Source organism: Dendrobates tinctorius, unplaced genomic scaffold (assembly GCF_039654945.1).
Source record: "Dendrobates tinctorius isolate UK_male_01 unplaced genomic scaffold, ASM3965494v1 ptg000064l, whole genome shotgun sequence".
NCBI lineage: Eukaryota > Metazoa > Chordata > Amphibia > Anura > Dendrobatidae > Dendrobates > Dendrobates tinctorius.
Window position 1 is genome coordinate 40,435,760 of NW_027361732.1, and position 144,179 is coordinate 40,579,938.

Below are 144,179 nucleotides of genomic sequence, written 5' to 3' on the forward strand. Positions count from 1 at the left end.
GTGTGCCATTACATTTTAGTTTTTACACAATAAATTATGTACTAAATGTAAATGTTTTAATGCCTGTTTTATGTAACAGATTCATTTGTAAAAATAAAACAAAACACATAGCAACAATTAAACAAATTGTTTATTTTTGGTTCCAACATATGGCTTCAAAATGTGTTTTCCATTCCAAAATGAAAAGATAGAAAGCTATGTATTTAGCTTACAATACAACAAAAGAGTCTCACCTCCAACCCCCCCCCCCCAAAAAAAAAAGGGTGCAAGCCCACACACACCCAGACGTATACCAAACATTTAGCTCGATATCCAAACTACTATAGATAATGAAAGGCTAAACAGGAGCAAAAAACTCAATGTGATGGTCTATTAAAACAAAGCACCTTTATCATTTTTGGGAATGTTGTTCTGGCTGCATTTTTTGGGTACTCAACATATTTAGCAAGATTAGTTACAAATCAACTAAATTACTCTGACTAGAGAAAGACTTGTCGCTGGGATTGAGTGTGCTTTCATGTTCTGGGCTGGCAGAGTGTGTGCCCATTTGACCTTTAGACAATTGGCCCTGGAATGTTGGTGTTTGATGAGGTGTGGATGTGAACATTGTAGGGGAAACAGATGGAGATGGTGGATAAGGTTGTGGTTCCAAAGACACTCCCAAAAAGGATGACTGGACATGTTGTGGTTGAACTGAAGTACTTTCTGACTCAGATATCTGGCTGGCATAGGATTGTGATGTAGTATTCTCACCTCTTGTCAAATGGCTTTGTGTAACAAAATGCTCAAACACAGGTGTCTGCTGCCTTGCTTCTAGAGTATAGGGCTGTGGATGGGCAAAACTAACAGCACTACTATCCCCCACAGAGATGATGGAAGGCATGTTTTGAGATTGTTGGCTGTAGGTGCTGGTGGGGGCAGATCCTTGGACATAATGATGTCTGGAGGCACGGGAAGGAGGAACCAAAAAACTGCGAGACCTTTTTTGCAAAGAATGTCATGAGGCAGGAGCTAAAGACCCAGAAGCATGGCCTGCCATTTGGCCATAACATTGGCTAGAGGCGGGAGCAGGGGGGCCAGAATAAGGGCCAGACATTTGGCCATAATGTTGGCTTGAGGAAGGAGCAGGAGGGCCAGAATAAGGGCCAGACATTTGGCCATAATGTTGGCTCTAGGAAGGAGCATTAGGGCCAGAATAAGGGCCGGACATTGGGCCATAATTTTGTATAGAGGAAGGAGCTGGAGGCACAGGAATGGATGCAGCCATCCTCTCAGCTTGTTGTGTTGCTGTGAGGATAGTGAGGATAGTGTTCCAACATTTGGCACATCTCTGATGCTGGTATCAGATGCCATTTGTATGGGAAGCTGGCCAGCTCGCCATTGTTCTATGGGCCCTAGAACATGGTTGGGTTCCTGCTCTCCCTGACATGCAGCAATGAGTGTCAAAATAGCAGCCCGTACACATTCCTGCTGTTCTTCAGGAACTTTTGCTAGGCAGGGGGAGAAAGACCTACAAAACCTCTCTACTGAATTTTCGGGTGTAAGGGAATTCATGATGGTTAAAACTCCCGCATCAATCAGCTCAGGCAACATTTGTGTGTCTTCATGTCACCTGTTTCGTCAATCTCTGAGAGTGTGGGCAAGATAGCGAGGGACATTGGCTGTTGATCCTGCCTGTGGTGCTGGGGCTGATGATGTTGATGCTGTCTGTGGCGCTGGGGCTGCTTCTTGTGATGTTGCTTCACCAGATTGTTGTGTGCTTCCCTGAGCAGCATCAGTGGAGGCTTCACAGACATCAAACACCTGTTCAGGTTGTGTTGGTGGAGTGGGGTCCACTGGGGGTTCAGTGTCCAAGGCTGAGCTGAGGTACATGCCAATGATCTGTCTGGGGTGGGCGAATCATCTGAGTCATCCAGGTTGTCATACATCCTAGGAGAAAAGACATTGTGGCATAAATATAAATAATTGACAACAAACACTAAATCAACGAACTAGTTACATTGTGGTAATTTTGGAAAACATATGAAGGTAGGTGTTGACTATGGAAACTATTCAAATTTTCACATACAGTATCCACTTGTGTATGTGTAAAATTTGAACATTCTTAATATTATGGAACTATTGGTCCACAATTTTTGGGGGCCTTTTAAAACATTTCTGTAAAGACATTTTTGTAATAAAAACACTGCTGTTGTAAGATTATTATGTTTTGGCAAACACACAGAGTCACTTACGGATTTAGCTCCAAGATTGGCCTTAGGAAAGCTAAATTGCGGTAGTACACATATTGCCTCTTCTTGGAAGCACCGGTGGTGGAGGGGAGGGGATTAAATTCCCGCCTGAACTGGTTCCTCACTGAGCGCCAACGCCGTTTGACCAAATCAACTGTTGGTAAAGTGTTAAAACAGAAAAAATTACATAAAGCACAACATTAAAATATTACTTCAGTACCAACATAAGATTTTCAGCTATGTTGTATTTCCTAATGTTTGGTTTCTGGATCATGATGGCTTAACAAAAATATCAAAACAATAAAAAATCCACTGTCGCTGACCACTACAAGAGACGGCCTGGTGGTACTTAGACATAATCTGTGCTCAAACTGTCAAAATAAACCATGGATAAATGAGAAAATAATGTACCATGCTCCCAAACTGCATACAAATTGGGCTACAAAGGCACAATGTGTTTAGAAGTGAAACTGAAAGTAAATTCACTTCAAATGTCTCACAAAAAGCCTACACTTCTCATGAGAGTGAAGGAGATAAGAATCAAACATGCCTGCAATAATACTGGTGCACTGTAACAGGCTACTGCTGTGACACATAGAGGCTTACCCTGACTCTGGCTGAAGAGCAGGTGCCGTCCTGATCACAGTAAGTAGGCCACAATGGGGACCAATGGGTGCCGAGCAGGCTGGGATGAAGAGAAGTGTAGGCTTTTTGTGAGACATTTGAAGTGAATTTACTTTCAGTTTCACATCTAAACACATTGTGCCTTTGGAGCCCAATTTGTATGCAGTTTGGCAGCGCGGTACATTATTTTCACAAAAATATCAAAACACTTTTGGCCTGGACACTAAGACTAAGACGTGTGTGACCATTTTCGTCCATGCTGTCACCCAAAATGTGATGTTTGTTCACCATGCCCATGTATAAAATCCGCTTAGAAACAACATAGCTTGCCAGACTTGTGGTGTGTAGAACAACACAAACTTTCACACAATTAAAAATTACCAGCAGACATATGTAAGGGCTTGCAGTGTGTAAAATATTTTGTGTGGTGTCCAGAATTAAGTCTAAATCTTCAATTTAGCACACTCAGACAGATTCAGTGGTGGGTCAACCAACAAATGTGACATACAAACACTACAAGTGTGGGTTTTTTTGGCAAGGTAAATGCTTTTTTTTTACATATGTAGTATACCTAAAACAAAAGTGTGACAGAAATGAAGCTAGTGAGCAACACAAAAATACTGCCACAGACACACACTGCATGTTTTTAAAGTTTTCACTAAGCATGGTTAGTGATGAATTTGTATATTAAATAGAGGGATCAGACTATAAACCTAGGACTAAATATAATATATATGATGTGATTCAAGAGACAAATGCAAAAAATATTAAGCTAATGTGTGTTTTTGCTACACATGTAACCTTGCAAATCTAATAACCATGTAAAATCTGGTCATATGAAAACATTTTGGAATTTGATTGCTAAAATGAACATCTATGGGGTAGCTCACCAAACTTTGCCTGCTTGGCTGGTGAATATGTGGCCCAACCAGGTCTGGGGTGGAGCTGTTCAACTACAGCAAACCAAGCACGTTCTATGGCCAGCCTGTCATGGTATCCATGAGATCGAGTGTCCCAAAGTTCGGGATGTTGCTCCACCAGACGTATAAGCTGTTCTGTGTCCACACGTGGGGCCATAATTTTGTGAAAATGACCAAACAACAAACTTCCAACCACTGTGAGAAGAGTCCAACTTCACCTCACTCCAAAAAATGTTGTCCAGACTGTGAGCTAACTTTTTTGCAGGCAATGTCTAGACACCTGGCTGGTATTGATACAATTGGTTTCAACTTTAACCCTTTATTTTGGAAAATGCACACGGACAGCACATGGATGGCACACGGACGCCATCCGTGTGCGGTACGTGTTTACACGGACCCATTGACTTGTAAGGGTCCGTGTGATCTGTGCTGTTGCACAAAAATGGACATGTCAGTGTATTTTGCACACGGACACACGGTCTGTGTAAACACGCTGACATCTGCATAGACATAATTCATTAGAATGTGTCTATGTGTGTCAGTGTCTACGTGTGTCAGTGTCTCCGGTACGTGAGAAAACTGTCACTACATGTACCGGAGCCACTGACGTGTGAAACTGGCCTAACAGAGATAACACACGACAACAAAAGTGAACTTTGTCTCATTACAATTATTTGCAAGAGCACTTTTATAATGCTGATAGCCAACATTTTTTAAATTTTTTTCTGTGCAACTGTGTGAGTGCATTTTTGACTTTTTGATTACTTTTTATTTGAATTTTTTTTCAGGGGAGGTGATAAAAAACTGCAATTATGGCTTAGATTTAAATTTTTATTTAATCCCAATTACCACATGGAAAAAATAATAACATTGTTTCCTAGAATGGGTTTCTGCAAATGCAGTTATTCCAAATATGAATTGTGCTTGCATTTTTTTTTTTAAACCAGGGATTTGAGGGTTGTTATTGTTACAATTTTTTAACATTTAAAAACTTTTTTTAACAACACTTACTAATCTCACTAGAAAAGTTAGACAACCATTTGACATATTAATATACTGTACTACTTACAAACTGAAGTGCAATACCTAGCTTGTCACAATTTGGCTGACAGGAATGATACCGTAGAATCTGATAGACTTAGGTATATGGTATACAATAGTGGGCAAAAGAGGTAACTAAATTACCCAAAAAGAAGCGAACCAAAAATGTATGTAATGAAATCACATAATTTTATTGGGTACAACAAAATATATAAGGCTACATGTCCACATAAATCATAACATACCCCAAGGGGGCAATGCACAGGCCAAGGAAAACAGGGGCAGAAAATAACAGTATTCATGAGATGGTATGCCAATTAATCATTCACATAGTGCACAAAAGGTAACACAATATATACTGGTATATCTATCTCACTAATGATTACCCCCACACCACCACTAGAATAAATCTCTTAGTTCAATATCCCTTTTAAGCAATAAATATAATGAATAACCAGATCAAGAGTTATATATAAAGTGCAAGTGCCTAATTAACCTAGAAATGTCTGATTATATTAATAAAGTGCCCAAAAATCAAGTTACTACCAGGATAGAAAGATGCAAATGAGAGCGGTATAGCTCATAAATACCTTAACACAACTGCGGTGGTGATCCTGGTCTGGTGCAAAAACCTCCGTGCCCCGACGCACGTTTCACCCTCTTGCTTCTTCCGGGGGTGTGACCAAATCAGATTAGGGACTGTTTTTTATATACATAAAGGGCCAATCCATAAGCTGAAATTGCCGTCATGTGACATTGCCAGGAAACGTCAGGAGTAATTTCCAAGAGTGCGCAGTGCAAAGTCCAAAGCCATCGTACAAATCCTCAAATCTAAGTCCTTATGAGATCTCACGGCGCATGCGACTATCTAATCACCATGAAATAGTAACACTACTTCCAGACATGCGCAACATGGACCGCACGCTGGAATGCATGCAGCCCATATGATCAGCGCTGCAGGAAGTGCACGGGGTGAAGACATGACGCGCATGCGCCCGCCTCCAAAGGAAACCCTCTTCATTATTAAACATATATACATATACAGCGTCGCAATAGCTTAATTAATTACTTTAATAATTGTACTGTGCACAAATTAATATGCTCCACACCAATTTATTACAAAGAATCTGACATTAAAAAGTGCAAAGTGAGAACGTGCCTAACCAATCACCCAAATATATGCTTAAAAAACATATATAAATTAATAAATGTATACATTTATGTGCCAGCTACTGTCTAAGGCTAGTTTCACATTAGCATTTTTTAGCCCAGAGCATGCGCCCCTATGTTTAACATGACGGGAGCATGGTCTAGCGTTTGCACGCGCACATATGCGTTTTTGTGCTCATGCGTTTTTTGTAGTGTGCGCCTAGACACGCCCGACGCAACCTGTTGCATTTTTGGGTCCATCCAACAGCATAAAAAAACGCATGCACACGTTAGTGCACGAAATGCGCAAAAATAACAAATTGCAGTCTTTGGGAACGCAAGCGTGTGCATGGACATACGCACGCCTGCATTTGAAATAGCATGTGTTTTAAGAGTTAACATGGCTACAAACTGGTTAACACGCATGTGCCTAAAAACGCAAATGCATGCAAAACGCATGATGCGTTTTTTGCATGCTTTTCTATTGCGCATGAAGCGCAGCGCTGAAAACGCTAATGAGAAACTAGCCTGAGACCTATATATAACACATAAGATATAAATCTCACATATAATAGTTACAAATAATAAATCAATCAAGTGCCAATATATTATCTACAGCCTGTATATAAAAAAATGTATATTATACAATTACAGGCTTAATATATTAAACATATTTTTAAAGTGCAAATTACTGCATATCTATAATATACCCATGTACTACATACCCATAATGAATCTCCTGGTTGTTGTATCATTCTCCCTATATAGAGTGGTCATCGAGGAAAATTCTTGGTTGGAGTAAATCATGTGAGTGTAGATGTCTGAGGGAGTGCATCCAGGTTGCCTCCACTGTGGTACCAGCAGATCTTTCCTTGCTCCCCAAACACTATCGACAGTATGCAGACGTGTTCTCCAAAAAGGTGGCGTAAACCCTTCCACCGCATTGCCCCTATGACTGTCCTTTTGACCTCTTTCCGGGTGCTGAGCCTCCCCGGGGTTTAGTCTACCCCTTATCTTTCCCGGAGACAGAGGCCATGTCTCAATACATCAGGGAGAATCTGGCAAGAGGATTCATTAGGAAGTCAGTGTCACCAGCGGGGGTAGGATTCTTCTTCGTCCAGAAGAAGAATGGAGAACTGCGTCCTTGCATCGATTACAGCGGTCTTAATGCTATCACGGTTAAGAACAAGTATCCTCTGTCCCTGATATCGGAACTGTTCGATAGATTACGAGGAGCGAGAGTTTTTACCAAATTAGATCTGCGGGGGGCCTATAACCTGATACGCATCCGTGAGGGGGATGAAAGGAAGACAGCGTTTAACAACAGGGATGGCCATTATGAGTATCTGGCCATGCCCTTTGGTCTTTGTAATGCGCCGGCTGTCTTCCAGGACTTTGTCAATGATATCTTTCAGGATATACTCTCCACTTTGGTGGTTGTCTATCTGGATGACATCCTCATCTTCTCTCCAGATATGGACTCCCACCGGAGAGAGGTTGGCAAAGTCTTCGCCCACTTGCGAGCTAACTGCCTCTATGCCAAGTTGGAGAAGTCCCTGTTTGAGCAGGAGTCCTTGTTTTTCCGGGGCTATATTATCTCTGCCCAGGGTTTGGCTATGGATCCTGCCAAACTGCAGGCGGTAATGGACTGGCAGGAACCCCACTCCCTCAAAGCGGTGCAGCGCTTTCTGGGGTTCATGAACTACTACCGCCAGTTCATTCCCCATTTCTCCACCTTGGTAGCTCCCTTGGTTGCCCTCATCAAGAAGGGAGCAAACCCCAAGTTATGGTCGGAACAGATCTCCAAGGCCTTTTCCACCATCAAGTCCCATTTTGCTTGTGCTCCCATTCTACATCGTCCCGATGTAGATAAGCCATTCATCTTGGAGGTGGATGCCTCTTCCGTCGGTGATGGAGCGGTCCTCTTTCAGAAGGATGCTCAGGGTCGGAAGCACCCTTGCTTCTTCTATTCCAAGACCTTTTCACCGGCTGAGAGGAACTATTTCATTGGGGACAGGGAGTTGCTAGCAATGAAATTGGCCTTCTCGGAGTGGAGACACCTCCTGGAAGGGGCTCGGTTCCCTTTCCAGGTGTTCACCGACCATAAAAACTTGGTCTACCTACAGACAGCCCCGCGGCTGAATTCTCGCCAGGCCAGATGGTCCCTTTTCTTCTCCCAGTTCCACTTCACCCTTCATTTCTTTTCTGGTGAGAGGAACGTCTGGGCCAATGCTCTCTCTCGCTCCATGGTGTCAGCGGAGGAGGAGGTTCAGGAGCCTCGGCTAATTGTCCCTTCTGAGAGTCTGAGGACTGTGGCTCCGGTCGCCCTTGAGTCAGTGACTCTGGGCAAGAGGGCAAGACATTTGTCCCTACCCGTTTGAGACCGGAAGTACTCTCTTGGGCTCACACATCCAGGGTGGGTGGACACTTTGGGAAAAAGCGGACCTCTGAGCTACTGGTGAGGACATATTGGTGGCCGCATATGGCCAGGGATGTTGGATACTACATTCAGGCATGCGTCTCCTGCGCCTGGAACAGACCTTCTCGGAAAAGGCCCTCTGGGTTACTTTACCCCCTGCCGGTGGCAGACAGGCCCTGGGAAATGGTCAGCATGGACATCGTGGTGGGCCTACCTAAGTCCAGGGCAGCACGGTTATCTGGGTCGTCACCGACCATTTCTCCAAAATGGTGCACCTGGTGCCTTTCTCTCGGCTATCTTCTGCATGGAGCCTGGCAGCGCTGTTCATCAAACACGTCTTCCACCTACAGGGTATACCAGACAAGGTAGTCAGTGACCGGGGTCCCCAGTTTGCATCTCGGTTTTGGAGAGAGCTTTGTAATCTGCTCAGTATTGAGCTAAATCTCTCAACGACCTATCATGCTGAGACGAACGGGTTGGTAGAGAGAGCCAACCAGACCCTGGTCACATATCTATGACATTTTGTCTTGGCCAGGCAGGATGACTGGGCATCCTTGCTACCGTGGGCAAAATTTGCTTTGAACAGCGCTGTGGCCGATTCCACCGGTCAGACCCCATTCCTCCTTAATTACGGCCAGCATCCGCGCGTCCCTGTCCCTATGCCCGTGTTGTCCACCAATTCCAGGGCGGCAGACTGGGCAGTAGAGGCACGTGACGTTTGGGATCGCACTCAGGATGCCATCCGGGCCTCCAAGGAGAGAATGAGGGTCTCCGCCAACACGCACGGGCGCCCCGCTCTGACCTTTGCTCCTGGCAACTTAGTGTGGCTCTCCACCCGTAACATCAGGCTGTGGGTCGAATCCACTAAATTCGCACCTCGCTTCATTGGCTCCTTCAAGATCCTTGAGCAGATCAACCCTGTGGTCTACCGTCTGGCCCTTCCACCACAATTGGCTATCATATGACACCTTCCACGTGTCCCTCTTCTCCGAGTCATCTTCCAGGACATCAAGTCCTGTCCTCAGACAAGTTTGAGGTTAATGCCATGGTGGGATGCAGTGTGGTGCATGGTAAAAAGATTTATTTGGTGAACTGGAAGGGTCATGGTCTAGAGGCTTGGACCTGGGAGCCAGTGGAGAACATCCATGCTCCACTTCTCGTTGCAGCATTTGAGTGTAGCGAGGCTCAGAGAGGAGGGGGCCATAGGAGGGGGTAATGTTAGGTTCCTGTCGCTGCACAGCAGGAATCCCGAGCCTTGCCTTCGGCGGTCTCCCATTCCTCTCCGGCTGCAGAGGAGGCTGCTCAGCAAACTCGTCGATCCCGGCACTCTGCTCAGACTAGCACTAAAAAAACCCCAAAAAACTGGAGTTTGATCTGAGAAAGTAAATTAATGTGTATGCACAATGTAAGTGCATATTAACATATGACCATTAACCAGAGAAAACAAAAAGCAAAAACCACAAATATCCTGAAATAAAAAGTAAAAAATAAACTGCAAATAATGCATAAAAGTAATAATAATAATAAGGGTATTTAGTAAACATAATTTTGATCAAAATAATGTACAAGCCATCCCGCCACGTCACGGCAACGCTTGTGGGACAGTCCTACTCTAGTATTTAAAACCTTTTCACTTGCCAAGTGGTGTGAATGTGAACAAGGATCAAGCGACTGAACCACTAGTAAAAGCTTAGGCCAGACAGGAAGGATTTCCCAGCTCAGAAAGAGGGCGGTCGCACCCTTATATGCACTGAATGCACAATGAAATGAATAAAAAACTGAAGTCTGAACTGAGAAAGTAAATTAATGTGTATGCACAATGTAAGTGCATATTAACACATGACCATTAACCAGAGAAAACAAAAAGCAAAAAGCACAAATATCCTGAAATAAAAAGTAAAAAAATAAACTGCAAATAATGCATAAAAGAAATAATAATAATAATAAGGGTATTTAGTAAACATAATTTTGATCAAAATAATGTACAAGCCATCCCGCCACGTCACGGCAACCCTTGTGGGACAGTCCTACTCTAGTATTTAAAACCTTTTCACTTGCCAAGTGGCGTGAATGTGAACAAGGATCGAGCGACTGAACCACTAGTAAAAGCTTAGGCCAGACAGGATGGATTTCCCAGCTCAGAAAGAGGGCGGTTTTTTTTTTTTTTTTATTCATTTCATTGTGCATTCAGTGCATAAAAGTGTGTGACCGCCCTCTTTCTGAGCTGGGAAATCCATCCTGTCTGGCCTAAGCTTTTACTAGTGGTTCAGTCCCTCAATCCTTGTTCACATTCACACCACTTGGCAAGTGAAAAGGTTTTAAATACTAGAGTAGGACTCTCCCACAAGGGTTGCCGTGACGTGGCGGGATGGCTTGTACATTATTTTGATCAAAATTATGCTTACTAAAAACCCTTATTATTATTATAACTTTTATGCATTATTTGCAGTTATTTTTTACTTTTTATTTCAGGATATTTGTGCTTTTTGCTTTTTGTTTTCTCAGACTAGCACTGTGGGTTTTGTTGCTGCTGCCACCCCTGGTCCAGCTATAGCAACGCATGCTGGTCAGCAGCGAGCTACTCCAGGGACTAAGTCCTCCTTTCTGTCCACTAAGCATGCCCATGGGACGAGCTCTCATTGGAGATCAGAGGTCACATGTTCAGCTCCTTCTCCAGCTCGGATTGGACCATCAGGAAGGTCCCAGAAGGACGCTGCTATAAAAGGTTCGCATGGCCACTCTGCCATGCGCTTGTATAGACTCTAATTGTATTTTGTGTGAGTGATGATGGATGCATGAAACTGGTGACTGACTCATTAAGACTCCCCTCCTTTGGATATGCATGTTATAGGGCTATAGAGTTAGAGTCAGCACCTACTAGTGGCTTGGTCTGCGCCACAGTGCTTCCACATCTCAGCACCTCACTCAGCGCCATATGGCACTTGTCCAGGTCTGGGCACCTTCAGTATCACATCTAGCGGCTGCATGTGGCAGTGTGATGCCGTGCGCAAGTCTAGCGCTTTCCTCCCTTGTCCAGGTGGTTAGTGGCGTCCGCCAGAGCAGAGAAGTTCACACATAGTGTGCTTTATTTATTAATTTTGGTTCTTCCTGACACCACAGTTGCCGTGCCGAGCACTAGTGTGACTAGAGGGACTCTAACCCAGTGTCTCAGGGGTAGAGTTCTGTGTCTATACACCAGTGCTCACATTGCTAAGCTCTGCGAGCATAAACAGGTTGTGGCATTTGTGTTTGGCGGTCAGGCGGCTCTGTGAGGTAACAGAGTCTGCCTCTGTACACACTAGGGGGAGTTAACCCCATGTGTTCCTCAATTGTACCGCCATATAATGTCCGCCTTTACCGAGCAGCAGTTACCATCTCTGCACGGTGGACCCCGAGCTACGAACGCACCTTATACCTTCTTTATTATTTGGTGCGTTCTGCCAGCCCATAACAACATCGGACCTAGCTCTTGTCCCAGAAAATACAGTAGGAAATTAGCTGTGCATTATTGCTGGTTCCTGCAGTGGATGGCATGGAAACAACTCTTATGCCCATGCCATCCCTGGGATGTAACTGTATAACCAATTGTGGTAAATTACTTATGGTATGGATGCACATTTAGGATCATTTGTGGGAAAGCATTAATTGCAGTATCATCGTACTTGTGTTTTTATCTGCCTGCATAGTATATTTTGCAAACAACAGTGTGTTGGTTGTACAACATGTCCCCTCAAGGTCTGCTTAAGAAAACACTTCATAATAACAATGCAATAAATGTTTCTGCTTTATCACAACACTTCAGATAGGTACATGTAAGGAGTGCACAGTATTTTTCTTATTATGCTGTTGGAAAGGTTCTCTAGGCTGACCAGGGTTGGTGATCATCATGGAAAATTAGTCAGTACAGAGGCTTTTTGGCTATTTATATCCAATCACAGCTACGGGCTCATGCTGTCATTTGACAGCATGGGAACCGCGGCTGTCTGACCGGCCTTAATGATTTTACTACTGATCAGAAGCAGTGTTTGCCATGCTGTCATGCACATGACAGCATGGCAAACACTGGGTTTTCGGGCCTCCCATCCAAGTAGATGGGGTCCGAGTTCGGGTCCAGGTATTGTTCTAGTACCCAAACCTGACCTTTTTTAACTGTTCAGCCAAATCCGCTGGACCCAAACTTCCAGGGGTCCATTCATCTCTAATGTTAATCAGTTGAGCAGACTGTCAGTCATGTTATAAAAACACACAAAAATTGAGCTTAGTTAAAGTTGGCATACATGCAGCATATAAACGCATGTTTACTTAGGCCATAAAACATTGAAAAAACCTACAAAAAGCAAAATAATCAAAAACCTTGCTGTAACTAAATAAGTAAAAAACAAAAGTGCGTTTAAATAACACAGGGTTTTTAGTAATACAATTTTTGATAAAAAAAAGCATGAAAGACATCTTACCTGATCAAGACGGTCCTACACTGTCTAATATTAAAACCTTACCATGTGTCTGAGTTGACCTCAATGTGTGAATAAGGGCAGACAAAAGTACCAGGTCCTGACCTAAGGACACCAGCCTGGGGATGCTTTTAAATGTGATTTATAGCTCAATAGTGTGGGGCCACACCCTGACTTGCACAGAATGCAAAAATACAGAGAAAAAACACACAAAAATTGAGCTTAGTTAAAGTTGGTATACATTTAGCCTATAAACACATGTTCACTTTGGCCATAAAACATTGAAAATACCTACAAAAAGCAAAATAAACAAAAACCCTGGTATAACTAAATAAGTGTAAAACAAAAGTGCATTTAAATAACACAGGGTTCTTAGTAATATGATTTTTGATTAAAAAAAGCATGAAAGCCATCTCACCACTGCCAAGGTGACTCTGATTGAGATGGTCCTACACTGTCTTATATTAAAACATTACCATGTTTCAAAGTTGACCTCAATGTGTGAATAAGGACAGACAAAAGGACCAGGTCCCGATTAGGGTCACCTTGGCGATGGTGAGATGGCTTTCATGCTTTTTTTGATCAAAAATCGTATTACTAAGAACCCTGTGTTATTTAAATGCACTTTTGTTTTTTAGTTATTTAGTTATAGTAGGGTTTTTGTTTATTTTGCTTCTTGCAGGTTTTGTCAGTCATGATATGTCTCACACTGGTAGCGCACCCTTTCATTTAATGAAAATTCTGCAGGCAGATTGTCCAGGAAGTCATCTCATTTACATATTACAAAACATGGCGATTACTCTGCAATAAGTCATTGGATTGCAGATTTCAAGATTTCACTTTATTCCATTTTCTATCACCTACATGCCCAAATAGATGGTTTAGGAGGTTTGTTCCTACTGACAGATGCCTTTTAATCATCGTATATAATAAAGGAGATATATTGACCCCCTTATGGCCCAAAACATACAATATAGGCATATACCTTTGATTAAAGAACCAAGATGTACCTGTTTCAATGAAGACCTCATGGACATAGTAGCTATGCCTATGCAATCATTGCCTGAGCCTGGCGGTGATTGCCATCTGGCTTCATGCTGTAACAGCCAGAATAAAAAAGAAAGCTGATTGCTCTTGGACTATTTGACTGTCAATAGAAACTATGCCATCAAACTGGCTATACAGAGGGAGAGAGTTCCCTTTGTCACTCCTTAGGGTCCTCGTCACATGATCACAGGTTGATGCATTTCTATGTCAGACAATGCCCACCTTGTCTGACAATTATAGCTGCTCGGGCACAACTTACATTGTGCGTTGAATTATTAACCAACCAAGTGAGAATTTTGACCATATCTTCATTTTTACCCTTATTTTCCAAATCCAAGCTGTATAAACTAGAATGTGTATGATAAAAGTTTCCCATTCTGTCGACTGGTGCTGGTCCCAGCCATGAGATCCCTACTAATCAATAAGTTATCATATATCCTGTGGAAAGATCATAACTTGTTTTCACTTGAGAACCCCTGTTAGTGTATCTTTCTAACTGTGTGAAAGAATGTCACAGGACAGGGAGGGGTTAAACATTCAATTATTTAATCTCTAATGGAAATAAAGAATCTTTTTCTTAGGCTGGAGTCACACACAACGTATAAAAATACGGCCCGTATTTTACGGCCGTAATACGCATAAATGGTCCCTAAATAGTGATCCGTATGTCATCCGTTGTCAGGGTGTGGCCGCGTATTTTACCCATGTAAGCATCCGTATGTAATCCCTATGGAATCTCGCAGGCTTGCAAAATGGACATATAATGGAGCCCTATGACAGGTTAAAACCCAAACGAAAGAATAGATATATACACATAGAATACATACAGTATATATATATATATATATATATATATATATACAGTATATATTTATATTTCATACAATTCTACATAGCAGAATAGCCGCAAAATCAATTGCCGGCTTTTGTAAAATCCTTTGCCAACCCGACTTGAAATGACACATGGTTTACATACAGTAAACCATTTCACTTCATGTATTTTTTATATGTCCCTGACTAATAATTAAATTAGGGTTTGTGTGTAAAATTTGGGACGTCTAGGTGTTAAATTAAGGGGTTAATTCGTTGGAAAAAAAATGCGTGGGCTCCAGCGGCAAAATCGCAACCAGAGAGGTAAAGCAGGTGAGTGAGGGCAGATTTTACTAGCCTTGAGAGAGACCATTGTTTTTGCCCCCCAGCTACAAAAATCTGCCCTTAGCCACCCCAGAAAAGGCGCATCTATAAGATGCGCCTTTTCTGGCACTTATCCTCTCTATTCCCATTGCCCTTTAGCGGTGGCGAATGGGTTAATAACAAAGGGTTAATGTCATCTTGCGATTGGAAGATGACATTATGCCAATTAATAATGGAGAGGTGTCAATAAGACACTGATCCATAATTAACCCTAGACTATGAAAGGGTTAAAACACACAGACATTAATTAAAAAGTCTTTTATTAAAATAAAGACACCAAGTTTTTGACAAATTTTTATTACTCTGCTATTCCAAACTAAAACCATGACCTGCAAAAAAAAAACGTAAAAAAGCAACAATATCTTTACCTCTCTGCTGTTTAGTCATGTCCCACGCTGTAATCTTTCACAAGGGGTTAAATAGTTTACAATGATGACCGGTGCTAATGCGACCAACCCCATTGTAAACTACTTCAGAATGAATTAGTTCAGCTCTGCGCAGCTTCACTGGCTGCCTGGAGATGAACTAATTAGCGTGGGAAAGTTTCTGACTTTTTTCCCATGCTCATCAGTTCACCTCAGGTCAGCCAGGGACTCCCGCTGACGTCACTGAGGCTGCGCGGAGTCCTTTGGCTGACCTGAGGTGAACTATTGAACGTGGGAAAAAATGCAGAAACTTTCCCACGGTAAATAGTTAATCTCAGAGCAGCCAGGGAGGCTGCACAGAGATGAAATAATTAAATCTGGCAGTGGTTTACATGGGGCTGGTCGCATTAGCACCTGTCCCTGTTTAAACCACTTAACCATTTCTGATGGATTGCAGCTGGGGACCTGACTGAGCAGTGGAGAGGTAAGGATATGGTTGATTTTTAGTTTTATGTTTTTACAGGGCGAAGGTTTATTTTTGGATTAGCAGAGCAATAAATCTTGTCAAAAACTAGATGTCTTTATTTCATTAAAATAATTTTTATTTAATGTCTGTGTGTTTTTTAACCGTTTAATAGTCTAGGGTAAATAATGGATAAGTGTCTAACTGACACCTCTCCATTATTAATCGGCTTAATGTCACCTTGCAATTGCAAGATGTCATTAATATTAACCCATTAGCCACCGCTGCAGGGCAATGGGAATAGAGAGGATAAGTACCAGAAAAGGCGCATCTTATAGATGCGCCTTTTCTGGGGTGTCTGGGGGTAGATTTTTGTAGCCGGGGGGCAAAAACAATGGTCTCTCTCAAGGCTATTAAAATCTGCCCTCACTCACCTGCTTTACCTCTCTGGTTGCGATTTTTCCTCGGGAGCCCACACATTTTATTCCAAATAATTAACCCCTTAATTTAACACCTAGACGTCCCAAATTTTACACACAAACCCTACTTTAATTATTAGTCAGGGACATAAAAAATACATGAAATTAAATGGTTTACTGTATGTAAACCATGTGTTATTTCATGTTGGGTTGAGGAATGATTTTACAGAAGCCGGCAATTGATTTTGCGGCTATTCTGCTATGTAGAACTGTATGAAATATATATATATATATATATATATATATATATATATATATATGTGTGTGTGTCTCAATGACGTATATATGTGTATATATATATATATATTTATATATATACATATGTATTCTACGTGTATATAGCTATTCTTTCGTTTCTTTATTAAACCTGTCAGTGTGATTTTATTTACTGTATCGCGCACTGAAATGCCGGCTTTTCTAAAGGACACCGGGTGCGTATTTCTCGCAAGTCAGACACATGGTCCATGTGTAATGCATTGTTTTTGCGCACTCATAGACTTGCATTGGCATACTATGGGCGCAGTACGCTGACAATTGCAGCATGCTGCGATTGGCAAGGCCCGTAAAATATGCGCGAGAAATATACGGCTGATGGGAGCTACCCCATAGAGAATCATTGGTCCGTGTGCAATGCGTGTTTTTAACGCCTCTCACTCATCTGTATTTCTCTCTAGTGTGACACCGGCCTTATAGTTATCTCCATATTCAACACAATTCACTGTGCGAGACCAAAATCTTCATATCAGAATTAGGGGATATAGCCATGTACTGTATTGCTTTTAATCATAATAATTTATTATGGCTTTCCAACATGTCTGTAAAAATATTATCTGTCTGTGATTTTTTGATAAACTGTCCATAAAAAGTAAAAACTCAAGATGTCAACACTGATACTGATCAATAACTTAAAACACAGTGCTATTGTCACCATTAACATCATACGCAGAATCTCTGAAGATAGTGTATAGTGTGCAATGTAAGTGTACAGGTAATACTGTGATCACTGGTGACATACAGTACATAGGAACTCTGTCTATAGTATATAGTGTATAGTGTAATTCTTCATTTAACTAGGTTATTCCTCATTTGCCAAGCGTTTGCCCATTCAGACATCTTATCCAGATCATTTTGCAATATTGTACTTTCAAGGTCAGATTTTAGTATCCTGCATAGTTTGGTGTCTTCAGCAAACACTGACACTTTACTCTCAATGATATCTACTAGGTCATTAATAAATAGGTTAAAAAGAATAGGTCCTAGCTCATATCCCTGTGGTATCGCATTGCTGACTATATCCCGTTTAGAGAACGAATCATTTATGATAACTCTTTGTTTTCTGTCATTTAGCCAATTCCTTCCCCATCGACATATAGCTCTCCCCGGTCCTTGCTTTTGTAGCTTCAGTACAAGACTGTTATTTGATATCAAATGCCTTTGCAAAGTCCAGATAAATCCCATCAGCTGCATTAGCAACATCCAGATTTGCACTTATTTCCTCATAGAGACCCAACATTTTGGTTAGACACGACCTTTCTTTCATGAATTCATTCTGGTTATCATTTATTATATTATTCTCTGTAATATATCTCTGCAAGTCATCTCTTACAATGCCCTCAAAAACTTTGCACACTATTGATGTCAGGCTTACCGGATAGTAGTTAGCTCAATCCACCTTCTTACCTTTTTTAAATATTGGTACTACATCAGTCATCCTCCAATTCTATGGCATCACTGCTGTTGCAAGAGTCTAAAGATAAGAGATACAGTGATATGTCAATTACTCAGCTCAATTACCTCAGTACCCATGAATGAATGTCATCTGGGCTGGGGAAATTGACAATGTTTAATTTGCTCAGTAGCAACTGTACTTCTTTTTGTGTTAAACTAGTTATATCAGGTGGTGAACTTTTATTTTTGCCTTGTTGAAAGATCACTGGAACAAACAGGTCATTGGTAAACATGGATGAAAAGTACCTGTTTTATATATCAGCCTTTTCTTTGTGATCTATAATTATCCTGTTATTATCGTCTTTTATAGGGCTGATACCATCTGTTTTTTTTGGCATTGATGTATTCATAAAAATTTCAGGGATTCATTTTAAAGTCTGGCTATTTCTTTTTCTATGGATAACTTTGCTAACTTTATTTCTTTTTTACATTTCTTGTTTAGCTCTTTATATTCCCGAAATTTCTGTTTTTTCAGCATTCAGAATTTTGAACGCCCCTTGCTTTGTCTTAATAAACTTTGTATTGCCTTAATTACCCATAATAGTTTCTTTTTATTCCTTTTATTACCAGAGGGAATAAGGTTTCTATGTGATTCTAGTAGTATTTCCTTAAGGCTATGTGCACAGGTTCGGAATTGCCGAGGAAATTTCAGCGGCAATTCTGCAACTCCCTGCCGCGAGAAACATGCATGTGGAATTGGCATGCGTATTCCCACTAAACACTAGTGTTTTGCAAGCGTAATTAGATTGCAGAATGCTTGCATTTTCTAAGCGATCTGTAGCATTGCTTGGAAAACTGATTGACAGGTTGGTCACACTTGTCAATCATAGTGTTTGACAAGTGTGACCAACTTTTTACTATTGATGCTACCTGGGTGAAGGATGGAGCTGAAGGAGAGTCCCGGGCAGCTGTGAGAGTCCTGGAGTGGCAGCTATGGTGTCTGCGAGGAGGGCTGGCATGGCTTGGTGGAGTTGCAGCTATGGTGTCAGCAAGGAGTTCTTGCATGGCTTGGTCGAGAGGCAGCTATGGTGTAGAGCTGCACTCATGATGCTGGACTCGGTTGCTGGAAAACTGGACTCAAGATGCTGGACTCTTTTGCTGGAAAGCTGGACTCATATGCTGGACTCTGTTTCTGGACAGCTGCACGCAGGTGGTGGACGCTGTTTGCTCCAAGGTGGCACTATGGTGTTGGATCCAGTCGGAGGAAAAGATGCACGCAGGTGTTGGGCTCTGTTGCTGGGAGTGTAAGCAACAGAGCAAAGCTAAGTGGTTTTTCCCTGTTTTGTCTCTTTTCCTTATTTGTGTTTTAGTGCAGTGGTGGGATTAGTTTCTGCATCGTCCACTTCACTAGTGAGGGTTTAGGTGCAGGGCGAGTCAGGGTTTTTAGGTTCCTGATCGGCGCCCGGTGCGGAACCGGCCTAGGGAACCTTAGGAGTGTAGAGACACTGACACAGGGGAGTGCAGAAGGTCCCCATGTCCCCGTTCCCTATCGCAGGGCCACCATTGTTATTCTTTCCCAGGTTTTCCCTTTTATTGTTTAAATTCGCCTTACTGGAGGCGGGTTTTCCAGGCATGCGTGTATTTCCGAAATCCGCCTGTTGGAGGCGGCGTATCCAGCTGCACGTTTTATTATTTAAATTCGCACAACTGGAGACGGTGTATCCAGGGTCACGCGTGTCATCTAAATTCACCCTGCTGGAGGTGCTGTGTCCAGCCACGCGTGACCATGACAGCATTACCAACCTTACTTTTTCTCTGGTGAGCCTTTGGCCATGTTCAGACATGTGAGTAATTGCTGCTGGGCCTCACTAGGGTGAGTGAGGAGCTGCACCGTGTGTTGAAGCAGTTCCAGCAGCAGTAATCGGGGTCTGGGGCCTTCCCTCTGGCTCTACCAGAAAATCAAATTGCGGCTCTGGCAAAGAAGCCCCCTAGATTCCCTGCTGGGGTGCAGGACTTGCTTATACAGGCGGACGTACCAGGCAGGTGGGTGGAGTTGGTGTCCCCATGGTGCTGTCTGGGGTTCCCCGAGGTGAAGGGGTGCATCCCTGTAGTGAGCAGACTGGTGACATGGTCCACGGGGCTCATGCCAAATCTTCCAAACCACCGAAGAAGCTGCCCCCTCCTGGTCGTTGGGAGGAAGGTGACCAGGGAGAGTATTTTTCCTCCATATCCCAGGCCCCTCCCTCTACAGTGTGGGCAGCAGATGCGCTGTGGGGGAGTAGGGGCAAGTCTCTACCCTCGCCATTAGCCAACCCTGGGAGGTGCAGACTTCATGGTGGAAAGGGTTGGGGGGTGGTGTACCCCTTGGTGGAGTGCGGGGGTGTGAGTGTGTTGACACAGGGGGATGCCTCTGTTGTCGATCCCAGAGAGAGTTCACCGTATATTGACAAACGAATGTGTGGCAATAAGCGTTCAAGTCTGGACCTGTGTGTGAATGAGGGTGTATGGGTACCACCAAAAAACATCCTGTGGAAGTGTGTTGCAGAGTCTTACCAGCTCATACCGAACATACACATACATAACTCGTTCCCGAGGTCGGCGCTTTGGAGAAGTGTGGTGCCTCCAGAACATACATTGCCTATACCAGTGGTGCGTTTGTCATTAACCTGAAGTGTCAGGTAGTGGTTGGGGTGAACTCTGGATCTGGGCGTCCCCGCTGTAGGTGGTTCCCTAATGAGGAGTGGTCTTGAGGGTCCAGAGGCCCCTCATTAAGAGGAGGGTACTGTCATGATCCAGTTTGGATATGACAGAGAAAATGCACAAGTAACCTTTTTTTCTTTGAGCTGTTTGCTCAAGTTTGGTTTTTGCCCCCGGTGGCCATTAGGGTTATTGCACTGTGGTGGTTTCAGTTCTAGTTTCCCCCCCAGTGGCCATTAGGGTCATTGCACTTTGGTTACTTTAGTTTTGTGCACATAATTATAAAACAGGTGTGATTGCTCTATAAATGAGTGTCAGGTGTGGTAATCACTGTTGGTGATAGTCCTCAGTTACAAGCAAGCCTGGGTGAAGGATGGAGCTGAAGGAGAGTCCAGGGCAGCTCAGTGAGAGTCCTGGAGTGGCAGCTATGGTGTCTGCGAGGAGTGCTGGCATGGCTTGGTGGAGTTGCAGCTATGGTGTCAGCAAGGAGTTCTTGCATGGCTTGGTGGAGTGGCAGCTATGGTGTCTTTTGCATATGGGGGGCACGTTGGAGAACCTTCTCTCCTTCTTTGATATACTCAATTCCTCCTGGCCAGGTATTTCTTTTACAATTAGTCTCGATTCACACAAGATGAATTTTCTGGACACCATGATCATCAAGGATCCTAACAGCATACTGTCCTCTGACCCATATACTAAATCTTCAGACCGTAACAGTTTGTTTCATTATCAGAGTCTACACTCTTCATCCACAAAGAATGCGATTCCAAGATCACAATTTCATAGGGTGTCCAGGATTGTCTCTGATAATACTATCCATTCAGTAAGGCTTAATGAGATGTCTGCACGATTTTCAGAAAGGGGTTATCCCCCTTCAGTACTAGATGAAGCAAGGTCTTAAAGAACCTCCTCCCAAAATAGACCCACCAACCGGATCCCTTTTGTCCATTCCTTTCATCCTTTCTCCTATATCATCCACAAGTCTATCAGGATAAATTGTCATCTTCTCTCTACCGCCCACACTGACATACCAGAATTCCAGCATCCTTTTCTACCCTGTTTTCGGAGAGCACCAAACATCAGAGACAGCCTAGTAAAAGCTGACATAGGCACTACCATTCACAAAACACAACATTTTCTACAGAGACCAAAGACAGGTACTTTCCCCTGTCTGAATTGTATGCAGTGCAGCAACGTACTTAAAGGCAATAAATTCCATCATCCCCTTACAGGAAAAACCTTCCCTATAAATGGATTTTTCACATGCGACACCTCAATTGTCGTGTACCTTATGAGGCTGGTTTCACATTAGCACTTTTTAAGCGCACGCACGGCCGGGGGTAGCTCCGCCCCCGAGCCGGCTCTCTGGGCGGCGTGCCCGCCCCTTGCTTGTAGCGCCGCCTCCTAGCGCACAGCGGCGCCTGCGATCGGCGCACCCTATCTTTAGCATAGGGTGCGCAGATCGTGCGCAGGCCGTGCGCTAGTTGCGCTTTGACCTGCGCTGCGCACTTTTGACGGTGCGCCGTGCGCGCCAAAATCCGAAAAGTTTGATTTTGGCACGCACGGCGCACCGTCAAAAGTGCGCAGCGCAGGTCAAAGCGCAACTAGCGCGTGGCCTGCGTACGATCTACGCACCCTATGCTAAAGATAGGGTGCGCCGATCGCAGGCGCCGCTGTGCGCTAGGAGGCTGCGCTACAAGCAAGGGGCGGGCACGCCGGGCAGAGAGCCAGCTCGGGGGCGGAGCTACCCCCGGCCGTGCGTGCGCTTAAAAAGCGCTAATGTGAAACCAGCCTAAAGTGTCCATGTGGACGACTATATGTTGGCGAGACTACCCAGGCCATTCGCGATAGGATCTCGAAACATAAATCCACCATTCGGTGCAAGAACCTTCTGCTCCCCATTCCTTCTTATTTCATCACCTTTGGCCATAATATCTCCCAGTTACAGTTCCAGGTCATTGAACACGTCCCTCAAACCAGACAAGGTGGCAATAGGATCACCACTCTAAAACGCCATGAGGCCTTTTGGATACACACCCTTGAGACACTTGAACCTAAAGGTTTAAACCGAGATTATGATTTGTTATCTTTTGTATAATCATGACTAACTTTTATCTCTTTTTTATAGAGTCACATATATTGATATGATCTGCACCTATGGCTCTGTTGGTCTGCACCCATCTTATACTATATGCTTTCCATGGAAAATTTCATCTCTATTCTTGGATCCATCCTCAATATCCATGTTTGGTGCATTTATTTATTCATCCTCTTTCCCACTTGTTTCCATATGTAATAATGTCTCTCATGTATTCATGTACATATATTTTCTTCCCCCACATAGTGATACATAATCACCCATCATATGGATAAAAACAGTGTCACATAATTAATACATTCTGATGTACATAATAATAATAATAATAAATTTTATTTCTATAGCGCCTACATAATCCGCCGCACTTTACATTTCAGAGGGGACTTGTACAGACAATAGACATTACAGCATAACAATACTCACATAGATCATAACAGATACCAAGAGGAATGAGAGCCCTGCTCGCAAGCTTACAATCTCTGAGGAAAAAAAGGGAGACACGAAAGGTGGGTGGTAGCAGCTGCCCTGATTGTATGGACCAGCCATAATGTTAAGTATGTAACAGTACAGACGCAGAGGGTTAATGGATACATAAAGCATGTGGGAACATAATGCGGGGAACCTGGTTATGGTAAAAACTTTTGGCTGTGCCACACAGGGATAGATTAGGTTAATGTGTTGAGGTGATAGGCCAGTCTGAATAAATGCGTTTTCAGGGCACGCTTAAAATTGTGGGGATTGGGGACTAAACGTATTGACCTGGGAAGTGCATTCCAAAGAATTGGCGCAGCATGTGTATAGTCTTGGAGACGGGAGTGGGAGGTTCTGATTATTGAGGATGCTAACCTCAGGTCATCAGCAGAATGGAGGGCGTGGGTAGGATGGTATACTGAAACAAGGGAGGAGATGTAGGGTGGTGCTGAGCCATGAAGAGCTTTGTGGGTGAGGGTAATAAGTTTATACTGGATTCTGGAGTGGATGGGTAGCCAGTGTAATGACTGGCACAAGGTAGAGGCATCGGTGTAACAATTGGTGAGGAATATGATCCTGGCAGCAGCATTCAAGACAGATTGGAGGGGGGAGAGTTTGGTAAGAGGGAGACCGATTAGAAGAGAGTTACAATAGTCGAGACGAGAATGAATAAGAGAAACACTAAAAGTTTTTGCTGAGTCAAAAGTAAGAAAAGGTCGAATTCTAGAAATGTTTTTGAGGTGCAGATAACAAGAGCTAGCCAGTGATCGTATGTGGGGGACAAAGGAAAGCTCGGAGTCAAGTATGACCCCAAGACAGCAGACATGTTGCTGGGGAGTAATAGTGGAACCACACACGGAAATGGCAATGTCGGGTATAGGTACATTAGTAGCGGGAGGAAACACAAGGAGTTTAGTCTTTGACAGGTTCAGTTTCAGATATAGTGAGGACATGATGTTAGACACAGCGTTTAGACAATCGACGGCGTTTTCTAGAAAGGCTGGCGTGATGTCAGGAGAAGAAGCATATAATTGGGTGTCATCAGCATAGAGATGGTACTGGAACCCAAATCTACTGAATGTATACAAATTGATCATAGTTTCCCCCCTATACCGCTATGAATTTCACACAGAAAAACAGTGCATCCTGACTCTATAACCCTTTATTACACTACAATGCATCCTATATTGCTTCTGAGCGCACAGCCATCTTAGATCAGCTGTCGTCACCACCCAGCTCTCTCCCATTGGACCTACCCTCCTGTCCGTCAAGGCCATAGACCCGCCCTTCCTCCACTTAAGCTCAGTTCGCCTCTGTCTCCACTGACAAGTGGTGTTTACCCACATCCAGGAGGACCAGGCTGTGCTGATATTTTCAACTCTTAATGTAACTACCTCTCCATTTATAGTGACACTCACAACTTTGATATACAGCATACTTTACCGCTGTCCTATGTCATCCTACATGACATTTACCTTACAGATTATCCTGGGTTACAGCAGCATTCTGACCATTTGATTACTGGTATGTACCATTCTGTAACACCACCTAATTGACCTTATGTATACACTTTAACAGCGCCAATCACTTCTTTTTAGGCGTTATCAGTGAATGACATAAAAAGTGCCCTCCTTCAAGCTACTTTCAAACTTACTAGCACGGTATGTCTTATCCTTTTCTCCTTCAATCTGAGCACCCAAGATACAGTATATGTTTTGGTCTCTGTTGTAGTATTTCTTGTATAATATTGTATATATCGATGACCGATTTGCATTCTATGTGATTTTTGTACATACTTTATTTTTGTTTATTTATTTATTTCACACTGTATTAACTGATGAAGGTCTATATTGACCGAAAAGTTTTCTGGTACTACATTAAACTGCCTCACCAAGCATTAAGTTGAGTGCCAGTTTTCATTTTACCATATCAGACTAATATCATCAATTATCTGAACCTCCTACTCTCATCTCCAAGTCTTCCTGTGTGCTGTCCCAATTCTTTGGAATGCACTACCCAGGACAATTTAATTAATTCCTAATACCTACAGTTTTAAGCATGGTTTAAAAACGCTTTTCTTTAGACTGGCCTATTATATTACATCCCTTATCTAATTAGCCCTAATTTGCCCATACAAAATTTTCTTCAAAATCAGGACTCTCGTAGCATCTATTCACATACTCTCCATGCACTTTACAGCCCTCTGTGTCTGTACTGTACAAATATTGGTTGATGACCGGTTCATGCGGTGTTATATGAATACCCTATTTATTATATTAATGTCTGGACCAAACAATGCAAGAATTTTTTACCATTTACCTTTCCTGTCTCCCCTATTTCCTTGTAAATTGTAAGTTTGTGAGCAGGGCTCTCACTCCTCTCTGTCTCTGAGTTATGTTATTGTGTAATGTCTTTATTGTCTGTACAAGTCACTTCTAAAATGTAAAGTGCTACAGAATATGTTGGCACTATATGGAAATAAAAAATATTATTATTACAAAGCAGCATTTTAATAAAAAATATATGGTTTTATGCTTTTCCAGTCTGCATTAATTCTTGTTAATTACTGGAAGGGTCCACAAAGTTTTTTTTAAAGCAGTTTTGAATACTTTGTGTAATGTAATTCTTAAAATGGTGCCTTGTTTGCAAGGCCCCTCAAAGTCACTTCATCCCTAAAAATGAAGATTTTGCAAATTGAAAAAAATTAAAAATTGCTAATAAAAGTTAATCTTTTAACATCCTAACAAAATGACATTTTAAAATTGAACCTGGTTTAGAGGAGACGTGGTGAATGTTATCTATTATGTTTTGTCAGTTATTGCTATCTCATTTAAGGACATAATTCAAAGTTCAAAAATTGCTAATTATTCAAAATTTTAAAAAATTTCAGATACTTTCATAAATAAAAGTGAATCACATGAACCTAAATTTACAACTGTCATAAAGTACAATGTATCATCTCAAACTCACTGAGATACGTGGAAGCATTCCAGAGTTATTATCACAATAAAATGGCACTAGTCAGAAATGAAAAATTTGGCCTGGTCAGTAAAATAAAACAGGCTTGAGCGGTAAGGGGTTGAAGAGTTTGTCTAGGTTTATCACAAAAGCATGTAGTAATGCTACGTGATTGCAGAATTACGAATTGTTCGAATTCACTGGTGCCGGCGGTGAGACCAAGCAGTCTTGTGACTGCAAATATGCAAAATGCATACTTCCAGCCACATTCCAACTGCAATTCACTTGGATTGAGTGAGGCTGAGCATTTCTTACCATCACATGACTGCTCATTCTCGCCGCTTGCACTGGAGAATGCTCCCAGCACGCAATCTGAGTAACTGCAGACTTTCGCAAAACACTGGGGCAACCTCTTTAAGTGAAGAATCCAACAAACTTGCACTTGGCACTGTACATAGAGTAATCATAAATGCAACCTGGAGAAAAAATGTTTAGAAAAATAAATGGAAAAATAATAGTATAAGCATTTGAGCAGGATTCTAAAGAGGCAACACTCATTTTCTGTATAATTATTTTATCGTACCTAGTTTTTTTCATCTTGGAATTTTTAGATGCACTCATGTTTGAAAAATCTGTTTCTTGTTATTAACCCTCATCAGTAAAATAACATAGTTGATGATTATAAAAAACCAAGGATAATTTCTTACATTCATAGTTCACTATTCAGTGAACTGAAATTGTTTGAGTTGTTATTGCCTTATATTAATCGTTACTGCTTCAACATAATTTTCTTATGCACTTGCCATTAGATGCATCCAAATCCTCCTTACTCTGTTCTGAAATTTATTGAAAAGCTTTATCAAAAAATAGATGAAGGGGATCCAATATATTTGCCTTTGGTTTTAGAAGCAGGTGTTTTTAAGCAGACAAATGGCCATGTAATGGTATCTAAAATGCAAGAAAAAAGATTTGATCCAGCTCCTGATACGTTACAGATAAAATCCAAGATTTATTCTTATTCATTTAAAAAATAAATATTCAAAAAACATTTGCTAAAGGATATTTGGAAAAAGGGTGGGATAACATGGGAGGAAAAAAGGACATATATTCACCATATGCATTTCGAGCAGGACATGTTCTTAGACTTGGTTCGAATACATTTTAAATAAGCACCACATTAAAATTTTTATGGGATAAACCTGTGTGAATGTGTAAGTAGTGTAGTGTACAGTATGTTCATTAATATACTAGCTGAAGAGCTCGGCGTTGCTCGGGCATAATAACTAACTAATATCACACTTAATCCCATCAGCCAGAGTCACCAGACTACTACCCCTAATTTCCCACATCATCCTGTCAGAGCCATCAGACTACTTCCACTAATATCCCACATCTTCCTATCAGCCAGAGCTACCGGACAACTACCCCTAATATCCCACATCATCCCGTCAGAGCCACCGGACTACTACCACTAATATCCCACATCATCTTGTCAGCCAGAGCTTCCGGACTACTACCACTAATATCCCACATCATCCCGTCAGAGCCACTGGACTACTACCACTAATATCCCACATCATCCCATCAGCCAGAGCCACTGGAAAACTACCCCTAATATTCCACATCATCCCGTAAGCCTAGGATCAGAACCAGAGCAGTGAGTGGAACGGTCCTAACTTCCATACCGGGGATCCTTTTAAGAGAGGCTTGGGGTCAGAACCAGAGCACTGAGTGGAATTGCCCTGACTTCCATACCAATGATACCTTTAATAGAAGCCTGGGGTCAGAAACAGAGTGCTGAGTGGAATGGTCCTAGCTTCCATACCGGGGATCCCCTTAAGAGAGGCCTGGGGTCAGAACCAGAGTGCTGAGCGGATTTGCCTTGACTTCCATACCGGGAATCCCTTTAAGAGGTAAGCAGTGACTATGGGATTGAGGATGTGTGATGGGTATATAGGCAAGGGAGGGGGTGATTCATTTCTGTCATGTGCTCTCTGCTCCTTTGTGGGGGGCAGGCAATGGCTGGAAGCTTATGTTCCCGGGGATGCTAGATTTCTCCCACCCAGTCAGCATCTTCTGAGGTGTTGTGGTGTGGGAAAACTGTTGCTCATAGCAGCCAATCACAGCTCAGCTTCTTTTAAACAGCTCTGGTGGAATGAAAGATGCTTAGTGATTGGTTGCAAGGAAAACTGTTGCTCATAGCAGCTAATCACAGCTCAGCTTCTTTTAAACAGCTCTGGTGAAGTGAAAGATGCTTAGTGATTGGGTGGGGCTATATGGAGTGGGCATGGCTGATACACACATATATACACACATACATTCATGTATATATATATATATATATATATATATATATATACTGTAGATTCACCAATCCTTGTCACCTTCAGTGTTTAAAGCTGCTAGGATCCTCTTCTAAGTCAGGTGACTGAAGTTCTGACTGTACGGCTCACACAGGGCTCTATGTTTGAACCACAAGTCACTATTACAACCTATTGAACCTTATTGTAATGCTCCATGGGCTTATGTTGTTAAAGTAACTACCAGCTCACACATAGAGGCCTGTGCTAGCTGGAGAGTCAGAAGTTCAGTCACATGACTCAGAAGAGAATTGGAGCATCATTTGATTTCAGAGAAGATGGTGATCGGTAGGAATATTAATGCATGGACATTACATACACATTCATATACAATTAGCCCATAGCAATTGTAATAGGAATGCTTCTTTAAGTAGTCACAACCTCTAATCATGATGAATTGGATATTTAACAGGTTTCATAAAAGTTTAATTACATTGATTTAAATAGTTATGTAAATAGCAGTGAGATAATAATAATATTCTAAACATTGCATTTGTTATAAATCACTGAATAATACCAACATGTTAATCATCTGTTTAAAAGTATGCTTTCATTTTCCACAGTGTTTTTTTTATTATAAAGCAAGCTTGCCTTGATTTATATTATTGCTGAAATCTATTGAAATAGGAAAGTTGCGTGTTTATGTATATTTCATTTTAGGTAAAAATATTTATCTTGCCTGGTTTAAAAAGCATCAGGGAGGCTTGCCTGTAGTATCCAATGCATCAATTTCAGTATGGGCCATCTGGTGATCTAAAACAGCCAAGTAGCTCTATTGATAGAACATTCATAATTTAATACTTACACGGGGAAATATACAATTTGTATTATATAAATGAAGCAAAACCTTAATTAGGAAAAATCTGGAATTTGTGCATGAAAAAAGTTCAGAACATAAAAATGCCTGAAAAAGTAGAAAGCACAAAATATGTCTTTTAATTAGGGCAATAAAAAAAATCCCTTATGAAGTAAACAAGCAATATGGACTTATCACAATGGTGTATGTTTGTTTATTTATTTAATTATTTATTTAAATATTTATATACATATGTATTGGTATACCCACAATTCAAAAAAAGTTGTGACGCTGTGTAAAATGTAAAGAAAAAAGAGAGCAATGATTTGGAAATCGCTTGTATATACACAAAAGAACAAAAAAAATCATATTGGAAGCAGCATGGTGGCTCAGTGGTTAGCACTGTTGCTTTGGAGCGCTGGGGTCCTGGGCTCAAAACCCACCAAAGACAACATTTGCCTGGAGTTTGTATGTTTTCTCTGTGTTTGCGTGGTTTTCCGTGTGTACTTCGATTTCCTCCAACACTCCAAAGACTGATATGGAAGTTAGGTTGTGAGCCCCAATGAGGACTGTAGTGATGATGTATGTAAGGCGCTGCGGAATATGATGGCACTGTATAAATAAGCATAATAAGGAAATTTATCATATTTGAAAGTTTGACATCTTTCCATTTGATTTGAAAAAATGTCATTCTGCAACACATCTTAAAATGGGCAAGATATGGTTAACAAAAGATTGGAAAAGTAAGTGGTACTAATGAAAAATCGCTTGAAGATCAATTTTCAACTTAGGCACATGGCTGTGTATAGAAAGAGATGGTTATAGGTTCACCAATCTGAAATCAACTGCTTCTAAAAATAGTGAAATATTTTCAGAAATCTATATATATAAAATTGAATGTATGTGTGTGTATCACCAACCAATCACGAAGAATCTTTCATTTCACTATAGCTGTTTAAAAGAAGCTGTGCTGTGATTGGTTGTTATGAGCAACAGTTTTCCCACTCCACAACATCTCAGCAGCCACTGACTAAATCTAGCATCCCCGGGAACATAAGCTCCTAGCCATTGTCTGCCCACCCCCCCAGAAAGGAGCAGAGAGCACATGACAGAAATGAATCTCCCCCCTCCCATCGCCATATACCCATCACACATCCTCCATCCCATAGGCACATCTTCTCTCTTAAAGGGATCTCCTGTATGGAAGTTAGGGCAAATCCCTCAGCCCTCTGATTCTGACCCCAGGCTTCTATTAAAGGGCTCTTTGGTATGGAAGTCAGGGTAAATCCATCCAGTGCTTTGGTTTTGACCCCAGGATCTCTTAAAGGGATCACTGGTATGGAAGTTAGGACAATTCCACTAAGCGCTCTGGTTCTGACCCCAGGCCTCTCTTAAAGAGATCCCCGGTATGGAAGATAGCACCGTTCCACTCAGCTCTGTGGTTCTGACTACAGGGTCTCTGAAAGGGATCCTTGGTTTGGAAGTTAGGGCAATTCCACTAAATGCTCTGGTTCTGACCCCAGGCCCCTCTTAAAGAGTTCCCTGGTACGGAAGTGAGGGTAAATCCACTCTGTGCTTTGGTACTAACCCCAGGCCTCTCTTAAAGGGATCTCTGGTATGGAATTTAGGGTAAATCCCTCAGCACTCTGATTCTCACCCCAGGCTTCTATTAAAGGGATCATTGGCATGGAAGTTAGGCAAATCCACTCAGCACTCTGGTTCTGACGCCAGGCTGATGGGATGATGTAGGATATTAGGGGTAGTAGTCTGGTGGCTCTGGCTGATGGGATGATGTGGGATATTAGGGGCAGTAGTCCAGTGGCTCTGGCTGATGGGATGATGTGGTATATTAGGTGTAGTAGTCCAGTGGCTGTGACAGGATGATGTGGGATATTAGTGGTAGTTGTCCAGTGGCTATGGCTGATGGGATGATGTGGGATATTAGGGGTAGTAGTCTGGTGGCTTTGAAGGGATGATGTGGGATATTAGTAGTCCGATGGCTCTGGCTGATGGGACGATGTGGGATATTATGGGTAGTAGTCCGGCAGCTTTGGCTGACCGGATGATGTGGGATATTATAGTGAATGTGGCTATGTAGAGTGGGTGGTGCTATACACTCAACTTTATATATATAGATATAATCATTATAATTTGTTATAACTAACCGTAGTTAGTTACTATGCCCAGGCAGCGCCGGGCTATCCAGCTAGTATGTTCCTAAGAGTAAAATTGCAAAGACTTTGAATATTCCACCATGTTAAGTACATAATATCATCAAAATATTCTGAGATTATGAAGAAATCCATGTACATAAGGGACAAGGCCGACATTCAATATTCAATGCTTACGATCTAATTGTGCAAATCACTGCATGTATGGTCTCTATCACCAAAAAAAACAAAACAATCCAAATAATAAAATCCAAATTTTCTTAGAATAATAAATTGTACAGAATATGAATAAATATACATAAAGGCAAGTTTATACAGGGGGAAAAAAAGGGACGAAAAATTAAATAGTACTGGGCCTTAGAGAAACATACAGAGGTGGGAAGATGGTCATGCTAATGCCACTAATCTTATATAGCGTTATGTGTGGATTAAAGTACATGTGTCCAAATTATAAACCATTAGAATGTTAATTGTTGAATAAGCCACAACATATAAACAGGGCCTCAATCAGATCCCTGACCGCAACCAATACATCAAACAAATACTAAAAAGGCTGACCACTCTTACCCATTGTCCCTCACTAAGGTTTCCTGGAACACGCAGCCCCAATGTGCGTTTCGCGTTGGCTTCCTCGGGGTGCCAGACGCGGCCCCCCTGAGGAAGCCAACGCGAAACGCACGTTTGGGCTGCATGTTCCGGGAACCTTTAGTGAGGGACAATGGGTAAGAGTGGTCAGCCTTTTTAGTATTTGTTTGATGTATTTGTTGTGGTCAGGGATCTGATTGAGGCCCTGTTTATATGTTGTGGCTTATTCAACAATCAACATTCTAATGGTTTACAATTTGGGCTCATGCACTTTAAGCCACACATAACGCTATATAAGATTAGTGGCATTAGCATGACCATCTTCCCACCTCTGTATGTTTCTCTAAGGCCCGGTACTATTTAATTGTTCATCCCTTTTTTTCCCCTCTATGATCTTGCCTATATGCATATTTATTCATATTCTGTACTATTTATTATTCTAATAAAATTTGGATTTTATTATTAGGATTTACACTCAGTTTTTTTTTGGTGATCATGTTTGAAGGAGTGTATTCATTGGGAAATTTCCCTGGTCCACATGTAATTTGATCCAATTGTGGATCACTTGTCATATATCTATTATGTATTCTGTTCTACTTTGTTTATATGTATGGTCTCTAGTATACTTACAGAAATCACTGTCTGTGAACACATTTTGCATTGCAATCCCCAAATGAAAGTGAAAGCTCTATCATGTAAAGGAATAAGCCATTTATTAACAAGATCCAATCCAGAAACACTGTTGTCTTCTCTGGGCTAAAATTCATTTAACCCCTTAATGACATGGCAACATTTTTTAAATCTGACCAGTGTCAGCTTTGCCATCTGAGAAAATAAAGATCCTCATCCACAACTACCACAAAAGACTTCAAACTGTCATTGATGCTAGAGCGGACAATACATGGAATTAAGAAATGGGGTATGTGAGCTTTTAATCAAGCGTCATTAGAATGTTTTGCGTTGTCATTATGATTTAAAAAGAGAAAACACAGTAGTTTGACAATAAATGACTTCACTCAACCACTAACTCTGATTGGAGAGAAAGTTTTGGTTGTTATCATTCATATTCTCTGAAAAAAGGCCAAGAAAGCAAAAATTCTGCTGGGGTATGTAAACTTTTGAGCACAACCGTACTTAATGCTACCCAGTCCTCAAATTTGTTCTACAACAAATTCTCATTTCAACCACTTCTGGGTCTTCTCTCATTTTACAGTGCCATTGAATGTACCCTACAAAGTCATGTGGGGCACAAAAAAGGTCATTCACACAAATCAAATCCCATAAAATTTCGATTTGTTAGAATCCAAATTTTTGAGGAAATTTGTAGTGAAATCCATTCTATTAGAATTGTTTTCACTCATCTCTGGTGGTAAATTATTTTATACTCTGCTATTTACAGATAAGCATAGAAAACTCAAATGGTTTAATTTTTTTGTTGAAATGAAATTGTAATAATGATATTTAGCTAAAATATTCATTTAAGTAAAATATTTGCTCCTCAAGGTGTTTATATCCTTGAAAAAACTTCTGTAGTAAAAACAGAATGAGGAGTTTGAAAAATAAGCATAGTAAACACAAAAAATCTTTGCAAGTAAACAATTGCTAATCATTCATACGGAAGCAAATTCTAGTGCAATATTGTTATAATAAAAAGCAAACAGGGTCTTGTTGATAAAGCATGTGTTTGATTTATAGGATCCATTTCTAGATCAGAAAATAGGGGGGCAAACAGACCTTTGAAAGTGAAGGTTACATTTCTTCACCAATTTGCAAACCTTGTCTTCCCTTCCAGTCAAGTTCATTCAGTAGTAAACAATGTCTGCAGAAGGCCCATGTGCAGGAATAAGAGGTCTTATAAGCTCAGTCAATGTTGAAAGTGGTGTACTCAGCAATGCCCTATCTAATATAGTAAGTAAACAATTATTTCTTTATTTTCAGTTGTAACTTCCTCCACAAATCCTTAAATTTTTATTTATACAGTAATCCCATGATTGCTGCAAAATGTAAAGCCAAAACACTGCGCTCCTTCACCTCAACTTACCTCTTGAAAGATTTACAGATAGGCTACCGTCACACACCACATACCTCCCATATGTCACTCAAAATCATTACAGTTTTCATACATGCACATCTAACACTATGGGCGCATACCACACACCCACTTAAATGCTGGATGCTTAGCGCACATGTGCTACTTACCCTCTCGACATATGCCTCACCCATAGCACTGCTGCATATGCTGGAAACATGCTACTCACATCTAAGTCGCATGCTGAACACATGCAACATATGCTCTACATTACACCCATGCTAGGCATATTCTTTACATAAACAGATCATAAGCTAAACATATTTCTCATACATGTCAATTACACAGCACAAGTGAAATTTATGCATAGGTCACTAGTCACACATGCTCAGGGTCGAACTGGCCTCTCTAAGTATCAGGGAAATTCTGGGTGGTCCATTACTGAGGAGAAAGAAAAAAGTATAAGTATAAATATGTATAGTTTATATATATATATATATATATATATATAATATTTGTGGCTGCGGTCCCTTTAAAAGTGTAGAGGTGCTCGCGCACCCAGCTTAACTGCTGCAACACACAGGACAATGGTGGGCTGGGCCAGGGACAAGAGAAGCTGAGGAGCAGGGATCACATCCAAGGCCATGATCCTTTCCGAAGTTCAGGGGCGTGTTCATGCAGCTCAACATCCGGTGGATCGGGGGTCATGCGCACAGCCTCCTCACAGTTAGCAGACACATCTGCTAAAACTGAAGTGACACCATGTGCCCTGCACTGATTCTTCCTGTCATAGAAGAGACAACACAAGCAAAGGTAGTTTAATAATAACACTCCTAATATTTGTGTGTGTTTATGGGTCGCCCTCGCACCCAGGGCGGCGGGGTACTCGGTACCGGGCCCACGGATCTCCATGAGTGGGGTTGTTGTTACGGCAGCTATGACCCGGTCTGTGGCCCTGGGCGCCCATTGTAAATAGCGGAAATGTTCATTGGATGATTCGTGATGCCACCTGTGGTGTTTGGCAAGAAAGGTGTTAAGCCGACGCTGCGAACAGATCCTCTGGGAAAGATGGTGTAGTGCAGCAATGATGTTGTGGCCCTCCACAGGTAGGGCAGTAGTCCCAGGGCAGTGTAGGTGAAGAGATAGGGGAGAGACGTAGATGGTGCAGTGTCAGACACAGAGATGTAGCAGTGCTGAGAGTGTTGGCGCAGGAATAAGCGGAGGACACCAGGGCATGTAGTTCCAAAGCTTTACTCACAGTCTGTTGTGCATACAGGTGCCCACATCCGTGCCGTGTCCTCCGGGTCAGGAGCTCAGCCAACTTCCAGGCAAGATGAAGTACTCCGTTCCAACACTCCACCAACATATGTGCCTTTTCTGAATGTCTCCCTTTTAGCCTATAGTGAAGTACTCTCAGTACTGAGTTACCCTGGAGTTCCTCCTGTCAGATGTTCCTATGAACTCTAGTTGTACGGCAGACAGCCGTAGCCTGCTTCGGGGACTCCTTGCTACTAAGTCCCGGCTCACTCACGTTGCTGTTGTGCCCCCAAGTCTTGTGTGGGAATAAAGTGGTGACAACTTCTATTCCTCCGGTGTCTGCTGCAGGACCATTAGTATCCATACAAACTCGGGGACCGGACCCCGGCCTTGCGCTGGGAACTTGGGAAGGGTTCTGCTCTAACCCTAATCCTCAGTCCTCCTTCCTCTTCTCCTTACGTTCCGTTCATATCTATCTTTCTTATAAAGAGTCAGGCTTTCTGTTATGATGAGTCACCGAAGGAGGAAAAAACAAAATACCAGCTAAGTTCAGAAAAACCAGAGAGGTTGGCAGCTATCGGATTGCAGACCCCTGAACCTATCCACAACAACTAGCAGTAGCCGTGGGGGGTTCCTACTGTGCCCTAGACCCCTCGATCACAGCCGGAGAACTACATAGCCTAAAGACAGAAAGGGGAAAATCTAAACTGCCCCAGAGCAGACCCCAAAGCAATAGGCAGCCCCCAACATATAATGACGGTGAAGCAAGATGAAAATACTAACACAGATAGAAAGATAGGTTGAGCAAATGATGGGGCCCAAGCTAACTACATAGGACAGGATAGGAAAGCTGCTGTCTGCCATCCGCAAAAACCCTATCAAAATGAGCCAACCGACTGATAGGAAAAACAGGCCCTAAAGTCGCTAGGCTTCAAAAGACTATATCAGCACTCAGGTATATTCTGAAGACAGAGCAAAAGATCAACAGATCAGAGACAAAAATGGAATTCAGCTCACCCCCGGCCGGGGATGGCAGAACTCCCAAAAAACAAGGCAAAACAAAAACAAAACTGAAGAGTACAAAGCAGAGCAGAAAAACTTAGCTTTGAGACGCAGGAATCAGACTGGTCTCCAAGAATCCAGCAGGAAAATCACCAGCCAGGAAGAAGGGCGTCGGCAGCCTTATATCCAGTCCTCAATTCCAGCCACCCAGTCATCATCTAGCTGCCCAGGTGTTTGGTAATCAGTCTCACTACCTTTCTTCACTAGAGGAGGGAGTTCATCAGACCTCAATGGTGAAGGGAAAAATGAACTCACAACAGCTTTCCATCTATGTCTCTTTCCTGTGCCAGCAGACCCAGGTCACTGAGGTCCGCTGCAGCACTTCCCTCGTCCATCCCTCTCTGGGGATCTTCTCTCACAGACTGACCCTGTCAGACTGACTAAATCCTAAACTCTTCCCAATCTTTTGGTGCAGACTAAGCTCCACCCACCTCCCAGCACTCTTCGTGTTCCAAGCAGTGAGCCACCAAAGGGTGCTTTGCTACAATACTATGTTGTGTGGGATACAGGTGTTGGAGTGTGGTCAGGTGTCTCCACCTTAACTGAATGGTGGGGTACCACACCTCAGGAGGAGGTGCAGTACCTCTGTGGTGACTGAACCCCCAGGGGCCCCACATTTATATGAATTTTTGTGTATATGCCAGCATGTGTATATGTTTGTGTATATTTTTGTCTTTGCATGTGTGCGAGTGCATTTGTGTATGTGTGCACAAGCACGAGTATGTGTGTATATTTACTTGTTCATGTCTTCCTAAGTGGGCATGTCTGTGTATGCATTTCGGTGTGCATGCATTTGCTTCTCTGAGTGTGCATTTTTGTGTGCATATCTGCTTGTGTCTGCATGACTGTGTGCTGGCACATGTCTGTGTGTGCATGTAAGTGTGTAAGGCTACTTTCAGACTAGCGCCGCTAAGCTCCTCCCCCAGCCATGCCTCCTCCGGTCAGCTCCTCCTATGATCGCATGACGCTGCATGCGATCAGCATACCCTATATTTAGCATTGGGTACGCTGGCCGTGCACTGGTATGATTTTGCCGGCGCTTGCACCCTTTTGGCGCTGCGCCGAATGCACAAAAATGCAACACAGTGTGTTTTTGTGTGCTTGGTGCAGCGCCAAAAGGGCACAAGCGCCGTCAAAATCATACCAGCGCACGCGTGCCCAATGCAAAATATAGGGTACGCTGATGGCATGCAGGGTCATGCAATCATAGGAGGAGCTGACCGGAGGAGGCGCTGCCGGGGGCGGAGCTCAGCGGCTGCCCTGTGCTGCGCATCCTAACGCAAGTCTGAAAGTAGCCTGAGTGTGCATTTCTGTGTACGTATGTGCGTGTCCGTGTATGTGTGTGGATTTCTGTGTGAAATATCAGCATGAGTCTGGGCATGACTAAGTGTGCAACTCTGCTTGTGTTTACTGCCTGTGTATGTGTGCTTGTACACATTTTTGTGTGCATGTTTGCAAATGTGTGTTTGTGCTGCATGTGTATGTGTGCATGTCTGCAGTTCTGTGTGTCTCTGCAAGTGTGTGTGTTTTTGCGTGTGTGCACGTGTGTCTGCATTTCTGTGTATGTATATGTGCGCATCTGCACACAAGTGTATGTGCGCATGCGTATATGTATTCTTCTGTATGTCTGTGTGTCTGTGTGTGTCTTTGAGCTTGGAAGTGCATTGAACTGCAGGGTGGTTTGCTGGTGAAGGAAAAAAAATCTCTTTAAATCTTCTGCCTGAGCGAGTGTGAGAGAGCTGAGTGTGACCGGAGCATAAGTGCGAACGGTGGTAAGTGTGTGACTTGTGATTCAGTGACTTTGGATTCAGGGAGTTTACAAGGGAGGTACTATTATATTTTATTAATACTTTTTATTTTATTTCTTTTTACTTAACTTTTCTTTCTGTGCAATCCCCATTAGGAAATGTGCTCCACTACTAGCAATGCCATCCAGTGTACATCTTGCCACATGTTTGCAATCCTTGAACAGCCGGTCGAGGGTGCATTCTGCTGTGCAAGATGTGAGTATGTTGTGCATTTGGAAGCCCAAGTACTGGATCTAATTGTGCAGTTGGCAACACTGAGATCCATAGACAATATGGAAAGGAGTCTGCTGCTCACTGAGCAGATGGGATAGATGTGGGGGAGGAAGATAGTATGGAGCTGCAGGACAGTGAGGCAGCTAGCTGGGTGACAGTTAGAAGGTGAGGTAGAGGGAAGCATGTCAAGAAGTCTAGTCCTGATCTGGCACACCCCAATAAGTTTGCTAAATTGGCGGATGAGGGGAGTGCCAGTACAGGGGTAGCACTTCTGCAACAAGGTATGTCCTCTGAAAGCGAGAGGAGTGTCCTGTAAGGGGGGAAATAGGAGAGCAGGGCAGGCCAGACAGGTGCTGGTAGTGGGGGACTCAATTATTAGAGAAACATATAAGGCAATCTGTCACAAAGACAGGGAACGTCGAACAGTGTGCTCCCTACCTTGCGGTCGAGTCCGACACATCGCTGATTAGGTTGACAGATTATTGGGAGGGGCTGGTGAGGACCCAGCGGTCATGGTGCACATTGGCACAAATGACAAAGTAAGTGGTATGTGCAAGGTCCTTAAAGATGATTTCACAGAAATTTGTCGCAAGCTTAAAGCAAGGACCTCCAACGTGGTATTTTCTGAAATACTGCCAGTACCACGAGCCATGCCAGAGAGGCAATGGGAGATTAGGGAGATAAATATGGCTCAGGATTTGATGGAGGAAGGAGGTGTTTGGATTCCTGGAGAACTGGGCCGACTTCTCAGTTGGCTACAGGCTCTGTGCTAGAGACGGGCTGCACCTCAATGGGGAGGGTGCACCTGTACTGGGGAAGAAAATGGCAAGAAGGTTGGAGGAGGGTTTAAACTAGGGATTGGGGGGAGGGTATTCATTTTATAGGAGGGGAAGATAGTGCAGATAGAGACCTGTGCACAAATAAAGAAATTGGGGGTGGGGTGGCATGGGTGGTTGGAACAGTTAAGATTTTAGAGAATAGAGGTACAGAGAGATACATAGAGTGCATGTTTACTAATGCCAGAAGCTTCGCCAACAAAATGGAGGAATTAGAATGAACTTTTTTGGAATATAATTATGACATGGTGGGGATATCTGAGACATGGCTGGACGAGAGCCATGACTGGGTGGTTAATTTACAGGACTGTAGTCTGTTCAGAAATGACCGCACAAATAAGCGAGGGGGAGGTGTGTGTTTATATGCAAAATCATCCTTAAAATCTATCCTGCATGATAATATATGTGAATCTAACGAAAATGTAGAGTTCATGTGGGTGGAGATAAGGTGAGGGGGAAAAATAACAATTATTAATGGGGTTTGTTATAAGTTTCCAAAAGTAATAGAAGCAACAGAGAATATCCTCGTAAAGCAAATATATGAACCAGCGACTCAAGGAGAAGTCATTATTATGGGGGACTTCACCTACACTGAAATACATTGGGGAACTGAAACCTGCAGTTCCAGCAAAGGTAATAGGTTTTTGACAACTATGAAAGCAGCTACCTTTCACAACTAGTTCAGTACCCAACAAGAAGGGGAGCATTGCTAGACCTAATATTAACCAACAGGCCAGACCGCATATCAAATATAAGGGTTGGGGGTTACTTGGGTAATAGTGATCACAAAATAATAAGTTTTCATGTATCCTTTAATAAGATGTGTAGAAGAGGGGTTACAAGGACACTAAACTTCAGGAAGACAAATTTCCAACGGATGAGAGATGATCTTAGTGCAATAAACTGGAATGATATCCTGAGACATTAAAGTACACAAGGACACAAGGAAAATGGGAGATGTTTATTAGATCCTGAATAGGACCAGTGCACAATATATACCGCATGGGAATAAACATGCTAGAAATAGAAGGAAACCACTAAGGCTAAATAGATCTGTAAGGGGCGCAATAAGTGACAAAAAGAAAGCATTTAAGGAATTAAAGCAAGTAGTTAGTGATAATAATAATAATAATAATAATAATAATTTTATTTCCATAGCGTCAACTAGAGTTGAGCGAAACAGGTCGGTCAGATTCAAAAATCGCCGACTTTCGCCAAAGTCGGGTTTCGCCGATCGAAACCCGACCCTAGCGTGAGGTCGGCCATGAGGTCGCCGATCAGCGCGCCAAAGTCGTGTTTCAAATGATGCTTTCAGTGCCTTTTCTCACCCAATGATGGAGGACGCACACTGTGGGCAACACGATAACATACGCAGCGGCCAGCACCATCTTAGAGAAGGGCATTGAAGTGATTGGCTGGCTTTGTGTGGCGTCACAGTGGGTATAAAAGGCTGTGAACACTGACCGCCATCTTACTTCTGCCGATCTTACAATAGGGAGAGGTGCTGCTGCTGATTCTGAACAGGGAGAGCGTTAGGCAGGGAAGAAGAAAAAAAAACTGCTTCTGCTGATAGCACTTTTCACTGTACAGTTAGTGTGCAGTGAAAGGGAAGGATTTTTGTTGTGTGCAGCAGCGCTGGTGGTGATTAGGCTGCCTTTTAAGGATACCTGCTAGCTGCATTGCTGTTTGCACACTGCTGTTCAAACTGCTTTTTTCAAAGCACTCCAAATTTTATTATTTTGTCCTGATGAGTTACTGAGCGTTCATTTTTTCACACAACGTCTAGCGGTGTACACTCCTCACACACTACCGTGTACCGGCTGGTATCACGGACAAATAGAAGCTATCTGGGTGTGACTCTGGAGGAAAAAGCCCAGGAGTTTGTCCATTTTTCCAAACTTACACCTTAGAGTTGTGTCCATTTTTCAAACAGTTTCGTATATCTGCTGTTTGATTACAGTCAAAACTAGACAGAGACAGTGTGTGTCAGTCCGTATACAAATACGCGGAGCTTGACAATTTTCCATACAGACACCGTCTAGCGGAGTACGCTCCTCACACACTACCATGTACTGGCTGGTAACACGGATAAATAGAAGCTGAGTGTGACTCTGGAAGAAAAAGCCGCAGAGTTTGTCCGTTTTTCCAGACCTACACCTCAGAGTCGTGTTCGTTTTTCAAACAGTTTCGTATATCTGCTGTTTGATGATGGTCAAAACTAGACAGAGACAGCGTGTGTCAGTCCATATACAAATACATATAATTTGTTTAATACACCTTACACAGCTGGACGTTCCTCATACAGTACCATCTCTCTGCTGGTATTTTTGGTACATTTTCCCAAACATGAGGAAGTATGGTGGAAGAGGCTACGGAGGTGGGCAGGGGGGCGCAGGTGGTACTGATTCTGGTGGTGCATCGGCTGGTTCTGGCAAAAGCACAATAGCAGCTAAGGCAGGAGGTGTTGAGCCTGCGTCATCGTCTGGCCCAAGAAGGCCTGTAAGGTTGCCTTTTCTTGGAGTAGGAAAACCGCTTTTAAAACCGTAGCATCAGGAACAGGTTTTGGCGTACATTGCAGAAACAGCCACCAGCTCTATTGCCTCCTCTTCTGAACGGTCGAAACCTGCAAGCACGGAGTCGTCAGTGCAGGGTTCTGGTCATAAAAAACCCCTTTCCTTGTGTCCTTCACCCCCACCAAAAGTTAAGGATGCGGCAGCCCACACTTCAGATTACTCTATGGAGCTCTTTTCACATACCATGCCTGGGTTATCGAGTCAAATCCTGAATTCCTCAGTCGAAGATGAATCTGACATGGAGTGCACTGATGCACAGCCACTGCTAGATGATTCTGCTGCTACATTGACCCAGAGCACTACATTGCCCTCGCAGTCTACTGAGCCAGAATCTGACCCTGATGAAACTCAGGTGCCCCTTCCCGCATACTATACCACCTTACATGGTGACACAGAGGAAGGTAAAGAGGAAGGAGCAGATGACTTTGAAGAGGAGGTGATGGATGACTCAGGTCTTGACCCGGATTGGCATCCATTGGGGGAGGAGGGTGGCGCTGGCAATAGTTCAGATAAGGAGAAGGATCAGCAGCAGGCATTGACATGACAGCAGCAGTTATCTAGCAGGCCCGTAGCTTTCCTAAAGCATGGAACAAAAACTAAAAGAGTTGCAGGACAGCTTGACCAGACTGTCAAATTAGCACAGTGTGCAAGGCCAGAAAATGTTTACCATAGTAGGAAGAGTGCAGTGTGGCACTTCTTTGTCCAAAATCCTACTGATGAGGCAAAGGTTACCTCTAAGAAGTGCGGAAGGACCTTTAGCCGAGGTAAACAACTCAGAAATTTGAATACCAGTTGCATGCTTAGACATTTAATCAACATGCACTTGCAAGCGTGGACGGACTACAAAACCTCAGGTAGCACATGTGCACCTGCTCCGACTGAAGGTTGCCAACAACGCTCCATCGCTACCCCCACTGTAAGACCACTGCCACCATTAAGCACACCAACAGCACTAAATGTGGAGGTGTCGTCGCAAGGCCAAAGAACTCAGGGAATCACAATGGTTTTGCGACACAACACTGAATCTAGGCCATTACCACCAATACCATCACCAGCCCCCTCTCACTCCATCTGGTCCACCGCTACTTCCCCCATATGCAGCTCTCCAGTCCAGCTCACCCTACCAGACACTCTGAGTAGGGCAAGAAAGTACTCATCCTCTCATCCGCGTACACTGTGTTTGAACGCCTATATTGCCAAACTAATCTCATTAGAGATGATGCCCTACCATTTGGTTGAAAGTGAAGCTTTCTGCGACCTCATGGCCTACGCTGTACCATGCTATGGCCTACCCAGTCGGCACTTCTTTTCTCGAAAAGCCATCCCTGCCCTCCACCGGCATTTGAAAGACCGCATTGTCCATGCATTAAAACAGTCAGTGAGTGGAAAGGTGCACCTCACAACGGATGCATGGACCAGTAGGCATGGCCAGGGCCGTTACGTGTCCATTACTGCGCACTGGGTTAATTTGGTGGATGCAGGCTCCACTGGGGACAGCGGCGGTGGAACATTGCTGCCTAGCCCACGGTATAGGAAACATTTGGCTGTAGCCTTTCCCTCCTCCTTCTCCTCTTCTATCAGCGAAAGCTCGTCCACAGAGCGCAGTCACACGAGCACTACATCCACAGCTGGCAGTGTTGCACACGAGGTGTCCCACTATCGAACAGCTAGTGGTAAGTGGCAGCAGGCTGTGTTAAAGATGATGTCTTTTGGCAACAACAGACACACTGCGGAGGTACTGGTGACTACTTGCAGTGACAAACAGAGTCATGGCTGGGCAGTCTACATCTTGAGGCAGGCAAGGTAGTCAGTGATAACAGCCGGAATTTTGTGGCAGCCATAGCTGTGCAAAACTCACACACATACCTTGCCTGGCTCACACTTTGAACCTGGTGGTGCAGTGCTTACTTAATAATTATCCGGAGTTAACATCCCTGCTCCATAAGGTGCGAAGACTGTGCTCGCACATCCGTCGCTCAGCCGTACACTCCAGTCATATGCAGAATCTGCAGTGATTGCTCCACCTCCCAAGCACCGCCTAATCATATACATTGCAACAAGGTGGAACTCCACCCTGCACATGGCTGAGAGGCTGTGCGAACAGAGGCAGCCTGTAATGCATTTGTGGGAGGATACACGGGCAGGCAGTTTGAGGGAAGACATGGAATTGTCGGGTGTTCAGTGGTCAAAGCTGAAAGACCTCTGTAAAGTCCATCAGTGTTTTGAGGAATGCACACGGCTGGTAAGCGCAGATGACGCCATCTTAAGCATGAGCATCCCACTTATGCATCTGCTCATGCAAAGTTTGACGCACATTAAGGATCAGGCATCTGCAGAAGAGGAGGAGGAGGAGGGAAGCCTTGATGACAGTCAGCCATTGTCTGGTCAGGGAACTGTCCTGGACGAGGAGGAGGAAGAAGAGGAAGAGGAGGAGGATGAGGGGGATGATTATTTTGGTCAGGAGGATGTTTCTCAGGGGCAAGAGAAAATGTTGGCGTTCCAAGGTCAGGGACAGTGTTTTTGCGTGACTGTAGGGATGTGGATTTGCCAGAAACTGCTCCTCCACCCACCACGGGCAGTGCATCATTGACACCTGGAACATTGGCCCACATGTGCGATTATGCCTTGCAGATCCTAAAAAGGGACCCCCGCATTGCCAAAATGATGAGGGATGATGACTACTGGCTGGCCAGCATCCTCGATCCATGCTACCTAGAGATAATATTGGCAAACAAACAAGCAACTCGTAAACCATTTGTTTGCGGCTTTCCCAGCACACAGCAGCGATGCTGGTTCTCCCACGAGCCGTAGTGGGCACAATGGAAGAGGTGTTTGTGGTGCACACAGCAGAAGTGGCGTTGGAGACAGGGGTTTAATGACCATGTTGTGGAATGACTTTTCAAGTACCGCTCACACGACTGCTAATACTGCATCGATTAAAAATGACAGGAAACAGCAGTTGTCAACTATGGTTAACAACTACTTTTCCTCCCATATCGATGTTCTCCCGCACAGGTCATTCCCCTTTGACTAATGGGCCTCTAAACTGGACTCCTGGCCTGAATTGGCACAATATGCCTTACAGATGCTCGCTTAGCCTGCTACTAGTGTGTTATCTGAAAGAGTCTTCAGTGCTGCTGGATCAATCCTGACAGAAAAAAGGACCCGTCTGTCGACCCAAAATGTAGATGATCTAACCTTCATTAAAATGAACCATGCAAGGGTTTCAAAGGATATTGTCTCACCTTCCCCTGATGACAAATAGGTTACCAGAAAAGTGCCTCGGTTTTTTCCTCCTCTTCCTCGGACTTGCCCAATTACGCCCTTTGCAGCAGCTGAATGTCCAGCCAACACATCTACATATGCCAATTTTTAAACCTCCCTTACTGGGCTACCCACCCCGCCAGTGGCTGGGGTCAAGACCTGGCGCACCCGGGCAAGTGCCGTTGCTCTGAATAGATGGATGGGCCCACTAATGGCTGATGGCAATGGCACAGGGCCCCTCAAAGTACAATACAGTGTCTCAGATGGTGGGAGGGCCCACTCGCCGTCAGACACACCAGCGTACTATGAGGGGGCCTGTGCCAGTACCATCGACCATGATTGTGCCCCTCCTGCTTGGTCATGGCCACAGCACTTGCAAGTTGCAATACTTATCTCTCCCTGCTCCACCGCTGTGTAGTCTGGGCAGTTAAATCCTTCACAGGGACGGCCACTAGAAATTTGGTGTATTGATTAATGATGGTTAAGATGTAGCTTTGGCCTGTCCTGCTTGCCTCTACCTTCAGATGATCAATGGCTACCATTTGAAATGGACGTCAACTTACAAGCGGATGCAGTGGTGGTTTATGATCAGCTTTCACAGTTGTGATAGTCACAGACGTGTGACATTCCTGCCACCATTTTTCAATGTCTCCTCTCATGTCAATCCGATAGAATCGCCTACAGCCTGTGGCTTCTGTCTTTTGCACTCCAAAATGACCAGACACATCATGATAGGCACTGAGGACCATGGGTACATCTCTCCCTGTGATCACAATTTGATGGAGATGAGTAACGGTGATGTGATCCACACTAATGTGATAAAGGAATCCTTTCTTCACAAAGAACCTTTTTCGCTTTCTCCACAGACACAGTAATTGAGGGTCTGCATCGCCTCTGCAACATCTGCCGGGAGGTTTTCCCACGATGAGTAATTCCAAAATTTCTGCTAACACTCGACTTTGCGTCTATACTTGTATCCATGTAGTTTCCAGTAGCTGAGATTCTTGACTGGCTTACTGAGATTGAAATATATACGAAGATTTAAAAGTACCACAACACTGTATACTGGTGTACGCTATGAATACCTTTCCCTTTTTCTACTTTTTTAATTCTGGTGTAATACATAGTGAGCCTGTGAGTGTCTGTGTCTGACTCCGGAAGTATAGACGGAAATTTAACCCTAGACTGGACACACCTGGTATGTGCTGATACATTACCTTGTTTCAAAAATTTGTATTAAGGTATCATCTGTAGGATAACCAACTGTGGGGGGGACCTTCTTCTTGCCGCAGACAAACACGAGACTGAGACAGAGTTTGTATTGAACAGGTCCATTTTTATTGCCCAACCTTCTGTCGACAACAGCAATTCACCACAGCCGTTTCACATTTCTCTGTACACAGGCCCCGGTATCTTCACTTGCTTTGTAACTATAATCGTGGCGTCCTCTGTGGCTCTTCCACTGTGGCTGGCCTAGGCCCAACAACCACAGCGCTGCACCAGTCCGAGCACACCGTCCGTATGATAGCCACAGGCCGTATTCGTCTGCGGCTACCGTCCTCTGGGCCACCCCCCGTGACCGCCTCAACTGTCAGTCCTCTCTGGAGCCTTTCCACTGTCTCTATTTCCTCAGCAGAACTTCCTCTTTACTGTGCTCCCTTCACTGACTGACTCTTCCAGAACCATCCCTCAGCCTTTTATACTTGCAGTTCGGGTAACTCCGACCACCATCACCTAACAGTTTCTCTGACCAATGGCAGTTATTCAGTCGCACTCCTACACTCTCCACTGCCCTCCAATGGGCAAGCTAAAACAGTGCACCCTTTCTCTTTATCTTAGCGGTTTCACACCTACACTGCGCTACACCTCTGCTTCTCACTACAGGCTGGTTTGTCTGTCAGTCCACCTTCCCTACATCATCCATAGTGAGTGAGCGTGTGTGGGTTATGCCTTCTATATATACGGTGAATCGGAGAAACAAATTTTTACACTATACTCGATACAGCTTGTATCTTGTTATACAGTACCTTTGTTCAACATTTAGCATTATGGTCAAATCCATACTGTGTAAGCATCTGAGAGTGACTACAGAACTATTTATATGGAGATTTCAATTGTACCCTAAAAAATATATACTTGCTATCTTGTTATCCAAGATCACAACATTTTTTATTATGGTCAAAACCAAACTGAGTGAGCGTCTGAGGGTGACTATGGAAATATATACCGATATTTTCAATTTGGCCAACACTGTATACAGCAGAATGCTTCTGATACAGTAACCTTTTTAGCTATTTAGATTCTGGTGTAATCCTTAATGAGCCTGTAAACGTCTGTCAGTTACTCCAGCAATATATTTGAAACTTTAAGATTACCCTAACACTGTATACAGCTGTATTCTTATGTTACATAACCCATTTACAGCTTTTCATATTCATGTGTAATCCATACTGGGCCTGAGAGCATTTGTGTCTGCCTCCTGAAATGTATACGGAGAATCAGAATGTTTACACTATACTATATATACCTTGTATCTGGTGATACTTTACCCTTTTTCAACTTGTTATTTTATTGGGTAATGCATACTGAGCCTGTGAGCGTCTGTTTATGCCTCATGAAATATATATGGAGATTTACTGTTATCCATAGACTGTATTGAGCTGTACGCTTCTGATACAGTACCATATATCTGCTGGTATTTTGGGTCCATTTTCAAAAACATGAGGAAGTATGGTGGAAGAGGACGCGGATGTGGGCATGGAGGGCCACCTGGTACTGATGGTGGTGGTGGTGCATCTGCTGGTAGTGCCAAAAACACAATAGCAGCTAAGGAAGGAGGTGTTGAGCCAGCATCATAGTGTAGCTCTGGAAGGCCTGTTAGGCTCCCTTTTCTGGGAGTGGGTAGACTGCTTTTAAAGCCGGAGTATCAGGAACTGTTTGTGGCTTACATTGCTGAAACAGCCTCCAGCTCTATCGCCTCCTCTTCTGAAGTTGTAAAAAATGCAAGTACTGAGTCGTAACTGCAGGCTTCTGGTCAGGAGCAATCCCTTTCTTTGTGTCCTTCACCCACACCAAAAGTGAAGGATGTGGAAGCACACACCTCAGATTACTCCATGGAGCTCTTTTCACATACCATGCCTGGGTTAATTAAAAATAGGGCCCATCATGTACTGGAGCAATGTAAATGGGGCAGATCAGACACTGGAGCAGCATTTAAGGGGCCCATTATACACTGGAGCATTACAAATGGGGCCCATTATATATGGAGCATTATTAGGGCCCATGATACACTGGAGCATCATCCATGAGGCCCTTTATATACTGGAGCATTGTAAATGGGGCAGATCAGACACTGGAGCAACATCTAAGGGGCACATTAAATACTGGAGCATTACAAATGAGGCCCATTATATATGGAACATTATTGGAGCCCATCATACACTGGAGCATCATCCATGAGGCCCATCATATACTGGAGCATTCCAAATGGGGCAGATCAGACACTGGAGCAGCATCTAAGGGGCTCATTATACACTGGAGCATTACAAAAGGGGCCCATTATATATGGGGCATTATTGGAGCCCATCTTACACTGGAGCATCATCCATGAGGCCCATCATGTACTGGAGCAATGTAAATGGGGCAGATCAGACACTGGAGCAGCATCTAAGGGGCCCATTATACACTGGAGCATTACAAATGGGCCCATTATATATGGAGCATTATTAGGGCCCATGATACACTGGAGCATCATCCATGAGGCCCATCATGTACTGGAGCATTGTAAATGGGGCAGATCAGAAACTGGAGCAGCATCTAAGGGGCACACTATACACTGGAGCATTACAAATGGGGCCCATTATATATGGAGCATTATTAGAGCCCATGATACACTGGAGCATCATCCATGAGGCCCATCATGTACTGGAGCATTGTAAAGGGGGCAGATCAGACACTGGAGCAGCATCTAAGGGGCACATTATACACTGGAGCATTACAAATGGGGCCCATTATATATGGAGCATTATGTGGAGCTCATCAGATACTGTAAGGAACGTTATATATGACTAATTATTTGATATGGCGAATTATATGGGTCTCATTATTCTGTATGGCGCACAATGTGGTGGCCATAACACTGTATGTAGTAATATACTGTCCTGTTTTTGAGCTATTGTACAATTTAAAATAGATCAGTCATGTCATGTAAGCAGTGAAGTATGTGTCATTGTACTATACCTATATTTCTGTGGCGTATCGGAGCATCATGAGTTGTGGTATGTGTTAAAGGGGCGCACTGACACTCTTTGGCCCAGGGCACACGAAAACCTGGAGCCAGCCCAACCCCCCCACAACTTTAGCCAAATAACCCCCAGTTTTCAATGCGTAACTATTATTAGGAAGTAAATTAAGGTTGACAAGCTTCAGTTATAAGAATTGATGTTTTTGGCATTGAAGTGGGCACTTTGGGTGTGTTTACTGTTTTCCACTCCCTGCTGACTTTCCTTCCCCATTGACTTGCATTGGGCTTCATGTTTTATTCTGCCTCCGACTTTTCCCTATAGTCGGCCGATTTCGTTCGACCCCACTTTTGCGAAAGTCGGGTTTCATGAAACCCGACTCGACCCGAAAAAAGGCAAAGTCGCTCATCTTTAGCGTCAACATATTCTGCAGCACTATACATTATAGAGGGGGCTTCTACAGACAAAAGACATTACAGCACAGCATAGTATGGCAATAAACACATAGATCAAAAAAGATACCAAGAGGAATGAGGGCCCTGCTCGCAAGCTTACAATCTATAAGGAAAAAGGGGAGACACGAAAGGTGGATGGTAACAATTGCTTTTATTGTTTTTATTGTTTGGACCATCCCTAGTATAAGAATCAGGTGTTCCTGTTGCTGCATGAACCAGCTAACAGTCTAATTATGTAATAGTAGAGACACAGAGGGCTATTAAATGCAAAAAGCATGTGAGAACATGACGCGAGGAACCTGGTCATGGTAAAAAATTTTGAAATGAGCCACACAGGGATATTTAGGTTAATGTGTTGAGGCGATAGGCCAGTATGAACAAATGCGTTTTTAAGGCACGCTTAAAACTGTGGGGATTAATCGTACTAGCCTGGGTAGTGCATTCCAAAGAATTGGCACGGCTTGTGAAGTCTTGGAGACGGGAGTGGGAGGTGCTGATAAATGAGGATGTTAACTTCAGGTCATTAGCAGAACGGAGGGCACGGGTAGGGTGGTAGGCTGAGACTAGGGAGGAGATGTAGGGTGGTGCTGAGCCATGGAGGACTTTGTGGGTGAGGGTAATAAGTTTATACTGAATTCTGGAGTGGATGGGTAGCCAATGTAAGGACTGGCACAATGTAGAGGCATCGGTATAACGATTGGTGAGGAATATGATCCTAGCTGCAGCATTCAGGACGGATTGGAGAGGGGAGAGTTTGTTAAGAGGGAGACCGATTAGACGAGAGTTACAATAGTCGAGACAAGAATGAATAAGAGAAACAGTAAGAGTTTTTGCAGAGTCAAAAATAAGAAAGGGTCGAATTCTAGAAATGTTTTGAGGTTCAGATAACAAGAGCGAGCCAATGATCGGATGTGGGGGGTGAATGAAAGCTCTGAATCAAGTATGACCCCAAGACAGCGGGCATGTTGCTGGGGAGTAATGGTGGAACCACACGCGGAAAAGGCAATGTCGGGCATAGGTAGGTTAGTAGAGGGAGGAAACACGAAGAGTTCAGTTTTTGACAGGTTCAGTTTCAGATAGAGGGAGGGCATGATGTTAGAGACAGCAATAAGACAATCACTGGTGTTTTCCAAAAAGGCAGGCGTGATTTCAGGAGAAGTGAATAATTGGGTGTTATCAGCATAGAGATGGTACTGGAACCCAAATCTACTGATTGTTTGACCAATAGGGGCAGTATACAAAGAGAAGAGGAGGGGGCCAAAACCAATCCTTGAAGATCTCCAAAAGTAAGGGGAAGATGAGTGGAGGAGGAGCCAGCAAAAGATACAGTAAAGGAGCTGTCAGAGAGATAGGAGGAGAACCAAGAGAGAACGATGTCCTTGAGGCCAATGGAACGGAGCATAGTGAGGAGGAGCTGATGATCCACAGTGTCGAATGCTGTGGAGAGATCCAAGAGAATTAGCATGGAGAAGTGACCATTAGATTTAGCTGTTAGAAGATCATTAGAGACTTTAGTGAGGGCAGTTTCAGAAGAGTGTAGAGAGCAGAAACCAGATTGTAGAGGGTCAAGGAGCGAGTTATCTGAGAGATATCGGATAAGATGGGTGTGGACCAGGTGTTCCAGGAGTTTAGAGATGAAGGGAAGATTAGAGACAGTTCTATAGTTAGCAGCACAGTTTTGGTCAAGGGATGGTTTTTTAAGTAATGGCTGTATGATGGCATGCTTAAATGAGGAAGGATCAATATTAAAGGCTAAGGAAAAAAGAAAGCGCAATAGGGTCTTACCCGGGTGGTGAATCAAATAAATATAAGAAATCCACTCACCTATTCCAGGGGAAATGAAGGCATAAGAACCAACTGTCAGCCTGCTGCACGCCCGAAGGTCCACTCCGTGACCGCCAATGTGAATCCTTATGGATAAAATAACTTTCTCGGACTTATTGTGCGCTGCTGGACAAAGTTCAGTTTAAGACGACATGAGAAGTTTAACTGTTTAGTTCCCAACGCGTTTCGAAGTGTATAATACTTCTTCCTCAGGGGATGACTTCATGTCATCCCCTGAGGAAGAAGTATTATACACTTCGAAATGCATTGGGAATTAAACAGTTAAACTTCTCATGTCGTCTTAAACTGAACTTTGTCCAGCAGCGCACAATAAGTCCGAGAAAGTTATTTTATCCATAAGGATTAAATGAGGAAGGAAAGATACCGGAAGAGAGTGAGAGGTTGAATATTTTTGTTAGGTGAGTGGTGACAGCAGGGGAAAGGGACTGGAGGAGATGTGATGGAATGGGGTCACTGGTGCAAGTGGTAGGGCGAGAAGATGCAAGAAGCCTGATTGCTTCATCTTCTGTTACTAGTTCAAAATCAGAGAGTGAGCTAGATGTAATGGGGGAGGGAGGACAGTGCATGGTATGAGGTGATTGGTATTTCCTGTCAGATATGGTCAATTTTTTCTTTGAAATAATTAGCCAGATCGTCAGCATGGAAGTCCGTGGTTGGGGCCTGCACTCTTAATTAACTAAATACAGAAAATTAAATAAATTCTGTAAAATGCAAATCAAGGCGGCAAATATTGAGACAGAGAGACTCATTGCCAGAGACAGTCAAAATAATCCCAAAATATTCTTAAACTACATAAATAGTAAGAAACTAAAAACTGATAGTGTTGCCCCTCTTAAAAATAGTCTGGGTGAACTGGTGGATGAGCATGAGGAAAAAGTCAGTATGCTAAATGACTTTTTTATACAGTGTTAACACAAGAAAATCTCATGGCAGACAACATGATCAGTGATAGCAAAAATTCTCCATTAAATGTCATCTGCTTAACCCAGCAGGAAGTATGGCCGCATCTAAAAAACACTAAAGTTGAGAAATCCCCAGGCCCGGATGGGATACACACCCGAGTACTGCAGGATTTAAGTACAGTCATCGATAGACCATTATTTTTAATCTTTAAAGATTCCATAATAACAGGGTCTGTACCACAGGACTGGCATTTAGCAAATGTGGTGCCAATATTCAAAAAGGGGACAAAACTGAACTTGGAAACTATAGGCCAGTAAGCTTAAACTCTACTGTGGGTAAAATCCTGGAGGGTTTTCTAAGAGATACTATACTGGAGTATCTGAAGAAGAATAACCTCGTCATGACCCAATATCAACATGGGTTTACGAGGGACCGTTCCTGTCAGACTAATCTGATGAGTTTCTAGGTCTTCCTAGTAAGTTCCGGGCTGGACCAAGGGAACGCAATGGATGTGGTGTATATGGGCTTTTCAAAAGCTTTGGATACAGTGCCACACAAAAGGTTGATACATAAAATGAGAACAATGGGGATAGGGAAAATATGTGTAAGTGGGATAAGAGCTACTCAGTGGTAGGAAACAAAGGGTGGTTATTAATGGAGCACACTTGGACTGGGTCACGGTCAACAGTGGGGTACCGCAGGGGTTGGTGTTGACCCGCTTCTTTTTAACATATTTATTAATGACCTTGTTGGGGGCATAGAGGGTAGAATTTCAATATTTGCAGATGACACTAAACTCTGCAGGGTAATCAATACAGAGGAGGACAAATTAATATTACGGGAAGATTTATGTAAACTAGAAGCTTGGGCTGATAAATAGCAAATGAGCTTTAATGGAGATACAGTGCCTTGCGAAAGTATTCGGCCCCCTGGAACTTTTTAACTTTTTCCCACATATCATGCTTGAAACATAAAGATACCAAATGTAAATTTTTGGTGAAAAATCAACAACAAGTGGAGCACAATTAAATTGAATGAAATTTATTGTTTTTTTTAATTTTTGTGGAAATTCAAAAACTGAAAAGTGGGGCGTGCAATATTATTCAGCTCCTTTAACTTAATACTTTGTTGCGCCACCTTTTGCTGCCATTACAGCTGCAAGTCGCTTGAGGTATGTCTCTATCAGTTTTGTACATCGAGAGACTGAAATTCTTGCTCATTCTTCCTTGGCAAATAGCTCAGTGAGGTTTGTTGGAGATCGTTTGTGAACAGCAGTTTTCAGCTCTTAAAACAGATTCTCGATTGGATTCAGGTCTGGACTTTGACTTGGCAATTCTAACACCTGGATGCGTTTATTTGTGAACCATTCCATTGTAGATTTGGCTTAATTTTGGGATCATTGTCTTGTTGGAAGACAACTCTCCGTCCCAGTCTCAGGTCTTTTGCAGACTCCAACAGGTTTTCTTCAAGAATGGTCCTGTATTTGGCTCCATCCATATTCCCATCAATTTTAACCATCCACCCTGTCCCTGCTGAAGAAAAGCTGGCCCAAACCATGATGCTGCCACCACCTTGTTTGACAGTGGGGATGGTGTGTTCAGGGTGATGAGCTGTGTTGCCTTTATGCCAAACATATCATTTGGCATTTTTGCCAAAAAGTTCGACTTTGGTTTCATCTGACCAGAGCACCTTCTTCCACATATTTGGTGCATCTCCCAGGTGGCTTGTTGAAAACTTTAAACAACGCTTTTTATGGATATCTTTGAGAAATGGCTTTCTTCTTGCCACTCTTCAATAAAGGCCAGATTTGTGCAGTGTACCACTGATTATTGTCCTATGGACAGACTGTCCCACCTCAGCTGTAGATCTCTGCAGTTCATCAAGAGTGATCATGGGCCTCTTGGCTGCACCTCTGATCAGCCTTCTCCTTGCTTGAGATGAAAGTTTAGAGGGACGGCCGGGTCTTGGTAGATTTACAGTGGTATGATACTCCTTTCATTTCAATATGATTGCTTGCACAGTGCTCCTTGGGATGTTTAAAGTTTTGTAAATTATTTTGTATCCAAATCTGGCTTTAAACTTCTCCACAACAGTATCATTGACCTGCCTGTTGTGTTCCTTAGTCTTCATGATTCTCTGTGTGCATCAAACAGAACCCTGAGACTATCACAGAGCAGGTGCATTTATACAGAGACTTGATTATACACAGGTGGATTATATTTTTCATCATTAGTCATTTAGGACAATATCAGATCATTCAGAGATCCACAATGAACTTCTGGAGTGAGTTTGCTGCACTGAAAGTAAAGGGGCCAAATAATATTGCACGCCCCACTTTTCAGTTTTTGAATTTCCACAAATATTTAAAATAACCAATACATTTCGTTCAACTTCACAATTGTGTCCCACTTGTTGTTGTTTCTTCACCAAAAAAGTACATTTAGTATCTTTATGTTTGAAGCATGATATGTGGAAAAGGTTGAAAAGTTCCAGGGGGCCGAATACTTTCACAAGGCACTGTAAATATAAGGTCATGGACTTGGACAGAAGAAATGTATAATTATTTGCTTAATTGTAAAACACTGGGCAAAACTGTCACTGAAAAAGACCTGGGTGTATGGGTTGACGACAAACTCACATTTAGTGGCCAGTGTCAGGCAGCTGCTGCAAAGGCAAAAAATAATGGGGTGCATTAAAAGAGGCATAGATGCTCATGAGGAGAACATAATTTTACCTCTATATAAGTCACTAGTGCGACCACACTTAGAATACTGTGTACAGTTCAGGTCTCCGGTGTATAAGAAAGACATAGCTGAACTGGAGAGGGTGCAGAGAAGAGCAACCAAGGTTATTAGGGAACTGGGGAGTCTGCAATACCAAGACAGGCTATTACACTTGGGGTTATTTAGTTTGGAGAATCGAAGGCTTAGGGGTGATCTTATTACAATACATAAATATATGCAGGGACAGTACCAAGACCTTTCTAATGATCTTTTTACTCTTAGACCTGTGATGGGGACAAGGGGGCATCCTCTACATCTGGAGGAAAGAAGGTTTAAGCATACTCACAGACACGGATTCTTTACTGTAAGAGCAGTGAGACTATGGAACTCTCTGCCGTATGATGTTGTAATGAGTGATTCCCTACTAAAATTTAAGAAGGGGCAGGATGCCTTTCTTGAAAAGTATAATGTTACAGGGTATATATACTATATTCCTTGATAGGGCATTGATCCACGGAACTAGTCTGAATGCTGTATGTGGAGTTAGGAAGGATTTTTTTTCCCCAATGTGGAGCTTAGTGTTTGCTGTATGGTTTTTTTTTTCCTTACTCTGGATCAACATGTTAGGCTATGGGTTGAACTAGATGAATTTAAAGTCTCCCTTCAACCTAATGTGGCACCCCTAGGGGTATTTGCCACAAAAGTGGGATCACCACAGAGTTACTGACACAAGACTCAAAGAAGAATATACAAAAAAAGAGAAGAGAAGCTAGCGTTGCCAAGGTCAGAACGCATAACATAAAGTGCATATGCACATAACATCTAACTGTATTCAAAATGAGATATTTAGCAAAAAAATTGATCAATTCAATTGAGCCACCCCGCCGCGCCAAGGCAATCTCATGTGGGGGGTCCTACTCTACGTTTTTAATAAACACTGTGCCATTACGGCCTCCTAGATACATTAAAAGCAAGACCACTTTAAATGCAATCCGTACCTGAGCATTTCTGGATCGCTCCCATGATGCCAGAAAAGGCAAGTGCGGATGAAGGCCAACCAGGTCTGAATGCAGACGTGTCAGGTTTAGCCTCCACACATTGCCCGACCAGCAAGCATAGATGAAGGGCAATGCAGGTTCAGATACAGGTGCACAATTAAATAAAGCTTGGGGCAGGGTGGGGCTGCTGTGTATGTGTGCACAGCAGCCTAGATCCATCACAGTGAACACAGAAAAAATGGCGAACACAACCCAGCGCGCACGGCAACAGTGGTGGTCAGCCACATACCAATATACAAAAAAAGAGAAGAGAAGCCAGCGTTGCCAAGGTCAGAACGCATAACATAAAGTGCATATGCACATAACATCTAACTGTATTCAAAATGAGATATTTAGCAAAAAAATTGATCAATTCAATTGAGCCAACCCGCCGCGCCAAGGCAATCTCATGTGGGGGGTCCTACTCTATGTTTTTAATAAACACTGTGCCATTACGGCCTCCTAGATACATTAAAAGCAAGACCACTTTAAATGCAATCCGTACCTGAGCATTTCTGGATCGCTCCCATGATGCCAGAAAAGGCAAGTGCGGATGAAGGCCAACCAGGTCTGAATGCAGACGTGTCAGGTTTAGCCTCCACACATTGCCCGACCAGCAAGCATAGATGAAGGGCAATGCAGGTTCAGATACAGGTGCACAATTAAATAAAGCTTGGGGCAGGGTGGGGCTGCTGTGTATGTGTGCACAGCAGCCTAGTTCCATCACAGTGAACACAGAAAAAATGGCGAACACAACTCAGCGCACACGGCAACAGTGGTGGTCAGCCACATACCAATATACAAAAAAAGAGAAGAGAAGCCAGCGTTGCCAAGGTCAGAACGCATAACATAAAGTGCATATGCACATAACATCTAACTGTATTCAAAATGAGATATTTAGCAAAAAAATTGATCAATTCAATTGAGCCAACCCGCCGCGCCAAGGCAATCTCATGTGGGGGGTCCTACTCTACGTTTTTATTAAACACTGTGCCATTATGGCCTCCTAGATACATTAAAAGCAAGACCACTTTAAATGCAATCCATACCTGAGTATTTCTGGATCGCTCCCATGGTGCCAGAAAAGGCAAGTGCGGATGAAGGCCAACCAGGTCTGAATGCAGACGTGTCAGGTTTAGCCTCCACACATTGCCCGACCAGTAAGCATAGATGAAGGGCAATGCAGGTTCAGATACAGGTGCACAATTAAATAAAGCTTGGGGCAGGGTGGGGCTGCTGTGTATGTGTGCACAGCAGCCTAGATCCATCACAGTGAACACAGAAAAAATGGCGAACACAACCCAGAGCGCACGGCAACAGTGGTGGTCAGCCACATACCAATATACAAAAAAAGAGAAGAGAAGCCAGCGTTGCCAAGGTCAGAACGCATAACATAAAGTGCATATGCACATAACATCTAACTTTATTCAAAATGAGATATCCTTGAGAAAGCCACGGTAGGCAAAACGTACGTTGGAGGGAGCTAGAGACGCATTTAGCCATTGACCACGGGTATCTATGATCTTATTACATTTCCTATGCACTTTATTTGAGTTTCTATACTCTCTTTCTGTTCATTATATGCACCTTGATGCGGTTGGAATTTTTTATGATCACTATATTTACTTATGGCTTATGTGTTCTCTATGTAACTACCTTCTTACATCATGATTTTTTATGGTATTGCATTATGTCTTATATGTCTGGTTTCTCTTTTATTGTGTAATTAATAAAATATTTTTAGTCTTTATTATCTGGACTTTCATTTGGTTTATTCATTAGTTGAGAAGGTTTCTATTGTCTTTCATGAATATCCGTACATGTTATATTGGTTGTTGGCTTAGATATATGGGCCAGTAATGGTAAGTTGGTACCGCAACTAGGATTCCGAGAGATGACTGTAAAGATTGCTAAAGCAGAACTGAAGAAACAGGGTATAATTGTTGTTGATGTTGACCGGCGGAACTGTGAACCAACTGTACTGATAGGAATGAATGTGTTAGAAAACTGCTTTTCCGAAGTTATTTCTGTCTTACAGCAAATTGTTGAAACTGCCCAATCCTGCCAGCAGAGAGTTCTCCAGAGGGAAAGAAAAGTATTGATGCTAAAACAACAGGTAGAGGTTGCAGGTGGAGAAATCGGCAGTGTGAGGGTAAGTGATCCAACGTCCATTGTAATCCCACCAAAAACAGAAATGCTGGTATGGTGTAGAGCAGCCATTGGTACAAAGGGACGAAATTATCAAGCCTTAGTTGAACCAGTGTACACTGACAGTAGGCCCACTATACTCACGGCAAGGGGGGTAGCCGAGGTACACCGGGGATGAGTGCCGGTACGGCTCTTGAACTGTGGAGAGGAAGAGGTCACCTTGCCAAGGTATGCTACAGTGGCAAAGCTATATACTGATGACAACAATGCCATCACGACCATTGGCCCCTTAGAACCAACCTGTCAGGTGGAAGACAACGGCTCAGATGGAGAATTGGAGGATTGGTGCCAACAGCTGCACGTGGGCACAAATTCAACCCCTACCCATCAAAAACAAGGGGTGTATAGGCTAGTGACGGAATATGAACAGGTCTTCAGTAAACACCCATTGGACTTCGGACGGATAAAAGGGGTAGAACACACAATCCCCACTGGTGACCACCCACCAATAAAAGAAAGATATAGGCCCATACCGCCCGTTCACTACCAATGTGCAAAAGATATGCTCAGGGAGATGAAACAGGCCGGGGTAATAAGAGACAGCTGTAGCCCCTGGGCGGCCCCTCTAGTGATTGTTAAAAAGAAAGACGGAACCATGAGAATGTGCGTAGACTACCGGCAGATTAATAACATTACCCATAAAGACGCCTACCCCTTGCCTAGGATAGAAGAGTCCTTATCTGCTTTAAGATCTGCTAATTATTTTTCCACCCTAGACTTAACAAGTGGGTATTGGCAAGTCCCTGTGGTTGAGAGAGATAAAGAAAAGACAGCATTCACCACACCAATGGGTCTCTGTGAATTCAATTGTATGCCATTTGGACTCTGCAACGCACCCGGTACCTTCCAGCGGCTGATGGAATGCTGCCTCGGACACAAGAACTTCGAGACCCTCCTCCTGTACCTGGACGATGTGATCGTCTACTCAAAAACTTACGAACAACACTTACAAGACCTGGCAGAAGTGTTCAAAGCCTTTTCCAGATATGGCATGAAGATCAAGCCATCCAAATGTCACCTTCTCAAGCCAAAGGTACAGTACCTGGGACACATTGTGAGTTCAGAGGGAGTAGCACCGGATCCTGAGAAAGTAACCGCAATAAGGGATTGGCCAAGGCCCACCAGTGTGAAAGAGGTGAGGCAATTCCTGGGACTGGTGGGCTACTATCGCAGATTCATAAGAGGGTTCACGAAGTTAGCAGCACCCCTACAAGACGTCCTGGTAGGGAAGATGAAGAAACCTTCAAACCGAAATCCTCCTTTCCAGTGGAGTGATGAGAGGGAAGACTCCTTTGAGAAGCTAAAGAAGGCATTAACAGGAGAAGAGGTTCTAGCATACCCAGATTACCATCAACCCTTCATCCTCTACACAGATGCCAGTAATGTGGGAATAGGAGCCTTACTGTCTCAGAAGCAGGGAGGCAAGGAGAAAGTCATCACCTTTGCAAGTAGGAAGCTCCGGCCTACTGAAAGAAATCCGGAAAATTACAGCTCCTTCAAGTTGGAACTACTGGCAGTAGTCTGGGCTGTGACTGAGCATTTCAAACACTATTTGGCTGCTGCAGAATTTACCGTCTATACTGACAACAACCCGTTGACCCACCTGGATACGGATAAATTAGGTGCGCTAGAACAGCGATGGATAGCCCGGTTGTCCAATTACAACTTCGTGATCAAGTATAGAGCAGGCCGCAAGAATGGAAATGCCGATGCCCTATCCCGGATGCCACACTTGAGGGACGTGGAAGAAGAACCGGAAGAGCTTGAAGAGATTGAGCTACCAGCCTTCCATCATCCCAAGGCAAAACAGCATCAGTCAAGTACCTACCAGAAACAACAAGAGGTGAATTTTAACCCATTGGCACACCATAGATGGGCTGACACACAAGATAGCAATCCGGCTGTGAAGTTGGTGAAAGAACTGTTGACTGAGCAAAGTGCATACCCCGATGAGAATGCTCCTGAAGAGACGCATCAACTCTGGAAGGAGAGAGGCAAAATGTTCTTGTACCAAGGGAAGCTCTGCAGAAGGTACACTAATCCAAAAACGCATGAATTGGTCTGGCAGATCATCGTGCCTAAACAAGATGTGAAAATGGTTCTAGAGGCTTACCACAATGGTGCCGGTCACTTCGGATGGAAAAAGCTCGATGTACTCCTAAGAGAAAGATTTTATTGGGTCGGAATGAGAAAATCAATTGAACAATGGTGCAGAAACTGTGGCCCTTGTAACCTTAGAAGAAAAGATCAAAGGAACCAAAGAGCACCACTGCAGCCCATAATCACCAAGCAGCCACTTGAACTTGTTGCCATAGACCACGTGAAGTTGACACCAAGCCGGTCCGGCTATGTTTGTGCCTTGACCATTGTGGACCATTATTCACGCTTCTTGGTAGTAGTACCCGTAAAAGATCTTACAGCAAAAACAGCAGCCAAGGCATTCCAAACGTACTTTTGTAGACCCCATGGATACCCAGAACAGGTACTCACAGACCAAGGTACAGCCTTTGAATCAGAGATCTTCAGAGAATTTTGTAATATGTATGGTTGCAAAAAGATCCGGACGACGGCCTACCATCCACAAACAAACGGCTTATGCGAAAAGATGAACCATATTGTAATAGATCTACTGAAAACCTTACCAGAATCGGAAAGAAATCAGTGGCCGGAGAAATTGCCTGACTTGGTAGATCTATATAACCATGTCCCGGTAAGCTCCACCAACTGCACCCCAGCTTACCTTATGCGTGCAAGACCCGGCCAACTACCAATCAATCTAGAAATGGGAATTCTGAAACCAGATGTAGACGTTCAAGACTCAAATTGGGATACCATACGGCAAAAGCAGTATCGCCAAGTACAAGAAAGTGTGGAAAGAAGCCTTCAGCAAACTAGAGAAAGACAAGAGCAAACTTTCAACCAGAATGCTCTAGCAACCCCATTAAAACCGGGTGACCAAGTGCTCAAGAGAAATCGTCGTACCAATAAATTGGACAATCAGTGGGAAACTGTTCCCTATACAGTTTTACCAACAAGAGTGAACAACCCAAAAATGTGCCTTATCAGCAAAAACGGAGGACTAACATCAGTACTAGTATCTAGAGACAATCTGAAACTATGTCCGGAAACATTGAAAGAGCCAGAAATTATCCAACCGGAACCAGAAGTCATTCAACCCATACAGGTTCAACCTGCTAAGCAAGAGGAAGAAGTGTATCATACCGCATTAGGAGACTTTCCTAAGACATGGCCAACCTACTATGGCTCAGTAATAGTTCCAGTGATGGCCTTTTACGCAACACCAGAACCAGTAGTACCAGAAGCCCCAAGACAAGAAGTTGACCCCGTACCACAAGAAGTCCCAAGACAGGAAGAACAGATTCCTGGTCATGGTGATCCCATTCACGGTGGACTTGCCAACCCCATAATTGTGGAATTATCTTTAGCAGAACGGGCAGACACCATATTAGCAGTAGACCGTAGTACGCCACCTGAAGAGACACCATTATTACGTAGATCACAACGTAGTACTCAGGGTCAATTACCAGAAAGGTATACGGATTGCCAAATGTGAATACCATTTATGAGAATTGAATATATGTCATGCCATTTATAGTTGAACAGAAAATCTAGCTTAACCATTTGTTATCAGTTTGCAACGTTTAAGCCCAGTATCTACGGAGACTCTTCTGTATGAACTTCTTGCATATTCTTGAACTTTCTTTTTGAACTTTATCTTTAGACTCTGTTGGAAAAATGGAACTAAATTCCTGGACACTAATTGCAGTGCCTTTCCTAACAAATATATAACCTTCAAGGATAGAACTGTATTAATGGACGATATTTGAAGTGACTTTTTACAGAACTCTATTTTTGATCTTTGAATGGTTTTTGTAACTTTTCATTTTAAGACTCTGTATATATTAGTTGTTATTTCAAATGTTTATTGTCCCACAGTCCCGGAGTACTGTTCTTAACTAAGGGGGAATGTGGCACCCCTAGGGGTATTTGCCACAAAAGTGGGATCACCACAGAGTTACTGACACAAGACACAAAGAATAATAGGAACACTGCATTACCACCTCCGGCCAGAAGGGGGCGCTCCAGAGACTCCCCTATATCAATTCTGACCTGAGGAAAAGTAGTCTGTTATTCCCAGGAGTTCAGATCTGGAGGGTCAGAGTGTGAGGAGCAGTATCAGGCTCCTGAAGGACTGACTGACAATTTCAGGGCCAACAGAACACCAGTCTGAGGAAAAAGGGACAGAGAAAGAGGACATTTTAAGAACCGGGTAGCACTAATTACTACCCAGAACAGTCGCAGAGACGGATACCGGATCCGTGGCTGCATTCATTATATATAATACAGCAACCGGAAAACGTGAGGTGATACCAGCCTCACTAGGGTCAGACGCAGCAACAGATGTAGAGTTCAGCGGTACTTCCGGAGGGGGTAAGAAAAGGAAAGGACTCGAGTTGCCCGTTGAATCAAGACCCGGAGAGGACAGATTGGGCCGGCAGCCAGTTCACACACAGCAGCAGGGCCACACAGAAACAGCACAAAATAGGAGGTAAAAGCCCCGGCAGGGCCAGAGTAACCCAAAAGTTCCCATACAGACTCCGGTGACGGGACTTATTGTAACCCCCTATTTGTTGAAGTAAACTGGTTAACCGTTTCCAGTGTCTCAGACTTTCATTTGGACAGTAGCCATCTACCCAAGATCGGGAGCATTACCGCTGAGAGAATCCGCTGCTGAACAAGTAAGTGCCCGTGCTCTTCAAGTCCCCTCATAATACCCCCTTTTGCACTGTGCATCGCCTGAGGCCACAGCACCGGGTCAAGCCACCAGTGACATTCCCCAGAGGTGAAGCAAGGACACCACCGATCCGGTGCTGGGTATTCCATGGTCTCCCGGGCGTCACACTTAAATACTATGTTACTATGTTACTATGTATGTCTGCTTGCTCTTCCAATGATTTGCTAAAATTGGGTAGACATGAGGGAGAAATTTGAGAAGACAGTATGGTGAGAATGTGTGAAGTAACAGTATGGTGAATAAGGGGAGGGAGGAATAGGTGTGGAAACAGAATGGGGAAAGAGGATGTTTATACTGTAGTTTATACAGGTGCTCAGAGTAGGACTGATACTTTTATTCATCAGCATTTTAATCACTATGCTGTTTTTAAAGATATCATGTGGGGATGTGCTGCAGAGTCTGCAGAGAAGAGCTGTGGGTGTGAAAAGACATCATGGGGTCTGAACTAGAAGGAGACAAAAAGAAAGAGAACGACTCAATTCAGAGAAGATGTCACAGGTAATATACTTGGATGTAAATGTTTATTCGTGATAATGCCTGTATCTCATCAGTACTATGTTTCCTGTATGGTCGGGAGTCTGATGACTGGTAACAACACCTCCCAGTATCCCCATTGTTAAGGACATACTGGGGGTTGTAGATTCATGTGATTCAAAGGTATGTGGGGTTGACTTGACATTACATTTGATGTACCATGTACTGATGGTGGTTCAGCTGATGTATTCATGTACTGATGTGTGTGTGCCTGCATGCGTGTTCCTGCATGTTTGCATATATTTATGCGTAGCTGCAAACATACCTATGCTCTTTGAGTACGATCACTGAGCCTGTTATGAATCCACCTAACTGTAGCCTTGTCAATCCCATACTTGGTCATTTTTTCAATAAGGATAGTATGAGATACTTTATCAAATGCTTTGCTAAAGTCGAGATATACTCAGTCAGTGATTCAATCATAGAAGGAAATTAAAATAGTCTGGCATGACTTGTTTGCTACAAACACATGCTGGCTCTGGTTAATTACTGAATTCTTATTCAAGTACTTACACTCCTGCTGTTTAATAATTTGTTGAAAGATCTTTCCTGGTGTAGAAGTAAGGGTCACCGTCTTCTTTCCTTTTTTTTGAAAGTAGAGACAACATTTACATTTCTTCCAATCTTCTGGGACTTCTTCTGTTTTCCAGGATTTTTAAAAGATTCTGGCTAGTGGTTCAGCAAGTTCCTCTGCTAACTCTTTCAGTACCCTATGATGTAATTCATCTGGACAAGGAGATTTAAATTCATTTAAATCGGCTAAGTGTTCTCTCACTATCGTTCTGATTATAAATAGTGTGAATTCTTTGATTCCTTCGATGCAACATCCACTGATCTTCACGGTGCCATTTGCTTTCTTAGAGAACTCAGATGCAAAATAGGAATTTAAAAGTTTGGCCTTCTCAGCATCATTTTTGACCACTTTACCATTTGCATCCTGTAAAAATTCTATACGTTCCTTCACTTTTCTTTTGCTTTTGACATACCCTCAAAATCCCTTTTTGATTTTTTTGGTCTCTCTTCAAAGCCTTACTTCATTACTGGCTTTAGCTCTTCATTCACTTGCCCTGCATTCCCTGCAAATAACATTATATTCTTCTTTAGCTGTGTCCCCTCTTTCCATTTGATATACTTTTTTTTTCCTTTTTAACAAGTTATTAAGTTCTGTGTTCATCCAACCTGGTCTCTTTTAATGCTTCCAATTTTTCCTTCTTTTCAGGATTGTTTTTGATTGAGGTGTGAGAATTTCATTTAGCAAAATTTCCCATCCGACATTTCTGTCCTTTAGAACATCCAGCCATTGGAAATTTCCTACCCTTTTTCTGATTCCATTAAAATCTGCCTTTCTGAAGTCCAACTTTAAAATCTGAGTCCTCGCTGGTCTTCCTCCTCTTGTAGTCCAAAATTTGAGGATGGCACGTTCCCTGCCTCCTAAATTCCCAGCCACATTTACTTCCTCAACCATTTCTTCCCTGTTGGTAAGAATTAGGTCCAGGATTGTAGATCCTCTCATTTTTTCTTCTACCTTTTCAAAGATAAAGTTGGTAGCAAGAGAAGATAAAAATTATCTGGACCCAGTACTTTTGCCTGAGAGAGATTACCAAAAAAACTCACACAACAAGATATGGCCTTACCAAAACCCTGTCTGATGACAAATGCACATATAGCAAGAGGCTATGTGTCTAATTGAACTCCATAAACTCCCCTGATGAGTCCTGAATAGATGAAACGCGTTGGGAGAACGATGTATGAAAAAGGTCGCCCAGATGGATGCGTGCATTAGGATATGCTGAGAGTGGGGGCCCCCTTTACAAGAGCGCATATACAGGCATCGGTGTATAGGACTAATACACATGAGATGAGTATAATGTCTTATTATTATTGCACCATGAGAGTATTTAATAGGCAGTAATATTGTGGAACATAGGGTAATATATTACACTGGACTCCATAGGTGCTTTGTATGATTCATCTTGACCTGTAAAATATGCGGCTTTAATATAGTTATATTGGAGTTGGAGAAATAATTTTTTCCTTATTGATTCGCCTTGTCTCTATAATTGTTCTTAAGGTTTGAAATGGAAATAGGACTGTAAGAACAAAAAAAGTGTCGGTATATATGTTGAGATGGTATATGGTTAATGTATCTGTAATATTAATACCGGGCCACATATAGACAATAAAAAGAGAAATAATCCGCTCAGTATCCGGATAAAATAAGGCGTCTCATTATAATTTGTTTTTATTGGCACTTTTTGCACAGGCACTATTATTTATGTTTTGGCACCATAATTTTCACTATACAGGTTTTAAACATGTTATTAAAAGTTAAGTTTTAATATTTTTTGTAATATATCCAAACCAACTTGCTATATATACATATAGCATATATGTATATATGTATACATATATACATATAGCAAGATGCAGCGGCCTCCACTAATAAAGGCAAGGGGCAGCTCAGGTGCAAACTACTGATAAAAACAACCACCCCACACCTAACAAACCATGGTGGGGTTGGCTGCCTAGTAGGAAAAATGCACATAGATAAGGCTTGCATAGGACGTCAGTCACACATATAAGTGTGATGCAAAGTGTCTGGCTTGCAACCTATTAATGACGCCCATAGTATTATCAGGCGGGCTGCTACAGCACTATAACATGCAACACACAGTGACAGATGCCCCAATAGACCAAGCCAACAGAAAGAGGCCCGACTGCATCCTGCAAAAAATGATATGATAAGTGCAAAAAATTAAATGCATACAATGAGTAAATTTCATTTAGCAAAATTTCCCATCCCACATTTCTGTCCTTTAGAACATCCAGCCATTGGACCTTTCCTACCCTTTTTCTGATTCCATTAAAATCTACCTTTCTGAAGTCCAACTTTAAAATCTGAGTCTTCGCTGGTCTTCCTCCTCTTGTAATACAAATTTGAGGATGGCACGTTCGCTGTCTCCTAAATTCCCAGTCACATTTACTTCCTCAACCATTTCCTCCCTGTTGGTAAGACTTAGGTCCAGGATTGTAGATCCTCTAATTTTTTCTTCTACCTTTTGAAAGATAAAGTTGCTAGCAAGAGAAGATAAAAATTATCTGGACCCAGTACTTTTGCCTGAGCGAGATTACCAACAAATATCTGGATAGTTAAAATCTCCCATGATCACTATGTCATACTTTTTAAGAACAGAGACATCTGATGAAAAAAGAGTTCATCCATATCTTCAGTCTGACCAGGTGGCCTATAGTAAACATCTATTATAGTGTCAATTCTGTTCTTCTCTCCTTGAATTCTTATCCAAACAGTTTCTATAGTGCTACCAAGTCTCTGAAACTTGGATCTCTGTGGAGATATACGTTTTCCCAACATACAATGCCACACATCCTCCCCTTTTGTTAATCTTGTCTCTAATAAATAAGTTGTAGCCTTCAAGGTTTGTGTTCCAAACATGTGCATCATCCCACCAAGTTTCAGTGATGCCTATGACAAATCTCTCTTCCTGTGTTATCAGCTCCGATTCTCCTTGTTTGTTTTCCATGCTCTGTGCATTTGTATAGACACATTTGAGTTTGTATTTGGATTCTCTTGCTCCTCTATTTTCATTCAGAGATTGTTGTTTTTTGTACTTCCATTCTGCTTCTCTTAGTAGGGTTCTCAAAAGAATTCATTAGCTGCATATTTCTTACTGGTTGCATATTTCCCATCCCATATTGCTCTAGTTTAAAGCACTCCTGATGAGTGTAACAAAGAGTCTACCAAATGTGTGTTTTCCTGTTTTCATAATATGCAACCCATCTCTAGCAAGGAGTACATCATAATTAATGATGAGGTAATTCACTCCATGGTCAAGAAACCCAAAACATTGCTCATGGCACCATCGATATAGCCATTTGTTCAATTATAGAATTGTAGAGTCGGCGGGCCGGACTAGGGGGGGTGGTCCCACTTCTTACCGCGCAGAGATAAAACAGAGACACGATGGAGGCAGATTCTGGGTGCAACAGGTCCAAGTTTATTCACGCTTGCCGTCCGACTGACGGCCTCACACCTCGCGGCCCTCCGTTTCCAGAGCCGCTTCTCACACCGTACACTAGGGACGTGTCTGCACACACCGTCCCCTCCTTTACTGTCGACGCTCCTGACAGGTCCGTCACTGTGGCCGCCTTAGGCCCGTAAACCAACAGCGATTCTACTGCTCAGTCGTCGTGTCACATACGGTGTCCTTCACCCAGAGCCTCGTCTCTGCTGCGGTCCTTTCCTGTCAGGACCACCCCCCTGACGTTTCCTCTCCTCAGTCCCCTTGGTCGGATTCTCCTCAGAGCGCACAGACTGGCGCAGTCATCCTGTCACCTGAGCTCCCCCTGGGGACTGGAACTTTCTGGAACCCTCCCTCAGTATTTATAACTCTCCCGGTTCCTTGAAACTGTCACTCTAACTGTCACTCCGCCCCCCATGACCAACGGTTTCTAAAGCCCTAAGCTGATGTCACGTCCTTTGCTCACACTCCACCCTGCCATCTAATGGTCGTCCCAAGGTACTGCACGTCACCTACACTTTCCTAGCTGTTTCCCCACTGTAATAACTGACACCTACCTACACTGTGCAAACCTTTCCTTCTTTACTCTGACTAGTCCGTCTGTCCGTCAGGTCACCTTCCCTACACTCCCCCTTCCTTTGTCCATTGTCATCCTCGACAATCGTCATCCCTGCCTTCGTCGTTCTGAAGCTACACCTACATTCTGTTGTCGGACCAGCTGTTGAGCCAAACCCACTATCTGCGGGGGCCGAACCATACTGGGAGCACTATGCTCTGAGCAGCCTACTGCTACTCACCAGCGCGCACGCCACATGACAACGTCTTTCAAACTGGGCAAGGTACACCCGTATTCTCTCTACGGCGTGTATCTTTCCCCTACTCTCCCCTTCTGCCACCTTCCACTATTCGGTACGCCATGATCGAGGTCTCTTACTTTCCAGATCATTACCAGCGCCCGCCTTTCCTTCTTCAGGGGTGTCCGTGGTGTTGGGGACCTGACCTAGGACGGCTGTCTTTCTCACGTCTTCCAACTCATTTTCCCTTCTTTCAATTACATGTCATGGTCGGCGTCCCGGTCTCCCAGACCCCCTCAACTCTTAGATCCCTACCGGATCTCACACTTTCCTTTGGTCCCGCAGACCTTCCCTTACCCGGACCTGTTGCATTTTACTTGTGCATATTGTACACCAAAACAACTTTACAATATCACAAGTACCCCATTTTTATAATAATAATTTTTTTTTTCATTTTCTTTTGCTTTAAAACTCAACATTCAACAATAAACAACGCCAGTACTCCTTTTCCCTCCTCCTTCCTTGGACATGGACACTCCCTCTTGTCTTCGTATCCCCGTTCTGTCAAGTTTCCAAATCAGTAAATAACATCCTGTAAGAGGAACATTCTTAAAAAAAACAGCTTAATCACATAAAACATTTTTTTTTTTTTAAAACTAGAACTGTTCTTTCAGACTCTGACAGTCCAGGCCATCTCCTGATGGCCGGTAGCAAGGGGCCCACAGCCGTGGAGCTCCTGGGGTGAAGGGAGTGTCCAAGACAGTCCTCTTTACGGGGGTTCGCATTCCTCAGGTACCGCCAGTACTGCCACCGCATAATACCCGCGGGGGCAGTATTCTTTATAATAAGAGACAAAGTCCCCTATTTCCAGGGCACGGCCGTGGCGTATGGAGGCTACATTCACGTATACCTTCTGGCCAGTCTGATCACGTATGAAACCATACCCCCGGTCCACATTGGTGTACACCAGCCGCCCCCGGGATCTTTCCACCGCCATGCCAGGCTCCCCTTTTGAATGAAGCAGGCTCCATACCTCCTGCTCTCGAACCTTCTTTTGTTTTACCACCTCCGCAACCCAAGCGGAGGGTACCGCGCCAGTCCCAGAGTCCGGTGGGCGGGACCTTGCCGAGAAAGGGCACGGGGAAGAGGCGGCCGATGATATCTGTGGCCCAGCAGCCGCTGGGGCCGGGTAGCGGATGGGAGCAGCCGTGATTCCAGAGGGCTGGTCCACAGGGCCCGTTAAACAGACCACAGCCGGTTCCAATACTGGCATTACCGCGGCCGCAGGGTAGGCCGCATCCACAACTTCCAGCAAAGCCGGAGTAACGGCCGGTTCGGGTGATGAGGCTGACACCGGCCGAGGGAGCGCAACCGCGCCTTCTGTAAATAAGCTCTGCCCTGGTGACTCCGGGCGGGATGGCTCGGGGATGGGAGCGGGGGCCTTGCTCAACCCCGCGTATAACATAGGGCCCTCCGCAGCCGGGCCTTTCGGTACACTGGAGGCTGCGTGTTGTGGCAAAATCATAGGGGCCGCTTGTGAAGCCGCCGGCAGGGCCGGGGAACTCTCACCTTCCCCGGCGCCGCAGCCTCTGTCACACCACGGCACTGCTCACCCCGCAGCCTCCGCTCTCCAACTCGCTGCTCAGCGGGCCTAGCTTCCGGACTCAGGGGCTCCGCGGGGAGACTCTCCGCCGGTATCAATGGCGGCCGCTCCTTCTGGCTCCGCACGGGCTCCACACAGACTCCTCTTCTTGCCCATGGACCCGAAGATGACGTCTTCTGTCTCAGCTCGTTCTCCTGCCGCCACTGCCACTCTAGGCGGCCAATGCCCCGACACCCGCAGCGTCTCATACCGTCTGGTGGGCAGCAATCGAATGGCGCCAAACAGCCGCTCCCAAGCTTTTCTTCGGTGTCACTCCTTCTGTGGAGTGGGGCGTTGGCAGGCCTCTCCACCCACCTGTCAGGGTCCAATATATGGAAACGTCGGCCTCCGGGCACATACTGCTGTCCACGGGGGTACGTTGGAGGGGGTCCCAGTCCATTCAACACGACTGCAAACACTCGGACCTCTCCCCTGCGCTGTAGTAATGCCGCCATCTTGCGTAGCACCTGATGCCGCCCCGGATCTTCGGTCAGCACCCCTGAGTCACCAGAGCGCTCCCAATTTGTAATCCACAGGTAAGCCAATTGTAATCCACAGGTTTTTATAATCCAAGCAGCACAGTCTAAGTCCTTCTCCATCCTTTAAGGCAGGCCTGCCGCAGAAGGTGATGTATTAGCAGCGGCGATCCTGCCGACTACGCCAAATGTAGAGTCGGTGGGCCGGACTAGGGGGGGTGGTCCCACTTCTTACCGCACAGAGATAAAACAGAGACACGATGGAGGCAGATTCTGGGTGCAACAGGTCCAAGTTTATTCACGCTTGCCGTCCGACTGACGGCCTCACACCTCGCGGCCCTCCGTTTCCAGAGCCGCTTCTCACACCGTACACTAGGGACGTGTCTGCACACACCGTCCCCTCCTTTACTGTCGATGCTCCTGACAGGTCCGTCACTGTGGTCGCCTTAGGCCCGTAAACCAACAGCGCTTCTACTGCTCAGTCGTCGTGTCACATACGGTGTCCTTCACCCAGAGCCTCGTCTCTGCTGCGGTCCTTTCCTGTCAGGACCACCCCCTGACGTTTCCTCTCCTCAGTCCCCTTGGTCGGATTCTCATCAGAGCGCACAGACTGGCGCAGTCATCCTGTCACCTGAGCTCCCCCTGGGGACAGGAACTTTCTGGAACCCTCCCTCAGTATTTATAACTCTCCCGCTTCCTTGAAACTGTCACTCTAACTGTCACTCTGCCTCCCATGACCAACGGTTTCTAAAGCCCTAAGCTGATGTCACGTCCTTTGCTCACACTCCACCCTGCCATCTAATGGTCATCCCAAGGTACTGCACGTCACCTACACTTTCCTAGCTGTTTCCCCACTGTAATAACTGACACCTACCTACACTGTGCAAACCTTTCCTTCTTTACTCTGACTAGTCCGTCCGTCCGTCAGGTCACCTTCCCTACAGAATCCTGTTCAATCACCTTGGTCCATGTCCATCCACTGGGAGGACGGATTAGAAGAGACCTGTGCTCCAAGTTCCCTCAATTTCCATCCAACGTCTTCAAAGAATTTGCCTATAGTTTCCAGGTCCTTTCTTGCTGTGTCATTTCTCCTACACATATTAATAAGCATGGGTGGTAGTCTTTAGCACTAAAAAGTATTGATACCCTATCAGACACATCTTTGATTTGAGCACCTGGAAGACCACACACTTTTCTTCACGTAATGTCTGGTCGGCAGATAGTGGCTTCTGCTCCTTTGAGAAGGGAATCCTCCATGACCACCACTCTACTTTTCTTCTTACCACAGCACTTATTTTTCTCCCTTCAAGAAGCTTTTGGTTTCTTCCTGGGCTGTTCTTTGTTGGTAAAGCACTTTTTTATGTGCATCTTCAGAGTTGTCTTGTGTGAGAGCCTGGTAGCGATTCTTCAGCGGTATGGATACTTACTGCCACATCATCCTCCTGCTTCTTTGGGTCACTTGCTTCCAATTTTCTTCTTATGCAGGAACACTGACATGTTCTTCTCTTGGAACATTCTGAAGAGATTTCTTCTGCTCTGTCAATGACATATTCATCTTCTTTGATGAGCTTCAGTGTAGCTATTCTCTCCTGAAGACTCTGCACCTTTTCCTCTGACAGCGTCACAAGCTTGCATTTCTGGCATGTAAAGTTTGTCTTTTCCTCTGCCATGTCATGTCATAAGTTAGCTTGTTCTCCTCAATGCTAATGTGTATGCTTGAAACTGAGACTGTTTCTACTAAATATTTCCTTAACTTTATTTTTTCAATAGTATAAAATGAGCAAACAAAAAAATACAAGAAAAGTCTGTTTCAGAATTTTGTCTTAAGTATTTTGATTGCACTGGAAAAATTAATAGCTAAAATGATTAGAAAATAAAATATTTATGAAATGTGTAAGGTACTGCATTATTAAACAACACTTTCATATCTAGATTATAAGATATTAGTTACAACCCACCATATCTCTAATTCGGAGTACTACAAATAGAAAACCATGCATCAACATAATGCTTTTTCATGCCTTATTATTTCACTACAGTTTATATTCCAAAATATCATGATTTTGGCACAGTTGCCTTATATTAATATTCTGTAGCTTATAATGTCACTTGCGCAGCAAATTATGATGATTCTATTATCTTGATTTGAAAAAAATTGCTTCATATGCAAAGAAATAAAAGGGCAAGGGCATAGAAAGTCAAACATGCAAGCTTGTACTCTATCAATGCAATGTCCATAACAATAAATTAAAGGAAAATGAAATAAATATACAAAAGTTTGTACTAGCTTATTTGTTTCAAAAGGTTTGTTAAAGGATATAACAAGGTCACTATGAAAAGTATTTTATACTGCTGTGAACAATAAACTGAAAAGTGAAATAAAATCAGCTATGCTTCCGCTTTTTAATGACAATATTCATTTGTTCTCCATCTAAATATGCATATGAAAATAGACACACCTGCTATAATTACAGAAAAATATACTCTATCAAAATTCCATTCATGCCTCAATTTCATATTTAACTGTTACTAATGCAATTATCTGTTTGTAAATCTCAGTTCTTATTTAACTAGGACTTACTACTATATTTACTGTTATTTTACTACAACTCCTCCCCTGAGTATTCAGTTTTTCTTTTTTTGCTGTAAAATCTGCCATTTTTTTAGCGCTGCTCTGCAATGCAATATTCTCTGCCGCTCTGCAATATTCCCCGGTGAGCAATAATCCCTTGGTAAAGCCTATCATAGAACCATAGAATCATAGAATCATAGAATCGTAGAGTTGGAAGGGACCTCCTGGGCCATCTGGTCCCACCCCCTGCTCAAAGCAGGATTCGCTAAATCATCCCAGGCAGATGTCTGTCCAGCCTCTGTTTGAAGACTTCCATTGAAGGAGAACTCACCACTTCTCGTGGCAGCTTGTTCCACTCATTGATCACTCTAACTGTCAAAAAGTTTTTTCTAATATCTAATCTGTGTCAACTCCCATTCAGTTTCATCCCATTGCTTCTAGTCTTTCCTTGTGCAAATGAGAATAAAGTTGATCCTTCTACAATGTGACAGCCCTTTAGATATTTGTAGACAGCTATTAAGTCTCCTCTCAGTCTTCTCTTTTGCAAACTAAACAATCCCAAATCCTGCAACCTTTCATCATAAGACAGGGTTTGCAGACCGGTCACCATTCTGGTCGCTCTTTTCTGAACTTGATCCAGTTTTATAAAATGCCTCTGACAAGTATCATATAATGAAAAGGCCCATACCTGTACAATATGGCAGATTAAAACCCCCCAAAAAATGAATACTCAAAAAAGCACCATGAACAAAATAAGTGCAAAAATTGGCCATTCGGTTCTAACATTTTTACTTCAAAATTAACACAATTCAGCAAAATTATTGTTTCACTTCTGTGGTCCAAACAATATTTTTATTTGCAACCCCAACAAGACATTTTCAACTACTCCCAGTATGAATAATATATACAGTATAAATATACAGCTCTGGCTAAAATTAAGAGACCACTTCCAAATGTTCAGTTTGTCTGATTTTTCTCGTTATAGGTATATACTTGAGTAAAATGTAAATTGCTCTTTTATTGTATAAACTACTGACAACATGTCTCTGAATTTCCAAGCACTAATTTTGTATTTATTTTCAGAAAATGAGAAAAGGTCAAAATAACAAAAAATGCAGTGCTTGCAGACCTCAAATAATGCCAAGAAAACAACTTCATAATCATTTAGAAACAACAATACTAATGTTTTAACTCAGGAAGAGTTCAGAAATCAATATTTTGTGGAATAACCATGATTTTTAAAAACCGATTTCATGCATCTTGTAGGTATAGCAGCGGACCAGTCATGTATAAACTAGAAAGATAAAACTAATCTACTTTATTTCAAAACTTATTAAAAAGGACTATAGTCCCTATTAAAAATGCACATGAGAGAATTTTTTTTGTCCGGCACCCAGAAAGAATTTCGGGTTAAATGAGTGTCTGGAGGATCCACCAGAGGAAAAAACGTTGCAAGCTCCGTTTTGAAATCTTTGAGGATGGTGACGGACAGCAACTTTTGGCGGATCCTCAAAAATACCGGATGCAGCGGACTGCAATCCGTCACAATCCACCATTAATGGAAGTCAATGGGGAAAAAAAACGGATCCTCAAAAGAAAATTGAGGATCCGTTTTTTTCAAAACCTGGCGGATTGTGACTGATTGTAAAAAACTGAAGTGTGAAAGAGGCCTTAGAGATGCGGACAATAAGATACCCAAACTTTAGTCGGATTTTCTAGTCTAAATGTCTTCATACAAATTTCCTATTCAAAGACAATTAAACTGAATCTCTCCTTTATATAGCTTTGTCCGTTTGAAATAGTTTGGGACTGACAACAACACTCCTCTGTAAGTTCTGTGATGTTGTAAACTGTCTATGGTCTGTCTAGTGTCCAGAAATCAATATGGTAATTGAAAATCCACATCTACCGTTATTGCTCGTAATGATCATAGACAAGTTATAATAGTGACAACCTGTAAAGTATAAGTGGCATAACGTGCAATCTGAGATTCTTAACTCTATGTAAACATATTCATTGCTCATATAGCATGTACTTCATCACTTTTTTCATAGTCTCAGAATTTGCATATATATCACATATCATGGAGAGGTCTCACCCATAACCATTTCAGTGATGAGTTCCGCCATGCACAAAACGCTCCCTTCTCCCTACGCGTTTCACTGTTCTCCAGATCATCAGGGGAGTTTCTGGGTAAAGCTCAATGTCTCCATATTCAAAAAAATGCCATCACTGAGGCTGCTCACTTGTTTGCTTTTTATATCATGTGCTCCTTTGAACATCCCTGCCTCCTGCAGCTGGGCGGATAATTGTCAGTGACCACTTCCTGTTTTTCGGTTTCTATGGGGAAGTATACAGCGCTTGCGCGCTTCCTACATACCTCTCATTCAATCCTACTACGCAAGTCCATCCAGTACTTCCTGTAATCGGGCTGTCACACAAAAACATCCACACATCGAGGGCACGCACCGCGCATGTGTGCTCCCTAAGTAGCGTTCACATATCATGGAGAGGTCTCACCCATAACCATTTCAGTGATGAGTTCCTCCATGCACATAAGGCTCCCTTCTCCCTACGCGTTTCACTGTTCTCCAGATCATCAAGGGAGCTTCTGGGTAAGGCTCAATGCCTCCATATTCAAAAAAAAATCACTGAGGCTGCTCACTTGTTTGCTTTTTATATCAGATATTGTTCGTTTATTTTTCAATCTATTAGAGTATATCAGGAGTATTAAACTATATCATCACCTCCTTTTTTTTAAAAAAAACAACATGGATCACCTAGGACAATGTACAGTACTTGACATAATTTTTTTAAACATTCAACTTGATTCAGAAGGCAAGAAGTTCTTTTCTGAATCAAGTTGAATGTGTCAAAATTATGTCAAGTACTGTACATTGTCCTAGGTGATCCATGTTGGTTTTTTAAAAAAAAGGAGGTGATGATAAAGTTTAATACTCCTGATATACTCTAATAGATTGAAAAATAAATGAACAATATCTGGAGGGATATTCCTGATTGTCTAAGATGACTGCTAACCGTATATAAAAATATGGAAATCAAGTATGGGGTGGCCACTCGGTGATCCAAGAAGTATACTACATTAAAGAAAATATGCAGTTTTGGGAAAATATGCTCCGCATAATTTATTTTATTTCTCTCTGGGATCCCTTAGAGATATAGAGTGGGCGCGGGTGTAATGGTTATTGTTAAACCGTATTGTACATATGCGCCATACAATGTGAAACTACGCTAACCATGTGAATATAAGATTGCGGGAAAAAGAAACAGATACCATATAATTGACCTGATTGAAGAAAAGTTGTGAATATAAGAATATGTGAATATAAGATTGCGGGAAAAAGAAACAGATACCATATAATTGACTTGATTGAATAAGAGCTGCTGAACGTTATGTGTGGAGTGCGCAGGTGCAGTATATACCATTGATATATGGACATGAGAGCGCGAGAGGAGTGACTACGCAATCTATCTAACTAAATGTGGTCTTTGGAATGTTTCATAGGGACCGCGCATGCGCGATACTCCCCCGATGCATGGGTGCTCCGGCGCGATGACCCGATGATGGGAGGTACTGGTCATACTTGCGCAGTGGAGCAAAGTGAACTTTGCATAGGAGATGTTATATTGGAGGCGCGCAGGCACGGTGCACCCCTTTGGTATGTGGACGCTGTGCATTACTACGCAATCTATTTGATCAGCTGAATGCTACTTAGGGAGCGCACATGCGCGCCCTCGATGTGTGGATGTTTTTGTGTGACAGCCCGACTACAGGAAGTACTGGGCGCACTTGTGTAGTAGGATTGAATCAGAGGTATGTAGGAAGCGCGCAAGCGCTGTATACTTCCCCATAGAAACTGAAAAACAGGAAGTGGCACTGACAATTATCCGCCCACCTGCAGGAGGCAGGGATGTTCAAAGGAGCACATGATATAAAAAGCAAACAAGTGAGCAGCCTCAGTGATGGCATTTTTTTGAATATGGAGGCATTGAGCCTTACCCAGAAACTCCCCTGATGATCTGAAGAACAGTGAAACGCGTAGGGAGAAGGGAGCGTTATGTGCATGGCGGAACTCATCACTAAAATGGTTATGGGTGAGACTTCTCCATGATATGTGATAAACATGCAAATTCTGAAACTATGAAAAAAGTGATGAAGTACATGTTGTATGAGCAATGAATATGTTTACATAGAGTTAAGAATCTCAGATCACGTTATGCCACTTATACTTTACAGGTTGTCACTATTATAACTTGTCTATGATCATTACGAGCAATAACGGTAGATGTGGATTTTCAATTACCATATTGATTTCTGGACACTAGACAGACCATAGACAGTTTACAACATCACAGTACTTACAGAGGAGTGTTGTTGTCAGTCCCAAACTATTTCAAACGGAAAAAGCTTTATAAAGGAGTGATTCAGTTTAATTGTCTTTGAATAGGAGATTTGTATGAAGACATTTAGACTAGAAAATCCGACTAAAGTTTGGGTATCTTATTGTCCGCATCTCTAAGAGCGTTTTTTTGTGTCTTGTTGTTGTTTGTGTCTTTGTACATGTGCATTTTTAATAGGGACTATAGTCCTTTTTAATAAGTTTTGAAATAAAGTAGATTAGTTTTATCTTTCTAGTTTATACATGACTGGTCCGCTGCTATACTTATACTTATATTTTGAGCTAGTTGATCACTCGCTGGAACCAGATTTATCATAGGCTATGGCAGGTTTCTTGACCACTGGTATTGACACTAATGCATGGATTTCAGAGGCCAGAGAAGTTTTTTCTGATAAAGTATTTACTCAAAAAGGTACACTCCATCATATAGTGCGGCATTTAAGGAATTGGACAAAATTTATAGGGATCAGATAGCCTCATGGTAGGAGGTCCAAAGTCTGGATAACTATATACATTCTGGCATTGTACCTCGCCATCTGAGAATCACCCTCACCCCTGTCTTTAGATATAAAAGTGCGCCCCTACTCACGAAGTGGGAGAAAGAGGCAACAGAGAGCTCTATCAGATTCATGAGACGCCTCTTGGAGGAAGAAAAAAGTAATCTTAACAAACTCACTGAATCTTTAAAAGAGCAGATTGAGATTACCAAAAAGTATTCAAGTGAGTCTGACTTCTCTGTAAAGGAAGCAAATCTGAAAAGTAGCCTTGAGAAATTTCAATACCACCTTAAAGAGAAGAAACATAAGCTGTACAAGAGAGATCTTCAAGAATTTAAAGACAATAAAGCATATTCAGTACAGGTGGTCAGGAACAATAGACCAGTAGAAACTGACATATCCTCGTCAGAGGCAGAATTTTCCGATACGGAGAATAGGTCAAGGTATTTCAGAGGCAGAGGCAGAGGAGGACGGGGAGGGAATTACAATAGAGGCTCCCATTAGAGGTCACCACAGAAAGATTTTTTTAGATCTAAGTTACCCTCTAAGGAACCACCTGAATCCACACAGCGGACAAGAGGGCCAGAGGTGATTAATTTGTCCCAACGACCCCTGACTGAAACTGAGATGTGTGTGCTAAGTAAAGGTCTCTTGTTTGTGTCAACATCAGATTTAGACATCTTTGAAACCGTTACACTTGTTTGCCCGCAAACTAAAATGGAAAAAGCATATTGCCAAACAAGACCAAAGGTCTTCTCAAGAGTTGGGTATTTCTGAAGATCTATTACAAGATGTACAGTTTCTGTTTCATCTGGGGGATGTTGACCCAAATTTGAGAGGAGAGGGCCCGTTCTCAGACTTAAAGAAAAAAGTACAAGCATGCCCCCTCCCTCTAGTGATGTCAATTCAATTGACATCTTTGTGAATCTTGTCACAGATGATCTGATGAAATCGGGAGATCTCTTGAACTCAAAGTCTTATAATTTGAGTAAAGAGGAGATGGAAAGTCTTAAGAGATTGGAGAATGACAACAGTGTTACCATTAAAAGCTCCGACAAAGGGGGTAATACTGTTGTCATGGACACAATAAACTATAAGAGCTTGTGCCTCTCCATATTAGAAGACCAGACGAATTATGAGATCTTGCCATCAAACCCAATAGTGAGTTTTTCTGATTCTCTCAAGGCGCTAGTCAATGAAGGTTTTGATTTCGAAGTTATTGACAAAAAGGAGAAGGATTTTTTGATTCCATTGCATCCCACTATGGTGACATTCTACTGTCTCCTAAAAATCCACAAAGATCTGAATCCCTTAAAAGGGAGACCTATAGTGGCTGGTATTGACAGGGTGACTCAGAATCTGGGCATGTATATTGATCAGATATTAAGACCATTTGTGACAAATTTAAGTTCATACATACGGGACACGGGTGATCTCTTATGCAGATTGGACGGCTTATGCCTTGCTGAAGACATGATTCTTGGAAGTATAGACGTGGAGGCCTTATACTCTTCAATACCACACAAGAAAGGACTGATGGCCGTTGAGTACAATTTAAACACTTGTGGACGCTTTTACACAAAACATAATGTTTTCATTTTACAGGCTTTGAAATTCTGCCTTACAAATAATGTCTTCCTTTTTGGGAATAAGTACTTCCACCAGCTCAGGGGCACTGCAATGGGTTGCCCTTGTGCGCCCACTTATGCAAATCTGCTCCTGGGCTGGTGGGAAAAAAAAGTTGTATTTAACGACATGAACTCTTGACATGATAGCGTAGCCTTATGGTGATATATTTGTGATTTGGAAGGGCACAGAAACTGACTTCATCTCCTTTGTGGATGACCTTAACGTGAATGACTTGGGCCTACGGTTTACCCATGAGGTACATAGGTCAATAATGAGGTTTTTAGATGTTCTCATTCAAAAGGGAACAAATGGAGAGATAGAAACAAGTAATTATAGGAAGCCGACAGCCACTAATTCATTGTTGAGATGGGAGAGCAGCCATCCCCTCCCTCAAAAAAGGGGGATACCAAAAGGGCAGTATCTAAATCCTCTGAAATTTAAAGAACAAACCGATGATATGAGGGGGAGATTTCGAGAGAGAGGATACCCAGACCATGTATTAAGGAAGGTAGAAAAAAATGAAGATAAAGAGATCACACGATTTATCACTAAATTTTCAAACGGGTCGGCGAAATTTAAAGTAATCCTAGAACGACATTGGCCAGTCCTTAAAATGGATGCGGATATTGAGAAGACTCTAGGCCCTAGACCTCAAGTGACATACAAAAAGAACAGATCCTTGAAAGACAGACTAGTGCATAGTCACTTTAGAGAGGCCTCGGCACGTACATGGTTGGAAAGGGAGGTTAAAGGGTGCTATAAATGCGGGAGTTGCTTAGCATGTCAGTCAGTAACACAAGGGAAGATCTTTAGGAGTACGAATAACGACAAAACATATACTATAAAACAGTTCATCAATTGCCGCACTACAGGGGTGATTTATAAGGCAACATGCACATGTGGGATGGAGTATGTGGAGAAAACAAGGTGGGAGTTCAGGAATAGGATCCATGAACACATTGGGGATGTGGTGAATCGAAGAGATACAGCAATAGCGAACCACATTAATAGGGTACACCAAGGATATTATAAGAAAATTCAATTTATGGGGATTGAAAAAGTCCCTTATCCCTGTAGAGGAGGAGATTGGGATAAGTTAATTCTCCAGAAGGAATATAAATGGATCTTTTGGCTGAAGACGCTCCAACCAACAGGCTTAAATGACCAACTATCCTTCGCGGCTTATTTGTAGACCCCCCTCCCCCCCTTTTCTCCGACATGATTTTTTTCTACCATCTGACTCGAGTGTTTACCAAGAGGTTACTCTCCAATATGCTCCACATAAAACCAGATCCCTGTATAAGGTTAAAGGGTCGTGGGGTTACTCAGGAGGTTAGCTAAAAGGTTTATTACTCTTTTTTGTGAAAAATGATACATAGTTTATCTCTCCATGATGCAGCTAGAAATTGAATAACCATTTTTTTTAAAAAAAAACAAAGAAGATTAAATAAAGGAAAAAGGAGAAGGCAAGAAGTTCTTTTCTGAATCAAGTTGAATGTGTCAAAATTATGTCAAGTACTGTACATTGTCTTAGGTGAAAAAGAAAAGGAGGTGATGATAAAGTTTAATACTCCTCATATGCTCTAATAGATTGAAAAATAAACGAACAATATCTGGGGGGATATTCATGATTGTCTAAGATGACTGCTAACCGTATATAAAAATATGGAAATCAAGTATGGGGTGGCCACTCGGTGATCCAAGAAGTATACTACATTAAAGAAAATATGCAGTTTTTGGGAAAATATGCTCCGCATAATTTATTTTATATCTCTCTGGGATCCCTTAGAGATATAGAGTGGGCGCGGGTGTAATGGTTATTGTTAAACTGTATTGTACATATGCGCCATACAATGTCAAACTACGCTAACCATGTGAATATAAGATTGTGGGAAAAAGAAACAGATACCATAAAATTGACCTGATTGAAGAAAAGTTGTGAATATAAGAATATGTGAATATAAGATTGCGGGAAAAAGAAACAGATACCATATAATTGACTTGATTGAATAAGAGCTGCTGAACGTTATGTGGGGAGTGCGCAGGTGCAGTATATACCATTGATATATGGACATGAGAGCGTGAGAGGAGTGACTATGCAATCTATATAACTAAATGTGGTCTTTGGAATGTTTCATAGGGACCACGCATGCATGATACTCCCCCGATGCTTGGGTGCTCCGGCGCGATGACCCGATGATGGGAGGTACTGGGCGCACTTGCGCAGTGGAGCAAAGTGAACTTTGCATAGGAGATGTTATATTGGAGGGACGCAGGCGCGGTGCACCCCTTTGGTATGTGGATGCCGTGCGTTACTACGCAACCTATTTGAACGCTACTTAGGGAGCACACATGCGCGGTGCGTGGATGTTTTTTTGGATGTGTGGATGTTTTTGTGTGACAGCCCGATTACAGGAAGTACTGGATGGACTTGCGTAGTAGGATTGAATGAGAGGTATGTAGGAAGCGCGCAAGCGCTGTATACTTCCCCATAGAAACCGAAAAACAGGAAGTGGTCACTGACAATTATCCGCCCAGCTGCAGGAGGCAGGGATGTTCAAAGGAGCACATGATATAAAAAGCAAACAAGTGAGCAGCCTCAATGATGGCATTTTTTTGAATATGGAGACATTGAGCTTTACCCAGAAACTCCCCTGATGATCTGGAGAACAGTGAAACGCGTAGGGAGAAGGGAGCGTTTTGTGCATGGCGGAACTCATCACTGAAATGGTTATGGGTGAGACCTCTCCATGATATGTGATATATATGCAAATTCTGAGACTATGAAAAAAGTGATGAAGTACATGCTATATGAGCAATGAATATGTTTACATAGAGTTAAGAATCTCAGATTGCACGTTATGCCACTTATACTTTACAAGTTGTCACTATTATAACTTGTCTATGATCATTACGAGCAATAACGGTAGATGTGGATTTTCAATTACCATATTGATTTCTGGACACTAGACAGACCATAGACAGTTTACAACATCACAGAACTTACAGAGGAGTGTTGTTGTCAGTCCCAAACTTTTTCAAAAGGAAAAAGCTATATAAAGGAGAGATTCAGTTTAATTGTCTTTGAATAGGAGATTTGTATGAAGACATTTAGACTAGAAAATCTGACTAAAGTTTGGGTATCTTATTGTCCGCATCTCTAAGAGCGGTTTTTTGTGTCTTGTTGTTGTTTGTGTCTTTGTACATGTGCATTTTTTATAGGGACTATAGTCCTTTTGAATAAGTTTTGAAATAAAGTAGATTAGTTTTATCTTTCTAGTTTATACATGACTGGTCCGCTGCTATACTTATATTTTGAGCTAGTTGATCACTCGCTGGAACCCTCTTTCATGCATCTTGGCATGCTTGCCACCAGTCTTTCACACTGCTACTGGCACAAAAATTTAAGCAGTTCTTCTTTGTTTGATGGCTTGTGACTAGAGTTGAGCGACTTTGGTTGGATCGAGTTTCATGAAACAAAATTTGTTTCAGATGAAACTGGTCCGACTAGGGCAAAAAAATTCGGAGTTTCGTCCAAAACCCGACCCGAATGCAAGTCAATGTGGAATAAAATTCGGCATTGAGTGGATGAATGTCATCCGCTCAATGCCGACTTTTATTTCCCATTGACTTGCATTGGGGTCAGGTTTCGGACGAAACTCCGACTTTTTTTGCCCTAGTCGGACCAGTTTCATCTGAAAAAAATTTTGTTTCATGAAACCCTATCGGACCAAAGTCGCTCAACTCTACTTGTGACTATCCATCATCCATCATGACCGCCGACTAACGGTGGATACCGCGTCGCCACTGACCGCATGCTGGTACTACTTCTTTCATAGGTAAACATTCAGCACAGGCTCTATGTGCAAGCCTGCGTTCACTGTAACTCTCCATTTAAAGTGACTGGGTGAATAATGTCACACTTCAATGCTGACCTGTTACCATCATTCTATTTGCAGTCTGCCACTGATGAAGGCCGAGTCTAGTAGAAGCTTCTATTCTTTTGGCTGCATTAAACTACACAAAATGTATCTAGAAGTTGAGTATCAAGTTTCTTTTTACCTATCCATCATCCTCTTGATTACATTCCAGAGGTTTTCAATGGGGTTCAGGGTCTGTCCAGGACAAGGTTTTGATGTGGTGGTCTCTTAATTTTTGCCAGAGCTGTATGTGCAATATACGAAAATGGTTGCACTAAGTCTTGTTAAAGCTTGTCAATGTGAAAAATATGAAATGTGAATAGCAAAAAATGGCTTTTGAATATTAGGAAAATTACATGAAAAATGCACGAGATGCTTTGCACAAAATTTGGAAAAATAAAGTCTGCTCATCAACCAACATCAAGGTGGTCTCAAGAGTCTGATGGGTCCCTGACCAGTTTGAACACACCTCTAAGGTTAATGTCTGAATGCATGGGAGAATGTGGACATCTCTCTCAGCAAAGCCTACATTTATGCGTTGGCAGGAACCGCTGTAATTACAGTAAAATCACCACCTGTGACTATACACTGCAATCATAGTATCATGTATGTAATGTATATACTGCTGTATATACAATATATATGTGATACTGCTGTATATAATTGCAGTACAGGAAAGATATATCTTTGTACCGTGTTATCAAGTTGACAGAAAAATATTTAGAATTGAGTATCCTCAATAGCCTTAGCCTTTAATGGCTAACTGAAAAGATGGTAATAAATTGCAAGCTTTCGAGACTACTCAGGTCTCTTTATCAGGCAATACAAAATCTGAAGAATCACTTACTGTATTTATGCACAACACAGCACAGAAATATATAATGCCTTAGATAAGACAAGTGACATGAATCAGAAATATCATTATGGGAGAGTGATAAACAGTTGTGGCCATAAATATTGGAACAGATCATAGATAAGGAGTGTCTGTGAATGTTTCATAGGCGTGATAGGGGTCTAGTTCTGTGCTGTGATGCCCTCATAAGGTCTGAGGGGCAAATTTCTTAATTGATGTAAAAAGACATAAATCCATGTGACACATTCATTCCTGCATTGAGTGTGTCAAAGGTCATCATGAGTTTGTACTCCCAGACTTTCCTGTCTCTCTGAAATTTGAAATTACATTTCAAAGCAAGTAATTTCATGTCCATAGTGCTGTGATCCGGTATACAAAAGTGTTTGGCCACAGGTAGATCCATTCTTTTTTCTCTTATTGTGTGGCGATGACAATTCATCCTTTTTCTAAACTTTTGCCCTGTCTCCCCCATATACAGACCCCCAGCTGGACATTTAGTACAAATAATTAAGTACACCATATTAGATGTGATGCAGCTGAAATTGCCTGGTATTTTGTAGTCCTGATGTGAGTTGGGGATCTTTATCTTGTCCGTCGTCATTATAAATGGACATGAAATTACTTGCTTTGAAAGGTAATTTCAAATCTCAGAGAGACAGAAAAGTCTGGGAGTACAAACTCATGATGACCTATGACACACTCAATGCAGAAATGAATGTGTCACATGGATTTATGTCTTTTTCCATCATTTAAGGAATTTTCCCCTCAGACCGCGAATGAGTCATTAAGACTCCCCTCCCTCTGATATTAGGAGTTTGGATAGGGACTTAGTCATAGAGTCAGCGCCAGTCAGTCGCACGCTACAGGCCACAGTGCATATCATCACCTAACTAGCGTCCGACAGTGTGCCCCTCCTGGGCACTGTCGCATAGCGGCTGTGTCAGTCGCCGTGCTGCAGTCTGCAGCATCTGTGGGCGTCCGCGGTAGTGACGCCACATGCACGGTAGGTCTAGACGGACTCTGTCCCTCTGCCTTGGGCTCAGCTCCTGTGACCATATACCGTGCGTGCATTTCTCTGAGACCTGTGAGTCCAACCGGCTCAGTACTTATGTTTATGTCTAAGGCGTCTCTGTGAAGTTAACAGAGTACGCCAAGTGCACACCTGGTGACGTTCAACCCGTGTGCGATATACTGCCATATTGTGCGTATGCCATTATATAGCAGCAGTTTAACACCTCTGCACGGTGGACCCCGGGTGGCGAACGCACTTTCTATTATTTTATATTTAGTGCGTTCTGCCGTCCCTAACATTATACTAGTGCCAGGGTCTGGCTAGTAATGGCGGACCTGCAGCAGCTATGGCAGTACATTTGGTAGCTGGAGGGCAGGTTGGCGACTATCGAGAGCTCCACCTCAGCTGAGAATTCTACAGTGGCCGCTGCCCAGGCAGTCGCAGAGGCTGTCTCGTGTGTGCCCACACCCACACCTGTGCCTACATTGTCCCGCCTCCCGTTGCCCGATAAATTTTCTGGTGACAGTGCCTCCTGCAGGGGTTTCGTGAGCCAGTGTTCTATCCAGCTGGAGCTACTGGCCGTGCAATTTCCTACAGAGTGGGCTAAGGTGGGGTTTATCGTCTCCCTCTTGTCGGGCATGGCGTTGGAATGGGCCACGCCTCTGTGGGAGCGTGGTGACCCCGCGGTTCTGAGCGCCGCTCAGTTTCTAAGCTCTCTAAAACAGGTCTTTTTGGGACCACGGGTCACTCACGATACCTCTCTCCAGCTATTAGCTTTAACACAGGGCTCCCTCTCGGTCAGCCATTACGCCATCCGTTTTCGGACACTGGCTTCCGAGTTGGAGCGGCCAGATAAGGCACTCATCCCTGTGTTCTGGAGGGATTTGGTGGAGCATATCAAATATGCTTTAGCTACCAGGGAGGTTCCTGTAACTCTGGAGGAGCTGATTGCTATCTCCACCCGCATTGATCTCCGTTTTACTGAGTGCGGGTTGGAGCGAGCTCAATCCAGACAGAAGGTTAGGTTAGCTCCAACCTTCTTTGTACCTCTTGTACCCACGGAGGTGTCTCACACCGGTCCCAAGTCGAGTCCGGCGCAAAGCTTCACACGCTGTTACCAGTGTCGACAGTTTGGTCACCCTGCTAACAGGTGCCCGCAGTGCTCAAAAAAACGAGCGCGCACCATGGTAGTAGGTGGGGGTCTACCTGATGTGAAACCATTTTCCCCCAAACCAGTATTCCAAGGTACGTTAGATAGCGGTGCTTCCCCCTGGGAGGTAGAGGTCATGGTGGATTCCGGGGCAGAAGGAAATTTCATGTCCTCGCCCTTCACCCCAAAGCACGCTATTCCGCTAGTACTACTGCCCCATCCCATGACCATCAGGGTGGTTAATGGTGCGCCTTTACAGTATCAGGTTACCCATCAGACAGCACCTCTTGGTCTCTCAATCGCACAATCTCACCACGAGACCGTGTCCCTGTTAATTTTACCAGATGGCATCGACCAGGTGCTTCTCGGAGTTCCGTTGCTCCGTTGCCATTCCCCTCATATAGATTGGTCTTCGGGGAGTATACTGGGTTGGAGCAAGGACTGTGAGGGAAGGTGCATGAGGGTCAGTGTTCAAGTATCCTTAACGGAAGTGCCTGCGGGTCTTTCCGTGCTTCCAAGACACTACTGGCAGTACTCGGACGTCTTCTCTAAAAAATCTGTGGAGACGCTTCTGCCGCACCATCCTTACAATTGTCCGATAGACCTATTGCCAGGCGCAGAACCTCCTAGAGGCCGCGTGTATCCTCTGTCTCTCCAGGAGATGGAGGCTATGTCACAATATATTCGGGAGAACCTGGCAAGAGGGTTTATCAGAAAATCAGTGTCACCGGCTGGTGCAGGGTTCCTCTTTGTGCAGAAGAAGAGTGGAGTGTTGCGCCCCTGCATTGACTGCAGAGGTCTCAACGCCATTACAGTGAAAACCAAATACCCTCTCCCTTTGATCTCTGAGTTGTTCGACAGGTTGCGAGGGGCCCGGACCTTTATGAAATTGGATCTATGGGGGGCGTACAACCTGTTCCGCATACGTGAAGGAGACGAGTGGAAGACAACCTTTAATACCAGGGATGGCCACTATGAGTATCTGGTCATGCCCTTCGGCCTCTGTAATGCACCTGCTGTCTTCCAGGACATTGTAAATTACATCTTTCTTGATATGCTTTCTACCTCGGTGGTGGTCTATCTGGATGACATTCTCATCTTTTCTCCAGATTTGAACTCCCACCGGAGAGACGTCTGCAAGGTCTTCGACTGTTTGCGGGCGAATTCTCTCTTCGTCAAACTGGAGAAGTGCCAGTTTGAGCAGGAGTCCTTGCCGTTCCTGGGCTATATCATCTCGGCCCAAGGATTGGCTATGGATCCTGACAAATTGCAAGCGGTAATGGACTGGCAGGAGCCTCATTCTATGAAAGCGGTGCAGCGCTTTTTGGGGTTTGTTAACTATTACTGCCAATTCATTCCTCACTTCTCCACACTGGTAGCTCCTTTGGTCGCTTTCACCAAGAAAGGAGCCAATCTTAAGGTTGGGCCAGAGCAGGCCTCCACGGCCTTTTCGTCTCTGAAAACCCATTTTGCTGGCGCTCCCATCCACCACCGTCCCGATGTGGATAAACCCTTTATCTAGAGGTAGATGCCTCGTCTGTTGGTGCAGGAGCAGTCCTTTTCCAGAAGGATGTTCAAGGTCGGAAGCATCCCTGCTTTTTCTTCTCAAAGACCTTCTCACCAGTGGAGAGAAACTACTCCATCAGGGACAGGGAGTTGCTGGCCATAAAAATGGCCTTTTCCGAGTGGAGGCATCTCCTGAAGGGAGCCCGATTTCCCTTCCAGGTGTACATTGATCATAAAAACCTGGTCTATTTACAAACGGCCCAGCGCTTGAACTCTCGTCAAGCTAGGTGGTCGCTCTTTTTCTCCTGCTTTCGTTTCACCTTGAACTATCTGTCTGGAGAGAAGAATGTCCATGCGGATGCTCTCTCTTGCTCGGTGGTCTCAGCGGAGGAAGAGGAGGTTGAGCCTCGGCTAATTGTCCCCACTGAGAGCCTGAGGACTGTGGCCCCGGTCACTCTTGTGGCAGTACCGCCGGGCAACACCTTTGTCCCTCTTTGCCTGCGACCAGAGGTCCTCGCGTGGACACACGCGTCCAGGGTGGGTTGTCACTTTGGCAATAAGCATACCACAAAACTCTTGTCAAGGTCTTATTGGTGGCCACACATGGTTCGGGACACTAAAGAGTACATTCAGGCATGCGTCTCTTGTGCTCGGAACAGGTCATCTAGACAGAGGCCGGCTGGGTTACTGTATCCCTTGCCGGTGGCAGACAGACCTTGGGAGATGGTCGGCATGGATTTTGTGGTCGGCCTGCCCAAATCTGGTGGCAGCACGGTCATTTGGGTGGTCACTGATCATTTTTCTAAAATGGTGCATCTGGTGCCACTTGCGCGGCTGCCTTCCGCTCGTGGTCTCGCCGCACTGTTCATAAAGCACGTATTTCATTTGCACGGTATGCCAGACAAAATAGTCAGTGACCGATGTCCTCAGTTTGCTTCTTGATTTTGGAGGGATCTCTGCAGTCTACTCAGTATCGAGCTCAATTTGTCCTCTGCATATCATCCCGAGATGAACGGGTTGGTTGAGAGAGCCAATCAAACCCTGGTCATGTACCTGCAACATTTTATCTCTGCCAGGCAGGATGACTGGGCATCCTTACTACCGTGGGCTGAATTTGCCCTAAATATCGCAGTGGCTGATTCCACTGGTCAGACGCCGTTCCTTCTTAATTACGGCCAGCCTCCGCGCGTCCCCGTCCCGATGCCAGTGTCTGCCAATGATTCCAGGGTGGCAGACTGGGCTGTGGAGGCTTGCAACATTTGGGATCACACCCAGGATGTCATTTGAGCCTCTAAGGAGAGAATGAGAGCGTCCGCCGACACACATCGGCGCCTCGCTCCAACTTTTGCCCCTGGCGACTTGGTGTGGCTCTCTGCCCGAAATATCAGGCTACGGGCTGAGTCCTCCAAGTTTGCTCCGCAATACATTGGTCCCTTCAAAGTCCTCGAGCGGATCAGCTCAGTGGTCTACCGTCTGGCTCTTCCACCACACTTGGTCATCTCTGACGTCTTCCACATGTCCCTTCTCAAGCCTGTACACATGGTCTGGTTTTCCGAGTCATCTGCTGGGACATCAGACTTGTCTTCGGATGAGTTTGAGGTCAACGCCATTGTGGGACGCAGGATTGTGCGTGGCAAAAATTTTTATTTGGTGGACTGGAAGGGTCATGGTCCAGAGGCCTGGACCTGGGAACCAGTGGAGAACATCCACGCCCCGCTCCTGATTGCGACATTTGAGCATAGCGAGGATCAGAGGGGAGGGGGCCCTAGGAGGGGGGGTAATGTTAGGCGTCGGGTTCCTGCAACTGCACAGCAGGAATCCAGAGCCTTGCATTCATTGGTCTCCCATTCTCCACCGACCGCTCAGCAGTTTGCACAGCAATCCCGGCGTTCCAGACGCCCTGCTCAGACAAGCTCTGTGGGTCTGGCTGTTGCTGCCATCTCTGGGCCAGCAATAGCAGCGCAGACTGCTCAGCAGCAAGCTACATCAGAGGCTAAGACCTCAACTCGCGCTACTGGGCCTGCTCACGAGATGATCTCCCATTGGAGATCGGGAGTCACATACTCAGGTCCTTCTCATGATCTGATTGGTCCATCTCAGAGATCTGGAAACTTCCGGAAGGTCCCGGCTATAAAAGGTTTGCATGGCCACTCGGCCATGCACTAGTATAGACTCTACTTGCTACATGTGTGAATGATGACAGATGCATGAACCTGAATGGATGCATGAACTCATTACGACTCCCCTCCCTCTGATATTAAGTGTGTGAATAGGGACTTAGTCATAGAGTCAGCGCCAGTCAGTGGCATGCTACAGGCCACAGTGCATATCATCACCTAACTAGCATCCGACAGTGTGCCCCTCCTGGGCACTGTCGCATAGCGGCTGTGTCAGTCGCCAAGTTGCAGTCTGCAGCACCTGTGGGCATCCGCGGAAGTGATGCCACACGCACGGTAGGTCTAGACGGACTCTGACCCTCTGCCTTGGGCCCAGCTCCTGTGACCACATACCGTGCGTGCATTTCTCTGAGACCTGTGAGTCCAACAGGCTCAGTACTTATGCTTATGCCTAAGGCGTCTCTGTGAAGTTAACAGAGTACGCCCAGTGCACACCGGGTGACGTTCAACCCGTGTGCGATATACCACCATATTGTGCGTCTGCCATTATATAGCAGCAGTTTAACACCTCTGCACGGTGGACCCCGGTGCGGCGAACGCACTTTCTATTATTTTATATTTAGTGCGTTCCGCCGTCCCTAACACAAAATACTAAATAATTAACATTTCCCACAGGTCTACTTTACATCAGAAAAATTTTGGAACCCAAATTTTTTTGTTAGGACATTATAAGGGTTAAAATTTGAACAGCAATTTCTCCTTTTTACAACACTTTTTTTAGGTGTTGAGATGTTTCTCTTATTCATTCTCATCTCGACGATTGTAACTCTCTTCTAATCGGTCTCCCTCTTACCAAACTTTCCCCCCTCCAATCTGTCCTGAATGCTGCTGCCAGGATCATATTCCTCGCCAATCGTTACACCGATGCCGCTACCTTATGCCAGTCATTACACTGGCTACCCATCCACTCCAGAATCCAGTACAAACTTATTACCTTCACCCACAAAGCTCTTCATGGCTCAGCACCACCCTACATCTCCTCCCTTGTTTCAGTATACCATCCTACCCGTGCCCTCCATTCTGCTGATGACCTGAGGTTAGCATCCTCAATAATCAGAACCGCCCACTCCCGTCTCCAAGACTATACACGTGCTGCGCCAATTCTTTGGAATGCACTTCCCAGGTCAATGCGATTAGTCCCCAATCCCCACAATTTTAAGCGTGCCCTGAAAACTCATTTATTCAGACTGGCCTACCGCCTCAACACATTAACCTAATCTATCCCTGTGTGGCACAACCAAAAGTTTTAACCATAGCCAGGTTCCCCGCATCATGTTCCCACATGCTTTATGCATCTATTAGCCCTCTGCATCTGTACTGTTACACAATTAACATTATGGCTGGTCCATACAATCAGGGCAACTGTTACCACCCACCTTTCATGTCTCCCTTTTTTCCTCATAGATTGTAAATTTGCGAGCAGGGCCCTCATTCCTCTTGGTATCTGTTATGATCTATGTGATTATTGTTATGCTGTAATGTCTATTGTCTGTACAAGTCCCCTCTGAAATGTAAAGTGCTGTGGAATATGTCAGCGCTATAGAAATAAAATTTTTTATTATTATTATTATTATTATTATTATTATTATATGGACCACATCACATTAGACATCACTCTAAGGGGTCTAAAAAAAAAAAATTAAAATTCTGATGAACTCGCCTCTGCACCATGCAACTTTCTCACGGTGCTAGCGGGGATCTCACCTATGTCACGGCAGTTCACCCTGGCTGTGAAAGCAGCCTCAGTGATGTCACTGCTTGTCACTGAGGCTGCGCTCACAGCAGTTCAGTGACCAGTGGTTATCAGCCTGGACGGTCGCATCTCAGCACCATTGTAATGAATGGAAGTGCAGACACAGATGTTGAAGTGCACATTTGTTTAATTAAATTTTTGTGGAACCATGGGACCACTGAATGGTGGGCTCCAAAGGGGGCATAACTATGTGAGCCCCAGACATCCATAGTAAGACCCCTCAAACAGGGCCAGATTGGAATGACCGGAAGACGCAAGGTGCTACCTCCAGTTAGACCCTGGACATGTGGAAGCTGACACAGCAGGACTGGTGGGCTGGCAGGAACTGCAGGTGACAGAGAACTTGGCAGAAGATAGGCGGCCGATACTTGGAGCAGACAGCAGCTGGAACGGACTGGCGCAGAATGTAATAGCGAGGTCCTGAAAGGCAAGGAAAGGCACAGAGTGAACACTGAAGAGACAAACCGGAGTTAACGAGATGCTTACAGAACATGGATGCGCAGGTACGGAGAACCTGAGTACTAGCAACAAGAAACGCTTGTTGCTCAGGCACCTCCCATAGGGCAGAGGTTTCTAAAATGGTACGGGTCACTCAGCCATTGGTTGGGACCCTTTGAGGAATTAGCACGCTGTCTCTTTAAGAGACTGGGAATGCGCGTGCGCCCTCAAAGCTGTGCTCGGAGACCTGTGGGCAGCACGCCAAGACCAGAAGCAGCAGCAGAGGAAGACAGCGCAGGACAAGGAACAGAGGCCTCAGGGGATCTGCGTCCTTGCCAGGAATCGCACGGAAGCGCCAGACCCGATAGGGGCGCCGGTGCAACAATCATTCAGGCTGAAATCTATTTCTCCCCAGTCATGGATTACGGAGTGGGACACAAGGAGACAGGTATGGCATATTGTTGTTTTATTATTTTAATTTTATTACATAAGAATGAGGGCTTCGGTGGAATTAGGCGAGGTTGTAAGTATGGTTTAATTAAGCTTATTAAAGGAGTCTGTGTCTTTTTTCAATTAAAGGACTTTATTCTTGGAGTGTGTGTTTTTATACCATGTGACAATAGGGTTAGTAATGGGGGTGTCTTATTGATGCCTCTTCATTACTAACCTTGGGACTTGATGTCACCTGACAATACAAAGGTGACATCAAACCCCCAACTATCACCCCACTTGCCACTGCTACAGGGTAAGTAGAAAGAGCGAGGATAAGTGCCAGAATTGGATAGAGATGCACTTTGTCTGGGGCAGCTGAAAGCTGATGTTTTTTGCCTGGGGGCATTATCCATGGCCCCTTCTTTGGCTATTAATATCATCCCACAGCTGTCTGCATAGCCTTTGCTGGTTGTTAATTATTGTGGGACTCTATGTCTTTTTTTGCTTGAATCATGGCTGTGGGCTTCCTTTAAGTACTTATAGGAAGCCCACAGCAACAAACTCATTACTCAAATGGAAAAGTAGCCACCCAACACATTTGAAGCGGGGTGTACCCAGAGGCCAATACCTCAGGGTCTGCAGAAATTGTTCTATTGAGGAAGCTTTTGAGAATCAAGCAAAAGAACTCCAGGATAGGTTCTTGGAGAGAGGATATCCTCCTGATGTCCTGAAACGTGCATATAAGGAAGTTAAATGTAAAAACAGGACAGAGCTCCTTAAACCTATGCCAAAAGCATCAAATAAGAGTGTTATGAGGTTAATCACCAAATATGGTAACGGAGCACAGGAGGTGTGTAATATTCTTACTAAACATTGGCCTATTTTGTTAATGGACTCGGATATTGGAAAGGAACTTGTGGAATGACCATTGATTACCTACAAGAAGGGTCGTTCGTTGAGAGACAGATTTTTCTGTAGTGATTTTAAAAGACCCTACACTACCAGACCCTACACTACCACATGGTTACCCAATGATGTAGGTGTGGCCACGGTACTGCTTGTTCCCATATTAGTCAAGGTAACAGTTTGGTTAGCAGTGTTACCGGTAAACAATTCAAAATTAGAGAATTCATTAATTGTAGCAGCAAAGGGGTGATCTATAAAGTGAATTGTTTATGTGGAAAGGAATATGTGGGAAAAACGATCACGGAGTTTAAAAGCAGGATTGGGGAACACATTGGAGACATTACCCATTAGAGGGATACCCCTATTTCAAGACACATCAATAATTGTCAAGGGGGTAACATTAATTCCATTAAATTTGTAAGTATTGAGAGGGTAATTAAACCACCAAGAGGTGGGAACTGGGACAAGCTGATCTTACAAAAGGAAGCCATGTGGATATTCCAATTGAATACTGAGGCCTCAGCAGTGCTTAATAAACAATTAAATTATAGTTGCTATATATAGGATTTTCAAATTGTGATAGTCTGTATTCTATATAAAAATACTTCTTTATGTAGCCGATAGACTGTTAATATCTAGTTTATTATTATTTTACAACTACCTTATACATTCTCTGTTCTAGAGTCCGACCTATTATCCACCTATATAATTTCATGGGAGATATAATCATGTTACTTTCAAGGTTCGCCATGCTAATTTTAATAAGGACCTTCTTGCTAAATATCCATAATTATTGTTAGGAATGGTGGCTTTGCAATTATTATAAAAATAATTTTGTCTAATAAACCGGAATGTTTTTTAAATATGGTATCCTATCTGGAACCTTGTTTACCCATCCGTGTTTGAATAGGGGGTTGTCACAATCCATTTTTGGATCTGTGGCAGATCTGGATTTTCACATATAAACTTTTTTCCTTTCTGGCCATCAGTGGTTAATTTATGTTTCCCCCCAGTGGCCACTGGTGTAATTACATTGCTGCTGAATTTGCTGATGCAGGTGGTGACCATTCCAACCTTCCTTAAAAAGGTCACCTGATGCATCAGCTGACTGTTGGTTATACAGGTACTTTTGGATACCAACTGTGCTGAAGACAGGAGGTTGCTGGTGCAGTGGTGCTTCAGCTGAATGCTGTTATCTGGTGCCTTACTCTGCTGTGCTGTGCAATGCAGCAGAGAAAACTAAATTTGGTTTTTGCTTTGTGTTTCCTTTTCCCTGTGGTATTTGTCTTACCTTACCTTGTGTTATATTAGTGCAGTGGTGGGATCAGTGTCTTCACTTACCAATTCCCTACTTAGGTATAGATGCAGGGCTAGTGAGGGCTAAGGTATCCTGCTCAGCAACAGGTTGAAAGAACCTGTATAGGGATGCTAGTAAGAGCAGGGCACATCCTCAGGAGAGTGCAGGAGGTGTCCATTTCCCCATTCCCTATTGCAGGGACCACCATTGTAATTGTTTCCCAGGTGTTCCCTTGTTTGTTTTACCGCTTAGTGATTGTTGGATCTTGTCACACAGGGCCAGTCACTTCGTAACATTATAACCAATCCTTCCATTTTTTCTGGTGAGAGAGCTTTGTAGGTGAGAACATGTACTTTGAATTGGATACTATAATGAATGGGCAGCCAGTGTAACAACTGGCGAAGAGCGGACACGTCCGAGTACCGATTAGCAAGATGGATGACCCTGGCTGCTGCATTAAGGATGGACTGGAGAGGGGAAAGTCGAGTGATGGAGAGGCCAATTAATAGAGCATTACAGTAGCCCAGGCGGGAGTGGATCAGGGTGACAGTGAGGGTTTTTGTTGTTTCCATAGTGAGAAAAGGGCTGATTCTAGAGATGTTCTTTAGGTGTAAGCGGCAAGAGATTGTATATTGGAGGTGAAGAAGAGATTGGTGTCAAACATAACACCCAGACAGCTCACCTGCTGCCAAGGTGTTATTATGGTGGCACCCACGGAGAGGGAAATGTCAAATTTAGGGAGGTTGGTAGATGGCGGGAGTAGAAGAAGTTCAGTTTTGGAAATGTTGAGTTTCAGATAGAGCGCGGACATGATGTTGGAGACTGCAGACAGACAGTCACTGGAATTCTGTAGTACAGTGGGGGTAAGGTCAGGGGATGACGTGTATAGTTGTGTGTCATCAGCATAAAGTTGGTACTGAAAGCCAAATCTGCTGATGGTCTTTCCAATTGGGGCTGTTTAGAGAGAGAAGAGAATGGGGCCAAGGATTGAGCCCGACAGCGAGAGGAAGAGAAGTTGAAGTGGAGCCAGCAAACAAGATGCTGAAGGAGATGTCAGAAAGATAGGAAGAGAACCATGAGAGAGCAGTGTCCTTAATGCCTAGTGACTGGAGCCTAGAGAGTGGGAGATGTTGATCAACAGTGTCGAAGGCTGCAGAAAGGTCAAGGAGAATGAGCAGAGAGTGGTCAATGTTTTGTTGTCAGAAGGTCGCTGGTCACTTTAATGAGTGCAGTTTCTGTCAAATGTAGGGGGTGGAAACCGGACTGTGATGGGTCTAGGATGGAGTGTGTGGAGAGGTAATGGGTAATGTGGGAGTAAACCAGACGCTCCAAGAGTTTAGACAAGAAGGGGAGATTGGAGACTGGTCTGTAGTTGTTTGGGCAGGATCAGTCGAGAGCCGGTTTCTTTAATAATGGAGTAATGATAAGAGTGTTTGGAGGAGGGGAAAATGCCCAAGGAGAGGGAGAGATTAAAGATTGAAGTTAGGTGAGTTGTGACGATTGGAGAGAGAGAATGGACGAGATGTGAGGGAATGGGGTCAGTAGTGCATGTAGTCGGATGAGAATGTGATGTTTTTTATCACTAAATGTGTACCCTCTTTTTTTTACAATTAAATCAGATTTTGGCACTTACATGTTGCACTTACCTTTTAGGTTCCTATCAACCATCCTATGCGATATTTCATCTTGAGTTTCTTCTTGAAAAACCTACCATCTGAGGCATTGTACATTCAACTTGTACAGAGATCTGGGCCCACATTCCTAATTCAGTTATGTTCTAATACAAACAAGAAGACTGGCTGCAGACAGCCTTTGGCTTTGAGAACACATGCCAGTTTCCCAACTGCATTGGATCCCTGGATGGCATGGACATCTGCATTCGTAAGCCATCAAACTTAGGGTCCCAATAGTATATTCAGTTTTTTCTGTAATGCTGTTGGCTCTGGTTGACAGCACATACAGTTTTGTAATTGTCGATATTGGGATCTATGGAAGAACTGAAGACTAGAGTTGAGCGACTTTTGTTTTTTTAGGGTCGCGTTTCGTTTCGTGAAACCCGACTTTTCCAAAAGTCGGGTCGAGCAAGATCGTCCGATTATAGGGAAAAGTCGGGGTCGTCCCGAAACACGAAACCCAATGTAAGTCAATGGGGAATAAAAGTCGGGAGAGGAGGACAGGAAACACACCTACAGTGCCCATTTGAATGCCAAAAGCATCAATTCTTCTTACTTAAGCTTGTCAACCTTAATTAACTTCATAATACAAGTTACGCACTGAAAAATGGGGGTTATTTGGCTAAATTTGTGGGGGGGGAGGGCTGGCTGCAGGTTTTCATGTGCCCTGGGCAAAAGAGCGCCCCTTTAACACATACCACAACTCATCACGCTCCGATACGGCAGAGAAATAGCGGTATAGTACAATGAAAAATACCTCACTTTTTACATCTCATGACGAGGCCCATCTATTTCTCCATACAAAATCATTGGTCCCATATAATGTTTGAAACAGTATATGATGAGCTCCACATAATGCTACAGTATATGTTGGTCCCCATGGATGAAGCTCCACTGTCTTATGGGCCCAAATAATGCTCCAAACATAATGGGCCCCATTTCTACTGCTCTAGTGTATAATGGGCCCTGTAAATGCTGCTCCAGTGTCTGATGTCCACCTTTGGAATGTTCCAGTGTATGGTGGGCCCCATCTATCATTCTCCAGAGTATAGTGCTCCCCAAAAATTGCTGTCCCAACATAGAAAACAATCAAATAAGTCTCCTCGCTAGGGAATCCCTGTACTTGTCTGGACAGGTGCTGTAGCTTGCTTAACAGCTCGCCAGCCGTTCTCACGCCCAGTATGGATTGCACGTGATTGCACAAAGGTTAGAAAGGGTACCGTATCCCTGGATAACATGTATGGATAGCGTACACATTCAAAATATATGTCTATACAGCATGAGGCAGGCTCAGACGGTGTTAGGCCCAGTATGGATTGCACGTCATTGCACAAAGGTTAGAAGGGGTACCGTATCCCCGGATAACATGTATGGATAGCGTACACATTCAAAATATATGTCTATACAGCATGAGGCAGGCTCAAACGGTGTTAGGCCCAGTATGGATTGCACATCATTGCACAAAGGTTAGAAGGGGTACCGTATCCCCGGATAACATGTATGGATAGCGTACACATTCAAAATATATGTCTATACAGCATGAGGCAGGCTCAGACGGTGTTAGGCCCAGTATGGATTGCACGTCATTGCACAAAGGTTAGAAGGGGTACCGTATCCCCGGATAACATGTATGGATAGCGTACACATTCAAAATATATGTCTATACAGCATGAGGCAGGCTCAGACGGTGTTAGGCCCAGTATGGATTGCACGTCATTGCACAAAGGTTAGAAGGGGTACCGTATCCCCGGATAACATGTATGGATAGCGTACACATTCAAAATATATGTCTATACAGCATAAGGCAGGCTCAGACGGTGTTAGGCCCAGTATGGATTGCACGTCATTGCACAAAGGTTAGAAGGGGTACCGTATCCCCGGATAACATGTATGGATAGCGTACACATTCAAAATATATGTCTCAGGAGGCAGGCTCAGACGGTGTCAGGCACAGTATGGATTTGACGGCCCAGATTACACAGCGGAGGAGCAGGAAGAGGTAAAGATTGCAAATGCTGGGGCCCTGGCCAAGCAAGGGGGGCCCACTCGTGGGCGTCGGCACTGGCACTGGGCCCTTCATAGTACAGCGGTGTGTCTGACGGCGGGTGTGCACCACCACCGTCAGAGACACTTGATTGCACTATGAGGGACCCTGTGCCAGTGCCCGCGCCCAAGAGTCGGCCTACCCACCTGTCCAGGGCAACGGCACTCGCACGGTGTCGTGCGCTAGGTGGTGACCCCAGCCATGGGGGGGGAGGCAGCACAGTTAGGGAGTTTTAGAAAGTGGCATATGTTGATGTTGGACATTCAACTGATGCAAAAGGCGAAATAGGTGAAGTACCAGGAAGAGGTGGACCAAAGCAAGCCATTTTTCTGTCACCCTATGTGTCATCAGGGGAAGGTGGGACAAAATCCTTGGAAACCCATGCGTGGTTCATTTTAATGAAGGTTAGATCATCCACATTTTGGGTTGACAGACGGGTCCTTTTTTCTGTCAGGATTGATCCAGCTGCACTGAAGACCCTTTCCGATAGCACACTTGCAGCTGGGCAAGCGAGCTCCTGTAAGGCATATTGGGCCAATTCAGGCCAGGTGTCCAGTTTAGCGGCCCAATAGTCAAAGGGGAATGACCTGTGTGGGAGAACATCGATATGGGAGGAAAAGTAGTTTGTAACCATAGTTGACAACTGCTGTCTCCTGTCACTTTCCATCGATGCAGTATTACCAGTTGTGTGAGCGGTATTTGAAAAATCAGTCCACAACATTGTCATGAAACCCCTGTCTCCAGCAGGTGTTCTGCTGTGTGCACCACGAACACCTCTGCCAAGCTGCCCCCGGCCCGTACGGCTCGTGTGAGAACCATCACCGCTGCTGTGTGCTGGGAATGCCTCAAGCAACCGATTTACCAGAGTTGCTTGTTTATTAGCCAATATTAGGTCAAGGTTCTCCTGTGGCATGATGTTTTGTAATTTGCCTTTATAGCGTGGATCCAGGATGCTGGCCAACCAGTAGTCGTCATCGTTCATCATTTTGGCAATGCGGGGGTCCCTTTTTAGGATCCGCAAGGCATAATCTGACATGTGGGCCAATGTTCCCGGTGTCAATGATGCACTGCGAGTGCTGGGTGGAGGAGCACTTTCTGGCAAATCCACATCCCTCCAGTCACGCACAAACCCTGTACCAGACCTTGCCACGCCAACATTTTCACTTGCCCCACGAGATGCATCCTCCTCCCCTAAGTAATCATCCCCATCATCCTCCTCCTCCTCTTCTTCCTCCACCTCGTCCAGGAGAGGTCCCTGAGCAGACAATGGCTGAATGTCATCAAGGATTCCCTCCTCCTCTTCCTCCTCATCAACATTGGCTGCAGACGCCTGCTCCTTAAGGTGCGTCAAAGTTTGCATGAGCAGACGCATAAGTGGGATGCTCATGCTTAGGATGGCGTCGTCTGCGCTTACCAGCCGTGTGCATTCCTCAAAACACTGAAGGACTTTACAAAGGTCTTTCAGCTTCGACCACTGCACGCCTGTCAACTCCATGTCTGCTCTCAAAGTGCCTGGCCGTGTATCCTCCCACAAATGCATTATGGCCTGCCTCTGCTCGCACAGCCGCTCCACCATGTGCAGGGTGGAGTTCCACCTTGTTGCAATGTCGATAATGAGGCGGTGGTTGGGAAGGTGGAGCAATCGCTGCAGCTTCTGCATACGAACGGAGTGTACAGGCGACCGGCGGATGTGCGCGCACAGTCTTCGCACCTTCTGGAGCAGGGCTGTTATCTCCGGATAATTTTTGAGGAAGCACTGCACCACCAGGTTCAATGTGTGAGCCAAGCAAGGTATGTGGCTGAGTTTTGAAAGGGCTATGGCTGCCACAAAATTACGGCCGTTATCACTAACTACCTTGCCTGCCTCAAGATGTACACTGCCCAGCCATGACTCAGTTTGTCGCTTCAAGTACTCGGCCAGCACCTCGGCGGTGTGTCTGTCGCCCAAACACATCATCTGCAACACAGCCTGCTGACGCTTTCCACTAGCTGCTCGATAGGGGGACACATCGTGTGCAACAGTGGCAGCTGCAGATGGAGTGCTCGTACGACTGCGCTCTGTGGACGAGCTTTCGCTTCTGGAGGAGGAGGAGGAGGAGGGTAGAACGCCTACAGCCAACTGTTTCCTATACCGTGGGCTAGGCAGCACTGTCCCACCACCGCTGTCCCCTGTGGACCCTGCATCCACTACATTAACCCAGTGCGCAGTGATGGACACGTAACGGCCCTGGCCATGCCGACTGGACCATGCATCAGTTGTGAGGTGCACCTTTCCGCTCACTGACTGCTTGAGTGCATGGACAATGCGGTCTTTCACATGATAGTGGAGGGCTGGGATGGCTTTGCGAGAGAAGAAGTGGCGACTGGGTAGGTCATAGCGTGGTACTGCATAGGCCATGAGTTCGCGGAAAGCTGTGCTTTCCACCAACCGAAAGGGCATCATGTCAAACGAGATTAGTTTGGCAATGTGGGCGTTCAAACCCAGTGTACGCGGATGAGAGACTGAGTACTTTCTTGACCTACTCATAGTGTCTGGGAGGGTGAGCTGGACTTGAGAGCTGCATATGGTGGAAGTAGCGGTGGACAGGGCGGACTGAGAGAGGGTTGATGATGGTGATGGAGTTGGTGTTCTTTCTGATGGCCTAGAATCAGTCTTTCGTTGATATAACAGTGGGATTCCCTGACTGCTGTGGCCTTGCAACGACACCTCAACATTTGCTGCTGTGCTAACCGGTGGGATTACAGTGGGGGAAACAATGTAGCGTTGCTGACTACCTTCGTTGTGATCAGTTGCACATGTGGCACTTGAGGTTTGGTGTTGTGTCCACGCTTGCAAGTGCATGCTGGTTAAATGTCTAAGCATGCAACTGGTATTCAAATTTTTCAGATTTTTCCCTCGGCTAAAGGTCTTTGCGCACTTCTTACAGATAACCTTGGCCTGATCATGAGGATTTTGTTCAAAAAAGTGCCACACTGCACTCTTCCTACTTTGGCAGACATTTTGCGGCCTAGCACGCTGTGATCTTTTGACCCTCTGGACAAGCTGTCCAGCAACTCTTTTGATGTTTGGAACCTGTCTTTGGAGTTCTCCGGGCCTGCCAGATAACAGCTGTTGCGATGTCGATGTCTGCTGTGGATGCTCCTCATCTGAGCTATTGGAAGCAGCACCCTCTTCCCCCAATTAATGCCAATCTGGGTCAACAACTGGGTCATCCATCACCTCCTCTTCTATGTCATGTGCACCTTTCTCTGTGTCACCGTGTATGGTGGTATAGTGTGCGGGAAGGGGCACCTGAGTCTCATCAGGGTCAAAATCTGGCTCTGTACACTGCGAGGACAATGTAGTGCTCTGAGTGAATGTACCAGCAGAATCATCCATCAGCGGCTGTGCATCAGTGCACTCCATGTCAGATTCATCTTGGCCTGGGTAATTCACCATTTCACTTGATAATCCAGGCATGGTATGTGAAAACAGCTCCATGGAGTAATCAGTAGTATGGCCTGCGTCATCCTTCAATCTTGGTTGGGGTGAAGGACACAAGGAAAGATGTGGTTCATGAACATGAGCCTCCAATGACGACTCAGTGCTTTTACTTTTTACAACTGAAGAAGAGGAGGCGATAGAGCTGGAGGCTGAGTCAGCAATGTAAGACAAAACTTTTTCCTGATGCTCTGCCTTTAAATGCGGTTTGCCAACTCCTAGAAAACTAAGCGTTCGAGGCCTTATGTAGCCAGACGATGACGCAGGGTCAGCACCTCCTGCATTCGGTCCTATTTTGCTCTTGCCACTAACATTAAAGATCCACCACCAACACCATCATTACCAGCTGCCAACCCCCGCCCAATTCCACGGCCTCTTCCACCAGCCTTCCTCATTTTTGGTAGAAATGTAGACAAAATCCAACAAACTATATAGTAATGTAAAACAAGGTAAAAGGTGTCTATAGGACAGGGGAGATTTAGAATTTCTGCACACACTTGTGGACAGTGGACACTTTTGGATTGTGTGAGGCCCACTGATATCTGAGCGCTATGTGACAGGCTCGATGGCACAGCTGCCTGTGACCAAAGTGACGAGAGGATAATGGAGATTTTGAATCTCTGCGTACACTTTTGGACACTGGACACTTGTGGATTGTGTGAGGCCCACTGATATCTGAGCGCTATGTGACAGGCTCGATGGCACAGCTGCCTGTGACCAAAGTGACGAGAGGATAATGGAGATTTTGAATCTCTGCGTACACTTTTGGACACTGGACACTTGTGGATTGTGTGAGGCCCACTGATATCTGAGCGCTATGTGACAGGCTCGATGGCACAGCTGCCTGTGACCAAAGTGACGAGAGGATAATGGAGATTTTGAATCTCTGCATACACTTTTGGACACTGGACACTTGTGGATTGTGTGAGGCCCACTGATATCTGAGCGCTATGTGACAGGCTCGATGGCACAGCTGCCTGTGACCAAAGTGACGAGAGGATAATGGAGATTTTGAATCTCTGCGTACACTTTTGGACACTGGACACTTGTGGATTGTGTGAGGCCCACTGATATCTGAGCGCTATGTGACAGGCTCGATGGCACAGCTGCCTGTGACCAAAGTGACGAGAGGATAATGGAGATTTTGAATCTCTGCGTACACTTTTGGACACTGGACACTTGTGGATTGTGTGAGGCCCACTGATATCTGAGCGCTATGTGACACGCTCGATGGCACAGCTGCCTGTGACCAAAGTGACAAGAGGATAATGGAGATTTTGAATCTCTGCGTACACTTTTGGACACTGGACACTTGTGGATTGTGTGAGGCCCACTGATATCTGAGCGCTATGTGACAGGCTCGATGGCACAGCTGCCTGTGACCAAAGTGACGAGAGGATAATGGAGATTTTGAATCTCTGCGTACACTTTTGGACACTGGACACTTGTGGATTGTGTGAGGCCCACTGATATCTGAGCGCTATGTGACAGTCTCGATGGCACAGCTGCCTGTGACCAAAGTGACGAGAGGATAATGGAGATTTTGAATCTCTGCGTACACTTTTGGACACTGGACACTTGTGGATTGTGTGAGGCCCACTGATATCTGAGCGCTATGTGACACGCTCGATGGCACAGCTGCCTGTGACCAAAGTGATGAGAGGATAATGGAGATTTTGAATCTCTGCGTACACTTTTTGACACTGGACACTTGTGGATTGTGTGAGGCCCACTGATATCTGAGCGCTATGTGACAGTCTCGATGGCACAGCTGCCTGTGACCAAAGTGACGAGAGGATAATGGAGATTTTGAATCTCTGCGTACACTTTTGGACACTGGACACTTGTGGATTGTGTGAGGCCCACTGATATCTGAGCGCTATGTGACAGGCTCGATGGCACAGCTGCCTGTGACCAAAGTGACGAGAGGATAATGGAGATTTTGAATCTCTGCGTACACTTTTTGACACTGGACACTTGTGGATTGTGTGAGGCCCACTGATATCTGAGCGCTATGTGACAGTCTCGATGGCACAGCTGCCTGTGACCAAAGTGACGAGAGGATAATGGAGATTTTGAATCTCTGCGTACACTTTTGGACACTGGACACTTGTGGATTGTGTGAGGCCCACTGATATCTGAGCGCTATGTGACAGGCTCGATGGCACAGCTGCCTGTGACCAAAGTGACGAGAGGATAATGGAGATTTTGAATCTCTGCGTACACTTTTGGACACTGGACACTTGTGGATTGTGTGAGGCCCACTGACATCTGAGCGCTATGTGACAGGCTCGATGGCACAGCTGCCTGTGACCAAAGTGACGAGAGGATAATGGAGATTTTGAATCTCTGCGTACACTTTTGGACACTGGACACTTGTGGATTGTGTGAGGCCCACTGATATCTGAGCGCTATGTGACAGGCTCGATGGCACAGCTGCCTGTGAACAAAGTGACGAGAGGATAATGGAGATTTTGAATCTCTGCGTACACTTTTGGACACTGGACACTTGTGGATTGTGTGAGGCCCACTGATATCTGAGCGCTATGTGACAGGCTCGATGGCACAGCTGCCTGTGACCAAAGTGACGAGAGGATAATGGAGATTTTGAATCTCTGCATACACTTTTGGACACTGGACACTTGTGGATTGTGTGAGGCCCACTGATATCTGAGCGCTATGTGACAGGCTCGATGGCACAGCTGCCTGTGACCAAAGTGACGAGAGGATAATGGAGATTTTGAATCTCTGCGTACACTTTTGGACACTGGACACTTATGGATTGTGTGAGGCCCACTGATATCTGAGCGCTATGTGACAGGCTCGATGGCACAGCTGCCTGTGACCAAAGTGACGAGAGGATAATGGAGATTTTGAATCTCTGCGTACACTTTTGGACACTGGACACTTGTGGATTGTGTGAGGCCCACTGATATCTGAGCGCTATGTGACACGCTCGATGGCACAGCTGCCTGTGACCAAAGTGACGAGAGGATAATGGAGATTTTGAATCTCTGCATACACTTTTGGACACTGGACACTTGTGGATTGTGTGAGGCCCACTGATATCTGAGTGCTATGTGACAGTCTCGATGGCACAGCTGCCTGTGACCAAAGTGACGAGAGGATAATGGAGATTTTGAATCTCTGCGTACACTTTTGGACACTGGACACTTGTGGATTGTGTGAGGCCCACTGATATCTGAGCGCTATGTGACAGGCTCGATGGCACAGCTGCCTGTGACCAAAGTGACGAGAGGATAATGGAGATTTTGAATCTCTGCGTACACTTTTGGACACTGGACACTTGTGGATTGTGTGAGGCCCACTGATATCTGAGCGCTATGTGACAGGCTCGATGGCACAGCTGCCTGTGACCAAAGTGACGAGAGGATAATGGAGATTTTGAATCTCTGCGTACACTTTTGGACACTGGACACTTGTGGATTGTGTGAGGCCCACTGATATCTGAGCGCTATGTGACAGGCTCGATGGCACAGCTGCCTGTGAACAAAGTGACGAGAGGATAATGGAGATTTTGAATCTCTGCGTACACTTTTGGACACTGGACACTTGTGGATTGTGTGAGGCCCACTGATATCTGAGCGCTATGTGACAGGCTCGATGGCACAGCTGCCTGTGACCAAAGTGACTAGAGGATAATGGAGATTTTGAATCTCTGCGTTCACTTTTGGACACTGGACACTTGTGGATTGTGTGAGGCCCACTGATATCTGAGCGCTATGTGACAGGCTCGATGGCACAGCTGCCTGTGACCAAAGTGACGAGAGGATAATGGAGATTTTGAATCTCTGCGTACACTTTTGGACACTGGACACTTGTGGATTGTGTGAGGCCCACTGATATCTGAGTGCTATGTGACACGCTCGATGGCACAGCTGCCTGTGACCAAAGTGACGAGAGGATAATGGAGATTTTGAATCTCTGCGTACACTTTTGGACACTGGACACTTGTGGATTGTGTGAGGCCCACTGATATCTGAGCGCTATGTGACAGGCTCGATGGCACAGCTGCCTGTGACCAAAGTGACGAGAGGATAATGGAGATTTTGAATCTCTGCATACACTTTTGGACACTGGACACTTGTGGATTGTGTGAGGCCCACTGACATCTGAGCGCTATGTGACAGGCTCGATGGCACAGCTGCCTGTGACCAAAGTGACGAGAGGATAATGGAGATTTTGAATCTCTGCGTACACTTTTGGACACTTGTGGATTGTGTGAGGCCCACTGATATCTGAGCGCTATGTGACACGCTCGATGGCACAGCTGTGACCAAAGTGACTAGAGGATAAGGGAGATTGGATTGCTTTTAAAAAAGCAGTTTGCGGAGCAGTGGGTAAACAGCAATGCCAGCGTGTCAGGAAGCCTTAGAAGGCAGCCCAACAACCAACACCACTGATACACCACAATATAGCCTCCCCTTGCACTGCGCACACAGTGACTTGTGTGTTGTGCAGGCCAAATCGCTAGCAGCAGAAGCAGTTCTTTTGTCTTCTTCCCTGCCTAACGCTCTCCCTACAGAATCAGCAGCAACCTCTCCCTATACTAAGATCGGCAGAAGTAAGATGGCGGTCGGAGTGCACGCCCTTTTATACCCCCTGTGACTCCCACCAAAGCAAGCCAATCACTTGCATGCCCTTCTGAAAGATGGTGGTGACCCGTGCCTAGGTCATCACGTTGCCCACAGTGTCCGTGGATGCTGATTGGCTGAAAAAGAGCGCAAAACAAACTTTTGAAACGCGACTTTGGCGCGTAAGTCGCCGACCTCGTGGCCGACCTCATCCTAGGGTCGGGTTTCGTTTCATGAAACCCGACTTTGCCAAAAGTCGGCGAATTTTGAATTTTTTCGACCCTTTTCGCTCAACTCTACTGAAGACTCCAGAGTCTTCAATTCTTCTGTAATGGGTTGGTGGCTGCAAACTAATGATTTGGGTATCCCACCTCCATAGGTTCTACCAGGTTCATGTTTGGAACAAGTTCTTTATGTAATGGTTGGGGATGAGGCACTTCAATTGGCATGCAATGTAGTGAAGACATATTCACGGTGAGGTCTGGACCAACGTTGGACCAATGTTGGTGAATTTTTAGTTATGACCTATCACGCGAAAGGCATGATCCACTGATTTTGGTCCAACAATTAACCCCTTAAAGATGGAGCCAATTTTTTAAAATTCTGACCAGTGTCACTTTATGTGCTGATAACTCTAGAATGCTTCAACAAATCCCATTGATTTTGAGATTGCTTTTTCATGGCACATTATAATTTATGATAATGGTAAATTTAGGTTGATATTTTTTATAAATAAACACAAAACATATCAGAAACTTGACAAAAAAGTAAAAAAAATTGCAATTTTCAAACTTTGAATGATTATCCCTTTAATCCAGATACTTAAACCATGCAAGAACATTAATAAATAACATTTCCCACATACTTACATCAGCACCATTTGTAAAACACTAATTTATTTTGTCAGCTTTTTAGGAGGTTTAAAACCATAGCAGAAATTTTTCAAGGAAATTTACAAAATTTATTTTTTGAGGGACCTATCCAGGTTTGAAGTAACTTTGTGGGTGCTATATATTGGGACACCCCAAACATGATACCATTTTAAAAACAGTGCCCCTTGTCATCATGAAAACTTCTGTCAAATAGTTTATTAACCCTTCAGGTGATTTTCAGGAATTAATGCAAAGTGGTGTAGCAGGAATGAAAAAGTGTTTGTTTACCACCTAAATGCCGCTAACTTCTGAACTGACCGCTATAGCCGGGAGACTCTAAGGCTGCTATTTGACCATGAACTGCTATGACCAACATCAGGACCACACAATCATGATCTTGGTGTGTCAATTAGATAAAAGTGGAAGAACCCACAATTTATTAACCATTTATTTGATGTAGTCACTTTTGACAGCAGCAACTAAGGGGTTAAACAGATATGGACGGTGACAACACTAATCGTTTGTGATACAGAAAGTTGTCAGCTATAGTGCAAAGTTGACAGCTGCTGGATTGTCACTTGTATGGGGATGATATTCTCTTATATGTCAGGTCAGTAAAAAGATGTATTGGCTGTCATTAAGGGGTTAAGTGAAGCTAATGTGAATACTGTGATTAAGGCCTGTGTGACACTTCACAATTACACAAGAATCTAGCAATGTCCACCAAATAATGATGACAATGGCAAAATTCATAATAATGCCAATGAAAGAACACATGTTTACAATCCATGTTGCCAGACCTCTGGTCTTAAAGTTTGGGACATATTTGTACATTATTTTGTTTCATCAGAAGGATCTTCTACTCTTTATAAAGAGTATGCTGTGTCAATGTTGTAGTATCCTGTGTTTAAATTTTTAGTGGATTAAAATGCTGATGCAAAAACTATGTCTGATGATAGTTTTTTTTTTTTACGTAGACCTGGTATATCTATAGCTTAGGGTAGAGTTAAAAAAATCTCTTCAGTTTACTAATAACTTTATTTCTAACAAGGGAAATTTTCCCCAAAACACACATATTTAACACATATGCAATATTAGTATGTACAAAATATTCTAAAGCGCACAAAAAAAATAATATTTGTATGGAAAATACACATTTTTATAAATTATGTTAGGTAGATGATGATGTTAGCGGATGTCCAGGATTTCTGGTTTGTTGTGTTTGTGTTGGTGAATTATTCTGCCCCTGTTATGCTTACATGGCTGGAATATGGGTCAAGGGAAAGTTTATTTGTGGGCCCTATTGTGGGACATGGTATTGGGCAAGAATAGACAAACTCCTGTGGAAATAGGTTTGGCATTTGGTTAAACTCCCCAGGATGGCAATGTCAAGCAGCCGCACACGGAGAACAGTCTACTAGAGTAGGTATGCTCAAGCAGCCATATTGAGCAGGTGCAGAAATAAGGTTGAGGTGGTTGTAGTGGGAGTTGCCGATAAAGTCTTTGTCGTGGATTAGGTGATCTTATTTATGGCGAAGGTGGTTCAGGGTGTACTGGGATTCTTCAACCCTGTTGCCAGGCATGTGTTGGTGGTTGTCGGTGGACATCTGCCATCTATCCAGGAAATTAAATATGAGCCTTGGATTGTTTGGGGAAGTGCAGGAATTAATCACAATCTGCAATGCACATATGGCACGGAGCCTCATTTTGCTGGGAATAGAGTGCAATTATTAAGCCAGGCTATGCGCATAGGCCTCCCCCCTCATCAACGTTTACAGTGCGTGATAGGTAATGTAAAACACCAATGCCTACTTCACTCCTGATACCAGTGCTGTGGAGCTCTTTCCTGTGCCAGGCTCATCATGGGATGGGTGCAAGGACTTATCCAAGGGGTGCAAAGGACTACTGCTACAACGGCCTTCCTCCTCATCTGAGTTGGGCACAGGTCCTGCCGCAGATGATGGTGGTTGGTCGGCTGCTGCTGGTGCTTGCGTCCTCTTCTACATCATCACAGGGTCCAATATCATCAGACTCCAATTCCACTCCTGGCACACTGGCACACTGCTGCTGCTCCTGGCAATTTTGATCCAATCTTGTCACATCAGCCACAAAGAACAAATATTAAATATTAAGCTGACAAATAGTAAATGGCATATTTGAATACAATTTGTTTTTAAATAACAAAATAAACAAGAGCATTTCAACATCTTGCATCGGAAGTGACAAAAATATGTCAAGAGTGGGAGAAGAGGGTTGCATTGACAATCTAAAACAATGGGCAGCACTTAAGTGGTAATAAACTTGTAAATAACTCATGAAAGAATAAAGTTATGTTAAAACAAGCACAACATTGTTTTTCTTGTGAAATTTTCAATAAGTTTGATGTGTCACATGACCCTCTTCCCTTTGGAAAAAATAAAGTTGGATCCAAAATGGCTGACTTCAAAATGGCCACCATGGTCACCACCCATCTTGAAACGTTTCCCCCTTCTATATACTAATGTGACACAAACAGGAAATTGATATCACCAAACATTCCCATTTTATTTAGGTGTATCCATATAAATAGCCCACCCTGTAGTTTATTTGCTTAATAAATCCAAAAATTGCTTCATAAATCCTGAAATTTTTTAAAAAGAGACAAAAATATACTGGCATTGAAAGAGAATGAAAGAGAAAGATATTTGATGAAGACAGCAGCATCGTAGTTTCAAAAAATTAATGTCTAACATGCTCTATACGACTGGAAATGTCCTCATAAGATCAATTTTAACATATGTAGAAATTATTGTTATGATATAAAAATGTCCAAAGTATTTAAAGCTTAAGTGGCACACTCCATAGATTTGAGACACTTAAAATTTTGTCACGCACAATGTAGGACAGACTAAGTGCAACACAAAGGGATCAGGGAAGGGGAACCAAACACTAGAGAAGGGGGTAGTGGAGACCCCTCGACTGATCTAACGTCACCCTGTCTGGCCTACAGTTCCTATATATACAACCTATCTGCTCCACCATAGAATCAAGAATGGAGAACAGAAAAAGCACAACTGCAAAAAATACTTCAAATAATTTTTATTGCTCCAAATAAGCAAAAATAATAAATACCAAACACAATTAATGAGACAAAAAAGGTAACCTCCGTTGTGGGACAAGATAAGGCTATAGACTCCTTTAAACACACAATACAGCCAGTATGAAAGAAATGGCAGATACAAATCTATATTATTATCAGGCTAGGTAAATACCAATTATGTGGCTAAATTATAGAGGCTAATTATGCACCACACTAGCTCATATAATGCAGAGTAACAAAGGTGCCATGAAAATAAAATATAACCTGCTATGAGCTCATTTTCTGCTCCACCAGTTGAGAGTTCTCCTTCCGTTCTCCCTCTGGTGGTGACAGGAGGTAGTGAGGTTGGTTTAGGTGGTAGTTATCTGCCACCTGGTGAGAAGGATAATGATTGGATCTCTGGAGTATCAGACTGGATATAAGATAGCCGATGCCCTATCCTAGTGCTGGTGATTCAGTCTGCTTCTCAGGTCTTGGACTTCAGCTCCCTTCCAGTCTTCTTAAGTTAAGTTTGTTTTTTGCTAATGTTCACACTTGCGCTTGATGGTCAATTCAGTTTTTTGTGTGGTCAGCTTGCCCCTGCTGGGGCTATGCTGAACTTCCACTCCTATTTATCTGTATTTGCCAATTTGCCTTTTTGTCCCATATTAGATTGGCCTCTTTTTGCTCTGTTTCAGGATATTTCAGAGTGCTGATATAGTGGGAGAAGTCTAGTGACTTCAGGGTTAATTTTGCTATCAGACGTGTAGGACATTATTTTTGGTAGGGTTTTTTGGCAGATTGCAGACAGTGGCTTTCCTTTCCTGTCCTTTCTAGTTAGTCGGGCCCCATTGTTTGCTCAGCCTATTTTCCTGCCTGTGTTTGTGTTTTCATCTTGCTTCACCATCAATACATGTGTGGGGGCTGTCTTTTCCTTTGGGGTCTGCTCTGGGGCAGTTAGTTTTCCCTTTTCTTGCTTTAGGTTTATGTAGTCCTCCGGCGGTGATGAGGCATCTAGGAACAACGTAGGAGCGCTCCACTGCTACTATTAGTTGTGTGGTTAAGATCAGGGATCTGCAATCTGCATAGTAACCAACCTCTCTGGTTTTCTGGGACTTAGCTTTTTGTTGTTACTCATCGGTGACCCATTCATAACAGAATCACCAGCCATACCGCAGATTCTAGGGTACTCAAAAGCAGGGAAAGACTGTTTAAGGGAAGGAGAAAAGAAAAAAAAAGTGTCAACATTTTTTTTTTTTGGTATATTTTTTCCTCTTTTTTTTTTTTCTGGGGCCGTAGGTGGATTTTTTTTTCTAATGGAGATTAAGCAATTATCTGATCGTGTGGAGCAACTTGCTGCTGAAGTGCAGGGAATTTCCACCTAACTCATTCAGTCACATGCTGCTGAACCTAAGATTCCTACTCCTGATGTGTTTTCTGGGGATCGGTCTAAATTTCTGAATTTTAAGAATATTTGTAAATTATTTTTCGCTTTGTAGCTTAATTCATCGGGGAGCTCTGTGCAGCAGGTTAAAATTGTCATCTCCTTGCTTCGCGGCGATCCCCAGGATTGGGCTTTTTTTCTGACACCAGAAAATCCTATTCTGACTAATGTGGATGCATTTTTTCAAGCCTTGGGGTTGTTGTATGATGAACCTAATGCTGTTGATCAAGCTGAGAGAACCCTGTTGGCATTAGACCAGGGTCAGGATCCTGCAGAGTTGTACTGTCAAAAATTCCGAAAGTGGGTGGTCCTTACTACATGGAATAACAGTGCATTGGCGGCTCTCTTTCGGAAAGGTTTGTCAGAGACCGTAAAAGATGTTTAGGTGGGATTTCCTGTTCCTTCTGGTCTGGATGGCTCTATGTCATTAGCCATTCAAGTTGATTGGCGTTTACGTGAATGTAAAACTACACAGGAGGTGCTGCCACCTTTTGAACAAATGTCTGAACCTATGCAATGTGATGGGGTTTTGTCTAGGGCGCAACATCGGGAGTTTAGAAGGTGTAATAAGCTGTGTTTTTTCTGTGGAGACGCCTCTCATACTATTTCTGTCTGCCCTAAATGAGAGAAATGTTTTGCACACACATTTGCTGTGGGCAGTATACAGCCTAAGTTCCTTTTGGCAATTACTCTGATCTGCTCCTTGTCCACATTTTCCGCTAAGGCTTTTGTGGATTCAGGAGCAGCTCTGAATCTGATGGACTTGGACTTTGCTAAACGTTGTGGTTTGTCCCTCATGCCTCTGCAGACACCTATTCCTTTGAGGGGTATTGATGCCACTCCTTTGGTGGAGAATAAACCTCAGTTTTGGACCCAGGTGACGATGCGGGTTGCCCCTGACCACCAAGAAAATTATACATTTTTGGTGCTGCATAATTTGCATGATACTATTGTTCTGGGTTTTCCTTGGTTGCAAACTCATAATCCAGTTTTGGATTGGAAATCTGGGTCTGTGGTGAGTTGGGGTTGTCAGTGTGTTCTTAGGGACGCTCCTGTTTTCTCCACCTCTCCTCAGTCTCATGATATTCCTGATTATCTAGCTGATTTTTCTGATGTATTTAGTGAGAGTAAGTCTGCGTCTTTGCCTCCTCATAGGAGTTATAACTGTGCAATTGAGTTGATGCCTGGGTGTAAATTTCCCAAGGGTCGGCTTTTCAACTTATCAGTACCCGAACATGATGCTATGCGATCCTATATTAAGGAGTCATTGAAGAAGGGTCATATTAGACCATCCTCGCCACCTTTAGGTGCTGGGGTTTTTTTTGTGGCCAAGAAAGATGGTTCATTAAGACCGTGTATTGGTTATCGTTCCCTTAACAAGATGACGGTTAAATATCAGTACCCGTTACCTCTGATGTCTGATTTATTCTTCAGAATTAAGAGTGCCTGCTGGTTTACTAAGCTTGACCTCAGGGGGGCGTATAATCTTATTCGCATCAAGCACGGGGATGAATGGAAGATGGCGTTTAATACTCCGGAGGGACATTTTGAGTACCTGGTGATGCCTTTTGGGCTCTCTAATGCCCCATCTGTCTTCCAGTCCTTTATGAATGATATTTTATGAGACTTTGTGGATAAGTTTTTGATCATCTATCTGGATGATATTTTGATCTTTTCTAGTGATTGGGATTCTCATGTGGAACATGTCTGGACTGTGTTGCGGATTTTGAGGGAGAATTCCCTGTTTGTTAAGGGATCGAAGTGCCTCTTTGGTGTACAGAGGATTTCATTTTTGGGATTTATCTTGTCTCCATCAACTATTGAAATGGACCCGGCCAAGGTACAGGCCATTTATGATTGGGTTCAGCCTACTTCTTTGAAAGCTCTCCTGAAGTTTTTGGGTTTTTCTAATTTCTAAATTTATAGGTAATTTTTCTAGTATTGTCAAACCACTGACTGATCTGACCAAGAAGGGAGCTGATGTGCTGAATTGGTCTCCTGAGGCTGTCTCAGCATTTCAGGAGCTTAAGTGAGATTTACTTCAGCTCCAGTTTTACGGCAACCTGATGTCTCACTTCCATTTCAAGTGGAGGTAGACGCTTCTGAGATTTGTGCAGGAGCTGTTTTGTCCCAAAAAGACCCTGTGACTTCTAAGATGAATCCCTGTGCCTTCTTTTCTCGAAAGTTTTCCCCATCTGAACACAACTATGACATGGGGAATCGGAAATTGTTGGCCATGAAATGGGCATTTGAGGAGTGGAGACATTGGTTGGCGGGAGCTAGACATCAATTTGTGGTCCTCACCGATCACAAGAATCTGATTTATCTGGAGTCGGCCAAACGCTTGAATCCTAGACAGGCTAGATGGGCCTTGTTTTTCACGTGTTTTAATTTTGTGGTCTCTTTTCTTCCGGGCACTAAGAATGTTAAGGCAGATGCCCTTTCTAGGAGTTTCTTTGCTGATTCTCTTAATGTGACCGAGCCTACTACTATCCTAGGTGAGGCAAATATGCCAAGTATGACTAGGACACATGGTAACAATTATTGTATATAATTCATTATAGTCCCCATGTGTCCACTCGGATTAATAACGCCTATCATCAAATACATAACATATCCACAGAAAAAGGATGATTAAAGGCTTCTTTTACTAATATGAAAAAAGACTTTATTATTTAGAACCATAGATAAAATACTACATATCACCAATTAGGGGAATAAGGGGAAGTAAACATACACCTATGTATATTGTGATTACACATCTAAAAAAGACGCACACATCCAGCACCTGAAAGATATAGGCTGTTATACAACTCCAATTATATGGCTATCTAGAAATGGCAGTTTTACTCAAAATAGTACATCAACCTCAAAGGGAATAAGTAATTAACAATACAATATTGTATCCTCACATACTGCAACGTAATATGAAGAGCTCATATTATAGGTGTCTATTGTATTAAGCCTCCACCGCTAAAAAAATGGCCATTATAAATAGTAGACGTTATCACTTATAGCAGTAAACATATATAGAGTGGTACCTAAATGCAGCCACTTATCCTGGCTAATCACACATAGCGTTATCTATAATACCGCCAACAAGTGGCCGCTAAACATCCATACTATAATGATTATTACCAGCAGTAGCCGCTATATATACAGAGAGCAACGTCCATACTATAATGATTATTGCCGGCAGTGGCCGCTATATATGCAGAAAGCAACGGCCATACTATAGTGATTATTACCGGCAGTGGCGGTCAGAAGGTGCTCCGGTGCCTGGATAGCGCGTCCGCCCCGACGCGCGTTTCGGACCTGCCTTTTTCAAGGGGCCTGGCCGGTATATAATCCGGCATCCTTAAATAGTGTGCCCGGACGCCGCAAAAGCGGCGTTACCTGAAGTCGTGTCCGCGGCCCGGAAGTGACGCGCTCCGTCACCGAGGCAACCACAACGCCGGTCTGCACCGGCGTCACACAGTGGGAGTGGCCGGGGCGGGCCTCCCCCACCATGTAGAGACGCCACATGCAGACAGGGGCAGCGGTGACAGGGGGACAGGCACGTACAGGGCCGGTGGCACCGACTCACAGCTACATAAAGCACACACATATTGTAGACATACAAACAAATTGTGCCAACCAATAATAACACATAAATACAGATTACATATGGGATCAGCAACCATCTATGGGGACAATATCATGTACAGTGGGGAAAAAAAGTATTTAGTCAGTCAGCAATAGTGCAAGTTCCACCACTTAAAAAGATGAGAGGCGTCTGTAATTTACATCATAGGTAGACCTCAACTATGGGAGACAAACTGAGAAAAAAAAATCCAGAAAATCACATTGTCTGTTTTTTTTCATTTTATTTGCATATTATGGTGGAAAATAAGTATTTGGTCAGAAACAAGCAATCAAGATTTCTGGCTCTCACAGACCTGTAACTTCTTCTTTAAGAGTCTCCTCTTTCCTCCACTCATTACCTGTAGTAATGGCACCTGTTTAAACTTGTTATCAGTATAAAAAGACACCTGTGCACACCCTCAAACAGTCTGACTCCAAACTCCACTATGGTGAAGACCAAAGAGCTGTCAAAGGACACCAGAAACAAAATTGTAGCCCTGCACCAGGCTGGGAAGACTGAATCTACAATAGCCAACCAGCTTGGAGTGAAGAAATCAACTGTGGGAGCAATAATTAGAAAATGGAAGACATACAAGACCACTGATAATCTCCCTCGATCTGGTGCTCCACTCAAAATCCCACCCCGTGGGGTCAGAATGATCACAAGAACGGTGAGCAAAAATCCCAGAACCACGCGGGGGGACCTAGTGAATGAACTGCAGAGAGCTGGGACCAATGTAACAAGGCCTACCATAAGTAACACACTACGCCACCATGGACTCAGATCCTGCAGTGCCAGACGTGTCCCACTGCTTAAGCCTGTACATGTCCGGGCCCGTCTGAAGTTTGCTAGAGAGCATTTGGATGATCCAGAGGAGTTTTGGGAGAATGTCCTATGGTCTGATGAAACCAAACTGGAACTGTTTGGTAGAAACACAACTTGTCGTGTTTGGAGGAAAAAGAATACTGAGTTGCATCCATCAAACACCATACCTACTGTAAAGCATGGTGGTGGAAACATCATGCTTTGGGGCTGTTTCTCTGCAAAGGGGCCAGGACGACTGATCCGGGTACATGAAAGAATGAATGGGGCCATGTATCGTGAGATTTTGAGTGCAAACCTCCTTCCATCAGCAAGGGCATTGAAGATGAAACGTGGCTGGGTCTTCAACATGACAATGATCCAAAGCACACCGCCAGGGCAACGAAGGAGTGGCTTTGTAAGAAGCATTTCAAGGTCCTGGAGTGGCCTAGCCAGTCTCCAGATCTCAACCCTATAGAAAACCTTTGGAGGGAGTTGAAAGTCCGTGTTGCCAAGCGAAAAGCCAAAAACATCACTGCTCTAGAGGAGATCTGCATGGAGGAATGGGCCAACATACCAACAACAGTGTGTGGCAACCTTGTGAAGACTTACAGAAAACGTTTGACCTCTGTCATTGCCAACAAAGGATATATCATAAAGTATTGAGATGAAATTCTGTTTCTGACCAAATACTTATTTTACACCATAATATGCAAATAAAATGAAAAAAAAAACAGACAATGTGATTTTCTGGATTTTTTTTTCTCAGTTTGTCTCCCATAGTTGAGGTCTACCTATGATGTAAATTACAGACGCCTCTCATCTTTTTAAGTGGTGGAACTTGCACTATTGCTGACTGACTAAATACTTTTTTTCCCCACTGTATATTTTTAAAACACAAAGCTTATTTCACTATAAACAATAATCATTGCATATCAGTATTAATCTAAGGATATATATAATAAATGTCATAATCCTTACTGACTTCTTCATTTCTTGGCAACAATTATTCACCCACAATGGGCTGGATTATATATGATGTCCATAGATATATAGTTCACTTTATCCATCCTTATAGTTCCCAACACTAAAGTTATAAAATAAAACATTAAAAGATAGTTAAAATTGGGAAATCACAAATCATAGGTGATGTTTACCTACAGAGCAGTATTCATAAGAATGGGGCATAACTGATGTTTTCATTGAGTCCAGATGGATGGACTGATCCAATTGTCCATATCCATCTGGACTCAAGTTGGGCCAACTTCCTAGAGATCCCACCCCCACGAATCCCTGTCTCAACCATGTCGATACCCCTCACCCTGAGAAGGCTGCCATCGCAACCATGGTATCTCCAAAAATGGTGGGGAATGGTCTTTAATTATGTTATATCTTCCACGGTCGCTGCTCCCTCTATGCCCAAAACATGTTCCCGCACTCTGACCTTTAGCTGTCTAGTAGTCATGCCCACGTAAATCATTTTACATGGGCAGACAGCATAATATATTACATTTTTGCTGGTACATGTGATATGTTTTTTTATTTTAAACTCCCGAGATCCATTTTGGGTAACAAAAACTTTGGTGCGATCCATGTTTGGGCAAGCGACGCAGCGACCACACGGAGTACTACCACAACGACCCGCCATTTGATCTAAAAAGGTGACCATTGGCTCACCCACATTGTGGCTTTGAACCAACTTGTCACGCAAATTCCTTGATCTTCTGGCTGTGATAGCAGCCCTATCCGGCAGGAGACTCGACAAAACCGGATCAGCCTTCAATATGTGCCAAGATTTATCAAGAATCTTACGCATACGTGGGAAGTGTGAATGATAATTTGTAACAAATCTCACTTTACCCGACTCCTTGTTAGATCTTGTACTATATAGGAGTGTATCTCTTGACGAATATCTGGCCCTATTGAATGCCTTTTTGATCATTTGGTTACTAAAACCGCGTTCAAGCAGCCTTTCTTTCAAGTCTTCCGCCTGCCTGAAGAAATCTTCATTGGTTGAGCACAACCTGCGTAGTCGCAGGAATTGTCCGGTGGGAACAGACTGGACCATACAGTGGGGAAAAAAAAATATTTAGTCAGTCAGCAATAGTGCAAGTTCCACCACTTAAAAAGATGAGAGGCGTCTGTAATTTACATCATAGGTAGACCTCAACTATGGGAGACAAACTGAGAAAAAAAAATCCAGAAAATCACATTGTCTGTTTTTTTTTTCATTTTATTTGCATATTATGGTGGAAAATAAGTATTTGGTCAGAAACAAGCAATCAAGATTTCTGGCTCTCACAGACCTGTAACTTCTTCTTTAAGAGTCTCCTCTTTCCTCCACTCATTACCTGTAGTAATGGCACCTGTTTAAACTTGTTATCAGTATAAAAAGACACCTGTGCACACCCTCAAACAGTCTGACTCCAAACTCCACTATGGTGAAGACCAAAGAGCTGTCAAAGGACACCAGAAACAAAATTGTAGCCCTGCACCAGGCTGGGAAGACTGAATCTGCAATAGCCAACCAGCTTAGAGTGAAGAAATCAACTGTGGGAGCAATAATTAGAAAATGGAAGACATACAAGACCACTGATAATCTCCCTCGATCTGGTGCTCCACGCAAAATCCCACCCCGTGGGGTCAGAATGATCACAAGAACGGTGAGCAAAAATCCCAGAACCACGCGGGGGGACCTAGTGAATGAACTGCAGAGAGCTGGGACCAATGTAACAAGGCCTACCATAAGTAACACACTACGCCACCATGGACTCAGATCCTGCAGTGCCAGACGTGTCCCACTGCTTTAGCCTGTACATGTCCGGGCCCGTCTGAAGTTTGCTAGAGAGCATTTGGATGATCCAGAGGAGTTTTGGGAGAATGTCCTATGGTCTGATGAAACCAAACTGGAACTGTTTGGAAGAAACACAACTTGTCGTGTTTGGAGGAAAAAGAATACTGAGTTGCATCCATCAAACACCATACCTACTGTATAGCATGGTGGTGGAAACATCATGCTTTGGGGCTGTTTCTCTGCAAAGGGGCCAGGACGACTGATCCGGGTACATGAAAGAATGAATGGGGCCATGTATCGTGAGATTTTGAGTGCAAACCTCCCTCCATCAGCAAGGGCATTGAAGATGAAACGTGGCTGGGTCTTTCAACATGACAATGATCCAAAGCACACCGCCAGGGCAACGAAGGAGTGGCTTCGTAAGAAGCATTTCAAGGTCCTGGAGTGGCCTAGCCAGTCTCCAGATCTCAACCCTATAGAAAACCTTTGGAGGGAGTTGAAAGTCCGTGTTGCCAAGCGAAAAGCCAAAAACATCACTGCTCTAGAGGAGATCTGCATGGAGGAATGGGCCAACATACCAACAACAGTGTGTGGCAACCTTGTGAAGACTTACAGAAAACATTTGACCTCTGTCATTGCCAACAAAGGATATATCACAAAGTATTGAGATGAAATTTTGTTTCTGACCAAATACTTATTTTCCACCATAATATGCAAATAAAATGAAAAAAAAAACAGACAATGTGATTTTCTGGATTTTTTTTTCTCAGTTTGTCTCCCATAGTTGAGGTCTACCTATGATGTAAATTACAGACGCCTCTCATCTTTTTAAGTGGTGGAACTTGCACTATTGCTGACTGACTAAATACTTTTTTTCCCCACTGTATGTCCCGGATGGGAAGATGATGCATGGAGCAACATATTGGTGGCAGTTGGCTTACGGAAAATATCCGTTTGTATCTCACCCCTATGATCTTTCTTCAAGACTATATCTAGGAAATCTATTGACACCGGATCATATTTATAAGTGATGTAGATGTTTAAATCATTACTATTTAAGGATAGCATAAAGGACTCAAGGTCATCCCTAGACCCCTGCCAGATCAACAGTATGTCATCGATAACGCTATGTGTGATTAGCCAGGATAAGTGGCTGCATTTAGGTACCACTCTATATATGTTTACTGCTATAAGTGATAACATCTACCATTTTTTTAGCGGTGGAGGCTTAATACAATAGACTCCTATAATATGAGCTCTTCATATTACGTTGCAGTATGTGAGGATACAAGATTGTATTGTTAATTACTTATTCCCTTTGAGGTTGATGTACTATTTTAAGTAAAACTGCCATTTCTAGATAGCCATATAATTGGAGTTGTATAACAGCTTATATCTTTCAGGTGCTGGATGTGTGCGTCTTTTTTAGATGTGTAATCACAATATACATATGTGTATGTTTACTTCCCCTTATTCCCCTAATTGGTGATATGTAGTATTTTATCTATGGTTCTAAACAATAAAGTCTTTTTTCATATTAGTAAAAGAAGCCTTTTAATCATCCTTTTTCTGTGGATATGTTATCCTAGGTGAGGGGGTAGTTCTTTCTGCCATTTCGCCCAATTTGAGACGCGCCCTGGAGGAATTTCAGGAGGATAAACCTGAGCGTTGCCCTATGGGAAGATTGTGTGTTCTTGAGCAGTGGAGAAAGAAAGTGATGTCTGAAGTCCATTGCTCCGCATTGGCTGGTCATCTGGGTATTTTTGGCACCAGAGATTTGGTGAGTCGGTCGTTTTGGTGGCCTGCCTTATCTCGTGATGTCAGGAATTTTGTACAGTCCTGTGGGACTTGTTCTCGGTCTAAACCCTGTTTTCGTTCTAGTGGGTTTCTGATGCCCCTGCTGGTGCCCAAGAGGCCAAGGAACCATATCTCAATGGATTTTATTTCTGATCTTCCTGTCTCTCAGAGAATGACTGTTATCTGGGTGATTTGTGATAGATTTTCGAAGATGGTCCATCTTGTACCACTCCCATAGTTGCCATCTTCCGCTGAGTTGGTACCCTTGTTTTTACAACAGGTGGTTCGGTTACATGGGATTCCTGAGAATATTGTGTCCGATAAAGGGGTCCAGTTTGTTTCCAGATTCTGGAAAGCCTTTTTTTCCAATCTGGGAATTCAGTTATCCTTCTCCTCCGCGTTTCATCCCCAGACCAATGGGCAGACTGAGAGAACAAATCAGACCCTGGAGTCTTATTTAAGATGTTTTATATCTGCTGATCAAGATGATTAGGTCTCATTTTTGCCCTTGGCCGAATTTACGCTGAACAATAGAGCTAGTTCTGCCACTTTGATGTCCCCCTTTTTCTGTAATTTTGGGTTTCATCCTCGATTCTCTTCAGGGCAATTGGAATCTTCGTCCTGCCCAGGTGTGGACACTGTGGTTGTTAGAATGCAGCAGATATGCGACCAAGTGGTGGATAAGTTGTCACTCTCTCAGGAAAAGGCCCAGCATTTTTCCAACCGGCATAGGACCATTGGTCCCCTGTTATAGTGGGTGATATGGTTTGGTTGTCGTCTAAGAATATTCCTATGAAGGTTGCATCTCCAAAATTTAAGCCAAGATTTATTGGACCTTATAAGATTTTGGAGATTCTTAATCCTGTTTCTTTTCAATTGACTCTTCCAGTTACGTTCAAAATCCATAACGTATTTCACAAGTCACTGTTGAAGAGGTTTGTTGAGCCAGTAGTTCCTGTGGCGGCACCTCCTGACCCTGTATTGGTTAAAGGCAATGTGAAATATGAGGTAGAGAAAATATTGGATTCTCGTTTGGTTAGACGGAGACTCCAGTATTTGGTCAAATGGAAGGGTTATGGCCAGGAGGATAATTCTTGGGTCTCTGCCTCTGATATTCATGCCAATAAATTGGTTTGTGCTTTTCACCGGGCCCATCCTGATCGGCCTGGTGGCATGGATGAGGGTTCAGTGACCCCACGTCAAGGGGGGGTACTGTTATGAGCTCATTTTCTGCTCCACCAGTTGAGAGTTCTCCTTCCGTTCTCCCTCTGGTGGTGACAGGAGGTAGTGAGGTTGGTTTAGGTGGTCGTTATCTGCCACCTGGTGAGAAGGATAATGTTTGGATCTCTGGAGTATCAGACTGGATATAAGATAGCCGATGCCCTATCCTAGTGCTGGTGATTCAGTCTGCTTCTCAGGTCTTGGACTTCAGCTCTCTTCCAGTCTTCTTAAGTTAAGTTTGTTTTTTGCTAATGTTCACACTTGCGCTTGTTGGTCAATTCAGTTTCTTGTGTGGTCAGCTTGCCCCTGCTGGGGCTATGCTGAACTTCCACTCCTATTTATCTGTATTTGCCAATTTGCCTTTTTGTCCCATATTAGATTGGCCTCTTTTTGCTCTGCTTCAGAATATTTCAGAGTGCTGATATAGTGGGAGAAGTCTAGTGACATCAGGGTTAATTTTGCTATCAGACGTGTTGGACATTATTTTTGGTAGGGTTTTTTGGCAGATTGCAGACAGTGGCTTTCCTTTCCTGTCCTTTCTAGTAAGTCGGGCCCCATCATTTGCTCAGCCTATTTTCATGCCTGTGTTTGTGTTTTCATCTTGCTTCACCGTCAATACATGTGGGGGCTGTCTTTTCCTTTGGGGTCTGCTCTGGGGCAGTTAGTTTTCCCTTTTCTTGCTTTAGGTTTATGTAGTCCTCCGGCAGTGACGAGGCGTCTAGGAACAACGTAGGAACGCTCCATTGCTACTATTAGTTGTGTGGTTAAGATCAGGGATCTGCAATCTGCATAGTGACCAACCTCTCTGGTTTTCTGGGACTTAGCTTTTTGTTGTTCCTCCTCGGTGACCCATTCATAACAATAACCTCCACATGATAGGCAAATGACCTCCATGAAAAACACTCTATAAAGGAACTCACTTGTGTGGAGCCTTATGTCGCGTCCCTCACCCCGATGCACATTTCGTCCTCTTCTTCAGGGGGTGTGTCAGGGACGAGGGATAGCGGGCCTTTAAATTGTCCTACAGCCAATTGGATACACTGCATCATATCACATAGCTCTATGCCTCTATTGGAATATGCCAATCCAAATGAGGCGCACCACAACATTTCACCGCTACCCCAGAAATTACACGTCATCTCCAGCTATTGACACACAAACACACAGGTTGCTATAGTACCAGGCACATGTGTGTCAGCTGACTCTATGTTGCCAGAGATATCAGAGTCTGGGAGCTCCTATATATGTTCTGCACTTATCACTGAACAGGATACTTAATCCATGTGTGACCCTGGCAATTAGCCCTGCATCATCCTAGTCAATCCCATTAACACTAAAGACAACAAGGATAAATGAAACAAGGGAGACACTTAGCTTCAGCAGACTCAGAGATAAATGACGTTGCCCTCCAAACTCCAAGAGGACACTAGCAGACTGCTACATCTCAAAGCTAAAAACAGAAGTGCAAATAGGAAATATCACTCTCAACTTCCAACAGTAAGTTGGGAATTATAAAGACCCAGGTCTTTATAATAGCACCCGGTGATGTGGCCACTAGTCTGCAAAGCAAACAATGGAGACCTTCTGCAGACAGATGCAGTGCAACAGTCTGTACCCTCTGACACATTTGTGACAGTTTGATTTTCACCCCATGGCGCACATGGTTATAGTGTACAGTAGATCTGTGACGCATTGATGCCAAGGTTATTAAATAAGATCACAGTATCTAATTTCTTAAAATAAAAGACAAGAGTGACACATTTTGACCAGTAATGAGCAACACTATCTACAGTCACTACAGCAAAAGTTAAGAACATTAACACAACAATCATGGAAAAGTGATGGGGCAAGCACCAAGTCTAGCAGAGCCATGGAATCAAATGTGTGTTGTTTTTAACGAGCAGCAATAGATGTTCTAATTTTGTTATAAGACCCTCATTGCTATGTATGTCTATGATTGTTTATCGCTTGTAAGGTGAAAATTAGAAATTAGATTTTTTTTCAGAATTTTTATATAATAAAATTAACTGAAGTTGCGACAAGATAGTAAGTTTCTCCTGCAATTAAATTTTATTCTTAAATGATTTAACTATGGCAGTGTACCATAAATAAATTATATATGAAGATTATAAAATAAGTCAGCATTAAAGCTTGAATTGCATCTGATTTTACAACATCAAGTCAAGGATACTTCAATGATTCAGTAACTGTCTTCCAACACTGTCAAAGTTATGCTGCAAAGAGATAGATCTATGGCTCGAAAACATCTGCTGAGACTTTTTTTCAACCATTTTTGCACTAAAAGCTGAATGTTAACCATATTGTATTTACTCAAAAGACCATATGTCAGAACTCCCAAGTGATACTTTTTAGGTGGGTCAGCACAGCAATAGCATTATGCCTTGCGGATGATTCAGGTACAAAGACTAATTCTACATACAGGTTTTTTTTTTTAATTACACGGCAAAAGACATATTTGTATTGCTACATCATAAAATCCTTAGAATTAATTTGAAATATATTTAATTCAGATTTTATAACTCAATAGTTATTGCAGGTTAAAATCTGTTTTATGTCATTGTATTGAGATGTTGACAGTGTAAGAAGAAAGGTAAATATTCTTTCAAATAAATCTCACTGAGCAAAGCAATAAGTCAACATCAGTCAACATACAAAAAGTCATTGCACAGCAATACAATCAAATCAAAGAAAACAAATTTTGTATGGTTCAAAACACAGTACAAGTTAAAAAGAAGTCATCAAACTATCTACACTAAAGTAATATTTATAGTCTTTTTTCTAGTTTTCTAAATCTTATACTTTTCTGTGTGAAGACATAATACTTTAAATTCATATCTAAGTGATATACAATATCAAAACCATATGTAAGTAAGTGTTCTAAGTTGACCAAGTGACCTTTTTTACCATATTGGATATAAATTCTGAATACTATATTTCATGTAAGACCTTTCTCATAAGACTACACATTTTTTCCAAAAAGGAAACAGAGAAAAGAAATCAGAAATACATTAAAGCATATCAAGGTCATAAATATCTCTCATCTTTTTTCAGCATACAGCTTGAATGTACTTTTGAATGCTATTTTATAGTTTATGGATAGTTGAGAAACTTTGCAAATATATTTCATTTCCAATATTGTACTTTTCATATTCATAACATAGATACATGCCAGTAACATAAACCAGAGCTGTATTTACAATTCTGGTGTCTTCAGAGCTGAAATCTCCATTCATTTCTTACAAGTTTGATGTTAGAAATTGTTTGCTTTGGAGATTTACATTTTAAGGTTGCTGAGTATGTGATTGCACAATGAAGAATTGTATGTGGTGCTGTTCACACAATGGTAGTGTACAGCATCCAAGTTAACAGCCTATTAGTGGCGCCCTTTTATTAGATCAGGCGGGCTGTCCAGCGCTATCAGAATGCATCCTATGTGAACAGGCACTACAGTTTACAAGACAAAATGGCTAGCTGCACCCTGATATTAAAGTGCAAAAAATGCATATAAAAATATGTGAACTATTAGTTGATATTTTGGCCAAAGTATGCAAGCCCGCAACCCATGTCAAGGATCCCCACACTTGTAAATCTTAACACTAAACCGCAAATAAAAGAGGTCCTCATTTTAAACCTTTAATATGTTACTAATGGTTTTCTTAGTGACTGTGGTCCCAACTGACTTGAACTCATTAACAAGTTCCCCCGTGTAATTTTAGGCTGATCTTTCACCTTCCTCATGATCATGTGATCATGGATACCCCACGTGGTGAGATTTTGCATGGTGCCCCAGACTGATGTCGATTGCAAGTCATTTTGTATTTCTTCCATTTTATTACTAGAGCACTAACAGTTGTCTCTTTCTCACCCAGCGTCTTGCTTATGGTTTTGAAGCCCATTACAGCTTTGTGCGGGACTATGATCTAGTCCCTGATATCCTTAGAAAGGTCTTTAGTCTTGTCCATGTTGTAGAGGATAGAGTCTGACTGATTAATTGAGTCTGTGGACAGGAGTCTTTTATAAAGGTGACTATGTAAGACAGCTGTCTTGAATGCAGGTAATCAGTTTATTAGGAGCATCTTACTGGTCTGTACAGGAAAGATATATATCTTTGTACCGTGTTAGCCAGTAGATAGAAGAATATTTAGAATTGAGAGTCCTCAGTGGTTGATAAATTTTAATGGCTAACTGAAAAGATGGTAACACATTGCAAGCTTTTGAGACTACTCAGGCCTCTTCATCAGGCTAGACTAATACACCATCTGAAGAATCACATATTTATACACAAAACAGCACAGAAATGATGCAATAGATAAGACAAGTGACATGAAACAGAATTGTCATTATCGGAGAGGGATAAACATAAATATTGAAACAGTTCATAGATAAGGAGTGTGAAAGTTTTATTGCCCTTTGATTGGGGTCTGGTTCTATGTTGCCCTTCAGACCTTCAGACCTTCTGGGGTCATCACACAACACACTGTTACAATATTTATATTTAAAAGGTATCAACCACTGAGGACTCTCAATATTCTTCAAACTGGTCTGTGGGAGCTAGAACTAATAATGTTTTGTAGGGGATCAAATACTTATTTCTCACTGCAAAATACAAATATTTTTATATAATTTGTACAATGTGATTTTCTGGATTTTATTTTTTATCTTCTATCTCTCAATGTTAAAATTAACCTACCCTTAAAATTATAGACTGTTCATGTCTTTGTCAGTGGGCAAACATACAAATTCAGCAAGAGATCAAATACTTATTTCCCCCACTGTATATATGTATAAATTTTGTCTTACCTTTCTACTGCATGTATGGAATTATATTTTTCTTTTCATTCGTCTAGATATCCTTCAAAAAGGCATAATGCTGAAACGTTGGACAAACTATTTTTGTTATTTCTACATGGCGGCTGTGAATAAAAATTACACTTCAATCCATTTTCATTTTAAGTGTTATATATAGTGCCCAAGAATTATTCTCCTGAATGTCCTCATACTGTCACCATTCTTTAATAATGTTTAGCATCCTGTAATAGTATCCCTATCCTTTAATATTATCTTCCATCCTGTCCTCTTTATTTAATAAAATCTCCCATCCTGTAATAGTATCCTCTATTCTAGCTCTTTTCTTTAATAATATTTCTCATTATGGCCTTCTCCTGTAATAATGGTGTTATAGTGTCTCCTTTTCTTTAATAATATCCTTCATCATGGCCCCTTTCTATGATAATATCGCCTAGCATGGCCACTTTCTTTAAAAGTATTCTTCATTCTGCCCACTTCCTGTAATAACTTTCTATATAAAAAAGGAAGCAACAAAGATCAGCTCACCTCCTCCCCAGTCCCACCGCGTGGATCATGTAGTGCTGCAAGTAGTATGAAGGTGAAGCAGAAGTCCAGCGTGGGTGATATCCATAAAAAATAACTTTTATTCCATTTTCATTAAAAGCACATAAGCCCAAAATCCATCTTTATATCCAGAGACACAAAAAAATGGGTAATTCTTAACAGTGACAGTCATGGGCTTATAGTGCATTTAGAATCATACACGTTTCAGCGGTCGTGCCGCCTTTCTATATACTGTCAATTGAGGCCATTTTCTTTAATCACTTCACAACATCAACTGTTTACATATGGCACTTGTCGAAATTGAGTGTATGGAACAGTCTCACACAATGAGCCCACCGCATACCGGACAGGTGATAGCTTTGTACTACAGCCTAGACATGCCATTAACAATTGAGGTTTTTTACTTGTTAAATGCTGCTGTCAATCTCTGACAGCAGTGTTTAACACGCACCAACGTAAGCAAATCATTAACTTCACCCATCAGTGCACCTATGACGTGATTGTGAGTCACTAATGGGTTGTTATGACAGCTGAGAGTCAGGTGATGACAGGTGATGACCCCTATACTTGTCATTATGGCACTCCTTTTAAACCTTGCCTGTGGCTAGGTTTCAAAGAGACTGTGATTTCTGCTATATACTGTGGCATCGTTGCATAAAGTACAAGAGACAGGATGATCGCTTCTTCAAGTCCACTAAGGGAGCTAACAAGATCAGTAAAAAGTATGAAATTTTTTTTTTTAAAGTATATAAAAAAAGACTAAAGTTTCCCTCCATTGAAAATAAAGCTATTAAAAAAAATACACATATGTGGTATTGCCGCATTCAGAAAAATCCAATCTATCAAAATATAAAAACAATTAACTCGATCGGTAAACACAGTAATGGAAAAATTTTAAGAACACCAAAATTTTGGTCACCACTAGAGATGAGCGACTTTGCCTTTTTTAGGGTTGAGTCGAGTTTCATGAAACCCGACTTTCTCAAAAGTCGGGTCGAACGAAATCGGCCAACTATAAGGAAAAGTCAGAGGCCGACTGAAACACGAAACCCAAAGCAAGTCAATGGGTTATCAAAGTCGGCAGGGAGTGGAGGACAGTAAGCACACCTACAGTGCCCATTTCAATGCCAAAAACATCAATTCTTATTACTGAAGCTTGTCAACCTAATTTACTTCATAATAATAGTTACGCATTGAAAACAGGGGTTTATTTGGCTAAAGTTGTGGGGGGTAGGGCTGGCTGCAGGTGTTCGTGTGCCCTGGGCCAAAGAGTGTCAGTGCGCCCCTTTAACACATAGCACAACTCATGATGCTCCGATACAGCAAAGAAATATAGGTATAGTACAATGACAAATATATCACTGCTTACAAGACATGACTGATCTATTTTAAATTGTACAATAGCTCAAAAAAAGGACAGTATATTACTCCATACAGTATTATGGCCACCACATTGTGCGCCATTACAGAATAATGAGCCCCATATATTTCTGTCACGTCCGCCATGTCTGTTTGTCTCAAGAACTCCTGGAGCGATGTGCATGCGCATGTTTTGTCTGCTGTCCTGCATGTTCGCTAGAGCTGTGTGCAGACTCACCTCATGTCTGAGCTGCAGGATCCCTGCGTTTCTGCTCTGCCTTCTGTGATCTTCTCGTCATGTCTGGAGTCCTTGATCATGTGATGTTTCTTAAGATCCTGCACTGTCTGGTTCTGCAATCATCTCGCCATGTCTAGAATCCCGGATTATGTGTTCTTCCTAGGATCCTGCACTGGTTGGTTCGGTGATCATCTCGTCATGTCTGAAACCCTGATCATGTGACGTTTCCTAAGATCCTGCACTGTCTGGTTCTGCTATCATCTCGTCATGTCTAGAATCCCGGAAGTTCTCCCCTGGTCCTGACCTGGAGGAGGAGGTGCTATGCCCTATATCAGGCCGCCTCTTCCTATGCTCAGGGCCTGATTATTGTGTTGCTTCCCTGCAAGGCTCTGGGTCTGTGGGGTTGCTCCCTCTATTCTGTGCCCTTGCACTTTGCTCTGTAGTGCGTCTCTGCACACGCTCCGTGCTCGTATTCCGCCTCTTGTCTTGTGCCATGTCTTGTGTTGTCTCTCGTGCCATGTTTGTCTTTGCCTTGCTTTGCCTTGTAGTCCTTCTGCTGTTCTTTGTCTTAGTCTGTTTTGCTATGTCTCGCCTTAGCTATGCTTTGACTTGTAGTCCTTCCTTTGTTCTCTGCCTCGCCTGTTTTGCCATGTCTTGCTTTTGCTATGCTTTGACTTGTAGTCCTCCCTGTGTTCTCTGCCTTGCTATTCCTTGCTTTGTGTTCCTCCCTATGGTCTCAGTATTTGCTTGCTCTGCCTCGCTCTCTCCTATGGTGCTCTGTAGTGCTCCCTGGCACACGCACCATTTCTCCTCTCCTTAGTCCTCGTTTCTTTGTCTAGTCCCAAGGTCTTTCCTTGGCCCGGCTCTGGGCTTCTGCCTACGCTCCGCTGCTAGACTCTGTCCTCGCTCTGACCTGGCTCTGTTTCTGCTTGTGTTCCTTGCCTTGTTCCCTGCCTTGTCCTTGCATTGAACCCCGGCGTGGGTTCCCCTTGGCCGTCTCCTGTGCCGTGGTAAGTGCCACGTGTTTGTGTACAGCCGTGTGCACTGGCCAGTGTGGCGTGCCCCCTGCGTGGCTCCTAGCACGCAGCCCTTCCTTGTGTCCTGCGTGGCTCCTAGCATGCAGCCCTTCCTTGAACCCTGGCGTGGCTCCTAGCACGCACCCTGCCTTGAACCCTGGCGTGGCTCCTAGCACGCACCCTGCCTTGAACCCTGGCGTGGCTCCTAGCACGCACCCTGCCTTGAACCCTGGCGTCGCTCCTAGCACGCACCCTGCCTTGAACCTTGGCGTGTCACTACACGCACTCTGTCTTGTACCTTGAACCTTGGCGTGTCTCTACACGCACTCTGTCTTATACCTTGTACCTTGGCGTGTCTCTACACGCACTGTCTTGTACCTTGTGCCTTGGCGTGTCTCTACGCGCACTGTCTTATTCTATGCTTTGGCGTGGCTCTTCACACGCACCCTGTCTCATTTGTGAACCTTGGCGTGTCCCCTACACACGCACCTCGCTTTGAACCCTGGCGTGTCCCCTACACACGCACCTTGCCTTGCACCTAGTCTTGAACCCTTGTGTGTCCCCTACACACGCACCTAGCCTTGGACCCTGGCGTGTCCCCTACACACGCACCTAGCCTTGGACCCTGGCGTGTCCCCTACACACGCACCTAGCCTTGGACCTTGGCGTGTTCCCTAAACACGCACCCTGCTTGGATATCTGTCGTGCCTCCTTGCCTGAACCCTGGTTTGCCTGCCGGATGCCCGGAACCTGCCGACCGTTGCCAGAGGTCCGGAACCAGATGACTACGGCCTGATGTCCGGAGCTGACGTCCGCAGCCTGATCCCTGGACCCTGTCGGTTTGCCAGCAGTCCGGAGTCCGATGCCATCATGCCATTGCCTGTGCCTAGGCGTGCCATCTGGCACGTACCATGTTATGGACCTTGGCGTGCCCACGCGCGCACCTTGCACGTTTTGCTTGTTTTCTCTGTATGTGATCTTGTGTTATTCTAATGAAGATACCTTGCACCTACGTCTAGTCTCGTCTTGCTTCCTGCTCGTCCTTGTCGTCAGACACTCGTCTAGTGTCCCCTGAGCCGGCCGTCTGGTCCCAGCAGTCGTGGTGGCTCACCCCCTTGGTCTTGCCCCTGACACTCCCTGTATAGGGGGTGGATTCTCACAAGGTCAGCTCGCCCTCGGTGGGTGGGTGCCACGACCCAGAGGGTCCACTCAAAAAATGGGCTCAGCAGGAGCTGAGTCCGTCACAGTTAATCAGGCCATGGACTCCGCTGGTACCTCGGCTACCCGTCTGATGACCCGTCTGTTATAGAATCTGATCTGCTCTGTCTCCTGGACTCTCCTGAATATGGCGGTACCCCGGCCACTCTTCTGATGTAAATCAGACCTGGCCCTTGACCTCTGGACTCATTTGGAAATGATGGCAGCCAGAGTAAGAAGACTTGCTTGTCTAACCGCAGTCCTCCCCACTGGATCTTCATGTCTCGTTAGCGGCTCCTGTGTCTTGACCGGTGCAGGTGTCCGTTTCAGATGTCGGATCAACATTGTTGGAGTGGTTTGTACTAAACTCTGGGTTCTGCAGAAGAAAATTTTTTTTTTTTTCTTCTTTCCAGCCCCGGTGAGAGGGGGCTTAAAGAGGGGGGTACTGTCACGTCCGCCATGTCTGTTTGTCTCAAGAACTCCTGGAGCGATGTGCATGCGCATGTTTTGTCTGCTGTCCTGCATGTTCGCTAGAGCTGTGTGCAGACTCACCTCATGTCTGAGCTGCAGGATCCCTGCGTTTCTGCTCTGCCTTCTGTGATCTTCTCGTCATGTCTGGAGTCCTTGATCATGTGATTTTTCTTAAGATCCTGCACTGTCTGGTTCTGCAATCATCTCGCCATGTCTAGAATCCCGGATTATGTGTTCTTCCTAGGATCCTGCACTGGTTGGTTCGGTGATCATCTCGTCATGTCTGAAACCCTGATCATGTGACGTTTCCTAAGATCCTGCACTGTCTGGTTCTGCTATCATCTCGTCATGTCTAGAATCCCGGAAGTTCTCCCCTGGTCCTGACCTGGAGGAGGAGGTGCTATGCCCTATATCAGGCCGCCTCTTCCTATGCTCAGGGCCTGATTATTGTGTTGCTTCCCTGCAAGGCTCTGGGTCTGTGGGGTTGCTCCCTCTATTCTGTGCCCTTGCACTTTGCTCTGTAGTGCGTCTCTGCACACGCTCCGTGCTCGTATTCCGCCTCTTGTCTTGTGCCATGTCTTGTGTTGTCTCTCGTGCCATGTTTGTCTTTGCCTTGCTTTGCCTTGTAGTCCTTCTGCTGTTCTTTGTCTTAGTCTGTTTTGCTATGTCTCGCCTTAGCTATGCTTTGACTTGTAGTCCTTCCTTTGTTCTCTGCCTCGCCTGTTTTGCCATGTCTTGCTTTTGCTATGCTTTGACTTGTAGTCCTCCCTGTGTTCTCTGCCTTGCTATTCCTTGCTTTGTGTTCCTCCCTATGGTCTCAGTATTTGCTTGCTCTGCCTCGCTCTCTCCTATGGTGCTCTGTAGTGCTCCCTGGCACACGCACCATTTCTCCTCTCCTTAGTCCTCGTTTCTTTGTCTAGTCCCAAGGTCTTTCCTTGGCCCGGCTCTGGGCTTCTGCCTACGCTCCGCTGCTAGACTCTGTCCTCGCTCTGACCTGGCTCTGTTTCTGCTTGTGTTCCTTGCCTTGTTCCCTGCCTTGTCCTTGCATTGAACCCTGGCGTGGGTTCCCCTTGGCCGTCTCCTGTGCCGTGGTAAGTGCCACGTGTTTGTGTACAGCCGTGTGCACTGGCCAGTGTGGCGTGCCCCCTGCGTGGCTCCTAGCACGCAGCCCTTCCTTGTGCCCTGCGTGGCTCCTAGCATGCAGCCCTTCCTTGAACCCTGGCGTGGCTCCTAGCACGCACCCTGCCTTGAACCCTGGCGTGGCTCCTAGCACGCACCCTGCCTTGAACCCTGGCGTGGCTCCTAGCACGCACCCTGCCTTGAACCCTGGCGTCGCTCCTAGCACGCACCCTGCCTTGAACCTTGGCGTGTCACTACACGCACTCTGTCTTGTACCTTGAACCTTGGCGTGTCTCTACACGCACTCTGTCTTATACCTTGTACCTTGGCGTGTCTCTACACGCACTGTCTTGTACCTTGTGCCTTGGCGTGTCTCTACGCGCACTGTCTTATTCTATGCTTTGGCGTGGCTCTTCACACGCACCCTGTCTCGTTTGTGAACCTTGGCGTGTCCCCTACACACGCACCTCGCTTTGAACCCTGGCGTGTCCCCTACACACGCACCTTGCCTTGCACCTAGTCTTGAACCCTTGTGTGTCCCCTACACACGCACCTAGCCTTGGACCCTGGCGTGTCCCCTACACACGCACCTAGCCTTGGACCCTGGCGTGTCCCCTACACACGCACCTAGCCTTGGACCTTGGCGTGTTCCCTAAACACGCACCCTGCTTGGATATCTGTCGTGCCTCCTTGCCTGAACCCTGGTTTGCCTGCCGGATGCCCGGAACCTGCCGACCGTTGCCAGAGGTCCGGAACCAGATGACTACGGCCTGATGTCCGGAGCTGACGTCCGCAGCCTGATCCCTGGACCCTGTCGGTTTGCCAGCAGTCCGGAGTCCGATGCCATCATGCCATTGCCTGTGCCTAGGCGTGCCATCTGGCACGTACCATGTTATGGACCTTGGCGTGCCCACGCGCGCACCTTGCACGTTTTGCTTGTTTTCTCTGTATGTGATCTTGTGTTATTCTAATGAAGATACCTTGCACCTACGTCTAGTCTCGTCTTGCTTCCTGCTCGTCCTTGTCGTCAGACACTCGTCTAGTGTCCCCTGAGCCGGCCGTCTGGTCCCAGCAGTCGTGGTGGCTCACCCCCTTGGTCTTGCCCCTGACACTCCCTGTATAGGGGGTGGATTCTCACAAGGTCAGCTCGCCCTCGGTGGGTGGGTGCCACGACCCAGAGGGTCCACTCAAAAAATGGGCTCAGCAGGAGCTGAGTCCGTCACAATTTCTCCATACAGAATAATTGGTCCCATATAATGTTCCATACAGAGTAATTGGCCACATATAATGATCCATACAGTATATGATGAGCTCCACATAATGCTCTAGCATATGATGGTCCCCATGGACGATGCTCCAGTGTGTTATAGACCCAAATAATGCTCCACATATAAAGGGCTCCATTTCTAATACTCCAGTGTATAATGGGCCCCGTAAATGCTGCTCCAGTGTCTGATGTCCCCAATCTGGAATGCTACAATATATGATGGGCCTCATGGATGATGCTCCAGTGTATGATGGGCCCTAATAATGCTCCATATATAATGGGCTCCATTTCTAATGCTCCAGTGTCTAATGGGCCCCGTAAATGCTGCTCCAATGTCTGATGTCCCCCATTTGGAATGCTCCAGTATATGATGGGCCTCATGGATGATACTCCAGTGTCTTATGGGCCCTAATAGTGCTCCATATATAATGGTCCCCATATCTAATGCTCCAGTGTATCATGTGCCCCATAGATGCTGCTCCAGTGTCTGATCTGCCCCATTTGGAATGCTCCAGTATATGATGGGCCACATGGATGATGCTCCAGTGCATGATGGGCCTCATGGATGGTGCTCCAGTGTCTTATGGGCCCTAATAATGCTCCATATATAATGGTCCCCATATCTAATGCTCCAGTGTATCATGTGCCCCATAGATGCTGCTCCAGTGTCTGATCTGCCCCATTTAGAATGCTCCAGTATATGATGGGCCCCAAGGAGATGCACCAGTGTCAGATGTCCCCCATTTTGAATGCTCCAGTATATGATGGGCCCCATTTTTAATTAACACAGGCATGGTATGTGAAAAGAGCTCCATGGAGTAATCTGAAGTGTGTGCTGCCGCATCCTTCACTTTTGATGTGGATGAAGGACACAAGGTAAGTGTTTGCTCCTGACCAGAAGCCTGCACTTATGACTCAGTGCTTTCATTTTTTAAACTTCAGAAGAGGAGCAAATAGAGCTGGAGGTTGCTTCAGCAATGTAAGCCAAAAACAGTTCCTGATGCTCCGGCTTTAAAAACAGTCTACCTACTCCCAGAAATCAGAGCCTTACAGGCCTTCCAGAGCTACACCATGACTCAGGCTCAACACCTCCTGCCTTAGCTGCTATTGTGTTTTTGGCACTATCAGCAGATGCACCACCACCACCACCATCAGTACCAGGTGGCCCTCACGCCCACGTCTGCATCCTCTTCCACCATACTTCCTCATGTTTTAGAAAATTGACCCAAAATACCAGCAGATATATGGTACTGTATCAGAAGCGTACTGCTCTATACAGTCTAGGAATAACAGTAAATCTCCGTATATATTTCATGAGTCATACACAGATGCTCACAGGCTCAGTATGGATTACCCAATAAAATAAAAAAGTGAAAAAGGGTTCAGTATCACCAGATACAAGGTATATAAAGTATAGTGTAAACATTCTGAATCTCCGTATACATTTCAGGAGGCAGACACAAACGCTCTCAGGCCCAGTATGGATTACGCAAGAATAAGAAAAGCTGTAAATGGGTAATGTAACACAAGCATACAGCTGTATACAGTGTTGGCCAAATTTGAAATCTCGGTATATATTTTCAGAGTCACCCTCAGATGCTCACTCAGTCTGGGTTTTACCATAATAAAAAATGTTGTAAAAAAGGTACTGGATAACATGATAGCAAGTATATATATTATAGGGTACAATTGAAATCTCCGTATACATAGTCCCGTAGTCAGTCTCAGACGCTTACCCAGTATGGATTTGACCATAATACTAAATGTCGAACAAAGGTACAAGATACAAGCTGTATCGAGTATAGGGTAAAAATTGGTATCTCCGATTCACCGTATATATAGACGGCGTAAACCACACATGCTCACTCACTATGGATGATACCGTAATACAAAATTTTGAACAAAGGTACTGTATCAGCAAATACCAGGTGTATCCAGTCTAGGGTTAATTGTAAATTTCCATCTATACTTCCGGAGTCAGACACAGACACTCACAGGCTCAGTATGTATTACACCAGAATTTAACAAGTGGAAAAAGGGAAAGGTAGTCGAAGCGTACAACAATATACAGTGTTGTGGTACTTTTAAATCTTGGTATATATTTCAATCTCAGTAAGCCTGTCCAGACTCTCCGCCACTGGAAGCTACATGGATACAAGTACAGACGGAAATTCGAGTGTTAGCAGAAATTTGGGAATTACTCATTGCGGGAAAACCTCCCGGTAGATGTTGCAGAGGCGATGCAGACCAGCAGTCACTGTGTCTGTGGAGACAGTGAAAACGGTACTTTGTGAAGGAAGCATTGCTTTATCGCAGTAGTGTGGATCACATCACCGTTACTCGTCTCCATCAAATTGTGATCACAGGGAGAGATGTAGACATGGTCCTCACTGCCTATCATGATGTGTCTGGTCATTTTGGAGTGCAAAAGACAGAAGCCACAGGCCGTAGGCGATTCTATTGGACTGGCATGAGAGGAGACATTGAAAAATGGTGGCAGGAATGTCACATGTCTGTGACTATCACAACTGTGAAAGGTGAGCATAAAGCACCACTGCATCCGCTTGTAGGTTGACGTCCATTACAAATGGTAGCCATTGATCATCTGAAGGTAGAGGCCAGCAGGACAGGGCATAGCTACATCTTAACCATCATCGATCAATACACCAAATTTCTAGTGGCCGTCCCTGTGAAGGATTTAACTGCCCAGACTACACAGCAGTGGAGCAGGGAGAGGTAAGAATTGCAACTTGCACGTGCTGTGGCCATGACCAAGCAGGGGGGCACCCTCATGGTCAACGGTACTGGCACAGGGCCCCTCATAGTACGCAGGTGTATCTGATGATGCATGGGCACCCCCACCATCAGAGACACTGTATTGTACTATGAGGGGCCCTGTGCCAGTGCCGTCGGCCATCTGTGGGCCCATCCACCTGTTCAAAGCAACGGCACTTGCCCGAGTGCACCAGGGGTGGGCAGCCCACTAGTGAGGTTTAAAAATGATATCTGTTGATGTGTTGGCTGGACATTCAGCTGCTGAAAAGGGCGGAATTGAGAAGTCCAAGGAATAGGAGGACAAAAGAGAGGCAGTATTCTGGCAACCTATGTGTCATCATGGGAAGGTGGGACAAAATCCTTTGAAACCCATGCATGGTTCATTTTAATGAAGGTTAGATCATTTAGGGTAGACAGATGGATCCTTTTTTCTGTCAGGATTGATCAAGCAGCACTGAAGACTCTTTCAGATATTTGTATAGAAGTCCAGCTCACCCACTTCTGACCTCACCGCACCTCAGACTCGGATCCGGCCCTGCCCTGGCCGCACAGCAATAATGAAAGAAGAAGCGATCCAGCTGAGTGCTCTGGTGATTTATTGAATGCTGTTCAAACAACAGAACGTTGTTTACGCGTTTCTGGCTAGACGGCCTTAATCATGTTATGATTAAGGCCGTCTAGCCAGAAACGCGTAAACAACGTTCTGTTGTTTGAACAGCATTCAATAAATTACCAGAGCACTCAGCTGGATCGCTTCTTCTTTCATTACTCTTTCAGATACCACACTAGCAGCAGGGCAAGCGAGCTCCTCTAAGGCATATTGTGCCAATTCAGGCCAGGCGTCCAGTTTAGAGGCCCAATAGTCAAAGGGGAATGACCTGTGAGGGAGAACATCAATATGGGAGGAGAAGTAGTTTGTAACCATAGTTGACAAATGCTGTCTCCTGTCACTTTTAATCGATGCAATATTAGCAGTCGTGTGAGCGGTACTTGAGAAATCATTCCACAACATGGTCATTAAACCCCTGTCTCCAACGCCACTTCAGCTGTGTACACCATGAACACCTCTTCCATTGTGCCCACTACTGCTCGTGGGAGAACCAGCACCGCTGCTGTGTGCTGGGAAAGCCTCAAACAAACGGTTTACCAGAGTTGCTTGTTTGTTAGCCAATATTATCTCTACGTTCTCTTGCGGCATGATGTTGTGTAATTTGCCTTTGTAGCATGGATCGAGGATGCTGACCAGCCAGTAGTCGTCATCCCTCATCATTTTGGCAATGCGAGGGTCCCTTTTTAGGATCCACAAGGCATTATCACACATGTGGGCCAATGTTCCAGGTGTCAATGATGCACTGCCAGTGGTGGGTGGAGGAGCACTTTCTGGCAAATCCACATCCCTACAGTCACGCACAAACACTGTAACTGACCTTGGAAGGCCAACATTTTCTCTTGCCCCCTGAGAAACATCCTCCTGCCCAAAATAATCATCCCCCTCATCCTCAACCTCCTCCTCTTCTTCCTCCACCTCGTCCAGGACAGTTCCCTGACCAGACAATTGCTGACTATCATCAAGGCGTCCCTTCTCCTCCTCCTTGTCACGTCGCCATCAGACTCGGGGCCTGCTGTCCCGGCCTCGGCCACTAGGAGGCGCCGGACCGTCACATCACCGTCAGACTCGGGGCCTGCTGTTCCGACCTTGGCCACCAGGAGGCCCCAGACTGTCACATCGTCGTCTGACTCGGGGCCTGCTGTTCCTGCCTCGGCCACAGGGAGGCGCCGTGGTTCACCCCCGAGTGATGGCGGCGACAGAGAAGGGGCTCATGCACAGGCATCTGGTGGACGCAGGCTCCGCTACTCTGTCAGTCATGAAGGGGGTTGGTGCATCACCACCTGGCCTGGTCCTGGGGGCGGTCCTGATGAAATCATCAGTCCGGGAACCTGTGAGGGTTGACCTGATCCCTCAAATACCTTGGGACTGGTCTTGCAAGCCGCCGGATATATTCTTGGTTCCCCTGTGTGCTACGGTGTGATTTGCTATTGTTTGACTCTGACCTCAGCCTGGATTTCTGACCCCTCTACTGCCTGACGATTTTGTACCTGTGCTACTCTCCTGGTTTGTGACCTTGGCCTGGATATTCGACTCTGCTACTGCCAGCCATTTTTGTACTTTTGCCACTCTCCCGTTTTTGTGACTTTGGCCTGGACTGTTTACTCTGCCACTGCCTGCCGATTCGGTACCTCTGCTGCTCTCCCGATTTCTATCTACGTTTTTGGTTCCCTGCCTTTTTCCCTTGGCGACCGTCCTGCTCTGGCCCACTGCTCCTCTAGACAGCCACCCCCTTGGCCTTGCTACAATTCCAGATCCCTGTATAGGGGTTAAGGGTCTCAGAGTTTCTCGGGGTGCTGTCCCTATTGCAGCCCAGATACGCGGACGGACGTCACATTATATCCAGCCACACAAAAAAACTGCTTCTTGTGTATATATCCAACATATACAAAAGCAGTCTCCCTGAACTTTTTTTTTTTCCTTCTTCTCCTGCCTGAGCTGATTGTTGGAATAAACAACTGTTACTTGCTTCAGTGCACAGGCGGGAGGATCACTCCCATCTTCCTGCACAAGCATGCTGCAGTTTGGAGACTTCAGGAAGAAAGCTGAGCGTCAGAGATCCACACTCCTGGGACATCGGCCCCTGGGCAGCTCTAGCCAGGGTTGCCCAGGGGCTCAGGTACTGCCCGCAGATGCAGCTAAAGTTTTATTGCCCATCTCTCATTCATTTGGTCAGAAATCTCTGTGTTTAAAAGCTTATGTGGATTGTGGATATGAATGATATTTTATGGATTCTTTGGCTGCTAGGAATCTTGGTGTACCACTGCTAAGGCTTAAAGCCCCTATTAAAACCACAGCTATCAATGGCATATTTATTATTCAGGAGGGGGTTAAATTTGTTACAGCCAAAATTGCTATGTCTGTGGAAACATTACATACTGAACTTATGTCATTTTTTGTGATGGATAATTTATCTGCTGCAGTTATTTTGGGAATGCCATGGTTACGCCATCACAATCCTGTCATTGACTGGCACCTGGGTGATGTTGTGCGCTGGAGTTCGCAGTGTCAGGATAACTGCATATCATTAGCAGTAAACCAAGTTAAGGTTAAAAAACCCCTCATACTGTTTGTTTTCAGAGACTATGAGGATGTTTATGTCGTGTATTTGGATGACATTCTGATTTACTCTGCTGACCCTGTGACACACGCTCAACACGTCTGTTCTGTGCTGCAGAGACTCTGCGAACACTCCTTGTTTGCTAAACTAGAGAAATGTGTTTTTTTTGCTGAGGAGGATACATGGTCTCAGATAAAGGGTTCTGCATGGATCCTGCCAAGATCCAACCTATTAAGCTCGGGTACAACCCAAATCGCTAAAAGCGCTGCAGCGATTTTTAGGGTTTGCTATTTACTACCGCAAGTTCATCAGGGGTTTCTCAGAAATTGCCAAACCACTCACGGATTTGACCCGGAAAGGGACAGACGTGGCCAATTGGAACCCTGAGGCAATTCAGGCATTTTCTACGCTAAAGGAGTGCTTTGTGGCCAACCCTGTTATGAATGAGTCACCGTAGGAGGCAAAAACAGAAATACTAGCTAAGTCCAGAAAACCAGAGAAGATGGCAGCTATCGGATTGCAGACCCCTGAACTATCAACAACAACTAGCAGTAGCCGTGGGGGGTTCCTACGGTGCCCTAGACCCCTCGATCACAGCCGGAGAACTACATAGCCTAAAGACAGAAAGGGAAATCTAAACTGCCCCAGAGCAGACCCCAAAGCAATAGGCAGCCCCAACATATAATGACGGTGAAGCAAGATGAAAAAACACTCACACAGATAGAAAGATAGGCTGAGCAAATGATGGGGCCCAGACTAACTGAATAGGACAGGATAGGAAAGCTGCTGTCTGCAATCTGCCAAAAACCCTATCAAAACAATGGCCAACAGGCTGATAGGGAAAAAAGACCCTGAAGACGCTAGGCTTCAAAAAGACTAGATCAGCACTCAGGTATTTTCTGAAGACAGAGCAAAACGGAATTCAATTCACCCCAGCAGGGAATGGCAGAAATTCAGAAAAACAAGGCAAAACAAAACAAAACACAAATGCAAAAAACAGTGCAGAAAACTTAGCTTTTGAGGAGCAGGAATCAGACTGGTCTCCTAGAATCCCTCAGAGAGATCACCAGCAAGGCAGAAGGGCGTCAGCTGCCTTATATCCAGTCAGCAATTCCCGTCACCCAGTCATCATCATCATACCCAGGTGCTTGGTAATCAGCCTCACTACCTTCCTTCACCAGAAGAGGGAGTTCATCAGACCTCAATGTTGAAGGGGAAAATGAACTCACAACAGTACCTCCCCCTTGAGGAGGGGTCACCGAACCCTCATCCACGCCAACAGGGCGATCAGGGTGAGCCCGATGAAAGGCACGCACCAATCTTTTGGCATGAATATCAGAGGCAGAGACCCAGGAAGGCTCCACCTGCCCTGAAGAAAATCGAGGATGAAGCCCAAAGTTACAAAAAAAAGGTGACATAAAAGTGGCCGAACTAGCTCTATTATTTAAAGCAAATTCGGCCAAGGGCAAAAATGAAACCCAATCATCCTGATCAGCGGAAATAAAACATCTCAAATATGACTCCAAGGTCTGGTTTGTTCTCTCTGTCTGCCCATTGGTTTGAGGGTGAAAAGCAGAGGAGAAGGACAACTGAATTCCCAGCTTGGAACAGAAAGTCCTCCAAAATCTAGACACAAACTGAACTCCTCTGTCAGATACAATGTTCTCAGGAATCCCATGCAAGCGAACCACCTGTTGCAAAAACAGGGGCACCAACTCAGAGGAAGATGGCAACTTAGGGAGTGGTACAAGATGAACCATCTTAGAGAACATATCACAAATCACCCAAATAACAGTCATTCTCTGAGAGACAGGCATATCAGAGATGAAATCCATTGAAATATGGGTCCATGGCCTTCTGGGGACCGGCAAAGGCATCAACAACCCACTAGAGAGAGAACAAGGTTTAGACCGGGAGCAAGTCCCACAGGACTGCACAAAATTCCTGACATCACAAGACAAGGCGGGCCACCAAAAAGACCGACTCACCAGATCTCTAGTACCAAAAATACCTGGATGACCAGCCAATGCAGAGCAATGAACTTCAGATATCACCCTCTTCTTCCACTGGTCAGGAACATACAACTTTCCCCTGGGACAATGCTCAGGTTTGTCCTCCTGGAACTCTTCCAGAGCACGTCTCAAATCGGGCGAGATGGCAGAAAGAACTACCCCTTCGCCTAAGATGGTAGCAGGCTTGGTCACCACAGGAGAATCAGCAAAGAAGCTCCTAGAGAGAGCGTCTGCCTTGACATTCTTAGTGCCAGGAAGAAAAGAGACCACAAAATCAAAACGTGTAAAAAACAAGGCCCACCTAGCCTGTCTAGGGTTCAAGCGTTTGGCCGACTCCAGGTAAATCAAATTCTTGTGGTCAGTGAGGACCACGACTTGATGTTTAGCTCCCTCCAACCAATGTCTCCACTCCTCAAATGCCCATTTCATGGCCAACAGTTCCCTATTCCCCACATCATAGTTACGTTCAGATGGAGAGAACTTTCGGGAAAAGAAAGCACAGGGATTCATTTTAGATGTTACAGGATCCTTTTGGGACAAAACAGCTCCTGCACCAATCTCAGAAGCGTCCACCTCTACCTGGAACGGGAGTGAGACATCAGGTTGCCGCAAAACCGGGACAGAAGTGAATCTTCGCTTCAGCTCCTGAAAGGAAGAAACAGCCTCTGGAGACCAATTCAACACATCAGCACCCTTCTTATTCAGATCAGTCAATGGCTTGGTAATACTAGAAAATTTTGCTATAAATTTCCGATAAAAATTAGCAAAACCCAAAAACTTCTGGAGGGCCTTCAAAGAAGTGGGCTGAACCCAATCATAAATGGCCTGTACCTTGGCCGGGTCCATTTCAATAGTTGACGGAGACAAAATAAATCCCAAAAAAGAAATCCTCTGTACCCCAAAAAGGCATTTCGATCCTTTGACATACAGGGAATTCTCCCTCAAGATCCGGAACACAGTCCGAACATATTCCACATGAGAATCCCAATCCTTGGAGAAGATCAAAATATCATCCAGATAGATAATCAAAAATTTATCCACAAAGTCTCAGAAAATGTCGTTCATGAAGCACTGGAAGACAGAAGGGGCATTAGTGAGCCCAAAAGGCATCACCAGGTACTCAAAATGTCCCTCCAGAATATTAAACGCCGTCTTCCATTCATCCCCATGCTTAATGTGGATAAGATTATACGCTCCCCTGAGGTCAAGCTTGGTAAACCAGCAAGCACCTTTAACTCTGGAGAATAGATCAGAAATCAGGGGTAACGGATACT